This window comes from Drosophila innubila (assembly GCF_004354385.1).
Source record: "Drosophila innubila isolate TH190305 chromosome 2R unlocalized genomic scaffold, UK_Dinn_1.0 1_C_2R, whole genome shotgun sequence".
NCBI classification, from domain to species: Eukaryota; Metazoa; Arthropoda; class Insecta; order Diptera; family Drosophilidae; genus Drosophila; species Drosophila innubila.
Genome location: NW_022995374.1, coordinates 10,574,842 through 10,719,020, shown reverse-complemented (window position 1 = coordinate 10,719,020; position 144,179 = coordinate 10,574,842). Strand labels below are relative to the sequence as shown.

Below are 144,179 nucleotides of genomic sequence, written 5' to 3'. Positions count from 1 at the left end.
GCTCTAAGATACTACAGAACATACACACATACTTACATACCGATAACGCTAGGCAACAAAATTTACTCTTTTTCGTGAATTGTATACCACAGATATATATAATATAATTATATTGCTTTTAAGAACAGCCGTCATTTTAAAATTTTGGAGTTCATTAAATATTAGAAATTAAATTTTTTCAAACATAAGTACTTTCGAAGTCTCTAAAGTCGACTGCCATGAATTAAATTCCATTTTTAACACAATTATTTAAAAAAAAAAAAATTTAATACAATAAAAAAACTTCTGACATTTGAAAGCATTGGTTACTGGCTTTCGAAAACTCAACTTTTGAGATTTGTAGGACACACGTGAACATTTGTATGAGTCTTCGAGGATTTTTCGCAAACTTATTAAAGTTAAAGCTTGATCGAAAAGTAGCATTTGATTAATTTATTTATTTTTTAATATTCGACTTAAAGTATTCGACAAAAACCTAATGTTAGATTAAACTAAAAACAAGTGGGAAAGGCTACAGTCGAGATCCCGACCAAAGGATACCCGTTACTTATGTCAATATATATAAAATTACTTTAAAGAAATAACTTACTTTGAAAACATTTAATCGCCATAACTGCCGTTCTACTTGTGCGGTCTTCTTGCGATTAAGTCGGATTATAGATTATATTAATAGACAACGTTAGTTACCATAAAAACTGTATTATTTTAAAAGGTGGTTGTTTTTCTCGATTTGTGGGTGCGAAAAGAGGCGTGGCTTTAATTTGAAACATACTTGATCTGCATGAGGTTTATAGAAATCTGTGTGCCAAATTTGGTTACTCTATCTCTTTTAGTCTCTGAGATCCTTTTGATTATACAGACGAACAGTCGGTATTGCGCGATGTACAGGCGCGGAAGAAGCGTGTCAACAATTTTAATCAAACTTCACCTGCATGGAGTCTATGAAAATATGATTGTAAAAGTTCTTATCACGGACGGACAGACGGACAGACACACATGGCTATATCGACTCGGCTGTTGATTTTGATCAAGAATATATATACTTTAAAGGACCGGAGATGCCTCTTTCTCCCTGTTACATACATTCCAACGAACACAGTATACACTTTTACTTATTTTTTAAGTAACGGGTATAATTATATCAAGAATTAACACTAACAATTAATTTTAAATTTAAATTATGGGGTGTAAAAATATTATAAATAACATAACATTTATTGCAAGGATTGGGAAAAGCCCAGAAAAACAAGATCAGATCAATTTAAAAAAAAGAAAACACGATTAATCTATGATGTAATGCTCGAAGTTTAATCACAACAGAGCTTAGGCTATCACACAATCCAGTGAGATCAGAGATTTACCGGAGATAGCTAAGCTGAGAAACTTTAATTAGGGGGAGAGAGATTGGTTAAACCCAAATGATAAAGCTCGTTGTAATTAGCGCAAAAAACTTGAAAGCGATTGTGCAAGGCGTAATCAGTAGTATAAGTGGGTGCAAATTAACGATTGAAGTTCGTAGTCCACCGATAACAAACTAGAGAAAAAAATCTCCAAGGAATCCTATCCTACGATGGGCAAGGGACGAAAGATTGAGTAGCAGAAGTCTACTAGAGTACGGCGGAAAATTAAGATTCGGATTCCAAGCTAAACCGCGAAGTGCAAATAGTAGATATTGCGGTTGCCAGACACATGAACAATATTCAAGAATAGAACTAAGGTAGTCTTTAATAGTTTTGTGACGTAGGGTCATTATATTATTAAGACGAAAGCTTTATAAATTCAAGAGTGCCCCTAGCTTTGTTTCCAATAGTGGATATATGAAATGGACCCTAATGTCGATATTCGATATCGATCGAATAAGTTGCTTAATAAGGAGTAACCCTCTTGAATGTCATAATTGTGCATCCGCAAAAATACGTGTATGTAAAAAAAAAAACTCTGACATTTCGGTTTTTTTTTCATCTTCCAAAAAAAACCTCTTCACGAGGTAAAAATCTAGTGACGCTTTTTGCCCAATGTGCCGAAAGTCGAACTATATTTATTTTTAAATTAATTATAATATTTATATAATTTCATATTAAATTTGTTATTGTTCGTCACAAAATTGGATATAAGAAATTTTGGGGCATCTAGAAGATATCAGAAATTTTTTTGTTTCAAATGTTTCTGCTTGTTATTTCACTAATGTTAAAAAAACAGTTTAATTCTTTTAACTTATAACTGCTCGCAATGCTACAAAAAAACTTTCTGGCAACACTGGGTTTTACTAAAAAGCTATGGTACAAAAAAATTTCTGGCGACACTGATTATTTTTGCAGCTCAAAAGCTGTCTGCTACATAGGTTTGCAGCTATATTAAGTTATTGCTGCTGTCATATTTCAACTCTATGTAATATGTATATATACACTTATTTGTTAATAACTTGAGAAAGCGAATTTTCTCAGACAAGTGTGATATGTCGAAATTTTATTGACTACAACATAATAAAATTTGATAAAAATGTTGAATGTCAATTTTTCTATAATAAAATCGCGAAAAATGTAAGCCAAAAAAACATTTTTACGACTGTAAAATTTTACCTAAGCTCTTTATGAAATAAGTTTAAGGGCACACCTAAAAGCCCTCAAGCTTACCTTTTCAAAGCTACATAACTGTAGCTTTTATGGTTTGGAAACTGCGGGTGTTTCAAATTTTGTCGTAGAACAAACATTTCTAGATTGTTGAAGAGGAATAAATCCTCATCACGACAGTCACAAACAAACTGACTTATCGTTTAATTTTGAGAACCAGTTATCGGATTTAGGTGATCGGGGTATCAATCGACTCGAATTTTTAATTAATATTTTTAGACCCCGTACTTAAAAAAAGTACAGGGGTCTATTGGGTTTGTTTTACCGAATATGTGCGTAACAGGTAGAAGGAGGCGTGGCAGACCCTATAAAGTATATATATTCTTGATCAGCATCAATAGTCGAGTCGATATAGCAATGTCCGTCTGTCTGTCTGTCTGTCTGTCTGTCTGTCTGTCTGTCTGTCCGTCTGTCTGTCTGTCTGTATGAACACCTAGATCTCGGAGACTATAAGAGCTAGAGACACCAAACTTGGTATGTAGGTTCCTCTATACTGCAGGCAGATCAAGTTTGTTTCAAAAAATCAGCCACGCCCTTAACCGCCTGCAAATCGACATTGAAAATTTCATATCCAAATTATAAGAGCATTTTGAAAGCCAGAAATTCCAGATTTTGCACAGATGAAGATATAATTGTCCTAAATTTTTGCTGAAAATTTCATTCTGATCGCACAGTAAATAGCGAAGATATTCAAATAATAAATTTCGCTGTTAAATTCGTTGATGGCGCGTTGGCAGTAATTAAAACTTGAATATCTTGATAAAACAAAAAATTTATATTAACATATTATATAACAAATTGGCGTCCATTCAGACGTGAGCTTCGGTGGCGCAGTGTACTGAGTCGCGGAGTCGGACAGTGCTCGTGGGTTCGAGTCCTGCCGTGGGCGAAAGATTTTTAATTTATTTATGTTCGAATTCAATTTCATTTTATATTAAAACAAACTCAGTGCTTATTTAAAATGTAATATTAACATTAAATGTTAAAATATAAATTATTTCTTTTACTTTTTAATTGAGCACTAAAACAAGCAATATGGCCATTTAGGAGGATAAGACATAAGTGCGAGTGGCTCAACACTTTGAGCCTTTGTCTTTTGAAAATTTTGCAATTTTGTCGCGGGTTCGATTCCCGGCGAACAACTTTTTTCCAGCTGAATTTAAGCTTTTTTTTTTTAATTTTTACAATTTATTGAAATTGTTATTTATGAATGTTATACTGACATTTAATATTGAATACATGTTTAAAAATTTCATTTAAATAATTTTACATTGGTATTTATATAAATGTTAAGTTAAAATTCTATTTTAATTTCATGTTTATTATAAATTTACTGTGTAAATTTATGTTCCTTTTGGAAAAAGGACCCCATTACAAGTGTAATGGCCTCCACGTGGTGTTCCCTGGGTGCCGATAAAATTTTTAATTATATCGGAAGCAAATTCGAGCGGCGACAAATTTAATATATAAGAGTTTATGGTAATCTTAAATATTATTTAGTTTTTAGAAGTGACTGATTTTGGATAGTAAGTACGGGGTCTCCGACAGTCGAGTATGCTCGACTGTAGCACCGGCCGACTAGTTTATAAATAAAAAATGATACCAACGGACCCATTAGATGAAATCATTAAAATTTTCCCCTTCACTTACACTCCCTTATCTCATGAACCAGGTGAGTTAACAAAAGTTTAGTATGCCATTTTGTTAGTTAGGACTAAACCTATCGATCGGTATATAAATCGATCTAATCGGACAGTCGTGGCAAAATTTCCATATTAGCTGTAAATATTGCTAGTCGACTGTCGCACGCTTCGTGCTGTTTTCGTCACTAGCGCGAACTACCGTCCGCAGTGTACCACAGCTGGAATTAATACTTAGCACCTTGAAAGATCTCAAATTTTTATTTTTTTGCTGTTAGGTGTAATGTGATCAAATTCTAGGTGCCTACGCCATTGTATATAGGCCTCTCTTACTTTTATCTTCCAAAAAATGGGTACCGATAAGGTCGCATTACTGAATTATTATATTGAACCACGTTTTCTACAAAAAGTATATAATTATTTAAGCCATGAATAGAGCGTATCTAATTGATGTCAGTGTATTTGCAAATCACAGTCACAAAATGTATAATTAGAATAATTTTCAAATAATTATTTTAAATAATAATAATAATTTTAAATGTTGAACTTCTCTAGCTACCAGGGACCATGAATAATGAATTTTTTTTTTATGAAATACAAAAATCACTCTTTAATCAAAAAGGATTATTTTTCTATCAAAAAAAATAAATCTCAAAACAGGGATTAAAACCTTAACCGAAACCGTAACCTTTATCCGGTAAAAACAGATTGAAATTTGTAACCGCAACTGAAACCGTAACCAAAAAAAAATTTTCTCACCATACCGAAACTCTTTAAGCCGAAATATATGTACACAGGGTTGCGTAACCTTTACCGTAACCGTAACCTAAACCGATATTCGTTTTGGTTTTAATTCCTGCTCAAAAATAATGATTATAAATGATTTTTGTTTTTTCGCTCAAAGTAAAACTCAACAATAGTTTATGGCTTCTGTGTTAAACTTTTCGCCGATATGATTTCATTTTCTTGATCTATGATTTAATACCTTTCATAGGAAACATCACATATCGAAAAGTTTAACACATAAGCCATAAACTATTAGTTTTATTTTGAGCGAAAAAAATAAAAATCATTTATAATCATTTTTGAGTTATATTTTTTTGATAAAAAATAATGATTATCGGTGACGAAAATCGTAAAAATCATTAGATAATCATTAAAGCGTGATTTTTAAAATAAAACTAATAGTGATTACGGTCCCTGCTAGTTACTCAATTTCGATTGGAATATCACCATATTTATGAGTGCATAGAACAAAAGGATCGTAAAGTTATTGAAATATAATAAGCATATGATAAATTTTTACGAATTACATGAAGAAATTCGGGGGTCACACAACTAACCACAAAGTTCATTATACAAGGATTCAGAGAATCCGCTCGTGGATCCACAGGAATATTCAGTATTCAACTATACTACAAAACACAACCAGACACACACGCATTTACCCTTTGGCCCCCTTTGCTCTCGAATTTTGCGCTTAAATTGTAAATCTTGAAAAATTGCCATTCAATGGAAAGATTTTAAAAACATTCATCAATAAGTTAGCTAGAAGTCAGTGAGACCATTCGATATAAAATATTGGTTTCTCGTCCGTTCAAACAATGAATATTTCTAATTTCACGTTAAAGTTGCTACACTTCAAGAATTTTTTAGAAGTTTATCGAGATCTCCTGGATTTTGAGACTACAGAAAAGCCTCGTAAAAACAATTTTTTTGAAATGCAAAGAAAACTAATTTTTAAAGATGAGTGTTAAGTAATATTAATAATCCAATCCACTAAACTTTCTATAAAATACAAAACTTTAAAACATTTAACAATCGAAACTGCTATGTAATTTATTTCAGTGGCTTTTAAGTCAACGTATTGCACAGAGAGTTGTCGAGTCGGACCAGCTTCAACCTTCACATATGGCACAGCATTACAGGCTGGCAGCCACATAGCCAGTCAGCCAGTCAAATCTGTCCATTTGGCTAATAAATCCTTGAGCAGCTTATTGAGCAACGTCTGCGCATAAATATTATGGCTGGCAACTGGCCGAGAACAAGGACATAGAACGACTGTCGCCTGGCACTACACGATGTCTCCTCCATTCACTTTTCACTTCAATACTTTCAACTGCCACCCATTTTCTATCTTCCCTCTCTCCTCTTCCCTGTGGCATTAAAGCTCTGTGACCGCCTCGTACGTGTTAAATAAAATTCAACGCCTTTTTAGGGACTTTTTTTTAGTTACCTCCCTCTCTCTTTGTTTCTCTCGCAAATTCTTGAGCTGACATTGGATTTCGGTTGACTGTCGTGTTGGTATGCCAGTCCAGGATTTCTATTGTTGTTAGAGCTGGTGCTTCTTAAGTTCACTCGCTGCACTAAAAGGATATGCAAATTGTTTGAATAGCAAACGACATGCTTAACAATTTTTGCTCTGGGCTCTCGACGAGGAAAGAAATCCAACGTAACATTTCTCCCTACACTGAAAAAAAAGACCAACTTCTAAAATCAAGAACATTCATCTTAAATATTTTGTTCTTAAAATAAGATTATTTCAAGACCAAATTACTAAAACTAAGATTATTAATCTAAAAAAACTTAAAATCTTAAAATAAGAATAAAAATCTAAAATTGTTAAGAAAGTATAAATAGATACTATTTCGTATAAAAGAAATGATAGCACCGTGGCGCTCTGGTTAGAGAGGCCGCTTCAGCTGTGAGTCAGTAGGCGGCGGTTCGAATCCCCCTCGTAACAAATTAAAATAACATTTATAAAATTACTAAAACAGAATAAAATATAAGTAAATCTAAATTTAAAAATAAAAAAAAATATAAATATAAAAAATAATTTTCATTTATTTTATTTTTTGATTTTAATTTTAAGAACATTTATTCTTAAAATAAGAACTTGGTCTTATTTAAAATGTTCTTAAAATCAAGATGCGTTCTCTTAATTCAAGAATTTGATGTTCTCGACGCATTTTTTAGACCAAAAATCTTAGTTCTGAGACCAAAATCTTGATTTTAGAACATTTTTTTTATCAGTGTAGTATGTTTTGGAACTAGTTTTGGTCAAACAATTTTTCTTCTGGCCATCGCATTGTTGTTTGTTTTTGCGCATTAAGTTGTTACAACAAGGATACTAGGCATGTCCTCCAACTCACTGCAATGTACAGGAAATGTTTTGTTGTATTTCACACTCGCTGGATATAAATCACAATGTCCCATGTTATTTGGCCCACACTCCATCCCAAAATTTTCAAACTTAAACTGTTGCCCCTTCCCACCTCTCTCTGTCTCTCTGTCTTTCCCTCCCTCTCTTTACCTTTCTCTTGCTCCAGTTGGATTATTGAATTAGTTGATTTTATGGGGGCAAGAGAAGCCTGTAGATTTTCTATTTGGGCTTTGTGCACGGCAATAAATCTTATGTTTTCCAGTACCATTTTACACATTTCAAATCTCATTTAAATCCGTAACAAGGCCAATTTCATGTTGTGGTATGTAGAGGCAATTGAAACGGTTTTTTGAAATTGCACTCTCTTGTAATTCCCCCCATAATTTTGGTGTTTTATTAACTAGCAAGGATATAAAAATCAATGCTGTTAGTTTCCATCAGAATTACTCAGCCTACGGCTCAGTTACCTCCACAATCACTGCACATGATGTTTTCTTTAGATGTTTTATGTTTATTTTCAATTAAGGATTGCAACTCTTGGCGTTGTCACAGCCTCGATATACTTATTAAAAGTACAGCACACTTTTGAATCAAAGTTTTATTTGTGTTATGCAAAAGTTTGATGTTAATATTCCATATCGTAAGTTAATGCCTTATAAAGAACTCAGTTTAATGCGCCATCAAGCACACAAATTGCACAAACTCCGCAACTCGGAAAACATATGCAGGAGTTATGGATGCTGGTAAGCTCATAAAGTAGACAAATCCAAGAGCAGGAAAAGAGAAAATATCCTCTTTGGTACTGGTATTTAGAGTTAACATTGATGGCAGATTACGACAGTCTACGGGAAGACAAGAGGACAACAAGACGACCAACAAGCTGACAGGACAGGAAAATAAATATAACAACAATAAGGTTTCATTGTGCTCGTCTGCTCTCTCACCTTTGGGAACTTTTCCGAATGGCTGAAGGCATTTTTACTGCCCGGTCTGCAATTGAAGTTTTTTGAAAATGCAATTTTGTAGCAAGTAAATCTGATAAAGCAATTGTAAGTGGATTGCACTAGGCTGAAATTCAGTTTAACGAGGGTAAAAACGAATGGGTAAACTTATGGGAGAAATTGCGACAGAACGAACAATTAGTAGACACAAAGGTATTCGTAGGTCCCTCAATTTACAGTTTATAATGCCACAGTATCTAGAGTAAATCACTTAACCCAAATCCTAAGTCCCTGCTATTCATACCAATTTTTCAATTCGCTCCACAATCAAAAACCCAAAAAGAATAAAGAAATGAAAACTGACAGTGGGAAGGATACAATTTTTATATTGATTCACTGTATACGTATACGTTCCCCCTCTTCCTCTCTTTTTATATTTTTTTTGTTATTTTTGCCTTACTACAAGGATATTGACGTTGTCGTCGTCCTCGTCCTCGGCTGGATGATGATAAAGTGCCGCACCAAACCGCATTTCTATATGTTAGATGCCTGGCAAATCTATGTGGCAGTTGGCAGTCGGCGGGTGCATATTTATGCACAGTTCAAAGATCAAAATGAATATTTTATTTGATTTGATTCCTGCTTGGCTGGGCTGCTACAAGAAAAGCATTTTTAAGCACGCCAGAAACTCGCAATCCTTGGCATTATAAAGTCCTTGGAGAGCCACCAGCGGGCCAATTGTCTGCTTACGGATTTGAATACTCTCAGCGTATTAACTATGAGTATGAGTGAGTGAATGAATATATGCTATACATGTGATTGCACAAGGGTGTGGAATGGACTTATTCTGTATGTTAACTCTGCTTAATGCCCTGTTAAAGTGTTAAAAAGAATGATGGTTCCTTGAGGCAAAAAAAGTGTTTAATACTAGGTGAAAACTAGTTTACACTGTGTCTAAGTGTACAGCCTACTGAACTGATTATCTTGTATAGTAAACTAGTGTAAATCATGCATTATATGCAGCATTTGAAAGCTATTGATGGTATTTTGACATCTAATACTGGTATTGTTCGTGACTTAGTAAAATTTAATAAACACATGCGCCCTGCTCGCTTCGCTTGCGGTGCTACAATCAAGCATACTCGACTGATAAATATAAAAAAAATTTTATTTAAGTGTTTAGAATATATACAGTTGAACTTCCCTAACTCGAACTTCTATAACTCGAATTTTCTCTAGCTCAAACAAAATTGAGTGGCAATAGCGTTTACTGAGCGAATTACAAACAATTCTGCTTCCGTAACTCGAACTTCCATAATTCGAATTTCTCCATAACTCGAATAAAAATATTGGCACGTGCTTCGTTAAGACGAATTTCTCGGGAAAATAAAATAAAAAACATATAATTCAGACCCTAATTCCCGATTTTTAAAGTTCTGTTTAGCTTGAAGAATAGAATAAAATTTAAAGGACTAAAAAAAATTTGAATGAATGAATTCTAATTTCTAATTTTTTAAGTTTTGTTTAACTTAAGCGATAAAAAAAAAATTGAATCGCAATTTGAATGTGTGAGTTTGTAGTCCCTAGTTTCTTATTTTTGAAGTAAGCTTGTAAGCCCTACAAGATCAAAAAAATTCAAAAGATCACAATTTAATATAAATGAATTTGTTGTTCCTTTAATAAACTTAAAATAACAAAAACTCCATAACTCGAAGTCTCCATAAGCCAAACTTTTTCTTTGAATAATGGTGATTCGAGTTACGGAAGTTCGACTGTATTTCAAATTTTAGACCGATATCTCAGCGGGCTCGAAAGTTACAGATTTTTGACACCTAATTTCCTCGTGCCTTGGTTTAAATTTAAAATAGAAGCATTAGAGCTATTCAATTTAAATGAAGAAAATTATGTTATTTTTGGTGATTTTACGATTTTTTTAACACTAAAATTCTTGAAAATATCGAAAAAATAAATAAAAATAAATATTGTAAGGGTAAAACTAAAACACACTCGTTGATCAATTGCGTATATATTAATATTAGTTCTTTATTCTTTACGTGTTTTTTGTATAAACTTTTAGTGTTTTGTCACAACGTGATCTGAGCTTCTTCAAATCTGTTTCTAAAGTGACGCTTACTCTATGCTTGTTACTTCTTATTCTTATTATTTCAGTGTTGCCAGACTGCTTGTTTTCTTATGCTAATAACATATTATGAATATTCCTCTGTAAGCTTAAATCTATTGTGCGTATTCTTGAGGTAGGTACTCACTAAAGATGGTAAGGAGCGAAAAAAGTAACCAAATGTTGAGTGGTCACATTGGGGTGTCAGCTGTGGTTTGTTTAATTTTAAAAAGAGCCAAAATTGAAAAATAAATAAAAAGAAAAGTTTTTAAGATTTGTTGATGGAATGCTGGCATATTGCCCCATGCTAAAAGAAAAAGAGAAGGAGGAACGCAAGCGAGGCGCATATTGGGTCAACATATAAGATCTGCAGAAGTCCAAGCGTCTACTTTTCACTTTAAATTCAGCCATTTTTAATTTAATGAAATATCTCGTGTGTTCACAACAAACAGCTGACATTTCTCTAATTGCTGTTCAAATTTTGAACACGATATATAATTGGTCAGTCGATGCCTTGTCTGGCAACTCTTTTTTGAAGCCTTTTGTGAGTACCGCACCAGCGGAGCTGAAGCGAGAAGTTTATGAAGTTTAGCCCAGCGATGGGAATTTTTTCGATGTGAGTGCCTAGCCTTATAAGTTAATAATAATTCCAGTTTTTACATTGATAACATTAAAAAATATCCTACAGTATTACATTATCTTTTCTCCTTTACTTACACAGCTATCAAAATTACGTCGCTTAATTTATGAATTGTTTAAGTCTATGAAGAACAAACATCATTGAACATCAGAGTCACATTCCTGACCACTTTTCGCAATCCCAAAATTTGTTCGGGTTTGGCAGCAGTGCATTCGTCAAAAGCAGCTTAAAAGTCTGCAAATGTTCAAGGATTTAAAACAGATCAAGTTCAAGCAGACAATGCCTCAATAGTGGAAATCTCTGATAATAGTTAGCTACACATTTTGAATCTTTGAAGCTTGTAACTTTATGCATATACGAAATTACAAAATATGCCAGAAATACACACAATAAAGGGTGTGAAGTAGAAAGTAGTTTTTCGTAGTTTTTGGTGGGGTCCTGGTCACCGACTCGGCTCGCTGCGTTCTCATTTTGGGCTGCGAATCCATCAAAGCCTTGCTGCTCCAAGGCTGCAGCGCATTTCACACGCTTCGCTGGAGTTCTGTAACTCGAATTGGTAGACTGAAGAGGGAACTGCCAGGACAACAGAGGACAATCCAGGAAGCTTGCTCCAACCGAGGCGGCGTCGAGAAAACTTTTTTGCCAACGCTGCTGGGCAAAACTTTCGCCGGCGTCGCCGAGCCTGCACAAAATTTGTGTCCAAAAAATGATTTGGTTGCTTAAATAGCAGTTGGGCTTTAAAAATGTTTTGACTTGGCACATTGCTCATGCATATAAACTCGTAGCGTCCTTTCACCTAACAGCCCAACACTGCCTCCTAAATGCGCCTAAATGAATTTTTGCTAGTTGGCTGGCAAAAGTTTTGCCTGCACCTTTGAACAAACTTTCTTCGTATGCCTCAAGTTTTTAGCCAAACATTGCCAAAGGCAAAACTCCATGCTCAACTTTTATAATTATTTGATTTGCAACACAATCACTCGTCTGCATTCGTGTGAGTGTGTGTGTTTGAGGCCTTTGTAAGGCATATGCCTTTTCTTGGCCCGACAATGACAATATTATTGCAACTTTTTGACGAGAAGTTTAGTAAAAAAATTTAAATATTTATTATCAAATGCAAAGTACCCTTTCGAATTACAGTCACATCAATTTCAAATTGGAATCTAAACTCTGTTGCAATTTCACATAAGCTGATATGACTACACCTTTGGTAAGACAACTCAACAAATATAAAACAACTGTTGCCTAAACAAACAAAGAGACTAAAAAGTCAGTCTCTAGTCTCAGTGATAAAACGAAGATTATCATTCCATTGGGAGATGATAAGAGCAGTTCTTATAAGAGACAACAATTTATTCTCTTGCTCGTGCTGTCAAAACAAACAACAGTTATTTACAGACAATTGCCACATAAATTACAACAATGCAGTATTTCTCGGTGACTCTCTTGGGCCTCTCTTGCCTTGGGTGCTACCGCTCTTATTCTCTGGGCTCCAGCACCTCCGCTGCTCATAAAAATATACCAAAGACCCCAAAGAATTCAGTTAGTCTATCGTCTGCGTGTGCTAAACGTCTACCCGAAGAAACTCTAAGTAGAAATCTAGAGCTAATGGGAACTTCTACGCCCAGCCTTATCTCCACTCACCTGGTGAATACAACATTTCAAGAACTTGCCAAAAAAGAACTGATTTCCTGGAATCTGAAAAGTCCCAATAGTATTCCTAATATTTGGATATTGTTCTTTACGATCTATATAAGTTATTTGATTTATACTTTGTTTTAATTATTGTCATTAACATTTTGATTTTGAAATAAAAAAATTGGGGGACCAAACAAATTTGAATAGAAACAAGCGATATTTGCACGCTGCGCTATCTATGTTCTCTTTTTCTTCCATACGACTGTTCTCACATATAATTTTTTGTTGATCGCAATACATTTTTTTTCGACTATTAATCGAATCAAATGGGACAAAAAGCCTATCTATAAAACTGCCCTCGAATGCTTTCTTTGTTTCCGATGGAAGATGGCGTAGCATTCAAAATTGAAAATAAACTTAATCAGCGAAGAAAACAGCACGATGGGTGCGAAAGACTAGCAAAAGTTTGTTACTAGTTATTATGCGTATATTTCAGGGACTGCAAATAATAGTTGAATTTCAAAAAAATTAAATTAAAAAAATTTAAAAATAATTTGTATTTATTTTTTTAAAAAATAAATTATTTTTAATTTTTATTAAAATAAATTTAAGATAATAATTAATTTCAATTTTTATAATACAAATTTAAAATAAAAGTTAAATTCAATTTTTATTATAAAAATCAATAATAAAACTTATTTTTCAATTTCTGTTATTAAAATTCAATATAAATATCAATACCTTAAATATCCTTAATATACGTGCTTTAAGGTCGGGTAATTCATCATATGAAAAATATTGAGCAACACATCGTAAATATTTTTATATTTTTGAAATACACCACTTGGTTCAGAGGTTATTTACATTAAATTGTTATTCAATTTTTATCTTTCAATTTTTATAGTAGAAATTGAAAAATAATTTTTATTTTTGATTTTTAGAATAAAAATTGAATTTAATTTTTATTGTTGAAATTAAAATAAATTTCTACTATTGATTTTTATAATACAAATTGAAATTATTTTATAATTTAAAATTTTTATAAAAATCAGCATATAATTTTTATTTTAAAAATTATAACTGTTACGGTGCCTGGCATATTTATATACTTATGTTATTTATTTATGTACTAAATTAATTATCGTATCTCCCAAACTTGGGTCACCGGAAAGACTTTCGTCACTAGGTTTTTTTGGTATACACAAACCTGCATAGCAAGTCTGAGTATCTAGCTCTTATAGTCTCTAAGATTGACGCGTCCGAATAGACGGATAAACGGACCAGTCGACTGAACTGATACTGATAGGAACATACATACTTTATACCGTTTAAGATGCCGCCTAATAAATTTTTCTGGCCAGACATTGATAAAGCGACTCGCTCGTTTAATACCAAGAGAACAAATATCATATATTACCAAATAGTGTTAACAAAATGGTAATATTGTTCAGCACTTTTTTGACTAGCAAATCTAAATCTCTTTTTTCTTAACATGTATTCAAATATTCTGTATTAAATTGACATTTCGCAAGTGTGGAGGACATTAACGATAATAATTGTGGATCTAAGAAACTTTCTTTCTCTTATTCATACGGGTAAGGCATTTAGCCAGTTAATTAATTGATTAAAATTGGGGTTAACGGTCAGGACTTTGTACAATATATTAAATTCCTCAAGTATATGTACGTAAATGCTTTCCACTTCAGCTGTCAGCTTTTTAGCATATTTCAAGCATTTAGCGGTGGACCTCTTCACACAACCTCCATTTGTATCGGGAGTTCAACGAGGCGAACATGTGTTACCCATATGCTAAGTATTCTAGCCTCAGACCCCTGGTCACACGAGGACCCTGTCGGCTGTTGCTTTCGTCAACTGCAACATAATTTATGACGCTTTCATTAAAAGCGACAAGCGAGACAAACGCCCACACACAATCACGGCTGGCAACAAATGTCTGACTGCAACAACAGTAACAACAACTCCAACTGCCACATTGAGTCCGAAATTTGTGTGTGTTTAAAATTTGTTTGTACCGTGCCGTGCGGTTCCTTGCTGTTCCTGTACGAGAAGACAGCAACGGGAGCGACAACGACAGCTCCAACTCGGTTACGTGTGCCAGACAGTTGTCAGGTGGAGCGCAGTAGATGTCGGCAACATTTCACCCCAAACGGTGTCAATTTTTTAATGTCAAACAGTTCACTGGCATGCCGCTGCACACAGTCAAGGATCAAGCGATCCTAGAGCAATAAACAGTGGGCGGTCGTCGGTTGCCGTCGCCGTCGCGCTCTGACATAATTAAAGGCCATTAATCACGTGTGCTGATTCAACAACGCCCACTCGCAAGGACTCGAGTTGACCTCTCGTATCGTGGGGTTAATCAAGCCACTTGGGTCGCGGGTCTAGGCTGAAATTTTAAATTGTGCAGCCAAGAAAGAGCCCATACCCAGACCGGCCGGGACATTGCTCTCGTATCGTTCCTCGTATCGCCTGTTACACAATGTGTCCAACTGGACAAATTCTTTTTACACATGCTTCTTTTTTTGTTTTTTTTCGACTGATTTTTCCAACCATATCTTTTTTTTCTCTCTTGATTTGGTTCTTTTTTAACCTTTTCTGCAGCAGCATTTTGGCGTCAATTAACGTTCTTTGTTGTGGCGTTACATTGGACACTTTTTCAGCTCGGACACACATAGCCACAGTCATAGCCAAATCTATAGCTCCACGTAGATTGAACGTTACGCTTTAATACGCCTCAATGAAGCTGCTTTCGGCTAGTGAGACTGTAAATGGCGCTACAATTGAGGTCAAGAAAATAATTTAGGTGTAAATAGGAATGTCTTGAAAAGATTTTAGAATATTTGTAGCAAGAAGATAGAGAGATTTAATAGTAAAATTGTATAGGTCTTAAAAACAATAAATGGTCAAGCCTATTTGACATATTTATGTATACGACTATTGGTGGTTGAATCCCATAGCCATATTCAGTGAAAAAAAGAGGAAAACGCAACGATATGACAAAGCAAATCCTCAAATATTCACTACACAGACAACACACAGGCATGACACATGTCACACACACACACACAATTGCATAGATACGAAAGATATCGAGATACATTGATGCTACGGCAGCGGCGCGGCGCTTATATGGACTTATAGTCTCTCGTATTGACCGCGACGGGGCAGAGTCCGCGACACCTTCGCTACAACACGCAGAGCCTCCCGATTCCCCCAATCCCCAATGCCCAATCCTCCATCCTGACTGCACATTCCATGCGGTAGCAGCGCATGAGCGGATGGGACGCTTGGGGATTGATTTTTAACGAGCGACAACGCGACGTTGGAGGCTAGTGAAATCGTCGAAGCGCTATGAATGTTTTGCCCGCTTGAATGTTGTGTAAAAAATTATGGAAAAACAATTTTTAATGGACTTAAACTGCTGAAAATGGTCGCCATGTGTCTGCATTAAAGGGTTAAAAGTGCATAAAAATGAAGGAAATATTTTGTTCAAATTGCTGCATGGGCTTTTGGCTTTGAAGTGGCCAATTTAACGAGAGAAGTTTTTATGTAACCCTGGGAATTGCTTGATTTGTATGCAAAGTTTTCATCGACTCTTTACAGACTTGCAGACAAACAATGGCAATGGCAATACCAATTAACTGATCGAGGGCTATATGTAGATGCCAGTCAATAACTTATAGCTGTCCAATTGATTTATGTCTTCTGTTAATACAGCTAACATACTCAAGGTCCACCACTGTTAAATGCTATTCAGTTAGCTGCTCGACTGACTAAACAGAACATGGCTAGAACAAGGACCAGGCCAAAATCAACATGACTGTAACCCAACCAATCAAATCTTGAAATAATACACAAAGCACCAGCTCTGACTTGGAGACTGAAACAGAAACAGAGGAAGGGGGAGGAGACTAAGCCAGGGTAACATTTAAATTTCTACAACCAAAAGCTACTTTGTGGCTTTAAGCAACAACAACAATGGCTAAGTACCAAAGTAAACATGGCATAGATGTCACCGAGCGGAGGGCAAGGGACGTTCAAACTTTGACCACATAAAAGGCAGTGGCTTCAACGAAGGCGACGGCGACAGCAAAACTTTATACAAAATGCCCGCGGGCAATGCACACATGAGGGGGTGAGTGGAGGGGGAAGGGGTGTGGCACGCTCTATGTGTTAATTTGGTTGGACGTAATTGTAACTTGGCATGCGAGGGCGCAAACTGGAAAAGTGTTTTAATTGAATTATTTTCATTGTCGCCCCAACCGAAATCCTATTCCTGGGCTCTGCTTCTGTTGCTGCTCCTGTTCCAGCTCCTGCTGTGCTCCTACCGATGCCTGCCTTCTGGCATTATTAACTTTTTCTTGTTCCTACAATTTATGCAAACTTTCTAAAAAAAAAAAAAAAAAAAAAAAACACACACACAAAAATAAAGAACTCATCCCCTCATCGCAACAAAAAGTTAAATGAGTTAAACGAGCAATTTTATGAGCATGTCGAAAGTTTCACAAATGCCCCACAATAAAACAAGGCGACCGATTGTGTGGGATGCTCCAAACCGTTGCAAGTTAGCAGTTACCAGTTACCACTTGCCAGTTACCGTTACCTTTGTTAACCCGCGGGCTTTTCACCCCACGACTCAAATTTGAACGTGAGTTTTACTTGTCTAATTGTTTGTAAATGCAATTTGTATAGCAAAAGCAGGGCGAGAATCGCATGTGAAATCAATGGATTTGCATCTCCCATTTTCTCTATCTCTCTTTGTCATTTCATCTCTTTTCACCTTCGCTCTCCCTTGCCAAAGTTTTTAAAGTAAACTTTTGGAAAACTTCATTGTGGCTGTTTATTATTTGTTGATAGGTAATGAAATTAAAAATCTTATAAATTGTACACATCTATCAATCGCACATCTCGTTGTTCGCACCAGAATATTTGCATCCAGGTTTTCCGGGTATTCTGACTTATTGGTACCTTTACCTTTCACACAATTGAGATACATCGACCTTTTTTTGCGAAAGTATAGTTTGTTACATTTTTTCCAAAATTTACGTTTGATGCCATTTTGTTCTAAAGATCCAAACGCATCGCCTTGTAAAATATTATAGCGGAAATCGCTGTGATTACGCCAAAATATCACTGCCAATTTTATCGTATGTAAAAGTGTTTTTTCAAATAAATAGAAAATTATCGTATGTTCCATACAAAATTTAAGAAAATTTATTTGAAAGACCAAAGATGAATGTGAGTTTTTTCGGCTCATTTTTTCTAACATCTCTCTTTAATTTTTAGTAAATTCTATTCCTTTTTTTCATCGCGTTACAAATGCATTGAATTAAATTATACCCTTATTAAATTGTAATAAATAGATTGAAGAACATTTTCAGCATGATTTGTACTGGTACTTATCAAAAAAGACCTGTGACAATTGAAATAAATGACCAATTCAAGCATTCAAGCAATATGAAAGATGACTTGGCCGAATCGATCGAAGATAGTTGATTTCAGTTCAATATTGAACTATAGTTAAAGAAAATATACCTAAATAAACTACTTGAAATAAATTTTTAATTTTGTTAATTTTAAAAGTTATATAATTTTTCTTTATTAGTTTCATTTTCTATTAAACTTATCGTATGTAATACATTTTGTGACAAAGCTATCAAAACTATGAGCAAGCAAAACAAGCAAACTATAATTTTTTTACATTTTTTTTTTTGTAACATTTAATAAACTTCAACATTTCTCTGCTGCTAAAATATGGAAGCGGTTAATACATCGCTTGCCCGGAAAATCTGAAAATAAACGTCTCCCGAACAATTTACTTTTGGTAACATACGATACTTTTGCAAAAAGTGGTTGACATATTATACAAATTAATGCATAATTTTGGGAGTTCTATTGCTATTAAAATTTAAAAATGCAATAAAAACCATTCTATATATGTGATCCTGATGCCATTAAATAGGATGCCAGATAATAATAATAGAAATCAGAAAAAATACCCAGGGACTGTAACAGTTATAATTTTGAAAATAAAAATTATGAAATAACAATTATTTGCTGTTTTTTTTATAAAAAGTTGAAAAATAACTATTCGTTTCAATATTTATTTTAAAAGGTAAAATAATTATTAACTTCAATTTTTAATTAAAAAATTAAAATAATTTTTAATTTCGATATATATTCGAATAAAAATTTTTTGACAATTTCTAATATAAAAATTGAAAGAACCAAGAACCTTTGAACCGAGTGACGTATTTACAAAATCTAAAAATATTTATAATGTGTGACTCAATACTTTTTATATAATACATTACACGACCTCAATGGGCGTATGTTAATGATATTTATTGATAATTACACTGAATTTCTATTCTTGAATTTTTATAATAGAAATTTATAAAAATTTATATATTGATATTTTTAATAAAAATTGAAATTAATAATTTAATTTTAGTTTTTATAATAAAAATCAAAAATAATATTTATTATTTAATTTTCTTATAAAAATTTTTAAGTTGTCAATTTTCTTAAATTCATAACTATTATTTTCAGTCCCTGAAAATACCATACTTATTCATACTTTAAAAGTCATTCAATATTTATTTTCTCTTAATTTTTGTATGTTTATGTCGGTAACAGCCTCCTTGAGTTTTTAAAAAACCCATCGTATTCGGTGATTTTATGACCTGTGCGGAATGTAGTGAGCCACTTATTTGAATCTATTTCTTGTAAAATATAAGTCAATAAATAATCTTAGAGTTTTGTTGAAAATTTGAATTATTTATGATAATCAAAGAAAAAATTACAATCACATTAAATACACCTAAAAATGTTTAATTATTTACAATAGTAAATAATACAATAGTAATAATACAATAGTAATAATAGTAATAGTGTCATCAAAAACTCTATAAATTTGTGGAGCATACCTGATAGATTTTCATTTCATCCATATATTTAAATTATGAAATAAATAAATCCCGATTCCAACATATTTCTTAATGAGTTGTAGTTTTTTTTGAGCTACTAGAATCAGAAGAATATTTTCTGAGTGCTACGTTATTCTTAAATTTTAAAGATTTAATAATTACAAAGATTAAAAGTCGAAACAGGAGAAGTTAAGGTAATTAAAAAATTGTTTTGAATAACGAGAGAAACTTGATAAAATTAATACGAAATTCTACATTGATACTAGGAGAGTTTTAAGTTCTTCAATTATTATTTTTTCATTATTTGTTAAATAAAATATGAATTAATTTAATAATTTAAGAATTTTATAAATTCAATATGAGTAGATTTCAAGGATTTTCTTAAATTTGCATGCGTCGCTTATCAAGTGAAAGCTCTACATCAAAATCCAATTATAGGAACCTACATAGTCGCAATTATTTGACCCATAACTTTGCAAGCCATAACAAAGTTATGCCACACACACACACACACACACACACACACACACACACACTCGCACACTCACATACTAGCATTTGCACACTATAATCCCCTGCACATTCTTATCGCATCAGCCAAAAACATTTTCAATTTCAATAGGCTAACGAGTTGTTATTTTTTTCATCTTTCGTTTCTATCAGCAAAAGAGCAAAGCGTGTAAAAATTGTACGCCAAAAAGGCCAAATGCAAATGGAAAATGCCAAAAAGCGGCCAAAAGAGCAGCAACAACAACAACTAAAACAGCAACAACGGAATAAGCCATTCACACTTTCGGATGGGTCGCCTGACTGACTACTTTTGTGCAGTGGGTGAGTGGGTGTGTGAGGGTGTGTGTGTGTGTGTGTATGTGAATTCTAATTCAAAGGCCAAACAGCAGCCACAATGGCAACACGTCGCCCCATCCAAGGCAACCCAATCAAAAAATGGCAACTGGTTGGCAGGTGCAGGGCTGGTGGTAACGGGACTTCGGCTAAGGGTAGGAGTAGGGGTTGGGATAGATAAGGGTTGGGGTATTTCGAAGCGCAGGACGATGTGCAAAATGTTCTTAATTCTCAATTCATATGCAAATTTATTTTATCGCCAGCTCTGCTTCTGCTGCTGCTGCTGTTGCCTGCAACAACAATGAAGGATTGTGGCTGCCTGCCTGACTGACTCACTGGGCAGAGTGGAAATCATCCATGCACACACACACACACACACACACACCCACACACCCACACACACACACACATAAACACATATACCCACTCTCACACAGGGCTTGACTTTTGCGGTTCAGTTTGGTTTGACTGTGGGGATTGCTGCAGGTCGACTTTTAAGGGGAAATGCGGGAATGCGGGCTGAGGGGCTGCCAACTCGTTATTGCTTGTAACTGTGCATTTCATAGCCCATTTTAGATTTTGAATAGCGTCCCCTTTCAGCTTTGTAATTGATCGCACACATTACAAATTGAAATCCATTGGAGAAGTGCTTAAATGCCAACTTTTAAGTAGGCAACAATAATTGCAGCCACTGTCTCACTCTCTCCCTCTCACTCTCTTTCTCACTCCTAATCCCCCTGTTTGAGTATGCCATTTAGTGCATCACTTAGTTAGTTATGAGTCGCATTGTCAGCCACATTAGACAGTCGCTTAACTGTCGCCATAATCAACACTTGGCCATAATTAAAAGCTCACGCAACATTTGCTGCCACTTCTTGGCTTGTCACTAATTGCCGGCACAGGACTATTCACGATGCAAGTAATGATTATGGCCAGGATCTGACTTCTGGCTTCCAGACATTCGGTCGAGCACAAAGCTGGCAACGCCAAGTGCCAATTAGCAAGCAAAATAGATTGTAAATTTTAATGACATACACGGTCCGGTTCAAGTGGTTGTTCCGGCTGTTCTTGGCCTGTGCTGATTTTTTTTCTTCAGTGCTTTGAAAGGCAACTCCTTTAGCTTGAGCTCCCTTCGCTGGCACTTGCAAGGAGTCAAAGACGTTGACCGCTTGCTGCATCATTGAATATAAAATACACTAACAGAGTGTATCTCTGTCCTCCACTATAGTATGTGTGTGTCCACTTCAATTAAAAAGACTTTCACCCGCTGCAAAAAAGGGGCTAAGAGACTTGAAAAACACTTCCGCCTTACTTTACTCTCCTACTTTAGTTTTGTGTGCGCCTTGGTTAACGTTTGCAATTGCTTTGAAATTGCGCAGACGTGCCGTGCTGAGTTGAGTCCGTCAGAGACAGAGGAAGAAAAAAACTGTCTACCTTCAATATGACAGTCCCACAGTCCGACAGTCCAACAGTCCAACAGTCCAACAGTCCAACAGTCCAAGCGGCGGCCATTGCAGCACAACATGACTTCCGCTTCCGCTTCGTGTATGCTTGTGTGTGTGTAGTTGTGTGTATGTGATGAAGCGAGCAAGAATCCCACACACTGTAAAGTAAAATCAATTCAAAGCCTTCCACGAGTAGAAGCTGCTTCTCAATTGCCCTTTTTTGTCATCAACATCAACGCTTCCTCATCGCCATCGTCATCGTCATCGTCATCGTTGCCACTGCCATTGCCACTGTCATTGCCTTTTCCATTCTCATTCCCATTCTCAATTCGACTCTCATCATCATCTCAATTTTGCGTCCCTTTTGCTTGTCCAGCCAAGCCAGTTGGAAAAATGTCGCCAATGTCTTCCTCAATTGAAATGGCCAAACGACAAACCCTTTTTTCTGGCTCTGTCTGAAATTCAGACTCTGAATCGACAACGTCTTAAAACAAGGCCTTGGCCAATACAACTACTCTCTGTTTCAAATCGTACATTCTCCCTAAGTAGATACCAAACATGTTTTTTCATAAAGTTGAATGTACCATGATATAATCTAAAATATTTGATCTAGAAATAACGAGTGTGATACTCGAGAGTTTGCTTCATGTAAGTTTAGATCCGTTCAGAATACGTGCAAAAGGACAGACACATAATCAAAGTGTTGAGGTAGGTTCCGATCAGTGTTGCCAACTTCTTTCAAGAAAAAAAAGCTGTTTTTGACGGGAAACAAGTCGAAAAAAGCTGAAATTTCAAACTAAAAAGCAGAACAAAGCTGACGTATAAAATTGCGTTTAGCATGTCGAGATTAATTTCTTATACTGTCTTTACACTGGGCGCATCATTGACTTTTAGCCGTTAAATAGAAGGTGAGGAATTGTTTTCCATAAGAGACATGTGGAAAGAAGAAGATAATGAAATGTTGAATTTTTTCGGGGTATCGGTAGCAAACAGCTGATTTTGTAATCGATTATCGTAAACAATTTAAATTATACCGCGTAAAGAAAAATAAAAATAATTAATACACGTTATATAATTACCTAATGTACCGTTTGCCACTTTAACATATATTCAATCATTATTTTGTTAATTGCAATAAAAATAATTAAATTTTCTTCTTCTTGATTCGCGAATTTGTTTACATTGACAGGCCGAACAGCTGATTTCGAAGATTCGACTGCATCATTTTTTCGCACCTTCGACAATGATGCGGCAGTCTAAATCTGGTATTAGTTTAGTTTAAGCAACGTTGACCGGGCTAATTTTTGCAGTAGTACTGCATTTGCAATAACTGCAGAACACTCGTGTGTTGTCGGTTTCGTCCTTTCGCAGACAGTCTTGGAATTCCATACATCCCGTCATTTTTGTTTATGTTCATTAGGCATTGTAGATTGTAGAATCGAATGTAAAAATTGGCGCTGGAAAAACTTACTACTAGAGATGGAAATTAGCACATCCAATAGATATGGCAATCGTACTATGTGCATAAGGACACTAAGCAAATAACCTATAGAGAACTCATTTCATACAACAAGTGTCCAACAAATATGGCAAACATTGCGTACACCCGTGAAATTTACTTTATACCGTACTTTTTTTTAGGTCTATCGTAAATTTCAAGGGTGTACGCAGTGTCTGGCTTGCAGATCAAATTTGCCACGAATTTTACAGGAAAAGTTTCAGTCGTCTAGATCTTGCCGTTTATTATATTATATATATAGGGCAACTGCCTTTTGTTCTATCAACATTAGTAAATTTTCTGTGCTGTAGCGAGAAACGTAATCGGAAAAAGTAACTAAATTTGAGGTATACAAAAAAATGTATATCTGATTTAAATTATCAGACTTTGTTTAATTTCATTAACATGAATCTTTGAAGATCAACATACGAGGAAATCTATGCATATTACAGGGTCGGTATAAATTTTACTGAGATACAAATTAAATGGTCCAATATCTGATGTACTAAGAGTGCACTTAAAGTTGAATTGTTAGCACCAAGCGTATTAAACAATCACAATTGTTAGGCGGAAACAATGCACATACAATTATGTATGCTTATTGTGGCACATCCTGCAGGAAACAACAAGCCCCAAAATCCGTATAAGGCTCATTAGAAAAGTTTTTTGGTCATAGAGGCAGAACCCGAAAATTGACCATAAAATAAATTGAAGTCTACAACAAAAACAAGAAACGAATTCGAGTGAAACAGGTGGAACAAAAAACATAACAACTGCAGCGTGACAAACAATGGGACACTTGAAATGGGTTCTGGGTTCTGGGATGGCATGTAATGCTCCTGTTCTACTAGTCATGTGTCAATGTAGCGACTGCGGCTCCCTTGGGTGGCAGAGAGGCGATAAGAATAACGAACGGCGATAGTGTCACAAAACAAATAAGTTGCCTAAAAACCGCAAAGCCAACAGCAACAAACTGGACACGACACGGCAGCAACAACACAACAACACAACAACGACAACAAAATCAAAAACAACAATGACCACTAATGTTCAACCACACACAAATAAAGACATAGAGACCATATATACACATAGCATATAGTAGTATTGCACTATCAAAGCTTTACAGACATAGGATAAATTATTTGGTGTTTTCTTTAAAATTTAAACTGTTGATTTAATTTGGAAATTCTGAAAAATTAAATACAAATAACCAATATCGAAGTAAAATATCGATAAAAACTGAAAAATTATTTAGAAAATAAAATATTTTTTATATAAAATTAAGACAAGTCTCGAGCCAAAAACATTGGCTTTAGGGAAGCCTGAAACTTGTCCGAACCGATATCTTCCTCGATGATTTACGCCAATGAATCTTCCTATCCTAAATTTTCGATTTAAATTGCAAGCTGGTTAAAGTTAGTGACAAAAAATTAAAATTTAAAAAATTAGGAAATCAAGAAAAAAGCAATTAATGGCAATGTCTAATATCTGCGGTAATATAGACTTCCTGATGTTTCGTTTAGATTTTAGTTTCAACTGTCGAAATTTTGTGAAGAGTAGAAAGTAACGAGTAGGGGTATAAGTAAAAGCATTTTAATCGAGTTTAATATCGAAATGAAAGATCGATAAGAAAATAGAGTTGTCAATATTTAAATGTCACTAGTAACAAGTTTCATGGAGCAAGACCGAGTGTTGCACTTTAACACGATTCCACATATTTTCTATATAGGAAAGTTACATTATAGGTATACATAGAAGAAAGTTTTAACGTATCAAACGGTATCACTTGCTATGTAAACGGCTGACAGGAATAAAGATAATATTCGCTTTTTTTTCTTTAAAGCTTAAACAATCGAGCTGTTGTTGGCGAGTAAATAATAACGAGTCTTGATGAATGAGTTTTGAGTGCTGCACTTTAACACAATTACCTACAAATACAATTTGTATAAAGAATGTTCATTATATAGACAAAAGTGGTTGCGAAAGAATTGAAAAAGATTTACAGGAATATAGAAAATATTTGTCCTTTTTATTAATTTTTCAATTGTCTATTTAATTTAATCTGATTTATTGTTTCCTTTTTTCCGATTTGTTGGCGGACAGTAGAGGGTAACGATTAGCTAGAGCAGTGATACAGAGGAGCAAGATTTAATGTGTCAAGTGGTTGCGATTTTAATGTAAACGAAATTTACAGGAAACATTCGCCTTAATATTTTAAACTGTCGAGTTGTTAGTGGCGAGAAACAAGCAACGAGTAACGACCTCTGTACTTTAATGCCATTGCCTACTTTGATTCGCACACAATTTTTGAAGTGCTCTGTAAATATTTTCTAATAAATTTTGCACTCCCATTAGGGGGTGACTCGCAAACGCCTGCCTAAGATTTCATTACGCCGCACTCGAGTGTTTCCGTGTCTGTCTGCCTGGTTTTTCCCCAGCTGCCCGCTTGGCTCCGCCCACGTAATGAAAATTCTTGCTACGTAATTAGCAATGCAGCCGAGTAAGTGGTGAAGAGTGGCGAAGGTGGATGAGGGGGAAGAAGGTGCTTTGAGGAGCATTGGCGGCGCCATTGCCAGCGTTTCGAGTATTTAAGTGTGTTTTTAATACGCATCAACAAAGTGGGCAACGTTATAGGGTATTGTAGGGTGTTTTGGTGGGGTAGCAGTCAGGTTGTCTTCGTAGGGGCAGGGAAGTAAACGGAGGTGTCGCCGTTGGCACTGCTAGCAGCTTCATTCACACTCGACATATGCAAATGTGCACTTTAAATGGATTTATATTGTACGTGGCCTGCCATTAGCCTCAATGTGCTTTCTTTTGTGGGTCGACTTGGCCAACTTGGTGGACTAATTAAAGACTTTGAGCATCATAGACTCGCAATTTAAGAAGTGATTGAAATAGCTAATGCATCACAAAAATTGTAAAAGGAAAATGGAAAATGGAAAGGAATGCAACATACTCAAAAGGTTGAAGGGCTATCACAATGCAGATGCGGCACTTGCCAACATCAACAATAACATCGTGAGGACCAATTCAGCTCATTGTCTGCATTCAAATTATTTACACATTATCTGCAGAAGGCAGCCAAAGGATCTCCGCTGGCTTCGAGATGCCCCAAGGGCATGTCACACCCAGACACTTGTAGAAAGAGAGAGAGAGAGAGAGAGACGAAGCATTGTTATTTTAATAGTTTAAGTAACCATAATATGTTGAGTACTTTTTAATAAACTTGAAACATGAGCAAATGTTTTGTTTTGTTTTGTTGTGCGCGTGTGGCACAAGGACACCAGGGACCGCCAGGAACTTGCAACTGGCAACGGGCAACTCGGCTGCAAGTACGAGTATCTACAGCACGGCCCAAGATTTATGCAAACCAAAATGTTGCCAAAAATTACAATTTAATGGAGTAGACATTCTGTGTTCCTTGCTGTTTGTTGTGTGTGTATTTGTGTGTGTGTGTGTGTTTGTGTGTGTTTGTGGCACATAATGAGCAGCGAGCAGCAACCAACTTGTAACAAAACTTGCAGCCCAAAGCACAAAGACACAAACTAAAAGAGCAAGGAGTTGGCAGGGAAAATGAGGTCGAGTGGCCAACTGGAAATGGAAATGTAAGCAAAAGTAACTTCTCTAATTTTGTAGGAAATATGAAGCCATTAAAGCTGCAACAGACATGGAAAATGGCAACATCTTGACTGCGCCAAAGTCTCTAATGCAGCATGCAACATGCCCCAAGCAGGCCATGTGGCGCCCTCTGAAACTTGTCCTCGAGAGTGTGAAAATAAATTCTGAAAAAAAAGGTGGAGATGCCAACTGGTTTGCATGTTTCGCCTTCCGTCTCTCTCCCCCTTCGTTTCCAACTCCAGTAAAAACATCTGTTGCATTTTTTCTATTGCAACAATTTATATGCACAAAAGGATAAAAGAGGAGGACAAACAACAACAACAACTAGTGTACACTTATACATATATTTAATTGCCAACTTTCAAGTGACAAGCAGCGAGAAAAATGACCATTGCCTCGGGTCGAAAGACCCGTCCAACTAGAAGTCCCTTTCCTGCCGACATCACATATTCTGGCCAAACGCTCGAAAGGCTTGCACTTAATCACTGCTGCCACCAGCTGTGCAGAGTTTGCCCTGTGGTTGCAGTCTCGACAGTGACTCTAACTGTCCTTTTTTATAACACAATTCCATTGAAATTTATCGGTTTGAAAATGAGACACCTGCGTGGTTCAAGTGAACTATTATATATTTTCAATTGTTGTGCACATCCATATTGGGCTCACGTGAACTCTTAAGAAGATACCAACAAAATCGCAAAGGCTTTATTGAATAACGCTGCGTATAGTATGAGTAATATTAAACTGTACTACTTCTTATTTGTTATAAAGTGTTATATATTTAGCTAATTTTTGTATTACTGTAGTCTTCAATTAATTCCAAATTACAATACTTTAAAGCCAGAATAAAATTAGTTATCTGATCAGCATAACAACCAGCATGTTCGTAATGGAGGGGCCAAAGAATTTTTTTTACGTTATCACACACCACAAATCTTTAGAGATGTCTAAATGAATGAACTTTGAAAACAACAGTTCAAGTATTTTCAAGTTTTTTTTAATGTCAGACATTTCATTTTAATAAAACTTATTTTATTCGAAGTCAGTAAATCCTACTACCATAAATTAATTTTCAACTTCCAAAAATTATTAATTTTAGGAACGTTTTATATAATTAACAAATTAATCCAAAATATATTTTATTAAGATTTTAAACATTTGAAAATATTTACATAAAATTCAAAAAATTTAATTTTGGTATATCTCCTCAATTGCAGAGTTTCAGAAAATAAGGTTTTGGGTTGCTTGTAGATTTGTAAAACACACATAAATAGTGTTAAAAATTTAATACTATTATTAGCAATATATAATCGTAGTTAGATTTGTCTTCGTGAATGTTTTGCAATTTTATCTAAGCTTACATTATTTTGGAAACTAGCAACTTAAAAAAGCCGTTGTCGAAGGGCCACAAAAAACAAAAAATTTATTTTGAAATGTAATAAAAGGACATTAAATGCATTTAAACTATTTTTTTTTACCAAATATACCAATAATGAATAATATTGTTAATATTTAAAAAGAATTTCTGGCAACCGATACTTGTATATCCGCAAATATGTCGGACAAATTTAAGATCAGACATTTTTGTATCTTTTATAAACATTCATAAATGGTACCACTGTTAAAATTAAAACTCAACACATTTCAAGCAACAAAAGTTCCAGAGTTTTAATTTTTTTTGCTCTTTGATGAGATGTGATACCACTCTGGGTGGATTTATGAAGTATTTATAAACAAAACTTTAGGAATTCTGAAATTTATCAGTAGACAAAACTATAACACCCTTTTTCTAAGTTTACAAAAAAAATATTGAAATTTATATTTCGTTTCAAATCCTTGCGACAAAATAAAAAGTATGTAATTATGTAAATTTATTGATTGCTAGAAGTATTAAAAGTAACCAACAGGAGAACAAATACCATGGTTTAAAAATAAAAATTTCGTATTTTTCGGGAGGTCTCACCTGCACTGGAATTCTCTCTCCGAAAATGAGGAATATTTTACGATTGGAATTGAAGTAAGAAAATGGTTGTTAAAATGCATTCACCACAATGACGGCTGCAAGAAATTAACTTAATTTTAATTTACGTTGATTAATTGCATTGTCAGGCGGATGCGAGATGAAATGTCGTCCAGTGCGACGACACATGGTCGAGAATCGAGAACTTTTTGCACCCAAATGAAGCCCGATGAAAACCGCATGCCAAGTGTTAAATGTCACCCATGGCTTAAATGCAATTGAGCGACGGCATGTGTGAATGCCATTTAATTATAAATTAAAATAATATAAAAATATATTTACATACTTTGCGTCTGCCAACGCTTGGTGGAGCCAAATGTCATTTTAATTAAACTGCAATATAGTCTAGGTCTGTCCAAAAAGATAATCAAAACAATTGGGGGTGCTCGAGTTTCAGCATCTGAAGTGAACCGTTCGTCGTCAGTTCGAATTGCTCAAATTCAAATTGCTTTTTAAGCAGCGTTCAAATTTCATTGAAATTCCGCTTGCGCATCGCCAATAATGTCGTACATTAAGTTGGCTTTTTGTTGTATTATTGTATAATATATTTCGGTCAATTTTTTGTTATTTTGTTGTCCCGAAAAAAACAGAAAACATGTTTTTCTATTTGGATTATGGATGGGGCAAGCTATCTAGTGCAATAGATATTTATTTTTATGGTCTTGGGTGTTCTGAAGTCGGGAATTAAATGAAACGTAAAAAGCTAACTGCTTCAAAAGTTGCCAGCCATTTGCATAAATGCCTAATGCCTGATAGCGGCTCAAATAAACAGGTGTTCAACAGGATATTAAATGTTTTTTCTCTGTTTTTATTTTTTTTACCTAACTATTGCGTAAAAGCCTCTTAACTGTTCTGATTACCATGCAGAGCACACTCACTTGTTTCTTCTTTTTTTTATTATTTGGTTCGCCAACGCTTTTACCATTTGCATTAAAGGCGTGATAATTAGGCATGTGTTTTGGATAAATCATAAAGTAGCGCAAATAAATCGAATTGCCCAAAGATAATACTGCTGGGTGGCCCAATTATAATCCCTTTCTTGAAAAAGTGCAGAAGTCTCTTGGATTCAGGCATCGATTTGGTGTTGCCAAGTTCCTCAAACATGTCATAGATTTGTTTACACAGTTTCCCAATTAATTATTTATTCATCTCGTCGACGCTTTCTAATTTCGAATTATGTATGTGCCTACCTGTTTAGAATAGATGGTTAAAAGATATTCAATCAGTAAACGAATTTTGATTTATGCATAATTACAGAAGATCATTACATGCATGCGAAATTAATTGCGTAAGCTTTAGAATTTCCAAACTTTTATATGACATCATAGTCTGATTTTAATACCATAATAGAAATTATTTACTTGATTTAGTTTTATGGAAGAAGTAAAACTTAATAAAAAAAATGCATTTTTGCAAATTAAATAGAAATCAAGTAAGCTGTCATTGCCTTTCAAGACGGTGCCGTACCACGTTGCGTATGATTAATGCATTTGGAAATTGCGGCTAGCAAAAACCGGCTAAAAGGAGCCTCCAACCGGCGACAGCCGTCGAGACTGAAACTGAGCCAGGTCTCAATTAATGATGAAATGCACGTCGTGGGATAAAGGCTGCATGAGAGGGAAACAGTAATAATTGACTTTTAAAAGGAAACAGGTGGCGCCCAGTGAAGACGTCAGAGGAACAACTGACGTCAGTCGACAGTCGGTCCGTCTGTCGGTCGGTCGGATGAATCATATAACTGCAATTACATTGTACTGCACATCTATTTTGGTATCAGGATGAATCATATACACCCTTCCACACCGTCTTCCTGTTCTGACCATGTTGGACCTCAGATTGCCTGACCATCTCCCATCCCATCTTATTTATGCACTGCATGTCTTTCAGCTTTATTTTAATTCTCTAGGCGGTTCACTTTTATCAACGGCAATAAGCCGCACACGCACCCATAAACCTCGTTTCCACTTGCCATTCTACAATACCACGGGTCTACAAAGTGACCTTAAAATTAAATGGGCAATTTTATTGTTATGGCTAACATGCGAGCATTATATATTTACCAAATAAAATAGCGCAATTTACTGAAACTAGCAAAGAAGGACCAAATCTTTGATTAGATTTCAATTGACCATATTAGGGTTATCGAATTAACCATAACGAGATTCATAAAGTGACAGCTAAATCGATCGAAATGATCTCCATACTTTTACACTTGCCTCGAAATTCGATAAGGCAAATTCAGTTAATGTTATCCAGTCAGAAATCCACCTGATGGTGTCGTTGTTAGCAACTGGTTACTGGTTACTGGTAACTGGCAACTGGCAACTGTTCGCACGTTCGGACAGCTCGACTCGGTTCCAGGGAGAACCTACGCCGCATACTAAACAGGGGACCTGAGGCCCCACTTTGGGTATATCCGAGTTATAGCAAACAGCTCATTATGCTCGTTTTGTACGATTTTTGCCAATCTGCTTTCGTATATAAATCTAACGCGATCCATTGGATAGTCATCACTTCTTTGGTGGAAACTTCAGTGTCAAGTTTAGCTCCTGCTGTGATCAGTGCGCGAATCTAATAAATTTAATTCAATTTCACAAATTGCCATCCATCTCGCAAGGATTTAAAGAGAAATAGCCAAAACATCGGTCAATCAACATGAAGTTCAGTGTTGCGTTTGCTTTGTTGGTGATCGTCGGCTTTGTGGCCAGCGGTGATGCATTGCCTGCCAGAAAAAGTGAGTTAACAAAGTGACATAACATCTAAAGGATAACACTGTTGAACAAAATAACAAAATCATATCAAACAGGAGTGTTTCAGAAATTTAAACCAACCGAAAACCAACCAAGTACATATTGGCTTTTGGTTGATTTTCGGTTGTTTTGTAATTCTAGAACACTCTTGTTAATAAGGATTGTAAGTCAATCTGAGCTGGAAAGCGTGATTACAATTTGTTTAGATTAAATTATTTTACATAATTGAATCTTCCCTTAATATGCAATTATTTCAAAATGTTAGTTAAGGTTTACACAAATACTTTAAAATTTGCTTTAATCTTATCTCAACTACTTTTCAAATCAAATAGATATACTTGAAAAATAAAAAAAAATGGTTTAAAGAACTGGTTGGGATTCCAGTACCATTTGGAACCTTTCATTTGTTTCTTGACAAGTACAATTTTAGTTGGAATTTTTCACTTCACCACATAATTATTTGTGATTTCTATGTCCATTTAAAATTCAATTGTCTATTTTCACTACTTCCCTTAAGGAAATTAACATATTCTCTTCATACACGTCTGAAATCAGCCTGATATTACAAAGATTGACTAATCGATTAATGCTACATTCCACCTGGACTTTCTTTTATGTCTCACAATTTGAGCTATTCATAAATTTCATTCATTGTTTCGTTCCATAAAACATTTTCATTTAAAAATTCGCACTCGCTATCGCTTTGCATTCGATTCCACTGCATTTACTGAAGATCGGCAATACCTTGTTCCAGGAATGGTGTACTACCAGCAGCCCGCTGCCGCTGAATGGTACGGAGCTGGTCCCCAGCAGAGGATCATGTACATGCAGTATGTGCAGCCAGGACGCACTCATGCCCGCTCCACTCAGGCGGCCAGCGCACTTGTGGCTGGTGAGACTGTTGCCACTGGCACATATCTGAAGGGTAAGCAACCTGAACCTAACCTACCATCCAAACTAACAATCCCAACTAACCCAAAAATTCCCCTGGTTATCTAACAAAGATTGCGATCACGCAGAGTCCGATGTGGCACTCAGTGTTGATGAAATCAGCGCGGAGAGCGCCCAGGCTGATGATGCTCTGAGCGCTGCCGGTGCTCATGGTGCCACCTCTGTTGCCGAGGCTTATCCCGAAGAGGCGCCAGTCGTCCAGATTGCCGTCGACACCAACAACGGTGCTGAGGAGGAAGCTGCCGTGGAGAGCGACGATGCTGCCAAGGTGCCCCGTGATTTCCACTTTGCCGCTGAGGAAGCTGCTGCCGCCGCTGCTGAAGAGGCCGCTGCAGTGCCAGCTGTTGAAGTCGCCGTTGCTGAGGAGGAATTGCCTGCTCCAGCTCCCATTGCACCAGTTGCCGCCGTTGTGCCTGCCAAGCGTTACCTGCCCGCCAAGAAGAAGGTTATTGTTGAGCTGGACCAGTCTGCCGAAGATGTCGAGGAGGCTCATGTGGCTGCCATTGAGGATGAGGAGGCTGAGAACGCAGTTGCCGACGATGTCGAAGAGGATGATGAGGAACTTGCCGAGCCCGTGGTCAAGCACCCAGCTCGCATTCCCAACGCTCGCCGCCCTGCTGCCAAGAAGCCCGCTGCTCCCGCTGGCAAGCCAGTCAAGAAGCCCGCTCCTCTGCCCGCTGGCACATTCTTCCCCATTGACTTTGGAGGCACCAACGGTGGCGCCATTGCCATTGCCAACTCCTTCAGCACGGGCGAGGGTGGTGCTGCCACTTCCCATGCCATCGCTTACGGCTCCCCAGATGCTGTACGCGCTCGCGTCCGTCCCAATCCCAGCAAGCGTCGCCATTAAGCCATGAGTGCTCTCTGACTGATGCTCGTTCCCATTGCAACGCCATGCCACTTTAAGATTTACCACCAATTCTTGCTCATACATCGCCAGGTGCAACAATACCTTCATTTCGAAGTCTGTAAACAAAGAGTTTTGTAATTATTAGTCGAATTGTAAACTTTTTTGAACGCAATAAACACAATAAAAGTTCTTTCTGTTTTTAAATATTTACGTGTGATTATTTTATCTATCTATTGAATCAATTAACATTTTTAATTGCCTTTAGCAATGCATAATTGAATTTATTTTATACACTCTTTTCAGTTTCATAATAATTTCAAACACAATAAACGAAGATCAAACTCAATGCAGAGAATACAGAACCAAGGATTCAATAGAATTAACAACAGAGTATAACCTAGAAAAGTAAATGCCTTAAATAGGTGTATTAAAAAAACAAAATTTCATACAAATAACATCGGCGATCAGATTCGACTTAAGAGCTAATGGTTGTTCCTCAATTGTGATATCATTGTGTGTATAATTTTCTTATGCTTCCAGCATTCAATGCGCTAGTTTTACAATATTTCGGTGTATATGAATTCAGAAGACACTACGCTTAACTTGGTTGATTTTGCTTTCGCTTTCTTGGTTACTTATTATACAAGAATCTTGGAATTAATCCTTAAATTCAACACCACCTGGCTGTCGGCTTGGAATTGTTTATAACCATTTTGCACATGTGCTAAAGTGGAGTGAGACTAATATGTATAAAAAATCATTAAAATTAACGCGGAATCTACTGCTTGCTGCCCACTATCAGTAGCCATATTTGTCCTGCAAGGATGTCATGACATCGTTGGCCAGATTGCTCAGCCTGCCGGCCACTTTGTGAACGCCTTGGCGAACACTCTCCTTCACATCATCTAAATCCGGCGCATTGAAGTTGACTGCCGTCGAGTACCCGCCTGTGCCTGCAAAATGTACAAAGTATATAAATTACAACATTTACGGAATTAGTTGCAAATTGGGTTATTACTGCTGCGATTGGTCATGCCACCTCCTGACGAGCCATCTCCAAAGTAGTCGGAAGAGGATATGGCACGCGATCCCTGGAATCGATTAAGATTCGCGCTAACATCGGCCGATGATTGTTCGCTCGCAAAGAACTGATCCGAGCCAAAGCCTTTGGCATTGCCAAACTTCTGCTGTGCCGCAACGGGATCAAGGCTGGAGTTGGTGCTTCTGCTTTTGCTCTTGCTGGAAGATGATCCATTTCCACTACTAGTCGCCTTGGGCTTATCGTAATCACTGCTGGCAGCGAACATTGAGGTAATGTTACTATGCGTTCCGCCGATCGGCTCAATGGTTTCATAGCCCAGCGCATCCAATTCAAATTTGTCCAGCTTGCTGGAGCTGCTAGTGCTCGTCTCCTTCTTATCGCCCCCGCCGCCGTACAAATTTAACGAATGATCATTGAAAAAGTTATCATTCTCTAGCGCCGCCAATTTGCTCTGGTTGCTAGTCTTAGGGGCAGCGGACTGCTGTAATGTTTCCATGTCACTTAATGCCGAGTGCGCCACATCAGAGCCTCTCAAATTAAAGCCCATTCCCAGGCGCTCCATTTGCTTGGCCTTGGCGGGATCGATGCTCTTCAGCTTGGCTTCTTCGCGTGTCTTCTGCAGCGACAGATCTTGATAGGCCAACCGCATACTTGCCACTGTCTCCATCTCCTCCTCAGCTGTTTGTGGCTTATCAATCATCCCGCCCGCAGCAGCCGCTGCCGTCTTACTCTCATTCGCCGCATTGGCGCGAGCTTCAATGTCAGCAAAGTTGGTCTTAACCTTGGTGGCGCCTAGACCGCCTACTTTGCGTGCTCCCAACTGAAGTAAAATATGATTTATTTCAAACTAAACTTGGTGTATGTGAATTTTACTTACTGCTCCCTTCTTGGGCTGAATCTTGCGAACGCCTATGGATGAGGGCACCGCTGTAGGCGCCACAAACGAATTTAACAGATCCACGCTGGGAGCTCCGACAGCGATGCTCGTGTCTGCTCCCACTGTAGGCGTCGGCGCGGATTTTGTCTCCAACTGAAAGAAAAAGCATCATGGATTAATCGACTGGAATTGGCGAAAACACATGCAAAAGAAATCCGTGTCAACTTTAAATTAAACTGCAAAGGCGTTTAAGTATATTAGCCTATATGTTACCTTCACATTCGTGGATACCAGACTGAAGTTGTTGTTCTCCAGGAGCGCGTTGGCATTCTCATTGTCGCATTGCGCAAAAAAGTCCTCGTCCTCCAGCTTGGCAGCATCATTTCCCTCGCTCTTATCCGCCGTCTGCTCCAAGTGCAGCTGTGTGTGTGTGTCGGGGAGTGTGTGTGGAAAAAGTATTCCATGACAAGAAAAAGGCGCAAGCAAGAACGGGAACATTTTTTTTGTTAGCGGGTTTAAATGTTTAGTAATTCAAGCCAAAAATAATAACAAAACACAACTGGGTAATTCCATGATATAATTATAACAAGTTGACGTATTCACTTCACTCTGAGGCCTCAATGTTATTTGCTTCCTGAGAGCATTTTGGTGTGACAGAGACGAAAAAATAAAATGGTTAGCGGTGTTACCAACTAAACGGATTTATCACCATTTCTGGACTTTTGGCTCTATTAAAAGTTGAAATAGATTACATATTGTTCTCAGAAACCTATGAATTGCGAATTTAGTATAAATGCAAATTTCAAAAGTGTTCAAAATAAAATTGGTTTAAGTAAGGCAAAATTTAATGTCTCTAGACGGATAGCCTAACAAGTCGGTTGAATTTGTCTAAATCGACTCGACTGTTGATACTGATCTAGAATTTTACGCTTTATAGGATCGAAATAGCCTCCTTATGACTGACATATACACTTTAACAAACCAAAAATCACTTTCAGCTTTAACAATAAAATTTTTAAGTTAATGTAAAATATTCAGAGTTTTCGCCATACTCTGATTCTGGTATCATCCATTTTCCACTCCGCCTCATCTATGATAGTGGAATTTATAACGGCATGAATTCGAAGTCAATACATGTCAGCTTATTCTCGACAACAAGATTAATTTATACATATTTATTATATCTTCCCAACTTAAGTTATTCACCACGGTTTGTTCACATAAGACCCAAAAAGAGACAGTGGTGAGTGCGTAGGTCACCTTGTTATAATTTCACCATGCAGAAGCGCATCTCGATAGATTAAACTCACCTTGGTGCCGTGTACCTTCATCGCCTGCTGAGCCTGTGCTGCCAGCTTGTCCCGGTAGAGTTGAGCTGCCCTGGAGTTGTATTTGACCTGGGCGTCGCTGCTGGTGCAGTTGTGAGAGCGAAAGAATTGGGCAGCATTGGCATTGCCGCCCAGCTGCATCTGGCGCAGCTGCAGCCAGGTCCAGTTGGTGTCCAGGTTGGTGCTCCGCACAAAGGTCAGGTGCACGCCCAGATTGCGGTGCACTGCGGAGCAGTCGATGCATATAAAAATGCCATACGTGACGGAGGACCAGGTGGGCGCCTTTGTTGCACAATCGAAGCAGGACTACAAATACCCAAATATCGATATACACTCAACGAAATTAGCACAATAATTGAGAGTTGGAAATTAAGAACTGACCTTGTTGGCAGGTTGCGCACGCAGACGACTAAATACGGCTTCGATTTCTTGTTTTGTAGGTCCCGCTGCACTGTTCGACATGATTATTATTATCTTTCCCTCTTAGATTATAAATTGTCAACTGTTTGCCGTTTTCTGATTTCTGTTTTCGTGGCTGCACCCGCCTAAAGATTTCTTGATGTGGACTCGCAGTTAGCGGGGATGTTGTTCGGCAGTTGTTACAAAACGTCGGCTGCTTTTTAGTAAAATTTTAAAGCAAACCTTTTAAATTTTGGATCAAGTGCATTTGGAAATGCTTTAAATGCTTGTCTTTGCTATTCGTTTAAAGAATTTTTGACGTGTATTTTTCGTTCCAGTCTCTTCCACGTTCACGTTAGAGATGAGCTCTTTACACTAGAGTTGTGTCAATTCGGATTCGGATTCAGCTCAATTGAACTAATAACTTAAGTGAGCGAACAAGCTCAATCTCTGATTTTTGTTGGTCATTTAGTTCATCTGATTCGAGTCTTTAATTCCAGAACCCTGAAAAGTTTCAGTCATTTGAACGGGTGGCAGTCTGAAAGAGGATCTAGATCATTTGCCATTTTAGATCCTTTCCAAAAAGGATCTGCGGCGGTAATGACTACAGTCAAAAGATAAAGAAGATAATCGTTGGTTTTAACAATTGTTGTCTAATTTCAAATAAGTGATTGAAAATTTCAAGATAAAAGCCAGTTTCGAGTAGACCAGAAATTTCCGCCGGCGAAAAGTTTTATATGGAATAGCTGTCAAATTCTTCTTCTTCTCGTTACGGCACAGAAATTTTTATATGGAGTTTTAGACCTACCAGAACGTATTCTGGGATACTCGATACGGGCCATAATTAAAAGAACTTTATACTTTCTTAGTCAATTTATGTTTTCACGCATTCCTTGAACAGATTCGGATTTGGTTTCGTTACAGATTTGATTTCGCCGACCAGCTGTTCTCAGCTGATCCATACAAAAGGTGTAGGGCTGCCAGGCGAAATAAAAATTAAAATTAAAGCTGATTTCGTTTTGATTTCATTTCGAAAATATTTGAGACCGTGCAGAACATTATCTGGCGACTCTTGGTGTTTGTTTACATTGTGTTGCGATTTTAATATGGCGAATGTTGAAAGTTTCCTGCATTTTAAGAATTGATAGTTAAATAACTATGTATTTAATGCATAATAAATACTATGAATGTCCCAGATGGTTATAACAGCTAAGAATGGTTAAAAGACGAAATGGAGCTGATAATGCGTAATATTGTATCTTACCGATATGATTAGCAAGCTTAATTTGAAATACCTATTACGAAGAAAAATATCTTAATTGCTAAAAATTAGCAACAAAAAAATTTTTTTTACAGAAAAAGAAGTGAATTACAAATTTCTTAGAGCATGGAAAAAATAAAAGAATTTGATAAAATCACTTAAAATTTTATTTTTTTCATAATTTTGGTCAGGGCTCGGGTCTGCCCGTCTTAATAATTTTTTTCTCCTTAATACTTTTGCTCGTTCTGCCTCCATCTGTGGCTTCTGGAGAAAGGGCGTTCAGTAAATTAGCTTTAATAAAAAATAAATTAAGGAATACGATGAGCGAAGAGAGGCTACATCATTTAATGACCATCTCCATAGAGCACGAGAAAGCCAGCACATATAGCTACGAGGAGATCTTTAAAGAATTCAGAAGTACATTATTTTAAGATATTGTAAGTAATTTAAGAGATTGAAAAAAAAGACCCCAAATATTTTTTTTGACCCGGGCCCGGACCATATATACAAATAGTATAGCTCTAATTATACTATTCTGCAATTTAAATATTAATAAAAAGTTTAAGAAAAATTCTTAAAAAGCAGGAAACTTAACATTAAAATTAAACTTTAATGATAATTTAACTCTTATTTTAAAAGGTTATTAAAAAGATCAAATATATTTGATTTTTATTTATTTTTCAATTCCAAAAAATAAGTTATAAAATGTAATATAATAATTAAATCTAAATATATTTTGACCCAAGTGTTGTATTTCCCAAATTAACTAAAGTGTTATTAGTATTAAGATGCGAATTATAGCTAGTAATATTAAAAACAATTAAAATAAACTTATTTTTTTTATTTTTAAAATGAATTTTAAAAATAAGAGTTATATTATTTTTAAATAAAAAATTTAAGTTTTACTATTTAATAAGTTTTTTGTTTTTGTGAAAAAAAAAATAAGATAACAAAAGCAATTTTCAGGAAGAGACCTAAGCTTTGACACATTAGATAAGTACTTTGGGATCCATATGATCAGATGAAATAAATATATCTCTTGGCCATTTATTTCCTTGATTTATTTCTTAGGTAATTTGCTGATTTTTGAAAAGTCTTCGGTCAGTTCTCACATTTGAAACGATCGTCAGAATGAGTCTTCATGTGTTTTTTTAAATAGTCTTTGGTTTTTAAATTCTTTAGACAATGTTCACATTTGAATGGTCGATCGTCTGTATGAGTCACCTGGTGTTTTTTTAACTCGTAACTATTTTTAAAATCCTTCGGGCAGCGTTCACATTTGAAGGGCCGATCGCCAGAATGAATCTTCATGTGGAGTCTTAAATGAGCCTTGGTTTTAAAATTCTTCGGGCACTGTTCACATCTAAAGGGTCGATCGTCTGTATGAGTCACTTGGTGATATTTTAAGTCGTAACTAGTTTTAAAATCCTTCGGGCATCGTTCACATTTGAATCGATCGTTAGAATGAGTCTTCATGTGTTTTTTTAAATTGTCGTTGGTTTTAAAATTCTTCAGACAGTGTTCACATTTGAATGGACGATTGTCTGTATGAGTAACCTGGTGTTTTTTTAACTCGCAACTAGTTTTAAAATCCTTCGGACAGTGTTCACATTTAAAGAGTCGATCGTCTGTATGAGTCGCCTTGTGATTTTTTAGCTTGTTATTGGCTTTAAAAGCCTTTGGGCGGCGCTTGAAGCGGCGATCGTTAGAATGTATTCTAACGTTTGGTTTCAATCTTGACCTTGTCGGAAATCTTTTTCTGCAGATAGGACTGTCATGAAGCTTTCTGTCTTTACTTTTTGAGCTTCCTTCACTGCCATCAGAGTCGTCTTCATCTTGAATTACATTGGTTTTTTGTACAGTTAATAAGCTTCCTTTACCGTCCTCATAGACATTCTCATCCTGCTCTTGTTTAATACAGATCTCTTTTGAATTACCTTCTAAAAAGCACCAATTGCCAAAGTCAGGCTTCTGTTCACTATCGGTCAGAAGCTCCTTAAAATATTGTTGGCTTTGCTCGCAACGCATCTTGAAATGATATGAACTGTTAGCAGCCGATCTGCAGGGTCCACATATGTTTTGGGGCAATGAATCGAATTCCCTGATGTCACATGTGGTACAACTTTTCAGCATAACAATCAAGATTGGCTCATTGTCTGTCCTTTCTCGTTCCCCAAATATATTTTCCAGTGTGGTACAGTTCAGCGTGCAAAAGCGACAAACTTGATTCATGTCGTACTCCATTTGCATTATATATAAAGTCACAATCAAGTCGAGCCACTTTGTAAAAGGTTTTTGTTTATTGTAGAGTTGTATCAAATTGTTGCGACTAAGATTTATTAAACTAGTTCCTAAAGTGAACACGCAAACTAACTTCTGATTGTTGGTCATTTAGTTCAGTTGATTCAAATCGTTGATTCCAGAACCTTGAAAAAGATTACTTAATTGAAAGGGGTGGCAGCCCAAAAATGGATATAGATCATTTTTCCGCTTAGATCCTTTTAACTTTGTTTCTCATCAATAGATAATTTAATAGATCCATCAATAGATATCAAAAATTAATGTTTCAGAAAACTTTTCCAAAATTTTGGTTAGAATTTTGTCGAATTCCCTATTATCGATTTAGAATATAGCTAACAACTTCTAACCCGGAGAAGTGACGGACTCCTAACATTCATAGAAATTATCACTGTTATTTTATCTTATTTCGAATTTATATAGTTCTTTTCATTAATCTTATTGCCTTTTTAACCAATTGCTTGTATAATTTTTCACAAAATCAGATTTGAAGCTGATTTCGTTTTGATTTCATTTCGTCAATATTTGAGACCGTGCATTTCGATAACATTATTTGGCGACCCTTGGTGTTTGCTTACATTTTGACAAAATGATTTTGTGGTGATTTTAATTTGGAGAATGTTGAAAGTTTCTAGCATTTCAAGAATGGATAATTTAATAACGATATATTTAATGCAGAAAAATTACCAAACATTTCCCAGATGGATATGACAGCTAAGAAAGGGCTGTGAGAATTAAAGCTAATGCACGAAAATAGCTTAAAAAGATGCGGATAAAAAAGGAGCTGTTAATGTGTAAAAGTGCAGCTAAAGCACTAAAGCTCTGCTAAACAGTTAGTATTATTCTAATTATACTATTCTGCAACCAAACGAGTAATAAAAAGTATTAGAGAAGCAGATTTCACACTTTTATTTGTCAATTTGTGTTTTCCCGCCATTTTTTTTTAAATTTCTCGAAATCAAAATCAAATTAGTGTGCAAAAAGGGTCATACCTAAAACTGATTCAGATTTGCTTAAACCAAATCAAAACTAAATCCGAATCTGCTTAGGAATCCCCCTACTAATTTATACAGGTATATTGTCCGACCGCCACAATCTAAAAAGTCTTTGTAGCTAAAAATGGTAAGGCGCGAAATTAAATATAAAATTTAACTTTCAACAATTGTTAATATAGCAAAAAAAAAAAAAAAAAAATTGGTTTCTGTAAAAGCAAACTAACAGAATCTACCTTAATTAGATTTTTTTTTAGTTTTTGTTCACGGAACGTGCTCACTAGAAGCAAGAACCAATGGAGAACATTGAACATATGAACAGAATATTTAACAACATTTTTATCGAATAAATATGTTTATAATCACTTGTTGGAGCTTGCACTTTAATGTTGGAAATGCTTAATATTGTTTGAGCCAACATTATGTAATAAAATCGAGGAACTAAATAAAATTAAAATTAACGGTCTTAACAGAGAATTATTTATGAACAACTGAAAAGTTTTGCTTACAAATCTCGGAACTAGATCAATTGTCATCGATACACTATATAGCTGTCATTAATGTATATGCTGTTGTAAACGAAACACATGCCGCATCTAAAAATAAGCGGTCTAGAGGAGAATTCATGAAGCAGCAGAAAGATAATAAACCGAGTGCCTTTATTTTATTTGTGCAAGAATGGCGCAAAAGCAGGAGTACGAATCTGCAATGGGATATATGCATTCACCTTGCGGGTCCCGCTTGGAAGGTTGTTTGAAACTATTTAAGAGATAGAATTTTGTACAATGCTCTTGATATCTTTAGAACATGACGTTGGAGGATCGACAACCCTATATAAATAAAGCGCTTCAGTTGCGCACGATCACTACAGGGAATGAGATATACACTGCTGAAGAGCGGATTGATATCGGTCCAGAGCAGAAGCTCCGCTCCATGCAACAACAAATAGAAGAGCTGGTGCGAGACAGTGTCGAACGGAAAGAATTGAAGACCCACAACTATTATTTTGTGACCGTTAATTACTTTGCCAAGGACATCTACACTCCCGCAGAGCTAGCCAGTGCTGAATTTTCTCTGCAGGAAGGTGTCCAGAATGTCTATCACACTCTTATCAATCCTGGTAATAATACTTACAATTTAGGTTACACGCTCAATTCCAGAACTGAATTTATATTCCTGTAGGCTCTGCTGTCTACGGTTCCCTGTCTGAGACCCAGGAACATGCGAATGCCACACATCAGTTACCTGTACCACCAAATGCGCTGGGCAATGAAGATATTGAAGGAGTTTACGCCAACTTATTGGATTTTGTGCGGACAGGACTTGTCTTCACGCTGCAGGATCATTTACAAATTGTCAACAATGCTCTCAAGTTTCTTAGGGGGGGTGTGGCCAGTCAGCTGAAAGTTTACCCTATAGAATATCTGTTCTACTTTTTGAAGAAAGTGACTTCTCAAGAGTCTATGCATATAAGAGATGTGCAATTTCAACTGGATCGACATGAACTACTCCCGAATATCAGTTGTGAGTTCCATGAGCAACGTGGTCTTATCAATCATTGTGCTAAATCTCTTGTCACACGATGGGCATTCAAGTTTGCCGAGAATTTATGCTTGGATTTGGATATTACAATGCGTCCGAATCGTCACATTCCAGGCAACTTAATAATATGTAAAAAAGAAAAGGAAGAAGAATCAAACTATCCACCTATAAAAGTAGAACCAATAATTAACGAACATCAGTTTAACCCAGACGTGTTGGATGCACTTAATAGCCTTGATTGGGATAATATTTTTGAGGATGATGATTGCTTGGATTCGGACTCTAGTAGTAACGAGGAACCGGAAATTGCTACGGACTGTTATAAGACTATGCAAGCTGAAGACAGCACAGAAGATGGAGAGATTTCGTCAGATATAGAATTTATTGATATAGTTCCAGCACCGCCAACGTCTGTATGCATTGCTGAAGAGACCTTATTTTCGAGACAATCTGAACCGCAGGACAATAAGAATAATTACGAAAAAAATTATGAAAGCCACAAACATACCGCTATAAACAACCACATGATTACTTTAGAAAACCCTCTGAAAAACATTGAATCAGCGAAAAATGTATATCAAAAAAGGAGCATCTCCCCCAAAAGAATTTCTACAAGGAAAAGTGTCGAATTCCACCGTGGAAAATGTATATCACCTAAAAGGCGCAATGAATCAGAAAGTTCTGAAAATAGACATAGTAAAAGAATCGGTTTCCCTAGTTTAATAAGAAGAAATCGTTGGCGTTCTAGATCACGCTCACGAAGTCGTGTCGCATCACGCCATAGAAAATGTTTATCACCTAAGAGGCGCGATGAATCAGATAGTTCTCAAAATAGATATCGTACAAGAATCTGTTCACCTAGATCGAATAGAGAAAATTGTTGGCGTTCTAAATCACGGTCACGAGGTTGTGTCGGATCAAACCATAAAAAATGTTTACCACCTAAGAGGCGCGATGAATCAGATAGTTCTCAAAACAGACATCGTAAAAGAATCTGTTCACCTAGATCGAATAGAGAAAATCGTTCGCGCTCTAAATCACGCTCTCGAAGTGGTAATAACCAAGGAGGACACAGACAATCCAGCTCTAAAAATCGAAATATTTCTCCAAATCGATTCGGAGTTAATAAAGTTTCACACGACGGAAGTGTTTCACCCAAAAGCAGACGTAGAGATTATATCAGATTGGGTCGCATTCCCTCATATAGTCCGAGCAGAAGAACCAGAGAGCGAGTGTCACATGTGAATCCTTCAAGTCCGAAGAGACATTCCCCCCACCAATATTTTAGAAGTAGCAGTCGACTCTGTGAACAAAAATCAAATTCGCCTGAGATATCATATAGACGTAATGGAAAATATGTTACCAAAAGACATTATTCCCGAGAAAATTCTACTACGGATAACATAATAGAAACTACAGACAAGCATACTAGTACACCTCCAAGTATCACTTTACCCAATGATACACTTCGAAAATCGTGTTCACAATTAGTTGAAAGTCAAGAATCAATTTCAACAATTATTACGACGGGTAGTGGTAAAAGAGTGGAGGAAACATCTCATCAAAGACCGGTATCAATACCAACATTAATAGGTCGAGCTACACACCATTATGAGCCAATCAATACTTATAAATATGGGACTCCACCAAGAACTTATTATGATGAGAATGGGCAACATGAACCCTTATTACTACCTCATGATTTGCGCCACCGATTGGGAATGGCAAGGTCCAATTATATCTCGCCGTATGACTTGCGTTGTCGAATACAAGAACGACAGTTCTTTTTACCCCAAAGTGAGACGGTCGGTTATTCCCAGGAACAATTCCTCGACTATGGAAACAATCGACCGACCTGGGTTAGTTTCCAATTGTCGCAATGGCACAATGGATACGATAACTTTGTACCCAACCCTTACTAATAGATATAAGAAATGTCCCTCTAGGGTTATAAGCTGCATTTTGTATCAATTTGAAAAAATTATTATTTTTTTTTTGAATAGTTTATATATAAAATCTACATTGTAGATGTAGTAAATAAGTATTATCGAATTACATTGGTATTACCTTTATTCTGTTTAATGTACTTGCGCTGCGAAAGTCATGAAGTTTATATATATTTTTGTTACGTAAATATATATATTTTGAAAATATAATATTATTTTCTTTAAAAAAGTTAATGGAACTTTTTAGTCTCTCTAAAAACATTTATTTCATTAAACGAAATAATATTACGACTAGTTCCGTAGGCACAGTAATGAAATTTTCAGCCTGTTATTTAAATATTCAAAACTCTGGGAAACAAAACTCCATTTATTTTTGGATTAGATCTTAGCATGTTACAACTATATAAGGTAGCGACAGCCTAGAGAGCGCTCTCAACAGTTTTTAAGTTTTTTCTGAAAACGCTTAAAAGTATTTCAAAAGTACTGACTTTTAACATAAACTGAACCGAATGCTTTGTCGTATTTGACAATATAATATTGGTGATGATTATCATTAATTTAAGTTGGTATTTGACATTATATTAGATAACAATGTCCTGCTTGCCACTGGTGTAGATAAATGCTATGTTTTTTCTCTTAACATATGATAAATGTAACTTATAATATGAACATGCTGTGTAATATTTTAAGATTCTGATTGTAAATGCTGCAGAGTTGGAGTCAGTGCAGCAAGCTCTTTAATTAAATCGGGATCATCGATGGTATTATTTTGAATATTACGCAAAAGTTGTTCGAATTCCTCGATGAATATGTGATCACTTAGCTCGACCTTCTTGTTTTCAGTGATGTCAGCCTTTGGATCTAGGTGGGGAATGTGTTTCAGACCTGGAAAAGGCTTGTCTCTTAAAATGCATTTAATTTGTATTTATTTCATGATATTCTCACCATCGTCATTGTTTTTTTTAGAATCCTCTAGAGGGACACGTTTGTTTTTCGCACATTGCCTCACGTGTCTATTTCGAATGCTTCGTAATACGAATGTTCTGGGGCATTTTGAACAGGGATATTGCTGGACCGCGCATCTATTCGAATGCTTTACAAGCTGTGACTCAATAATAAATTTTCGGTTACATTTGACGCAATTGTAATTCTTTTCCATGTGGTGATTTTGGTAATGCCGACGCAAAAGCCCTAGACGATTTCCGAAATATTCGCAATTTTCAACCGGACATCTGTAGGATTTCCAAATATTCTCCTGCCTGTCAATGCCGTGTATATTCAGCAGGTGCATCTCGTAAGGATTACGATTCTTAAACACCTTGCCACATTCAAATTCGCAACGGTATTCTCGAGTTGGTAACAATTCAAAAATATCTGGAATGTAGTCTTTGCGCTTAGTTTTGATCTTCGACATTTTGAACCGCTCCAAATCCAAACAAAACAATGCAAGACATTTATGGCGAAAATGACGGTGTGTGCGTGAATATGTGTATGTAAATAAATGAGTGTCGTTTGTTTATATGTATGTATGATAAACGATTTCAAACAGTGTCACTACTAACATTATTAGGATCTTAAATTTAATTTACTGAATAAAATAACGATAGTACACTTTCCTTTTAACTATGGACCATATCTTCAGTTTAATAAACTTCTTTATATATCTGAATAAGCGTGTAAAACAGTTCTCATTCAAACTCAACTTATTATTGTTCAGTGCTGTAAAACGCGTACTTGTATAACATTTAATTTTATTCATGTAGCCATTCGTATGTATGTGTGTATGTATGTATGCTTATAGGTACACAGTGTGTACTACACACAACTAGTCAAATAACTTTTTTCACAACACAAAAACCGCATAAAAAAAATTAGACTGAGCTAATTGACTAAAGACGATCTAATAGTATAAAACTCAAGAAATAATCACTATTCTATGAGTTTTATTTTTTTTTGCTCGAAAATTATAAATAATTCTTGAGTTGTATACTATTAAATCCTCTTTATTTTATTTTTTTTGCTCAAAAATAATGATTGTTTCATGAGTAAAAAATAAAAATCATAAATTGTAAGATCATGGTGAAATTACATAGATTTGGTATATTTCACGCTTATTTACAGTTACTAGAAGTGAATGATTTTTTCATTTGAAAAAAAATTATTGTTTACTGTCCCTGATAATAATGATTAATTTTACATTTGTGGCTGTAACCATTATTGTATTGGAACCCAAAGGAAACACCCAAGCTAAGAAAATGGGTGAATATGTCGAAAAAAGAATAGTTTTCAATAGCTTTTTCCGCGTTAGTGACCTCCACTTTTTAAAAGGACTTTCAAAAATATTGGGAAAAAAATCCTACCCGTAGGCCATAAATTAGGATTTTTTTTTAAATAAAATTAAAATGAAAATCATAAATGATTGTACATATGTGGTTTTTACTTTTGTTTACTCAAATACAAATAATATGTACCACCGTCTTTGTCTAGATATACAAAAAAATAATAAAGCTCGAGTTAGTGGCCACACATGATAAGAATCGAACTCTTGATGGCCCCTAAAAATTTTATTACTGATTGTGGCTTGTGGTATGCTGCAGTTAGTCAAAAAATTTTTTCCTAGAATTAAATTCACAGATTTGTTTTTATTCAAAAATAAGTCAAGTCAACAAAACTAATTATATTGTTTCTTTAATATCTTATATAAAAAAAAAAACAATTTTAATGACTTGACTAACTGAATGTCAAGTAATTACATGTTAAGCTATAAAATTGGGTATGCGCAGAATATGCCGTATTCTTACTATTTTTTTTTAATTAGCTGAGCCAGGATCTATGTAGTATGTACACTGACACAGTTTTTTAAATCCTCTTATTACAATCCCTCTATTAAATTTAATTAAACTTTGACCAACAAAGTTAACTTTATTAAATCATATTATAGAGTTCAGCTCATTGTTTAACATAATTTTTGCAAATGTAAATAAAGAAAGCATAACTATTCTACAAAAGACAGAAATTCATTGATCATTTGGTAAGATCGGTACTTAACTGGATATATAAATTTCATTGTTAGTTTTAATTTATGTTAGTGACGACGGGACATATTAAATGAGTCCTCTACGTCTTTGACACTTCGCTTTGAGGCAGAAACATTCCACACATTTTTGGCTGGTTCCTGGGCAGTGACATAGTCGGATAAAGGCTGGTGATTAACCCTAGGTTTGCGTGCGTTTAGTGACGGGAAATCGCTTGCATTTTCAACGGACGCTGAAAACATTAGGTGGTCCGTCGGCACGAATTTATTTTCCTGCTTGACTTCGGATTTGCATGAGACAAATGAAGTATTTCTGCTTGAGTCATCGACATTGGGGCTGATCACTTTAAATTTGCGTTCCTGCTTGGGTGGCAGGTGCTTGCCGAGCAAAAGTTTTATAGCAAGATGTCCGCACAAATGGTCGCTGAGAATATAGGACCATCTGGCAACCATAGATTGGGTACAATATTTGGATCTGTCTCTATCCTCATGATACTGGAAAAAAACGCGTGGATAAGTGTTTGTTGATGTTATGGAAGATTATGTTAACTCACTTGACAAGAGATGCCCGAGTGATATTCAAAAAAGTCATTGGCAAAAATTGTATCCGTAATACTTTTATTGATAGTATTCGATGGCAAATGGGCCATTTCCATAACTTCTTTTTTCAGCACATAGAATAGATATTGGATGTCGTAGACAAGGATATTCTGTTTATCTTCTTCATCCATATCACATGAAAGGTAACGGAAACATCCCTTCACCACAGGCATCAATTCAGAGCTAGTGAAGACCACCAAAGGCCCATGGGGATTGTCGCTATGGCAGCTTCGCAAGTATTCTAATATATTAGAATAGAGTCTACTCATGTCTGACTCTCCCATGGCATTTGGTGGTAGTGGCAACTGATGAGTTGACTCTGCGTGATCTCGTGCTTCGCTGTTATGACCAAAAATCAAATGATCTGGAAAGCCCAATTTATCGTTAGAGTTGCCTGATAAAGTAAATTGGCACCTGGAACTCACCTGGATTGATCAGAGAGCTGTAGGTCGAAGTTTTTCCAGACTTTAACGAATACAGACAGGCAGCAAACTCGGCCGGAATGTAAATACTTTCGTTATTCTTGACAAAATAATTAAAGGCAGCGAAAACAAACTTTGTGTTCTCCAGATCTGTGTTGTTAAATAAAGTTTTCAATAAGTACAACGCTATAGTTACAAAAACTTTGAAATTTTAGGAAATCAAAGTAAGGATGAAAAAAATGGAAGCAAAAACTGGGAAATTTAGCTAATAATAATATTCAGAGTTCAATATATAGAAATATGAAATAAGAAAAACATTTACACTACAAAAATTATAAGAAAAAACATGTAGGTAAATATTAAGATAAAATGTGTTTTTTGGCTGGTTTGATTTTAAGAGCAATTTTAAAAATTAACTAAGATATTTTGAAAATTAGAAGAATATTTTTGAAATTACCCGAAATATTGAACAGTTTAAAGAAAATAGCATTCCTTTCAAATTTGTATTTTCCTAGTATCAATTGTTTTATTATTGTAAATTGCAATATTGCTAGTATATTTATTAACATTTTTAAAATAAACACAACTGGGTTTATTATTAAGAGCATTTCTGCAACGTAACTTATTTCGTGTTATCTTAATGAATTCTTTCCGTATTTTTTTTTTTTTTTAATATTCCTTTCTTAATAAAATTATTCCTCATATTTAATACCAAATTTTACATGCTTCCAAGTTTTTCCTTTCTGATTTTGAATTTCAAAGTTTCGATATTTATTTGTCGAAATTCTTAAATTGAATCAACTGTAGTGAGAGTGGAAGGAAAATATAAACCAAAGAATCATACCATGTTGTTCCCTGCCGTCTCTCAAAATACGCTCAATGGCGAGTTTCATTTGCATCTGTTTCTCAGCCGCTTCGCGCTCTTCTTGCTCCACAGCCGAGATGGCCTGACCACAACTGTTCATTGGCTCTCTTTTGGCTCGAGCTGCGACGTTAGCGTTTTTGGCCTGAGAACTGTATGGACCGCGTTGCTGCTCAGTCATGTTCTGCATACATTAAATCCAAATTATTAAAAATCTGATCAAACAATATTTTCACACTGTGTTGTACTCACTTTCCATATTTCACCACAGTGTGCGACTGCTTGGGGAGTCGTCATTCTGCGTCCCTCTGCATTGTTGTTGCGCCATTGGTGAACAAACATCATAAAGGCATTATGCTTTTTTGGCGGCATTGCAATATTTTTGAAATCTATTCGAAATAAAGAAATGAAAACATTCATACAGTCCGTTCACTAATCAGTTAAAAAAAATCAAAATAGAGGGCAATTTTTGATGAATTTAGGGATAAAAATAAGTTTGGGGTCTCAACAGGATTACATTTTTTATTATTTCTATGTGAATTGAACTTTTGCATTGTTAATTTGTGCAACTAGCACCACTTTTCTGTGATCTCCCTATTTTACGGCCTATGAAAGTCAATTTTATTGCGTTAATTTCAAATAATATCATAACATATAATAAAATATTAATATTTTGCGAATTTACAACTTCAAAATTAGTTCGAGGACTACATGGAAACGATTCAGGAGATTTGCATAAACGGCAATAGTAAACGGGTCAGAATAGTACCAACTAGCGAAAAGCAACAATAAAGTAAAGTTAAAACCAACTAATTTCACCTTGTAATTCATGATAAATCACCCTCTATACCAGAATGTTTAAAAAACTTGTATTTATGATATTGGGTAAATTCTATTTTAATAAATGTGTTATTCACTAATAAATAGAATATTGACAATATTATAAATACAAGCATTTTCTTGACAATCAAAGTTCGGCATGTACACATAGTTTTTCTGGCGAGTGTACTTATCTCCGATTCTTATATACACAAGCAAATGTATTGCATGTGTGTGTTTTCACGCAGATAAGCTAAGCTTATTTAACTTTTCTTCCTTTTCAGGAGTTTTAAATTATATTCACCACGCAATTGTGTTAACATGCAAAAACCACTTTTGATTAATTCAAAAAACAGCTTAAAAAATAGCTTACCGAAAAAATTATCTCAAGTGAATTTAATTTTCAATTGAAGCTCGATTGAGTTGTGCACGCCGCTAAAGTTGAGAATCGAATGCCGATTTTATTACAGTAAAACGAAAATCAAACTAACATACAGTGTTGACAACTTTGTTTCTGACTGGAAACACTAAGCATATTGAAATTGCGTTATAAAAAAGCTAAAAAGCAAAATGGCAGCCCTAAACCCAATAAAAGTATGGCAGCCTTGAATCACAAAAAAAAAACTACCGATTGTTTGAACGTGTGGCAGCCATTCTATTCAACAATAATGAGCACAGCCTGGCAGCCCTCGGAAGTGCGCGCGCTATTTAAAAACTTAACAAAAAACCGTATAAATAAACAATAAACTCAGCTATGACAAATCCAATAAAGCTCGAAATTATATCAAATAAAGTTAATTATGTATTAAGTTGTTTTATATCTATGTCACGCCCAATTTAATGACGTTAAAACAAAGGATTTTTCGCAAACCGACAAAAACTGACGTCCGTTTTCAGTTGTTAGCCCTCTTTCCATAGAGCTTTGAAATTTTAATACTGAAATTCATAGTTTGCGCCTCTAAGCGTTAGTAGTTTTTAATACTGTCTTTACACTGGGTGCATGATTGACTTTAAGCCGTTAAATAGAAGGTGCGGAATTGTTTTCCATATGAGACCTGTGGATAGAAGAAGACTTTGATGCGGCCGCATCTTTCAACATGCGCCGCATCTTCTGAAAGTGTGACAGCATTTTATCTAGTATTTTATCGAAATGTTGCATTTTTTCGGGGTATCGGTAGCATACAGCAGATTTTGTCATCGATAATCGTAAACAATTCATATTATACCGAGTAAAGAAAAAAAAAAAAATAAATGCATGCATTATAATTACAGAATACACCGATTACCACTTTAACATATTTTCACTCAATATTTTGTTGATTGCAGTAAAAAATTTTTTTTCTTCTTCTTAATTTCCGAGTTTGATTACATTGACAGGCCAAACAGCTGGTTTCGAAGATGCGACTTCAGTGTAATCATAATAGACAATAATGCGGCAGTCTAAATTAAGACTATAAATTTGGTTTTGTAGGTGATAGCATTATTATGTTCCGATAAGCATTAATCGAACACTTGATATGCAGGCGTACGATATTTTGCCCATCACTGCTGTAAACGTAACCGATTAGTGCGCAGTTTCTTTACAGTAGCACAATATGAAATTGCGCGCATTTTAATTATTTTTTTAGTTTATTTTTGCAATAATCAATAAATTTACAATTTAATGAAAATCGTTTATTCGAAATTAGATAAAATAAATATGAACTTCTTTATGAGTGATGGGAGCTCGTTCTGCCTCATGTGAAAAGTTGTTTAACTAAGTTTAAATTAATTAAATCCAAAATCAAATATGTTCAATATTGTAGAAATTCATATTCTGATACTTTTCGAAAATTAATCACAGTTTGAAATAGCGTTTAAGTCCGACATGACTACTGAAACAAGATGGCAGCACTGCAACAATTGTAAATCAGCTGTGCCGACTTGGTGTCCGCCGGTGCTTAACAAGTTGGCTCTTTATTTTTTTTTTTTTAGCTATTTTCTATCGCAAGTCAGCTATTCTTCGGATGCTTTCCAGCCAGGAACCGCTATTTTTTCCTCTAAAAAGTTGGCAGCACTGCCCGCCGAGAATCTAAATTAGTAGCAAGCACAACACCGTACGGGTCGGACGCGAACCGCGTAGATTAAAAAGTTCAAGATATTTTAGTTAGTGAAATGTCGTTTTCCATAGTAACTTCTCAAATGTTGTACATCAACGACTTTCAGTAACAGACGCGAAGAATTAAAGGTGGGCAACATACATATAAATATACATTCATATGTAAAAGCCTCATTTTTGTCGGTTAAATTCCAAAATAAAAGCTCGACTTGCATACATCTTTATATCTTAAATGTACAAACATAGAAAGCTTGCCGGGCTGCATAAGTGTACTTCTATTTTAATTGTGTTACCGGTGTATTATTGTTATTGCCCACTTTAAATAGGTGAAAAATAAAAATTGGCCCGTCCTTTCAATATTCTGAGTCGATGCTAAAAATGCAAGTGCAAAAAATATCCGTGAAAAAGTATGAACTTTAAGAAAAATACATATACACACACACTCGCATTCATGACGATCATTCATTATTGCTTCTGCTTCTTGCGCGACGTGTTTCGGTTAAGCTTACCTGGCTGTGTGCGTGTGTGAGAGTGCGCGATAGTGTGAGCGTGAGTGCGAAGCCGAGCTTTCGAGTTAAAGTTCTTTAGCTTGCGTCGGCGTAGCGTTGGCAGCAACAGCAGCAGCAACAGCAACAGGTTAGACCCGTATACAGGTTGGTTGGCATTTTTTGTTTGTCTCTCTTTTGTTTACATTTGTATGCACATTTGCATGTGATTTGTTAATCATTCATATTGAATTTGTTTTAAGAACTCGCTACGAATGGCGATTAGTTTTCTGCTGAGCTTTACATTTCAACATTCATATATGTATGTCTCGTCTCGTCGCTCGCTATTTACCTGTTTTATTTTTAGTTTATCCCTCCTCCCTTAATAAGTACTTATAAGATGACTCAGCAGACACGTTCTCAGATCTCTTCTGTTTCCACTCGATATTCTTAATGTCATTGGCACATTCCATACCAGCAATGTTTGCTAAAAAGCGCAGATTACAATCTTCCCTATCTTATCATGCGGAAGCTATACATACGTGACAGAGATGCCGATATCGGGTTTCATATAATAATATACATAGTTAGAATCTAGAATAGCTTTTTGTGTTCACACTTAACGCATACAATAGTGTTCCAAAAATAGTATTGTGCCAAACCTCTTTTTATGTTTTATTGCCAAATTGGCCTTGAATGTTTTAGTGTGTAAGCTTTTAAGGACCTAATGACGTTAGCTAGTGAGAGTATGTAAATTAAGTAACAAATATTACGTTTTTTAATATTTTTTTTATTTTTGAGTACGAAAATACAAATAAAAAAAAACATAATCCAATAGCATATACAGATATTATACACCACAAATCTCTTAAGATACATCTCTTAAGATTCAATACATTCGGTGATCTTTAAATGTCAAAAATGTCATTTTTTCAAAAACATATTTTAGAAGTCACATAAATTTATTTCTAATCTTAATTTTTGGTTTGTTTTATATGATTAATATATTTATTCAAATTTTGTTCATGAAGTGGAAATCTCTCCACAATTTATTTTTGTTTGACATATATAATCCTAATAAAAAATGCATTTATTCATTCTATTAATGTCTAACAACACAATACAATACCCGACCTTTCTTAAATCTCTAACAATTTTGTATGATTGTATATTTTAGAAAAATAGTTTAGGACCATTTCAATGTATATTAAGGGTTTTTGATAACTATTTTTAAGATATGTGCCTTAACTGAAATGCATAACATGACATTAATTTGTCAAATTTAAAAATTTTTGTTTTTTTCTATTCAAAAAATTAGACTTTTTCCTGTATCATTTACCAAACCCACATTTTTTTTATCCATATGCCAAAAAACATATTTTCAAAGGTACAGTTTTTAAAATTCTTAAAATTTGGATTTTTTGATTTTAACTTTTTGTAAGGTGCGCCTACAGTTTTCAATATTACTTGAGAATGTCAAAACTTTTTTGTAAAAGCTGAAAGCTAATGAACATACCTGTAATGACAGGACTTCTTAGAATCGGCGCTAAATTTAGAAAATACTATATTACGCTTATTCTTAATTTGTATTGATTTACAGCAAAATTGGATAAGCCTGATTTTTAGTGCATTCTATACACATTTCAGGCAAGCAACTTCATAAAATATTTGTTCCCGAACCTCAAGTGCTCCCATTTGAGGTGCTTTATAGGTCATTCGATTGGATAGGTCGTCATAGGATGGCGTTGGCGTGCTGCACCCATTTGGCCAGAATGTGAGAGAATGGCGATTTGGTAATTAGCTTTCAGGTCAGTATCTAAATGCGACCTTTTTATCAACGAAACGACACGAAATAAATGAAATTCCCTTGCGTGTCTGACTAAGATCAGGGGCATAAAAGGAAGTTCTCGTTTGCTAAATTATAGTCAAAGTTACGAGACTTTTGTCCAAGGTTAGCTAACTTACAGTGACAATGTGACGTTTGCTCAACTGGGCACTCCCACAACCGGAGTTGAAATTGAAGTTCCTACATGACGTCAGTGTTCTGTGTTAAGTGTTTATATTTAATGTTTGTTTGTTCTATTTTCCCTTTTTTGGCCTCATTTAACTTTGTGCAGATAACAAACCTGTGCTTCATTTAAATACAAATTTGCAATTGCCACCGCACTGCGACATTTGGCGACAACAGCAAAAACAGTAACTACAATAACAACGACAACAAATCTTAAGTTTTCTAATTGCTTTGCCATTTGCCAATTAAGTTTTACAGTTGAAAAACTTAAAGCCCTTATCACTGTGCAAATTTTCGCAGTCGCTGAAAAGTTTGCATTTTTAACCGCGAAAACCTTTTTCCCCCGCAGCTGTTCACGTGTTTGTAGTTGTTTTTGTTATTGTTGCTAGTTCACTTGTTACCTGCCGTGACTGAAAGTCATTTAAAGTGTTTTAGTTGTTGCTTGGCGCTCTACAATATAATTATTTATAAATGTACACTATTTCTCCCAGCCGCTTTCCCAGCTCAAAACGGGGAACTGGCAACTGGAAAATCGGGGCTAACTATGCAAATTTCAAGCAATGCTCCGATAGTAAATAAGTTACCCCTGTAATGCTATTTTTGAATATTAAATGAGCACTCTGATAAGACGTTGAGTTATGTACGAAAGGCGGTCGAGTTAAATTGGCAACTAGACATATTTTCAACTTGTCTGATATACACACTATTTACGCTTTGATTCAACTAATTTTGCCTACAGCTTGCACCTTAGTCGTTTTTTGATGATAAAAGGTATTGATTAAATCTCTGTTTTTAATTTGGACACTTCAGAAAAGCAAGACTCGATTGAGAATTCTAGAATAAATATTTTTTCATAAATATTATAACAAAATATTTAAATAAACAATACAAATCTTTGATTTTAAGTTAAATACTAAAAAAAACGAAACATATTTTACATATTTTTTTAGGAAATATATTTATTATACGATAATGGAGTTTTAATATACATTTCATATACATTTATGATAATTTTTTTTAACTAAATAAATATTTAATAATTCAACGCATGTTATTTCATTATTGTATGTAAACACAAAGCTAAAATCAAGATTTTGGTCTCAGTACTAAGATCTTTGGTCTAAGAAATGAGTCGAAAACAAGAAATTCGTAAAGTTAAAAAACACATTTTGGTTCTAAGAACTTAAAAAAAAAAACAATGTTCTTATTAAGAAGACCAAAATTTTTTTTTGTTATTACTAAGCCTACAAATATATTTCTTTTTTTTTAGTGTAAGTACATGAATGCGATAACTAAAATTAGGAATTAATTTTTTCGGATATTTATAAAAGTTTTATGATGATACTTTCAGTTCTGTTGACCTTTATTGTTTTTTTGTTTTTAAGATTAAATAGGTGAAATACATTTCAAACTAAATTAATAAAATTACATACGTTTCACAATACTCCAACACCTAACGTATTATAACGTATATAGACATTCGAATTATCAGTATATTAATATAAGCCTACGATGAGCTCAATGCAGTTAAAGATTTGTATTTTTCGAAACTTGTTGACTGAATAAATTTGATATTTTTGGCCGTGGCACGCGCTGTTCTGTTAACAGATTTTTTTTTCATTTTTCCATTTTCTGGGCGACAGACAATTTGGTTATGAACACGTTTGAGCGTCTTATCGGTCAAATTACTGAACAAGTCTCAGAGTAGTACAATAATACAATAATGGTTAAAATATGCAAATGCAGCAAATTTTACGGCCAGGGAAAGCTTCGGAGTTTAGAGTAAAACATTTTTGAAGAACCTGTAATAATTATACTGAATTACAAAAAAATCTAAAATATCTATGAAGTCTGGAAATTATCATTGATGAGCTCGATAGATGGTCCCAGAATAGGGTCATCTGTACCATGTTAACTTGGCCAAATCGCAGTGGGGGATCGCTTAACTTTAACTTCAACCTCAATTCAAAAATCATTTCGTTTTCAATGCACAAATTGTTAAAACCGGTTTAACAGTTAACATAAGACACACACACTCTCGCATTGAGGTATTTTATTTACCAAAAAAACTGAGTAAAAAGTAGGTGACGTTAAGCACCGTTAGCCCTGCAACAGCCACAACAACAATAGAAGCCAAACTGGTTGTTGTTGTTTTACTTCTCGTTTTGTTTGCTGCGCTTCCTCCAGTGAATAAAACATCAACAAAATTGTCGAGCCCCGAAAAAAAAAACGAAATTTGTCTGCTCACAGTTAAAGAATTTATCAAGTCTACCACGCCCACACCCTTTCATTTATCTGAACACAAACATATACACGCAGATATATTTACATAACCTGTGGGAGAGAGACAGAAAAGAAGGTTAAAAAGCTTTGGTTGACTGGCCAAATACCCGTAACACCAAGAGCAACAGCAGCAACAAAAATAATACAAACAAAACACGTCACAGTTGCGTGGACAGCTTTTGTGAAAATGTAAGGGGAGAAAGGGAGAAAAAGAGCGTGAAGAAGAGAGCGGCACGCATGCCTCAGAAGCTTTTGGGCGTCAGCTTCATGGCCATTTGAAGTGAGCAGCGAGAGCAACTTGTTGAATGCAAATTTTTGCATTCTCTCTCACGAGCCAGCGCGTTCTCTCCGACGGCTGTACCCTCTCTCCCGCTCTCATGCTTGCGCAAGCTGCGTAATTAAGTGACCGGTAATTGAGTTTTAAAACATCGGGCTTTATGTGAACCTGCCTTTTAATTGATATTTATGCAGCTAGTTAAATTTGCAGCTAAAAAAAGCGAGTACAAGCGAGACAGTGCGATTAGGAGTTGGAGTGAGAGTAATGGAGCGATGCAATGAGAGGGCTGCGGTTCAGTGATTCTTTTCTCATGTTTAATGCCTGTTTTGGTTTTGGTGTTATTCTCTGCTGTTCTGCTTTGTTCTTATTGAGGAAGGTAGAAAGCTTGTTGCATTGATTTCATTCTGAAACTGCAACAAATGATTTTAAATAAATTGTAGACAGGAAATTAGTTTTTTGGTTCATAAAATATAATATATATAGAATTGAATTACCGTTTAAGCAGAAGCTTTTAAGTAATATAAACTCATTAAATGTTTTGCTAATGCGGTGTGAATGTGAGAAAACTTTTAATGAAAATCATTTAAATATTCGTAAAGAATACAATATGTACATAGATTTAAACATACTTAATATTAAATAGTTAAAAAATATGCTTAAAAACACCTACTTATTTAATATGGTATTCATTACATGTCATAAAAGTATAAAACCTAAATTCACATGCTTTGAACTTTAATTTCGTACTGTACTTCCCTTAATTAAAAGATACACAACTGTCACAACTTGGCCATGACAATAATTACGTTTGTTCTTATCAACTTATATCATGCTTTGACGGATCTTAGCACAAATAAATTACAAAATAAATGGAGAAACAAAACAATAAAATTGCACGGCAATTACCCAGAATACCTGAATATCTAAGCTACCGTTGACTGCCTTTAAACCACCCACAAAAATGCAAGTGGTAAGGTTGTTTGACTTATAGATACTCTGTAGACAATTGCAAAGTAATTACAAAAGCTAATCGTTATTCAAGGTGATAATAAAATTTAATTAGTAACAGTTTAAATTTTTATTTGTATTTTTCTACAAACCGAGCTTAAGGTTTGTAGGTTATTAATACAGGGTATATACGTTTCCCAGTCAATATAGGCAATTTGTATGCAATCCACAAAAATAACATTACAGTGATCATGAGGATTGCGGTTGGGGTCGGAATCGGCGTCATAAAATTGGAAACTTCAGAAATTGCGTGAATCACGATTGACAGCCCCGAAGCTGTCGTGACAGAGAGTGTAGGTAACTATGAGTGTGGTGTGTGTTTGTGTGGGCGGAAATCCAAAAAAGGCACTTGGAATCAAAGTAAAACAATTGAGTTGACAACCGATTGGGTTTGAGTTCCTTTCTTTGCGTTCGCAATACTTTCTATATAGTAAACAGGTAAAGAAAAAAAAATAGTATAAATAGCAGACAACGGCGATGGGGTTAAACGCAATCCACCAACCCATAGAATGTGTCATTGAGCAAGAGCTTATAAAATTATAAATTAATTGTACTGTTGACCAATGGGGTCAACGAGAAGAAACTTAAACTTTGCGCATATATTGAGTGCCAGCACTTTTATACTATTTGAATGCTTCGAATGCTCGAATATAAATTCGAGCACCAATTTGCTTAGTTTGCACAAATACAAGTACGACTATGTTTACTTTTCGGTTTGTTTGCGCAAGCTCCGCGACTCTTTGTGACCTCTCCAAGCATTTTTTGAGCGGGTCTCTGTGAAGATCACGTTGATTGTGCGTTTAACTAATGGGTTTCGATCTATGACCCGATGTTATGTATTGTAATCAATGTTATGTAATGGACATAAAGAGCCCTGTTGAATAAATCAATTAAGACACTTTCAATGAATTTTGATACCTATTATGTCCAAGAGGAATTTTTATAGCCAATATGTCCATAAAGAATTTTTTTTTTTATAAGAAATAATTTCATTTATCATATTTGATATTGATAAACATACTGTCTTTTTTTATTAAAAAAAAAAAAAAAAATCAAAAGTTTTATTATAAGCGTTACTTAAGAAGGAATATTGGAAAATAAAATATTTTAATAATGTTATTTAATTTTTCATACTAGTTTTTGTGGGAAATTAGTAAGGGTTGTAAGTTCAGTCCTGTGAATTACAAGATACAATTCCTTGTGCTTTGTATTATAACTTAAAAAATAATTTAAAGGGTATATTGTGTTCGGTGGATTGAATGTAAAAGCGAAAAGGAGACATCTCCGACCCTATAAAGCAAGGCTGCAAACCACCAAAATTTTGGTAAAGGTTCGGTTCGATGGTTCGAACTATAGAGCAAGTCTTAGGTTCGGTTCGCAAACCGGTTTATATACCTCCTAAGCCCAAGGTTTGGGTTTGAGCCTTGGTTCAATTATGTAGAAAAAAAATATTTTTTTTTTGTATATAATTTTTATTGATTTTTATATCGAAGTAAAATTTAAAAAAATATATAATTTTCTAATAGTCTAAATTAGTATTAAGATGACCTATTATTTTATGATTTCTATGTTATAATATAATTTAAGTGAACTTGTTTTGTTTCCGCGCGAATGAATTCGTTTCACTTCTCGATAAGCACTTAATTCGAAGACAAGTTTCGATTGTAGATCATTTAGTTCTGCAAATGTTTTCATGTCGATGTTTTCATGGAAGTCGATTCAATCAACTGGAAAGATCGTCGCTTTCGTGAAAATCGAGATGTCGATATTTCAATGAATTTTTACATCCCTAATAAGAAGAATGTAATTATTTTTTTTCGAACCGAACCATTTATTCAAGAAATAGGTTCGGTGCAGGATCGGGTTCACGGGATATCAAATTTTCTGTTCATGATCCGGTTCGGATTGCCTAAAAACTGGAACCGAACTAGTTCAGCGAGGTTCAGTTCAGAACCGGTTTGCAGCCTTGCTGTAAAGTATATATGACATGATCATCCGAGCCGATATAGCCATTTCCATCGGTCCGTCCGTATAAATAAAACTATCTAAGAAACTATAAGAGATAGAGCACAAGCAAGAACACAAACTTGCTTAAGCCCCACACAGATTATGTTTTTTTTACATTTTTTACGCCTCCCTTCGCCTCCGCCAATTGTGAAAAAAACACCACAACCAACAATTTTTAAGATAAAACTTTATTTTGATGATAACCGTTTTCTTTTATTGTGATCTGTCATCCTACTAAATAATAATCAGATTTTTTTGTAGAACGGCAGTAATGGCTGTATAAATTTTTAAAAAAATGCAGCTCCTTAAAGTATGTAACGGGTATTCCTATAGTCGGGGCTTGACTATAGTCTTTCTTAAAAGATTTCGTTAGGATTGTGTTAATTTATCAACCGGTTTATATCTGTTTAAATGTAACCAAAAGAAGCCTTTGTGTTCTTTTTGTCGCCAGCGGCGTCTAATTTACTTTTATGAAATAAAATATTCTTACTTTTCTCACATATTCGCGGTCAAGGTTATTAACCCAAACTACGCCTTAGTTATTTTTGAGAATTATTTATGCTCACGACTTGAGAAAATCGAATCACAAAAAGTGAACCAACGATAGTATGTATACGCTGCGTAAGCCAGACGAAAGAGAAGAGCGAAGGGGCAACTGGAACATAAATATAAAATTGAAATATCTCACTTGAATGTATCTATAGTATATGTATGTTTGTATATGAGTAAAAATGATATGCCAAAAAGCACGTTGCAAACAAATAACAATAGCAACTGGTTCAATAACTGACAACTCGAAGATATAAATTGAAATACATTAAAAGGGCAGCGGCCAGAATATGATGATGCTGTTGTGGTTCAGCTGAGTCAATCCCGTAACATTCAATGTATTTTTAATAATGTGAAATTATTGAACAAATAATAGAATGATCAGTTCTGCATACCTATACATATATCCGAAATTCATTAGTTTCTTGCTGCCTTTTTGCATTACTCACCTCTTCTTTTGAGAAATGAAAACTTGTTTTACTGATAGGATAATAAAAGTAAAAAAATAATAATAATATTAATACCTAAGTAGAGCGAATCTTAATGATTGATCCTTTTTTTAAATGCAAAGTACTTAGTAAAAATAAGTAAATAAAGGGTATTTACACTTTGAAAAAATTTAAATCTTATTTTGTGGAAATCTAATTAGTTATTTCTCCATTCGTCAAAGCATTTTTCATCTTTGTATTAGACAACCTGTGAATCATTTTATTCGACATAAAGTTAAACAACGTGTAATGTTTATGCATGACTTTTTTATGAGTTATGAATACGAGTAATTCTGTACTCGTAGCTGTGAATTAAATTTAATAAGATACTTTGTTTGAAAAAAGTAGTAAATTATATTAAATTATTCAATTTTTCTTTTCACATGTAAATATTTATCTTAAAATGAAAACCTTCTCTATTTACACATAATAAACATTTACGACAATTCCAAAGAGATGTGTAAACAAAGCCAACTGTGAAAGCCTCATCAAAGCATAAACATCTCGCACTCTGACCTCCAGCTTCACACGTTGTCAGGGATTCACCTGCTCATCAAGGCATGGCAATCTTTGGTTCGTCTCTATGTCTGCTCCTCCCATGGCTGTCGTTTGGTCTTTCATGTTGTGTCAGCTGATGAACTGTAAGATATTTGCAATTTCACACCCATAAATAAATAGGCAGTCGGACAGATAAAATGATAGGCACACTGGCAATTAGGCGTTGACAGGCTGGTTGCTGATGCCATCGATAGGACACGTGTACTTCAACCCTGGAAACTGTTTGGCTGCCGTTTTAAAAAAGAGGCGTGGTGCTTTTTTATAATCAGTTATCATACAAAACTGGTAAAATAATTGATACTAGCGTTTATTGTATATGTTTCACTTTTAAAACAATATGAGCTTATATTTCGCGTTAAAGCAATTTATGTATTTTGTTTACTATTTTCGTATTTGTGCCAAGAATTACCAACTAAATATATAATTTTTCATAATCATTGTGATAGTATTTGATAGTTTTGTTTGTTATCGTTATTCAGCAAAACTTAAACAAAATAAAATCTCCTTTAAAAAGTTTTACGGCCTTATCAATAAGGGAAAGTGAACTTCCATATTAAGACTCTAATATTAATTTTTTGATTGAATTTTGGTTAAATGGTTAATTTATAATATTTTATACAATTGACAGTTTTACCATAGAAACAATTTTTAAGTTTTTTTTATGTGTGTTTCCATATATGACCTAGTGTTTTCAAAAAAAAAAAAATACAACATTTGGATTAGAGTGCATGCTTTCTTTGGAGAGATATATTTGAATTGTAAGATGTTCTCATAAGTAAATGATATTGTAAATATTCGAAATCTTTTTTTTCCCAGCTGCGTTTACGTTAAGTGCCAACCAACAGTTAGCTGTTATGTAGCGAAATGGCAAAAGCTTCCGCTTAATACAAAGAGAATCAGACATAATCTAAAAGATGAAGTTGAGCTTACGTGTATGTATCTTCCGGTCTCAGCGTGTAGTAAGTTGAGTTTATCTCTAGCTCTGCTTTACATGTGAGCAGAGGTTCTCAAGTTGAATAGACGCTAACCTCACGACAGATACAATTTGTGGCTTGTAGATGGGGATCGAGACTTAGGTAGCAGCTATAACAACAAAGTCATGGAAGTAGGTCACCACACATACTATATAGTTTTTCTGAGGGGGATCTGTCTGGTCTCTCTGAACTATGGTCGCTGGTTGTCTATTCCAAGTTGAGCGAAGACGTTGTCATCAACATCGTCATCGTCAGAGTTGTCGGTTATGTTGTATATTATAATTGTTGGTGTTCTTGTTTGATTTGTAGTTACCACATTTCTTGGTTTCGTTACGGAAGCTGTTGACGTCTGGTTATTAGACTACCAGACTCTTCTACTCTTTTCTTTTCTAATTTTCACGTTCGAGTGCATCGTGAAAAACTTTTACTTTGTGACGTCTTCAACTCCATGGATTTGTTTTTCTTTTCGTTCGTTTTTTTTTGGTGAAAGTTTTTCTTAACTGCTTTTTAGGGTTTCAATTAACACAGCTGCAAAAGTGTCTTCTCCCCCAAATTCCCCGCTCATTCTCCTTGGCATTTGGCATTTGCATCATAAAATGTCAGCTGGCTGTCTAAACTTTTTGTTGCAAGTATTTATCTTTCATTATGACAACTTGGACAAAAAATATGCAAGTTGTGCAAACAATCAACCTGCCAACACCCAATGCTGGACTACATGTCGACATAAGTACATTGACAGGCCCGCACTATCTGCACTATCAACTTAACTACCTTCGTTTCTGCCTCATATTCATGTGTGTGTCGTCGACATTGTCATTAATTCTGTTGAGTTTTCTTGTCTCGCTTCTATCACGCTGCCAACTGTTAGTCCCTTGGTGACAATAGCTTTTGTGGCTGTCAAGTGTGGTCTGTTCTACACGGCAACACTTGTTCTCTTTCCTTTTTCTGTCTCTCTCTGTCTCCTTCTTGGACTCCCTTGTACTTAGCATGTGTAGAATTTGACATGAAACGGGCTTACATACTCTCCTGGCCAGGTCAAGCAATTAATTTTAATTGTGATGCAATGTTCTCGAAGAGTGTTCTTATACTATATTTTGCAGCTCAGATTTTAATTTATTCCATTTTTACCACCGACACCTTACGTATGAATTTTAAATATAAAATTTTGAATGATAAAATTTTTTTAATGCAATTATTATAACATATCAAATTAGTCAAAATAAAAAAACGCGAATTCTATTAATCTTCATCTAAGATCAAAAAAAATCAGAGAAAATTATAATTGAAATAAGAAAATGTTTTGTAATATTGTTATTTCAAAATCAGCAATTTTAATTTTTAACAAATAAAGAAACATTTTCACTGAACAGTAACGTCAAAAATCACTTCTATTTTATACTGAAAAGCTTGTTCTATAAATTAAGACAATGATAAGCCAAATAAACCACTACTACTACTACTACTACTATTACTTACTAAATGAGCGCAACTGTACATTTAATCGATAAAACTAGGTACAGGAACATTGACTCCTCTAGAGATTAGATTTTCTGCAAGCATTTAGTTAATCGTATTAACCCAATTTATGTCACTGTAAACACCCAAAGCGTTCTACTTGGTCCCCTGACTGATATTAATGATGATGATGATGACAGTGATGGCCCGTTGTCTATTCATTTAATTTGTGCGCGCTAATTTTCCGCTTGATAGGCAAAAGTCACACGAAGAGTCAAGAGACAAAGATGCGAAACGCTCGGCCTCGGCCTCGGTTCGGTCGATTCAATAAAGTCATTAGCTAAAGTAGCCACTGCATTGGGGACGTACTTACTTGGATATGAGTACAGCTTCTGCCTCCAGCGGTATACGGTTCACTGGCTTGGCAATTAGAAAGTGCATCGAGACAACGGCAAGAGGTGACTCTTAGTTCCAGCCCAGCTTCTGTTTGTAGCCTACAAAATTCAACACACCAAACAGAGACTCATCAACTTACTGGGACTCTGGGCTTGGCTGTCAAAATCAGCAGATCGTGTCCATGTCGATAGCCACCTAATACTGGCCCCTCGAATGAACGATGAGCAGAAATCTGGTCATAATTTTGCGTGCTGTTTAACGCCTCAGGCATTGGTAACAGACGAGCGAACAACTAAACTGAAAGCTGGCTGGAAACTTGGTACAGATGTAACAGTACCGGAAGGAATGGCGATAGAGATACACACGGAGAGATGTATTCCCGTTACTGAACTAAACGGTGTTACTAGATTAAGGCTATTGTAGTTTGGCAACACTTTAATATGAAAATTTCCTAGCACTTAAGTTTGATACAATATAAAAGTAAACTTAAAGCTTTTCCACTTTGTAAGTTTAAGATACGTTAAATAAAGTATATGAGACTTTTTGTTAAATATAATAGTTTGTAATTTTTAAAGTTCTTTAATAAATTTGTGTTTTTTTTTCTACCTGTTACTTAAAAAATAAGTAAAAGGGTGTATTGTGTTCGCTAGAATGTATGTAACAGGGAGTAGGTGGCATCTCCTTAAAAGTATATACATATAAATTTTTGACACGCTTCACTGTTTTTAAGATAATTGTGTTTTTATGGCAATTTATCTATTAATATTATCTATTTTCCCACTTAATCGCAGTAAGAACGGACAAGTAGAACGGCAGTAATACGTTACCAAGTTATTAACAATTAACGCAATACAAGTACCCAAAGTTATGAAGAAGTTTTTATTAGTTAGTAACTTCTATAAAGTACTTTTAGTCGGGATCTTGACGATAGCCTTTCCGACTTGTTTTAAATATTATAATAAAATTATTATGGCTGATACATTTTAAAATAAGTTTCAGTATTTGCGGTTACAAGAAGTATTCAATTAATTTAAGCCAACGGGCTCTAACAATTTTAAAGTGGTTGATCACTAAGAGATAAAGTGTCACGAAGCTTTAACATATGAAAATTCAATTAACAAGCTGGCTGCTGTGTCACTCAAAAAAGTAATGTTCTGACAAGCAGCTGCTGCCTTAAGCGATTTGCCAAATAACCGCAGGTAAATTGCATTTTCCAGTGCTCCCAATTTAATAAATTTTCCAAGGTAAAAGCTAAACAAAACTTGACTACCGTTGTTGAAGTTGCTGCTGCTGTTGCTGTTGCCGTTCTTGTTTGGTGTTGTGGCCTAAAAAGTTTGCGCACCTTGCCATGGCAACAAGTGCAAGCAGGCCTGTCTGCCAGGTAAGCAGGTAGGCATAAACAATGGCCAAGTCGCGTTGCCAACTGAGAGCCAACAATAAACAGAACACGATTCTGTCGAAAATCAATAAATTGCTTCGACTTCAGACATTAGGCTATAACCGTGGGCGTTGGGGTTCAACGACAGGGGAGAACTCTAGGTTAGACATTAGAATAGTCTCGCGACCACGACACGTTTTGCCATTTGATTCCCAGGCAACCCCACAAGCTGAAGTAAATTTCCTGTTTTCCTGCCTTTTTCTCTATTTGCTGACCCAATTTCCGCGGTAAAGCGACTTTTCATTAGTCCAAGTTGCCATTTATAAGGGTTTCGGCTTTCAATTTTCAGATCGCTATGCCCAGCAGATTTGGCGCATTTGATTAAGTGTTGACCATTTAGCTTGATTCCCAATTTCTTTTGGGGTTGTTAACCTTCTGCGTCCATTGGGAGGCGGAAGACCAATTTGGTCAACGCGAAATTACTTCATTTTGACTTGACTCGAAATAGATGTTAATTGATTTTGGGCCTTAATTAGTGTAAGATACTTTTTTTCTGGGCTTGGATAATGAATTTTAGATAATCCTTTCGGATCTGTTTTTAACGAAGAAAACAATTGTAGTAAAGCTCAAGGGGTAACCATAAGAATTACAGTCATATTTCGTGTTTTCATTAGTGATGTTAAAATACATTAAGCGATGTTAACCTACTATTTCTTGGCGATTAATCGAGGGAAATAAATGGATGATAATGAAAAATCATCCTTCTTGCGATTAACCAGAACACTTGTGTTGTTTATTATATTTTTTTAATTTGTTAATAATTTGTATGGAACATCGACTAATTTTTCTCGTATCCCTGATTAATTGACAATTTGATGTCTTCATTGTCGGTGCTTAAAATGCAATTTAAACATGGATGTTCAGATTTGATTCACATTAAACTTATGTACTTGAATAAAAGTAGGTTATGATTTATGGGGCAAGTGAATAGAGTCCCTGACACGACATCAGAAACCTACACGATGTGTCTTCCAAGTAGCCGACGACCCGCTGACAATAACTTGTCGAAACGGTTGAAAACGTGTTGGCTACTCAATAAGCAACAGCTACTTTTTAACGCCTCTCCTTTCTTGTTTCTGCCATTTCTTCATCTGAGTCCAACGTGTAGAGTGTAAATCATATAAGCATATTAACATAGATGCACCTCTGAATCACGCACGACTTAACAAAAGAAATCAAATGGCCAAGAGCGTTATAAACTTCCCTCGTTGGACATACAGCGGCCATTGCAAAGGGAAAGAGGTTTGACTTTTTTTTTTTTTAAATTTATGCAAGTTGAAAGTCGTGATACAATTGAGAAAAGTTCATTTGTTGACTTTGACTTTAGTTCGACGGGAACTTGAGTCCCTGCGACGAGTGGAAAAGTCCGAAGAGGAGAGCGGACAATGGGGGAAGATTCGCTGTAGGGTAGGGTCTTTGATCTTTTGATTTAGACTCTAGAGTCTAGAGCTCAAATCAGGCCAACTTATCATATGTTTATGTGCCACACACACAAATTTCGGTTTGTATGAAAGAACCTTTCGAAATTCGACAACCTGTTGCCTGTTGTTGCCCTCAACTAAGTAGAACGCCACACAGTTATGATGGCTGATGGTTCCACTCAAGAGACCAGAGACGGGCCTCCCAACCGAACCTCCGAACCAAGAAGCAGAACCAACGACGCGTCTTTCGCCTGGTAATTTAAGAAGCTCGCCTGACTTTTTGCATTCACTTTATTGCGGCTGCTGTTGCCGGTTGTTGCTAGTTGTTGCTAGCTGTTGCTGGTTGTTGTTGGTTGTTGTTGTTGGTTGTTGCTGGCTGTCTGGCTTGTTGTCTATTTACCGCTAAGAGCAACAAACAGCGAACGCCGGCTTGAAGTTGGACACCCGCCCGGTTACCAAGTCGCGTTCAGCTTCAATTTCTTGGTACTCTTCCGTTTGCGGTTTGTTTTGGCGCTGTTTCTATTGCCGTATCGGCTTTGTCATCTTAAGTTTCGGACTAGTTCCTCGTTATGCTCCCCTCGTTGTTTTCTCACTGTAAGTCTGAGAACTCAGCAGAGACTTTTGTTTATTACATCTACAGATTACAAGGAATCTAATTAATGCTTTTATATGTTTAAATAGATATAACTTTTTATATTTATTTAGTTTGTATGCCTGATTCTAATCCACGTCTCACCTAAAAACAATTGTAAGTTTTTTAAAACCAAATACAATATTTAATTAATAATATACACTTTTAAAAATCAAATCATAAAGTTCTCGTAAATTTTCTAACCATTGTGATGATGTGCAAAATAAATTGGATTTTACTTGAACAAAAATCAATGTACACAATTGCACTTGTTAAGATCTGGCTAACAAATATCAATAACCATATAAATTATGGTTTCTTGATTGAATATAATATGTATTTTCTAAAGAGAGTGTATAAGAGTGTATTTTCTAAAATAGCTGATTTTCATTTGATATGTCGATTTATATTATGCAGGGTATTTTCTGGTTGATAACACCAAAAATATGTATTGTTTATTTACCATTGTCAGATTTAATAAATTGGATAATTGTGCTATAACTCTGATAGGTTGAATCATTACTGATAAATGTTAAATTGAAATCACACATACGCCCCATATTTCGAATAGCTTAGATAATTTTTAACAGCATTTCAATTAGCACAGAGTTGTCGAAGAACTGTTTAAATATCACAGTTATATTCGTGCTGCTATAAATACATTGACAAATACAGATGCCAATACTCATATTTAAAAATTGGAAAATGTTTGTAATTGGCGTTTAATTACAGGAAATCGGCTTATTAAAAATCGGCTTATTTCAGAGCACAAATATTTGCAAGACATTTAAATTGTCAGACAGTTGATACAACTGTGCCAGTTGTCATTTTAAGAACGAGTACACACTTGTAAATTCACGCACACACTCATATGTGTGTGCGAGTGTGTATCGAGGCATCTCCATATCGCACAATGAGCCAACGTGCCACTTCTGCTAAAGCTTTTCCGCATTTCAAGGTCAGCGGCAAGTACAGCTCTTTATATATGAATGAGATCTAATTGTTCGTCATGACGATGATGACCGACTCATGAGCTTTGTAAGACTTACAAGTATTTGCCAAGCCGTCTTCCACTTATGTAATCACAATGCCAAAGATTGGATTACATGCGTTAGCCACCCACAGTAAGCGATGAAATAGTGAAAGGTGATTAGGTTAAGTTGCCAAATCAGGCAAGTGGCTAACTGGCTTACTAGCTGAGCGGGTGAGTGGGTAAATTGGGTGGTAAGTCAACATATCGTCTCTTATTCGCTTAAGAATGTGCTTGAAAATTTCATCATTGGCATCCACAACCCACACAACATTGACATTCCATAAATGATATACTACTTAATTGACGAGGCCCCAAGCCACCAAGAATTTTATTTGTTTTTGAAATATTTTGTGCCAGCTGAAAAGCAAATACACATATTTAGTCAATTGGTATTAATCATTGTCTACATTTCTTATACTTTATTGTAGCAACATCTTTGGCAGCCTGGATCTCAGTATTTAGCAAGAGAACACTCGCAAGTCATCCCCATCGTTATGCTGTACAGTAAAACATGGCAACGTCGACACTGTATGTTGCTGGGGTGACCTGTTTGGGTTTCGTGTGCTTTGCTTTGGCATCCGTCGCCATTGGCATACCCATTTGGGGTTATTACGATAGTCCATCAGGTGTGTACTTTTTTAATTCCCTGCTTTATTTTCACTTTTCATTTCTAATGTGTTCAATATTTTACAGGTGGCTATGACTACGATCGCGGCTACTTTGGGCCCTTCAAAGTGTGCAAGCAATTGACTTATAATCGTGAAAAATGCGGCAACGATGTCTCCAAGTTCAGGCTGAGCAGTAAGTATTTAAAGTGTTTCTTTTATGAAAGATTATTATACATGAAACTTTCTCAAATCCCATTAAAACTTGTTCATTTCTTGTTCTTGTGATTTAGTGAAAGTTTCGTTTTCAGTTGCATTAGTTCCAAGGACTCTCAATCTAATTGCTTATTTTTAAGAAGTCAAAGTTATGCTTTCTTGCTAAAATTTGTTAAACCCTTTATGAATTCGTTTCTCCTTGCACAGAATGTACTATTATCTTGTAAACTGTCCTTGTTAGTAGTAATTAACTTTGAGCGGTTCTTTTGGCTCTCTTCTTTGCTGTGGCTATAAAAGTAAAATTGTCATATTTTATGACTACTTATAAACTGTAGTAATTTAAATAAATAAATAAAAATTTAAAAATTCGAGGAATAGGTTATTAATTTTCCTACAGTTACACAAGAGAACAGCATTTATGTTGCATGAAATATTATGACTAATATTATACTTTCTCAAGGTGCGGATTTTAGATCTGAAGTTAGATTGCTAGTATCAGCTTTAGTTTTTGAGATGTGTATAGTTTACGCGATTTTAAAGAAAAATCAATTTATTTATTTAAAAGAAAACCATTTGCAAAACAATCACTACTTATCAAAAACTATCAAAATGTCTGTGGAGGTAGTGAACCTTCATATTACTACCAAGCTGCTGGATCAGTTCAACATGCTCCGCATAGCTTTCATTCCTTTTGATTTCCAAAAAACGAATTTATTCGATGAATTTTATTCAATATCAAGTAACAATTAAAGTTCCCCTTCCTTATCAATCTTCTTATTTGTGAACCATCAAAAATATTGGCTTTACATTTCTCTGTTTTAAAAATGTTGAGCTTTTTAGATAACTGAATCACAAAAACTGCTGAAGATAAAATAAGCGTAGATTTGAAATTTTGTTTCTTTGTGTTATCTATTAAGTTCACCCTTGTATTTTGATTCCTTTGATTATATTTTATTAATAATCCTCAATTTACAGATGCAGTATTTGTCAGCGGTCTTTTGGCGGTTGGCAGTTCAGCTCTGCTGGGCATCTTCTGCATATTGTCGGTCATCCAACACGCGATGATATCGTCACGGGAGAAGGTTGTCATGTCCTACACATCACTGGTCATTGTCAAACTCATTCTAGCCCTGCTGGGTGGTAAGCATTTTGGCTAGTTGTACCTGCGAGTAATACCTGACTAACTGTAATTAATTTGGCTCATAGGTTTGTTGGCCATAATAGCCACAGTGCTGTTCGCGTTGCAAATTGATGAACAGGAGCGCTTCGGTTTCAAAATATCGCGTGGCATTTCCTTCTATATACAGGTGAGTCAGTTTATTATGCTTGTTCCTGATAGATAAGCTGGTCGAACTACAAATATTTTCTTTATGATCCACAGATAGTTGTGATTGTCTTATCGATTGGTCTGTTTGTGGCCGCCCTGTATGACGTCATCTTCTCACGTGGCTCTGGAGGCGATCCCACAATGGCGCTGGACGCTTCATCGCCGGCAAGTGCAACCACGTTTAATAATCCAGGATTTAAGGAGCCTCGAAGTCGCAACGGCGTCTCGGTCACAGACGCCTCTGGAAAGCCGTACAGCGGTATACGAAACGGAGCTGGAACTGCCGGAAGTGTGGCTTCCATGAGTACCACTGTGACCAGTGTCTCGAATGGATCCACCTTGGACTCGGTGACACGTTCCCCGCTGCGTTCCAGTCTGAAGAAACCACGACCCAGGCCCGATCCTACGCTGGGTATTCAGAATCCAGGCTATTCAGGCTCGGGCAGCTCTCCACCCATGCGTCGCAATGGGAGTGTGAAGAAGGTGCGCATTCAAACGCACAGCACAGAGGTCTAGATGGGATATATGTTAGGTTTATCCGATAATCGAAAAGAGCATCAATACGAATTAAGAAGAACGACGACAAAAACAACAAAGACTGTGTATAGTAGCAACAACAACACAAAACGACATTTGAAAAAATACAAAATCAATTGACAAGTTGTAAGATTTCATTAACAAACATAAAGTGAATTAATATTGATATAAACAAATTATTTTCATTTGTCTTCCAAATAAGTCGCAATGTTAATTTGTTTCTAGACAAAGTGAGAATTTAATTTTGATTAAATTGTTTATGACAATTTTGTAAGCAACGGTTTCCGTCCAAGGGCAGAGTCAATGTAGGTAATTTAATTTTCATTTGACATTTATATATATTATTTACCATCCCTCAAGTGTCCTTAAGACCCACGCCCAGTCCCTCCACAAGCTACAAATCAAATAGAGAATATCTTTTCAACTTTGTAATGATTTAGGTTTAGATTTAGATTCCATTAATTTGCAATGTAAAATATAAACAATTGTTGCTAAGTTAACCATATAAAAGACATACTACTTTTAAGCTTGTTTGTTTAAAAATACGTTTAATGTTTTTCGCTGTAAGCTACAAATATAATAAATTAAATGCATATTAAAATTTAATAATACGTAACTTAAAAAATCAGTTTTCCCCGGGCACAGGGATTCGAGGGCCCCATGTGGACTAAAAAAGGCAACAATTTTGTGGTGCGGACTTTTTTTAGGAGCTTTAAATTATTGCACATTTCGCATTATGCAATGTTGTCAAATTTACTATATGAAAAGTCAAGGGTGTAGGCAGCTTTGAGCGAAGGAAGGGGCCAAAGAAGAATGCTTAGACCCCGTACTTAAAAAAAGTACAGAGAGACTATTGGTTTTGCTTTAACGAATATGTGCGTGACAGGCAGAAGGAGGCGTGGCAGACCCTATAAAGTGTATATATTCGTGATCAGCATCAAAAGCCAAGTCGATATAGCAAAGTCCGTCTGTCTGTCCTAATGAACACCTAGATCTCAGAGACTATAAGAGCTAGAGACACCAAACTTGGTATGTAGGTTCTATCAAGTTTGTTTCAGAATTCGGCCGCGTCCCCTTTACCGCCTAAAAATCGACATAGAAATTTTCATATCCCAATTATAAGAACAATTTAAAAGCTAGTGACAACAAACTTGGTACTTAGATTCCTCTATATTGCAGGCAGATTAAAGGATTTAAAATTTCATTTAATTTCTCCAAAATATTTTTGTTATTTATGCTTTCAAATGCTTGCATGGTTTTAGAAACACCACTTTTTGGGTTGCTTTAAGAGATTCTTAGAATACATAATTCCTATGAGCAACACAACTTTGTAATTAAATTAGTCTTTGTAGTCATTTCAAACTTTATATAAGTTAAAATTATTTCGGAGACTAGCTACAAATTTTGTACAACCCAAGAGCACAAAAAATCCGTTGTCGAGGCCCTAGAAATGAGCAATGGTTGCTGTTAAATGTAAAAATAATAAAATTAAATTAAATTGCTTTTCAAATTTAACAAAAGGGCGTTAAATATATTTAAAATTAATTTTGTTGTACCAAATATACAAATATTGAAGATAACTTATTTTTGTGTACCCGCAAGTACGTGTGAAAAATTATAGCTCGACACTTCTGCATCTTTTTATAATTTCATGAATAGAATAGTTGGAGTTCATACTTGACAACTATGAAAGTTCAATCAATGAAAGATCCACAGTTTCAATTTTATTTTGTTGTTTTATGTGATGTGATACCAATCTGAATGGATGGAAGCTACAATTTTGTTAGCCACAGTGTAGGCGGGGCAAGTGCCCAGAAAATTATTTTTAAATACCTGGTGTAAGCAAAAAACTTTTTTATATAATGCCATTGGAACAAAATGGTTAAAAGCAGAGTCAAGATACCAAAAAGTGAACTCTACCGATCCTCCGATCACCAGGACTTATTCTATGTCTGACTAATAGAAAGACTTAATTTCATAGAAATTCTCTTCCGAAGGTTTTGTGAAATATGTATTTCGTTTCGTATCTAGTTGCATAAGGGCGCCTTTTTGAATAAGCAAAATACAAACAATGTCGATAATTGAAAATAAATACTTTTCTGATTTATATGTTTTAAAAAATGTGTGAAAATAAATACAGTTTTATTTAACACATACTTTGGACATTAAATTTCTACCTTAATAATCTTGAATTACCTAAAAGTTATCAAAAAATAGTTATAATATTAAAATTTAGTCGCGGACCCGGGATTAGAAAACAAGCAAATTGTGTAGTTTATGTTAATCCATTGCATAAAATTAACAACTTTAAAATTACATTTAAAGTTTCGCGCCATTAATACAATTTAAAAAAAGCAGTACGAAAAAGAGTACATGCGATGTTTTATCTGCAAGCAGTTTACATACCACAAATCATTATAAACTGCACTCTGTTAAATCAAACTGTTATACTCAGCTGAAGTCTGTATGCAGAACAAGAAGCAGGACAACGTTCAGTTGCCGCAGTTTTTTAAATAATTATAAATATTTCAATGTTAAGTTGTATGCAATAAATGAAATGTTAATTTATAAAATCCAGTTACTAATCCAGATTATCATAAAATAAAATAATCAATGAAAATACCGATCATCCGCAATTTGTCTTTTGCTGTCTAGTTTAGTTACAATTTTGCGGCATGAATAAAATTTAAAGTCATTACGGGAATTAGCGCATGTGATGTGTTATCGGCAGCAGTTAACATACGACCATACAGTGTAAGCCGCAAACTGTTAAACCAAACTGTTATACGTAGCAAAAGTCTGTATGCAGTTCAAGAAGCAGAACAGTTGAACAAGCAGTGTAACTAACATACAAGCAGTATTCCGCAGAAGCAAGCAGAACAATTCGTTTGTTTGGCAGAATATATGTAACCGCAGAAGGGCGCGTGGCAGACCACATATAGTATACATAGTATTCTTGATCAGGATCAACATCCGAATCGATCTAGCCATGTCCGTCTGTCTGTCCGTCGGTCCGATCTCAGAGACTATAAATGCTAGAGACTTCAAACTTAGTATGTATTTTCGAAAATCAAGCATGAGTATGAAAAACTTTTTTGTTCTTTGAGATAGAATATGCACTTATGTTGGTTCGGTTTGTTGGTTGGTTCGGATCAGAGTGCCTGGGCACAGGGTATCATTCTACGAGCCGAAAAGTTTGATACCATTGACGACGACGCCTTCAACAAAAAAAAAACAAATTTGGCTGGAAAAAAGCGGTTTTGGCAGCACAGAACCCAAAAGGGTGGTGTTTCTGAAAATATGCAAACAATGCTTTCAAATAACAGAAATATGTAGAAAATAATATTGGAGAGATTAAGGTATTAAGGTATTTTTAAATTGAATGAAATGTATTTTGAATTAATTTATAAATTATATAAAACATACCTAAGATAACATTTATATAACTCGGAAATATTCAAACAGTTGTTTCAAAGTTAATTCTTTTAAAAATCTCTAGAGGTTTGTGACAGGGCTTGTAGTGATATTGTAAGAAACAAAATGCTTGGCCCCACCCTTCGCTCAAAGCTGACAACGCCCTTGTTTGTTTTTATTTCAAATTTCGATCAGAAGGCTTTACCTTACATTTTACTTAATTAAATATATGCTTATACTAACATATACACTTGCATATAAGCAGTTCAGTATTAAATATTAAAATTATTTTATTCTAATTCGAACTGAATTTATAATTTGCTACTCCCTTGCACAAATGCATTAATAAGGTCTGTCGACCTCAAAAGCGCAGTTGCTGCCATAAAGCATTTCTTTGTTTTTTTTTTATTGCTATTTTGTGCTCTCTATCAGCAACAGGCGAGTGTATTCTCAAATTGATACTGACACAATCAGTTGCGGGGCTTTGTTTACAATTTGAGTAGACAATCTCTCCCATACATATTTATGTATATTAGTAATTCATTCAAGACTGAAGATGCGATAAGCTAAAAATTCTAAAACAGCCCCGCCAGGTAAAATAATTCTTATAGGAAGAGTCGCATAATGCGAGAGAAAGAGAGAGACCCTAAGACTTAAAAGGAGATAAGTTGTATCTCTTCACTATTTAGATTGACGCTTGAGCTTTTTCAGTTGAAATCGCTCAAACCTCGGACAGTTCGAGCTGAGATCGCGTTGTTTTAAGACGTTGCTTGATAGTACAAGTAGCATTATTATTTTTTTTTCTTATATAGAGACGCGTGCAGCATCTAGTATATAAAACAAAGCGACGCTTTCATTAGTTGTTGTATTTGGTGCTTTGTTTATATTTTATAAATAATAAATTATGAAATCAAAAACAATTCACAAGTTTTGGACGTTGTCGGCGTTGCTGTTAATGCTGTTTGCTTTTGTGTCCGTTCGGAGTCAGCCCTGTAAGTGGATTAGATTCCGAGAAAATGCAGTTATGAATCACTCCTCGTTCACTCTTCAACATTATAGTGTCGCCTCCGGATGACGCTTTCAGGCAACGACCCATTCTATTAATCGAAAACAATGCGAGCCCCGAGGATGCTAAGAATTATCAGATTACAATTGAAAAAGATGCCAAGCCGGGCGAGCCCTGTCTGACCATTAGTTGGAAAACCAATCCGGATGGCAGTGGTCCAGCTGACCCCAAAATTTATATGGTCAACGGTTACTTTAAGATTAAGCCATACTCCCCAACCAAGACTTAATAAATCTGTATTTATTTATTTAACATACTTAAAAGTTCAACAAAAAACTAAACATCTCGGAAATCATTTTAATCTCAACACCAATCTCGTAAAGCTGTCTTCAGCCGGCGGTAAGATATGGGTTTATAATGGAAAACATTTTGATTGGGGATTGAATTATAATAGGCGCTTAATATGTATCACAATTACATTCATGATACAATTATGTAAGGTAGCGACAGCAGCAGATGTATGAGAGCGAAAGCAAAATACGATAATAAGAAATTGTGTGCATGAGATCGAGACAAAATATATCATAGCCTGCTTGTCTGCTTACATACTGAACAATATATGATAGCAAAAATGAGAGCGCTCTCTGTGCTGTCGCTACCTAATATAATTGTATCATGATCACATTGACATGTGAAACAAATGATGCTCCAATGGCTCTCTGGGAAGAGTGCCCGCTTCAGGACAGATTTAATATTTAAAATATGTTAAATAAAATACAATTCATTTATTTACATTTATCGTAACTCATTCAATTTACACGTATATCCCATTAAATCTTATTCGTTTGGGCCACCTGAGCAGGAGCTTGCGGTGTACTTATTTAAGGTGACGTCTTCGTGGACAGCTGAGGTAGTTAAATTGTCAAAAGTGGCCTTTTAACTCTCAGAGAGAGGCGCTGGAACGAACATTTTCTTTCAAACTGTCAATATAGGTACCTTGCAGAGAGCAACTCTAACATATCTAAAACGTCACCTTAAATAAGTACGACTTGGACACCACTAGTCTAAAACCATTTCGTTACTAAAAACATATGTTCCTATATTAATCCCATTCTTTCGTAAAAATAGTCATCATGGTCAAATGTTTACGAACTATGAAAAACGGGTGTTGAGCCAATGAGCTTTTTCATTGAGAAATGTTCTTGAAAACAAACGTTCAAAATGTTGGTGTTCCTAAAATGTAAGAGATTTAATTTTTTCGAACATTTATATTTTTTTTTTTGTATTTTTATTCAATTTAAAAATATTTTAATATAAAATATTAAATATTTAAATTGGTCAAATCTCCCAAGAATTTTTCAGACATTTGCAAGCAACTGTTTTTTTTTCCAGGAACACCAACAATTGTTTTTATGTTGCTTTTGCACTGTTAGAGATTTGAGGAGCACGAAACGAAACCGTACAGCCAAATTAGTTACATAAAAATGATCGATAATATTTCCTTAAAATATATATTTTGTCAGTTTGGCAGCTTGCTCGAAGTAGCAAGTGCCAGGCGAAAGATAAATCAAAGTCGTTGGTCCAGCGACCATCTGACCGACGACAATAGCCAGCGAATCGATACTAAATGAAAGCTGGCGGAAAGCAGAAGGCGATGGACACCTGATTAGATTGATTACAATGAGAATGTTATATGTAACATAAGATCAAAGCAATTCAAAGCAAGTTACAAATTTAAGAGAGTATGCTACGTTAACAATTTGTGTTTGATCAGCTGGGCGGTCGACTATGCGCAGAACCCGACAACTGGGTCAACCTGTTTATGACTACATTTGAGGACGATTTTCTACCCTTGCGAATGGGTTTCTTTCCGAGTGTAGTCTAATAAGGTGCCAAGAGTCAAAGTTATTTCTTGCTTGCAAAGGGCGCCTCTTTGGATTTGAGTCGCAGCACTTGGTGATCAAATCTTTTATAGAATCGGGAATTGTTAACAGGTCAACAGCATCATTCACATAAGGACGAGTACCTTGAGGTGAAAATATTAAGAAACTGTTTGATATCCATAGGATTTTGTAAAGAGTATTTAGCATCGGAATATGGTGTCTTTCTTGACATGACCTCCCAGAGTATAATCCCAAAACAATAAGCATCGCTCTCCTTTGTGTACTTATACTTATTTATGACCTATATAATTAGTGGATTCATTAATTTATAGTATATCTGTCTATACAGATGAAAATAAAAGCACAAGCCTATGGAGCCAGATACAAGGGGTCGCCAACTTCTTTAGGCCCACAAGTTTCCGTTACCACAAGTTTAGTCGTCCTTGCCGGGCTAAAAATCTTAAATATTTCAAAATTGTCCATTAATAACAGTGTTGCAGATTTCAGATTACGATAAATAATATTCCTGTAATGCATGCATTCCATTCCATAGAAATAATATAATAGATTCAATGGGATGTAATTAAAAGATGCAGTTAGCCATGTTCTCTACCACAACATCCAAGTACTTTGATTGCAATTGTCATTTCGCTATATTACAAAGAAAACCAGTTCAAGAACTATAAAATCATTTGATAAATTTACTTTAAAATAGTACCTTTTTCTCTATTGTTATGTCTTGCCAATAAATTTTACTAATCGTGTGCGTTTCTTGCAATATTAAGATGTCATTCGATTCCGGTATCTATACATTGCACACTGGGCCAAATCGCGAAATATTTGGCATTAAGTCGAAAGGTGCAGATATCGAGTTGAAACTTGGCATATAGTAAGCAAAATATGCAAACAAAATTTTGAGTTCATTTGACTACTTCTGCCCTGACCACCCATATAAGACGTAATTTTCATGTAAAAACGAAATTTCCATAAAAATTGATATTTTTATTTATTTTTATTATTAATTAATGTAATATAGTCATAAATATGCAAACATATAAATATTAAGTGAATTATGACTAATTTGTAGGTGGTCAAAACTACATATATATATGGATATTGTCGATTAAATGTTCAACAGCGTGGCATGAGAGAACTCAAGCTTACCTGCAATTTGAAAGTACCGACAAGGCCGCAAAAAGCATTATAAACATTAATAAATAGACACTTTCTACTTTATTTAAACATACAATTACAGATCGCAGAAACGCGCAGAGTGTTAGCTTTTTACTCCACAGAAGACGAGCATTTTTCTTGGTTTTTTTTTTCATTTTTGGACAAAATAAGACATTATACATATATAACAAATAGCAATTGTAAACAAAATATTTTTTGGTTTATCCATTCTACATTCCCTGATTTTCAATATCCAATACTAACAATAAGTTTGCTGAAAAAGTGTGCAAATGTCAAGCGCGCAAAGTAAACAAAAATTTTCCGACAATTTTATCAATGCAAACAACTTACTAAACACCTGACTATAAAGTCCGATAAAATTTGCACAATTGAAGTAATAGCGAAAATAATTATCATTTATTCATAGATAAAGTATTTACTTTGATTATTTTATACTAAAATTTTGTTTTATTTACATGAAATTTTCGACTTTATGCCAAATATTTCGCGATTTGGCCCAGTGTGAATTTGGAAGATTCATTTCGATTTCAATATATCCATGAGAAGCTTCTAGTTGTTGGAGTACTTGTTGAGTTGTCGGGCGATCCTTTGATTCCTTAAGCCATCATTTTTCTATCAATTTTTTTTATCAAATCCAAATTTTCTGAACTTTGGATGTCACTCATTGGTGGACGAATACCTGCAATGTCATAAATTAAGGTAAATTATTGTATATCTGTTTGCTTTATTTTGAAAAGTTTCTAACTCTCATAAATTGAATATCCTAGGGAGTCTCGTAAACTATGTGATAAAATGTTTTGTTTTTCGTGACATTACCCCCAGAAAATAATGACGAAACTATATAAATCGCTTTTGTGTCATATTTAAAAAAATAGGAATTCATTAATTTGGAGAACATTTTTTTTAACATATGCACTGATAAAAAAATGTTCTAAAATAAAGATTTTGGTCTTAAAACATAGAAATTTGGGCTAAAAAATTCGTGGAGAACACAAAATTCTTAAATTAAGAAAACACATCTTGTATTTAAGAATATTTCAAATAAGACCAAGCTATTATTTTAGGAATACATTTTTTTTAAATTAAAGTCATAAATCAAAAAATTAAAAATGATTTTTAAAATTTATAATGATTTTTTTTGAGATTTTAACTTTCTTAAATTTTATTCGAGCCGGCGTATTTTGGGACATTAGGGCGGGAAGGCCGTAAAAAAATCATTTTATCGATGAAAGCGATTGTAAAAGTAATAAGTCCATTCGATGAAGAAATCTTCAAAGATTACAAACCCAAAAGGTTTTTTTAATCTGGTAAAAAATTTACAGCCTCTCAAAATTGACCCTTTTTTTGTGCGGCGCAAATGTGCAAAATTTGCAAAAAATTCAAACTTTAAAGCTAAATTGTAGACAAGTTATGTTTTTGGTTTCATATGAAAAGTTGGTTCATTTTAAATGAAAGGAGGCGTGGCAGAAGCTATAAAGTACATATATTCTTGATCAGCATCAATAGCCGAGTCGATATAGCAATGCTCGTCTGTCCCTCTGTCCCTCTGTCAGTCTGTCTGTCTGTCCGCCTGTCTGTATGAACACCTAGATCTAAGAGACTCTAAGAGCTAGAGACACCAAACTTGGTATGTAGGTTCCAATATATTGCAAGCAGATAAATTTTGTTTTAAAAAATTAGGCCAAGCCCCCTTTATTGCCCACATATCGGAAAAAAAATGTCATATCAAAATTATAAGAACAATTTAAAAGCTAGTGACACCAAATTTGGTATGTAGATTCCTCTATATTGCAGGCAAGTTTGTTTCTTTTTTGGATCGGAACACTATATCATATAGCACCCATAGGAACAATCGGTCGAAAATCAAGTTTTAGGATGAAAAACTTTTTCGTTTTATGAGATATCATAACCAAACTAATAGAATATGCATTTAGGTTAGTCTTATATATCCTAACCGAAGTTGGTTCGTATCGGTCTCCTATATCATATAGCTCTAATATGACCCATCGGAATTTGGTTTTATGAGAAATCTCAACCAACTAATACAGTATTTTGTTTTTATATATCCTGACCGAAGTTGGTTCATATTGGATCGGTCATAGGACCGATCGGGCGAAAATCGTAACCAAACTGACGAATATGCCTTAAAGCTAGTCTTATACATACTTAAAAAAATTGGAGCAAGTTGTCGAAAATGTAATAAAGCAATCTGCAAGGGCGTCGAGAGAGCTAAATATTTTTGAATTTTTAGCAGTCTTTGCTTTTTTTCATAGTAAGTACGGGTTCTCCGACAGTCGAGTATGCTCGACTGTAGCACCGCGAGCGAAGCGAGGCGGGGGTTGGCGAGCGAAGCGAGCAAAGGGCGGAGTCCCCTAGTTTTATATGAAATAGTACATACCTGTATTTATCCTTTCCTAACAATTTAAGATTTTTATTCTTCTATTAAGAACTTTGATATTTTAGATTAATATTCTTAGTATTAGTAATATGTTCTTAAAATGTTCTTATTTTAAGAACTAAATATTTAAGATGAATGTTCTTAATTTTAGAAGTTGGTCTTTTTTCTCAGTGTAGAGAGGAGATACTCAAAACCCACAAATCAAATATATTACACTAGACAACAGCCAAAAAATTACACGAGCCAAACCCACTATTTAGACCCCGTACTTAAAAAAAGTTCAGGGGTCCTTTAGGTTTCTTTTTATACCTGTTACTCAAAAAATAAGTAAAAGTATATATTATGTTCGTTGGAATGTATGTAACAGGGAGAAGGAGGCATCTCCGACCCCATAAAGTATTTATATTTTTGATCAGCATCAATAGCCGAGTCAATATAGCAATGTCCGTCTGTCTGTCTGTATGAACAAAAGGAGACTATCAGAGGTAGAGCAACCAAATTTGGCACACAGAAATTTTTGTTTTAAATTTAAGCCACGCTCCTCTTTTCCCCAATAAACCGCTAGAAACCGTTTGTTCGTCTGTATAAACAACAGAATCTCAATGACTAAAAGAGATAGAGTAACCAAATATGGCGCACAGATTTCTATAGACCCCACGCAGATCAAGTTCGTTTCAAATTTAAGAAAAAACCACCACACAGTTTTCAAGATAATACGTTTTTAAGGAAAAATTAACATTATCTATTAGCTTACTTAACCGCAGCAAGATCGGACAAGTAAGACAACAATAAATTGATATTCTGTGGGATTGATTAAGGTATCTCAAAAAACACAAAAAACGTTCATACTAAAGAAAGTCACGAAAATTTAATTAATTTTTTTTCGAGTTTTTCTTGAGTTTTAAAGTAAAAAAGCTTTAAAAAAAGCTAAGCAAAAAATTATAATTTCCTTAGTTCAAAAATTGATGGCTCGAAAGCTACTGGTTTAAATATAAGACTGTGTGTGAATTAAATATAGATATATTCATTAGCATTTAAAAAAGTAAAGCTTTTGAAAATCGGTTTTGCTATTCACAAGTAATGATGACAAAAGTGGGCGCACCTCTAAAAAAAAGTAAGAAAAAAGCTAGAATTTTAAAAAAATCTAAAAAAAAACTCTGCCATAGAAAAATAAATGTTTTTCGTCATTTGGCGCCCCAAATCTATACAAAAAATGGGTTTCGTTCGTTTAATAGCAAAAAATTTCAAAATTGTTGCCATACAAATTTTTTGTCCACTTTGAATTTGCTTATTTGTATAATTTCGTGAGCTACTCTGAAATCGCACGCCTCGAACATTAAAGTTTTAATTGACAAACTTTGCAAAAACTTCCTGTTCAAGATTGGGTAAGAGTGCTGTAGTTGGTCTAATAATGCAATATCACAATTATATTATGATACATAATATGAAAAAGGGGTTGTTACCCCTTTTTGTTGCCAATTTGTTGTTTCTCATGGTTTTTAGGTTAATCTTAAGTTGAAAATACACTTTTAATCATTTGGAATTCTGCTTGCTTGAACAAGTGCTATAAATGGAACTCGTAAAACTTTCTTGATTGTTGCCAATTTCTTTTCAAATGCCTGTGTCTTTGTCTGGCTTCTCATGGTATCCCGAAACAGGTTGGAACCGAGGTCCTCGCATTCTTCATTTAATTCTTAATATTGTTACTGACCAAATTCCCAGAAAGCGCGAGTCGAGTGCCTTTCATTTTCGTTTTCATTTTAATTAACCAACTTTGGGCATTTATTTTCATTTGCGAACTTTTCTGTTGCAACTCGTTGCCAACTTTCTACCGGGTGTTGAAACATATAAAATATTTCATCGAAAAAGAGAAAGAGTTGACTTTGTGGCCTTATAATTGAATATATATGCGAGTGTATATTTAGACTTAAGGCATAATGGCATAAAAACTCGAAATAACAAGCATACCGGGACACTACACTGAAAAAATAGACCTAGTGTTAAAATCAAGAACATTCATCGTAAATATTTTGTTCTTAATATAAGATTATTTTAAGACCAAATACTAAAACTAAGATTATTAATCAAAAAAATTTTAAAATCTTAATATAAGTTTAAAAATCTTAAATTGTTAGGAAAGTATAAATAGGTACTAATTCGAATTAAACAAATGATGGCACCGTGGCGCTCTGGTTAGAGAGGCCGCTTCAGTTGTGAAGCAGTAGGCGGCGGCTCGAATCCCACTCGTAAAAAAAATTTTTAAAAATTACTAATTCAAAATAAAATGTAATTAAATCAAAATTTTAAAATTTACAAAAATTATAAAAATATAAAATAACTTTTATTTATTTTATTTTTTAATTTTAAGAACATTTATTCTTTAAATAAGAGCTTGGTCTTATTTGAAATGTTCTTAAAATCAAAAACTGCCCTCCTAATTTAAGAATTTTATGTTCTCGACGCATTTTTTTAGACCAAAAATCTTAGTTCTGTGATCAAAATCTCGATTTTAGAACATTTTTTTTATCAGTGTACACCTTTTTTTAAATGTGAACAGACAACATTAAAAATATACTAATCTTGTAAGTTAATAGAGAAAGGCTGCAAACTGGTTCTAACTTGATCCTCGCAAAACCGGTTCGGTTAAGGTTTTTAAGCAGCCCGAACCGAATCATAGACCGAACCCTAAGAAATATTGAAATCTCATTAGGTTCAAGGGATATATAAGCCAGTTTGAACCGCCGAACCAAACCTTTAATAATATTTTTGAGGCTTGCAGCCTTAATAAAAATTATTAATTATTCTATTACTTTGTTGTAAATCCAATCACACTTCCAAAAGGAAGGGCATCTGTGATTCGGGGCTCATATTGCGACTGCAACATGTAACACTGTGCATTGACATATGTACGCAAACATTGTACATATATGTATGTTTGCCATGACAAATATGCAGTTTGAAAATGTTTAAAGAATTTTGCGCCGACATGTTGTTTGAGAATTTATTGCAGCTCGCATTACATTGCCAATTTACAACCCTCCCGCAACGTGCAACGTGCATCGGCAACAAATGTTGCGGCAGAGCCAAAACGAAGCTTTCAACTAGCTGACTGTGTGGGTGGCTGCAGCCATGTTATTGTTACCACTACCAATTTGTTACTGTTGCCCTCGGCCAACAAACAAGACCTCAATTGAATTTATGGTGTGTTCGAGCGATCTATTAATACTATCCAGTTATGAAAACATTTAGGACTTGAGTCTCCATACTTTCATTAGACTAAATTTACGGGATATATGATAATAGAACTTAGACCTGCCTTTAGGCCTGCACTGAAAGCCTTATCGACCGAGAACGAGTAAGCTCGGTGTCAGATATGTTTGGATGATGGATAATTGAAAAGATTGCAGTACAGCCCTAAGAGCAGTCTAGCACAAGTCAAACAATAACAATTTTTCAGTGGATTACTCATCAATATATCATATATCACCCTCCTCGACTTTGAAGGTATTACCATCCAAGTCAAGGTAGACTGGTATGTTAACAGGATCATCTTTCTCCTCCTCGAGTAGGCAGTAAATATTGTTCGACTCCTGTTTGATTATCTCGTCACCCAGCTTATGCCAGAAGGGACGACAACGATTCTTCCACTGGCGAAGATTGTAAAAGGCACAGTACTGAGAATTGGAGGCCTTTAGCATGGCCATATAGAGGGGAGTGATTTCATCTGCCAACAGTTTTCCCATTAGGAAGACGGCTGTCTTCTTGCTGTGGTTATCGTTAAAGTCGATGTAAATGTTTTTGGCTTGATTATAACACTTTTTGGCAATTCCCGTCTTCTGCGTGTCTCTGGCGAAGAGCTTGCCGAGATTGAGAAGTATCTCAGCCTCGTGATCCTTATGGTCGTACAGGCGAGACAGGCGTAGAGCCCTCTTAAAACTAGAGATGGCCTTGTCAATGTTGTCAAAGCTAACAAAAATAGATACAATCAGTAAAGAGATTATTATATAGACACGTACATGAGGAAGCACTTACCTCTCAGCACATTGGCCGAGATATAGATAGAACTTGATGTTCAGCTTGACAAATCTGTACTCTGTACATGCAACAATTTGAGCCCTGATCTGTTCTAGGCATTGTTGTGCTGCATGGTATTTGCCACCTTCCATAAGAAAATAGGCCCTTTCCAAAAATGTATCACAAAAAATGTCCAAGTTCTTTTGCCGTCCAACTAAATAAAAGAGTTCTGAGTACTTAATTCATAATTCCTAGTTTACTCACTTTCTGCAATGAGTACTGTTGCCTTCCTGGCCATGTCAACCGCCTCCTCGGGCTGTTGACGTACAATCTGTCGCCCATGGATGAGCAGCTGCCTGGCCAGCTGTTGAGCAACCAGTGCATGAAGGATCGGGCTAGCTGATCCCTTGTCCGGCTCGGCTAGCCACATGTGCCCACGGACCAGCTCCAAGGTGGCCTTCAGATAGGTAATTGCATTAACGCGTTGGCCAGTACGTTCCAGAAAATTAGCATAGGTATGATAGATGCGAGCTATCATCTCGGCTGCGTCACGCTCCTGACCTTCGATGTTGTGGCACAACGAGACAATATGCTCCATAACCGCGTTGAGAGCATATTCATACTTTATGCGATAGGGCTCGAGGAGCAGCAGTGTCTCGTAGAAGAGTGTAAAGCACTCCTTCAATCCCTTGACCTTGCGCTTGATAACTGCCAACTCTGCCTGCTTCAGCTTCTCAATTACCTCATAGAGTAACGGACGATCGTCAATGATTCTGGCACGTATGCTGATGGACTCAAACAGCGCCTGCTCCTTCTCAGCCAGGCAACGCAAGAACTCCGGCATCATGAGACAGCCTTCGTGGCGTAATTCATCCTGCAGAGCCTCGTAGATTGGGCCTCGCTTCCTGCGTGCCTCAACGAAGCTCAACGGCTCAATGCCCGCTTTTATTTGGTCCCTATCAAAGGTTATCTCGCGAAAGGTGCGGTAAGGCAATTTGGCCCTAACTTTACGCTCGATGCGTTGAATTTCCTGCTGGCGTCGTGACATATTTAAATATATTTGAACAATATCAAGAGATTCGTTTTGTCTTTAAAAATATCTAGATGTTCAAATGTCGGAAATATATAACACAGTCTACTGTTAACCAGGGATCGCAATAAAATCTGAAACTAGTCGGAAAGACTATAGTCGAGACCTCGACCTCCGTTTATCCGAACTTGATGCGAATACAGCATTAAGCATACAGCAACATTAAAACCGGCGGGTGTAGTGGTTTTTCGCGATTTTTGGAGACGGAAGGGACGGGGAATAACTTTAAAATATACTTGATCTGAACTTGGTTGCTCTAGCTCTAATGGTCTCTGATGTCTAGGTGATCAGACGGACATGACTATATCAACTCGGTTGTAGATGCTGATCAAGAATATATACACTTTGTAGGGTCGAAGATGCGTCCTTCTCTGTGTTACCTATTTTTTTTAAAGAAGAACATTAAATAATACTCTTTTATTTTGCATAAAAATGTTCACATTTTAACACAGTTGATAATCCAAATTAATTAAATTTGTACGCCTAAATGCATGCAAACATTTTTGTAAAGTACAAAGCTCATTTCGGTTACGAGTATTAAATAGACTTCCTTTTCGTGTTTAAGACTTTCAAACCAAATTAAGGTCCTGCCAATTGGTTCAAAAAGACCTTAATGACAGTATAAACGGCAATTCAGTAATTATCACAGATCAAAAGAAATTGAACGTGAGTTTAAATTGAATGAGCTCATTAGCTGCACTTAAGAGTTAAAAACTGCACAAGTTGAAAATAATTTTAATGCACTCTTTCAGCTTCTTGTCCCACATAGTATGTATACGAGAATGTATTGAAAAATTCCAAAGTGTTTGTATTAAGTTGGTTGGTATTCAAAATGTAAAAGTTTATAAATGAAGTAAAAAGAACGAAGAGTGCTCCAAAGAAGTGGGCACTAACAGCCAGCATGTGGCACAACAACAGACATATTACTTTGTTGTCTCAAACCAAAAGTGAATTCAATTCAATAACTTTTTTGGCCGTAACTCTGGTTGTATTGTTGCTTGCTTGGACTTTGGCAATGCTCCGAAAAGTATGCTCTCGATTTTTGCTTCTGACAGAATAGAGCACACACAGAACCACAGCTGCAGGCGTGGGCGGAGACGGAGTAAGATACGGAGTCGGAAGAGAAGGGTAAATTTTGTTACTGTTACACATTCTTATATTGGGGTCGATTCGATTTTGGCTCGTTTATTCCAATGTCCCCATGAATGAAATTAAATGCAGCGTCGCAACAGGCGCCTGTCCCATCCTCAACTTCAATCTCACTCCTCTGACCCAGGACCCAAAGAGGGCACCAATGGTAGCTTGTTGCAACTTTGGCTTAGCAGCAACAGCAACAGTAGCAACAGTAGCAACAGCGGCAACAGCAGCAACAGCAGCATGAGAAGCAGCTTGTTTTTGATCTTGACTTCTGCCATCCGGATGTTCCAGAACAGCGGCTTTGCCAGTGGCTCCGCCGCACAAACTTTGGTTTGGCTCTGTGGGCGTGCCTGAAAAGCATGGAAAATAAGGGACATCTCAGAGGGTGTGGGAGGGGCAGAGGGTGTTTTGCTAAATTTATGGCTTGCCGGCGGCTGCGACAGCGGCAACAGAAGCAGCCTCGTGACAATGTACATTGCAACGAGAACTTGTGGCTGGCGCAAATTAAGTTGCATAATTTTGGAAAATGCTGAATTTTCTCTTCTTTCTTTTTAAGTATGCTAATAAATCAAATATGAAACTAAAAATGTTCATGAGTCATTGGTTTCTCCAAGTTTTTCATAAATTGACTAAAAGTGGATGCAGATAGATAAAAACAGTTTTTAAATAAGATGTCTTCTTGTTCATTGATTCAACTTTTTAGAGCAATGTTCTTGGGACATAAATTAGAAGAGTTTTTAAAATATTTGGTATAAACAACATAAATTTTCCACATATCATCTCTTAGACATGTTTTTAATTGTCCTTTTGTGAACTGACTGTCAAGTAGAATATGAAGTGGAAATGGAAAAGATGAGCCCATGTTTTTATATGCCTTGCTAATGTTTAATGTTAATGTTTGCTTGAACATTTTCTAGTTTTCGTTAAATTTGCGATGAGTATAAAACCCATCGCTAAAGATATTATTTATTTCATTATTTTGTTAGTCAATCGTATTATTCTTCTTGATTTCAAAATAGTTTAAGCTGCAGAATTTGCTCTTTGAAACAATACAGCTCATTTTAATAAGTATGCTAGGGTATACAATGCTTGGCAACCGCAAAGAAGCTGCTCATCCTTGTTTACTTAGCAATGTATAAAATCTGTTAGAATATTTTAATTTTAACTGTGCCTTCTCCTATATGTTACTTAAGTTAGGTAACAGATTATTTGTACAATTACAGCTGCTAATTTAGCTAAATTAAACAAGGTAACTTTAAGTTAAATTAAACAAAGAATATGGAAAAGAATGGCTGTCTTATATGTTGTTCCTTCGGAGTCTATTCATCGATTTTATTGATTACCCTGTACGAGGCCTAAATAATAAATTATGTAAATATGATAAAGAAGATACAAAAAATGAATTTTTCGAATATTGCACACATTAAAAAACTTAATTTCATCAAATATACGAATTAATATAGCGATTGAGCTTAATTATGTTAACTAAATAAAATAATTATTAAAAAGCTTTTAACATCATAATATAACATTTTAAAAGTATATTTCTAATGGCGTCTAACAATAACGAATATCTTGTTCGAAAAAGCTGGTCAATATTCGAATAATATTCCTGTTTCTGGGTATATTCGAATACATGTTTATATTTATAGGGTATATAATTTGTATGTGTGCTACGCCGCTTACGCCGGCTTGATGCTCATACATACACGAGTTCTATATACATACAGTATATGGACATATAATATAAAATCTGCAGCACGGACTTGAATTTCATTAACACAATTCGGAGAGTGCAGCTAAGAAGTGATGGCCATACATCAAGATGAAGGATGAGTACTCTTGTGAATGTACGAGTGTGCGCCGCATACAAGTATTTCCAACATACTTGTGCCTGTGTGCCTCTTGTGTGTGTAAGTGTGTGTTTGTGTGTATGTCATATAAATATATAGCCACGCATTGTAGCGCTAACTGATGTCGCTGCTGTCACCTCAATGATGCCGTCGGAAGGCGCCTTCCAACACCGTTGAGGTTAACAAAAATGGCAACGCCGTCATGTTACTGACTGCAAAATTGGATTCGAAATAAATGCACGTGCATATTTCATAGTCCCACAGCCATTAACACTTACATCTTGCTAGCTACACATTGAGCAATATAAGTGTTTATGAAAAAGTAGAGTTAAGGGCATCTCTGAATAGTTAGAGACATTACTTACTGTGACAGAGCCTAGACGAAGCTATTCAAGTAATTGTTGTGACAGAAACAAAAATTACATTATTGGTAGACCGTATAAATATGTTTATTTTAGAATTATACACTTCCAGCCCTGCAAATAAAAAAAATTACGATTTACAACAACAATTTAAAGATAGAGCTTGAGTTAGGCACATATTCCTATAGTCTGGACCTGTCCTGAAAATTACAACATGATCGGATAGTAACTAAAAAATTTATAGTTAATAGACCATTTGTTTTTTGATGTACTATACAAAGTCTAAAGAACTCGAATAGGGTTTTTTTCTTCCAATTAAGTATGTGGATTTTGATAAAGCCAAGGCTGCAAACCGGTTCTGAACCGAACCTCGTAGAACCGGTTCGATTCGGGTTATTAAGCAGCCTGAACCCGAACCTAAGCCGAACCGCTTTCTAAAATAAAAAATAATTACATAAATTTTATGGTTTTCTAATATGACGTAATTATATGAGACTTCGGATTAAAATAAGTCATATTTAAATCTTCAAATAAATTGAAATTATCATCAACAATTTGATTACTTAAAAAAAAAAAAAAAATTTAATAAGTTCAAAATGTAGAGAAAAATTTATAACACCGAACCGAACCGATGTCTTGCTCTATGGCTCGAACCGCCGAACCGAACCTTTAACAACATTTTGGAGGTTTGCAGCCTTGGTTAAAACAATTACTTGACTAATAGTACATTAATTTAATATTTTTTTTAATAGTCGTTAATTTACAAAGATTATGTCACACATTCAGGAATGAAAGTACAAATTCTGTCAAACTTTCCGTTGATACCAGTTTAATATTTTCGATATATTTTATGTGAAAAGGACATATCTAATATATGTAATAACATAGGAATACTATTTGGTTTTTTTTGAAAGCATTTAATATACTTAACAAAGTTTTAAATTCGCTTGCAATATGAAGGAAATTTTGAGCTGGTTTGTGCTCAGAGCAGACGTTTAACAGTGCGACACACTGCCTCACATGTTAAGCTAGGTCACTTACGTTCCACGCTGTGGATGTCATTTGCCTTTGCTGCTCGCATGTCCGCTATAAAGTAACGGTGCTGCTTGTTGTCCGTGTTCAGTGCGCCGATAGCCTCGTGTGCTAACGGTAACGAAATGTATTTCGCGGTCAAGTGGCGCGCTCTGAAAGTGTGTATTAAATTGCGAAGATAAGTCGACTTAGTGGGATAAACTTCAATTGCAAGAGTTGCCGTGGGAGTGAGTGAGTGCGACCGTGGGGTAATGATAGGAAGTGATTCTTTTTGGACTCGCATCTTTGTTGGCCATGAGTTCCGGGGAGTGGGATTTGCGTGCGCTAAAAGCGCTCGAGGAGGAGGAACAGAAGGAATTTCTGGCCCTGAGCCAGAAGAATCTTTTTGAGCCGGCGTTGCCCACAGGTGCCGCTGAGAATGGCAGTGTTGGCCTGTCGAACGCCAAGCCGGCATTGGCCTATGCCCAACTGCATCCGCATCTTCTCAAGCTGCCCACCATCGATGAATGTCAGCTAATTGCCGCTCAGCGTCAATCCGCAGGCAGCCTCGCCAGCGGAGCTCGTCTAAAGTTCACTCGTGCTCTTTCACTCTCCGCACACTCATTGTCACCACGTGCAGGTGGATCCGGTTTTGGCAAGAAGCTTAAGGCACGCCTGGTGGGTGCCAAGTCCAGTGGATCCCTGTCCCCATCGCGTCATTCCCACAGCTACAGTGTCTCCCCTGTGTACACTCCACCGCCAATGCGCCGTTGCGCCACTTTGCACCACACGCAACCGGTACGCAAGACCTTTAAGACCCTACAGCAGCTGGAGCGGCAGAAACGGCAGAGTAGTGCATCACAGGCAACAACGCAGCCGCAGCTGCAGCGAATTGTGGGCACCAATAAGACATATTGGAAGTATGGCGCCAACTCCACAGCTGCTTCTATCATTGGCCAGCGTGCCAGACTCCAGCAACAACAGCAGCTAAGCGAACTAGAGTCCAATATCTCAGACGAGCCTAATGTGGACCTCCTCGAATCGGAGGCTCACGACAGTGCCACAGAGACAGGCTCATGTAGTGTACCTCTGCCACCGGCGGATTCCAATGAATTGTTGCGCTTAAGCATGATGTTAACTGCTGCCAGTTCGGCTATTACTGGAACAGCGACAGCAGCAACAGTAGCAGCAGCAGCAGCAGCAACTGGTGGGTCGATGAGGCGCTATCAACCCCAAGGCGATGCCGAGGACGATGTCAATGCCGAAACTGTTGCTTACGAAGCTTTTCACCGACCCAAAAGCTTTGAGCGTGCTCTCTTACGTGGTAGCAGCTTAACAGCGCAAGAGAGTCACAATAACAGTCACAATAACAGTCACAGTCCCAGCCCAAGTCATAACAGAAGTCGAGCAATGCAATCCACAAGCAGCGGCCGAATATTTAAGTCAACCTCACTGGATGCAGCCCATGTGAGTGTGGATGTTGGTCTGCCATTGGCTGTGGGTGTGGGTATGGGGACAATGGAGTACCAGAAACAACAACAACAACAGCAAAAGCAACAACAGCAAAAGCAACAGATTATTGGTCAGCCGCTCACCATGATGAGCATGACAACGGCCACAAATCAGCTGGCAGAGTATCAAACAAACGAGGCTCATTATCAGCAGCGTGATAGGGAGAGAGACAGGGAGAGAGAAAGGGAAAGCGATTGGGAGCGGGGACGTGAACAAATCAAATATCATAAGGATTTGAACGCAGCCTGTTATGGCCATGGTGCGTCGCTAGGTGGCGCCACACTTGACGATGAGCTGGAGCAACATATCAAGCATTGTTCCTGCTCCTGTAATCATATGGGCTATGGCAATTCAATGGACTACCAGGTGAGTGCTCACTGTAGTGTCCTATGTTAATACGCAGTCAACTCCTCTCATTCTGGCCCACTAACGTTACGAGCGTTCTCTAACCTGGAGCCTCAGCTGGCGCCTTTCAGAAGCGCATTCCTTCGTAAATGATTCTGACATGTCTTTTTAATTATACTCCTGCAGCTGGACAGCAACTGTGTATGTGTGGGTGTTGCTGGTGTGCAGCGTGTGTGTCTGGGTGTGTTTGGGTGTCCAACTATTCACTGACAGCTGGAACATTTGTAATGGTGGCATATTCAGTGGCTCCTACTTTCTATTGTCTAGTGCAGACTGCATCCCAAGTTTACATACTCGTACATACAATTCAACTCATTATCATCACGTCGCTTTGTGGTGCATTTGGTGTTCATTGCTTCATGGATAGTCGACTCTGGCCCTGAAGCTTCAGCTAACAGATTGCCGCCAGGAGAACATTTTGTGGCAGAAGACTCCTATGCAGGTCTCAATTGTTTCGACGTGAGTGACTAAAAAAGTTGAGAGCAAGTTGTAGGCCAAGTTGAATGCTCCTTTGACTCAAACCAAACGAACAAGTTTAGTTAAACCAACTAAGGCAAAAGTTTATTTCTGTTTTGGCCAGTAATAAGAACTTCTACCAGAGTTGCTGTCACTTATTGTCTATCAGAAAGTCCAGCTTGAACACTTGTCCACCTTCGCATTCACACTTTTCCAAAACTCAATCTTAATTAATTGTATACATGCAATCGGTTAGTGCATAAAACCTTTCACCCTGACTATTGTAACATGGCCAACAAACTTTATTCTAATTGACATACCACAGTTTATAGATAAAATGAAACAGATTGCGTTTTGAGTTGTTGCGGATAACTAAATCAATGCCAAGTTTAGATAAAATCAGATCAGTATTTCAAAAGTCTGTAAGCTGAATAAAATAATGTTAACACATAACTTTTTGGAGTTTCATTGCGGGAAACAATCAAAATCAGAGTGGTGCGGAATTTTTGACTATTTTCTTAAATGCACATTGCTATTTAAATGTAAATCATTTAAAACAAGAAAAATATACATTTTGGGGTACGCACTAGTGTGCCCTATCACGATGGTTTTTATTAAATATTGTTTAAGTATTGACTCAAATGTTTCTAATACGATTGCTATTTCACTTGTTTCTGTGTAATTGAAAGTATATACACTTTCGAGAATGCATGTTTATAGCATATCATAACTAAACAGCCTGAAGTTCAAAGTCTGCCTGCGAAAAGATTTAGCAAACTCTAACCAAGTGTCTTACAGCTATAATAAATGTGATGTTGCAGTGTTTCAGCAAATTTTAGTGCCGCATCCATTGTATTAACTTTCAAGGACAATTTCAGCGAAAAAAAATTGATCACAAAAGTTTATTTGATGCATTTCAGCCACTTCTGCGTTCACCAGTTTAGTGACAGCTCTGGAAGTTCGAAGTGTTCAAATATCATTAAAAACAAACATTTACATAATATCCTTTATAAGGATAGAACAACGCTTTGACTTCCCACTATTATGATGAGCTTCGAGAGAATAATGGAAAACTTATTAAAATTATAAACCAAAAATTGACATCTGGCTCTTTTTGTTGAAGTATATAGTTTTATTTCGTATTTTAACTTACCAAAACAGCCCTTTTGGCGTCTTAAAAGTTGGCAGCACCAGTCTAGAACAGTATAATATAATTGACAACCTAGAATGTAATGTACAGAAGTGAGATTCAAGAGAAAGACTAATTAATAAATGGCATTCCTCGTTGGAATCATTGGGGTTTTGTATAATATTAAGTATATTTATGTTATATATAATTTGATAGAAACACATTGGAAAGCCATGATACAGTGTACAATATTCTAGAAACATTTGCTAAATTTACATTAACTTGTCATAAAGGTCATATTAGGTCTAATTCGGTCAATTATTCGATCCATCCAAGTAGCTTAAGGGTCATGCATCTATGGGCTGTGGCTGTGAGATAACGGAGATGTCAATCTCGAGTCATCATGGAGACATCATTGCAGAGTACTTTGGGGCGGTGTTAGCGGTGTCCAGGTGTCTGCAGTGACAGCGGTAACCACGGAAGTGGGTACACCCGTGGGCACTGCACTGGGAACAGATACACCTTGATCCACCCTATGCTCTAAGGACTCCAGTTTGATCTCGTTATGATTGTGAGCGGGCTTTAGACTGGCATTCGCGCACTCCAGAGTAATGACGGAGTTCTGCTCCTCACTTGTCTTGTACATGGCGGACTGTGGCTCCTCAATCGACTTTGTGACGTCCACGGGCTCCAGTGGGTGAGTGGCATAGCTGTAAGATATTTCGCGATTCGAGAGTGGAATCATTGATAGGTACTTTAGCGATATTAATGTAGAGTTCGCGCTTCAACTGATCGCCCCAACACTTACCCAATCTCAAGCGGAATATATTCCGGTTGATAGTAAGCCGCAGCTGCGTTCTGGTAGAGCCCGTACTCGGCGCCTGACCCGTTGTGCCAGCCGCTAGCTGGATAGCTAAGGGCGGAGGGGGCATTGAGCACGTTCGTGTACAGCTGATGGGTGGGGGAGGTGGGCGTCGGATGGTACACTTGGTGTGCGGGTGCAACGTAGGTCTGCGGCGAGCTCGAGGCAGCTGATCCACTCGCATAGAGATCCGGCTGGGTCATGTTGTACTGGTGGCTATGCGGTGTCAGATGGTGTATGGTATAGCCGGGCGAGGGTGTCGTGTAGCTCGGAGAACCATTCGTAGGCGATGGTGAATTGTGAGTGGCTAAAAGTGGCATAGATAAATGGAGTTGATTTATTTATTTATTGTCTACTATAAACAGTCCACACAGTGAATTTATTGATAAATTAAATGAAAAATGTTATTGATTCATAAATTTATATAGAATTAACAATTAAAATCAAAAATAACAGTTTAAACAGGCTAACAACGCTATAGTCAAGTCCCCTACTATAAGATACCCGTGACCCAGTTTTAAATATATTCAATTTTTTTCAATTAATTGTAGTCTCCCTCAGTATTTAAATTTCTGCATACTTTTAGGCCCTTGCGTTGCCTAAAAACTTTAAATAGCCATAAAGTCCTCTATACTTATCCGATCTTGATACGATTATGTAGGATAATTGATAATTATAATCAACGATCACCGACAAATGTGATCTCCACAGTTTGGTTGATTTAGCTCTTATATTGTAAGTGCTAGATGTTGGTTTTGAATTGCAAAAGCGGGAATGCGCCTGACCAAAATTTAAAGACAAACGAAAGACAGACAGACTATATCGAATGCTGATTACTTTATAGGGTAGGAGATGCTGCCTTCTCCTTGTTACATACATGTATATTGCAAATTATACAACATTCCTTTGTACACCATAAGTAATGGGTATATAAATTAATTTTCGGGGACACTTAAAATGTAACTAAATTGGACCAATATTCCAATTTCGCTATAATTGGAGATTTAATCAGATCAAAATGCAAATTATAATAGAGTTGTGTCAGTGTGTTAAATGTGTTAATTTCTCCCTAGAGGTTTTGATGACGTGCAGGGAAGAATAAAAACTGATCATGCTGTACAGAATGTTATCGTCCACACCGAATATAGGAATGAGTTCATGCAAAGTTCAGTTAGTCGTGCTTTAGGGAAGAATCAAAGGATTAAAGTTCCGATTAAATCTGGAACTCTTAAGGGAATGTTAAACGTTTTTATATCGAATACATGTACAAAGAAGGAAATATTCAGATAAAGAAAACACTATTTATACTTTTACGGTTAGTGAGCGAGGAACTGACCGATTAATCCGATTGAGTAGAATAAGAATCACTTACAGATGTTTCGGCTGCTGCACACGCTCATTGGCATGGGACCAGGAACACTCGTTGAGCTCCAGTAGTTACTGTTGCTCTGCCAGCTGCTCGGATAGGAGAAAACGGACGCCGTTGAGGTTGCCTCCACTGGCATAAAGCCCGACTGAGAGTAGGAACTAGTGAAGCAGCCACTGGCATTGCTGCTGCTGCTTATGCTGGAGCTTGTGTTTGTGCCTCCGCTGGTGCTAACGGATCCCAGGGAAGACTGCAGACCGGTAGGTGTATGAGGCGCCGACGGTGGCTGGGGGGAGGAAGAGGAGGCATTTCCCGCACTCCCATTTGACCCGGAGCCAGAGATAACGCGGGGTCGGCTATAAGGCGTGCTGCGATTGGGAGCTGCACTCCGTGTGGACAGAGAACGACCGTACCGATCGCAGCTGCCGGTTACGGATGCCGAGGATGAGGTCGGAGACGGTGTCACCAGGCTGTGCGTCTGGCTCATGGGCAGTGGGGGTGGCGGTGCGGCTACTGCAGAGGCAGTAGTGTAGTGCGAGGGTGGGGGAATAAGCCAGCCGTAGTGGGTGTCGTGTGGATAGAGCGTGTCCGGTCGCTCTTTAGCATCGAGAAAGGCCTTGGCGAAGGGATTGTACTTGATCTTAAGAGAGGTCACCTCCTCGTTTTGGTAGGCAGTTACCGCAATAAACTGTGTTTCTGGAAATGGATAGGTGACCACATGACGCTGCTCGGATCCCACGCGGACCAGATGGACTCGTGGCTCGTACTTATGCAACGAGTTCAGCATTATCTAAAAATGTCAAATAAATTACCATTTTGAAAGAAGAGGCTGTTTTTTTAACTCACTTGACCGTTTCCGTTAGTTTTGTTTGTCAACTTGACTTTCGCGAATGAGATTGGCTCTTTCATCCAATGAGCTCCGAAGTTGGGTGACTCGGGATGAACATATATTGGATTCGACGGTGGAACCTCTGCTTTGCCGCCGGGAACCTGAATGAAGAAAGAGAATATATTTATTTTAAATTATAAACATAGTAATAATGAAATTACAATTTGCAACTAGTCTGTCTCTCTCCTATATTAAGCTCAGCTCTGTTAAGTGACTTCTTTTAAATCTCATAACTCACTGATGTTTACAAAAAGAAAATATTTTTTTCTCATTTTCCAAGTAAAAATGCTTATCTCCCATTTTTGCTCTTTTCTTTTTAATTATGTTGAATTTTTAAATAACAAACATACAGTAAGGGTCTAAAAAAATAAAATAACGGATTTGAACATGCATAGCTAGCAGGACAGACAATAATTTTTTTCAACTTGTTGGTATTGTTGTAAGAAAAAATGTCGATTTTAGATTTATATATAAATCAAACAAAAAATATTTTCCAAATATTTTCCAAATATTTTTTGTGGCAATCTTCAGTTAACCCCTTTTATCTTCTATTGATGAAAGACAAAAAAAAGCTAAACAATTAGAATTATACCGATAGTAGCTTTATAGATTGTTTCTATACTTTTTTACTTCTATCTCAATCTATTCACTTTGATAAGGATTAGTTCAGAGCCAAATCTTCGCAGAACCTGTTCGGTTCTGGTTTTTAAGCAACACGAATAGGATAAGAAACAGAACCTTTGAAGCTATTTACCCCAAGAACACATACCGAACTAATTTCTAAATGGTTCGGCTCGATAAAAATGATTACATAAACATTATGCTTTTCTTAGACATTTAAGACTTCGAATAAAAATCATAATATTATGGGCCATATTTAAATTTTTAAAGAAATTTAGATTACTATAAACAAATACCAAAAACAATAAAACAATTGAACTTAGGTTTGACTCCCCGAGCCCAGGGTTTGGGCTCCAAGGTTCGCGAGTCAAACCTAAGTCTAGCTCTATGGCTCAAGTCCTCGAGCCAAAACTGTTTCGTATAGAGTCTATCCTCTGATGCTACAATTTCAAGTTGAATGTGCAACCATATACGATGAAATTCAATCATACTTTAATTTAATAAATAAAAACTAGGCAATAGCCGAAAATTTACTGGGAGCAAACCCATTTTTAATGATATATAAGAGGCCCTATATGACAAAAATCATTTTTTTTGTTTATAGTATAGTTATTTTAATTTCTTGATAAAGTGAGGCGTTAAACTGTTCTTTTATAATTGTTTTATAACTTGTTCGATCCACATACCCATTCGCCATTAACGTACTTCCAGCGATGAGTGTCGACCTGCACAAACTCCAGTAGAACTGTATACATGGCAGCCGGATCTAAGCCGGAGGCACTGATTTTCACAACCGGAAACATTCGCCTGCAAAGGAATCAAGATGAAGAAAATGAAAATAGCCTCAGTTAACGGTTATATAACAGTTGAAAGCAATGAATATTCTAAGAGGCAGTCAGACATTTCTTCAATTTGCTTGGCCGCTTCGTTGCTTGTTTGCCATTGCCCTTGTCCAGATTCTATAGAGGCCCCTACTGGCATCACTTGGTTGGGTTTCCGTCTCTGTCTTCATCTCTCTGTCGGTATCGACTTCGGACAAATATTGAAACGCGCCGTCCGCGCACTGTTCCACAACAATTAGTACAAGATGGCGGCTGTTGCCGAGCCGCGTTAATTAGCACCTGCCCGGCACCGTAGACCAGAGACCGGGTCGGTTAAGTACAAGTTCTAAGCGCGTTTCGCACACATCAACACATACAAATACATGCACTCGTATATTGATAAATATTTTTAGTTATTTCGACAAACGCTCGCATGTAAATAAATACATACCTATGTAGGTATATGTCTTCGTACATCTGTTTGTATATATATATATATATTTGTATATGTGGAGCTACAGAAACGTTAACGCTTCATTATAAGGTGCAAACAGCACCAAATGAAAAATCATTGCAGCAAAAACAAAAGCGCAAAAAAAAAACTCATTGCCAATTTGCATAGGAAAACAAAATGCGCCGCAATCGACAAAGTTGGCGTCGTCGTCGTCGTCGCCGTCGCAGTGACCATCGTTTTTGCCGGCCACGTTAACTTCCATTTAACAGGTTACCCAACAAGAAGAAGGGCCAAGCCACAGGCAAACCACCGTTGAGCGACTGACTCACAGAAAACCCACCTGCCATTCTTGGTGACGATCATCTCGTTGGTGAGATTCTGAAAGCGAAGCCACAGCTCTCGATCGTCTAGTGAGACCCGCAGATTACGATCCAGTTCATTGGGGCTCCCTGCGCCTCCGACAATTCGATGTCCGCTGCCTCCGACTCCGCCTCCGCCTCCAGAGGCCATAGCGACCACACCCCCGACGCCACCAAGGCCATGTCCATGTCCATTGTGGGCGGTGTGTTGCGGGGAGTGGGAGCCGCTGCCGGTTCCTCCTCCTGCCGCCACATTGCCGTTAAGTCCTGTTGTCGGATCCACTGCGGACAAGATGTGCGATGTGGTCATGTCTACTGCAAAGAGAGAACGGAGAAGGAGGGTGAGAGAGCGAAATTCTTAATAAAAGTTTCTGTTTCAAAACTGCTCCAAGCCATCAAATAATCTACTTTACTCGAATTAAAAAAAAAAATGTTTGGCCCTAAAGCTATTTTCTGTAATGCAAAAAAATATTTAATTGAATTACTATTACAAAATAATGGACATATTTTAAATTTAGAAAACTTTAAATTCCCTTAAAAATTCGTGTTTAGTTTAATTTGATTTACTCAGTATTCATTTTGTTAATCGGTGTGTTGAATTTGTTTAAGTAACTCCTATATCCTATAAATCACCCGCAAATAAATACTCTCTTGATCAGCTTCACCCTGTCAGTAGATCTGAGAAACAACAATAGTTTGGATCAAATGGTCAGTAGTGGATACTTGCAAACCGATTAGTTACTATACGTGTATATGTACATATATTACACATACGAGTATAATTTAAATTTTGTATACTTTAAATGCAAAATAATCGAATAAGTAATTACGAGAAAACTGTGTTAACTTTGTAGTTTTGCAGTTATTATGTGCTTTTTATTAATCCCTCTCATTACCCATTTGTAGTTTCTCTCTCGCTCATTTTTAGCAGACAGTAATCGGGAAAAAGTGGGTGTTTGTATTAATCGCCAATAATAATCGAATTTTATACAATAAACTATATAAATGAGTTTCTTACAGATTTATTGCATTTAAATAGGTCTAATAATTCCAATAGCTGTGTTTATCTGCTATGTAGCTGTTGTACATATAATAATCTGGAATGTCGGAATCTGAGTTTCGAGAATACAGAGTTCATGTTCATGCTCATTGGGATTGGCACTGGGTATTTTACATCAAAGAATGTTCACCCGCCTGACCGACGCATCTTGCGAGCACTTTATTTATACCTTTACAACACTATCCCAGGCGTATTAGAAGAACGCCCGTTCAAGTCTGTTGTCGGCTTTTAATTATATTGCACACTTTAGCTATGCCTTGCCCATACCTGAGACTCCAATTCAAACTTAGACTCCGACTCCGACTCGGACTCCGACTACGACTCACGCTCAGATCTCAGATCTCGGACTGGATGCTGGCTGGCCATAAACAGCGGGCACCCTTTTTATTTATGGCCGTGGTAACAGCAACAAACACCTCTGTTTACTCCGGGTCTGCCGTTGTTCAGGCCAGAGTTCGGACAGTACTCGGATTGTAAATGTGGCGGCGGGAAAAAGAAAAAGAAAATGAAAAAAGACAAGCGCTTAAAATCTGCTTGGTGATGTCTAAATTCTGGTCTGGCACTGAAAGTGTTTCTCGCAATGTTTTGTAATCATAAATTAACAAAATGTATTAATTGTTTTGTTTACTTTTATTGTGCTTCAGAATTGGAGGTGAAATGCCGACGGAGCTGAAGCTGGAGGTTGCCAGTGGATTAACTGGCAGCATTCTCAGCGTGTATTTTAAGGGCCACAACTTTATATAATTCGAATATTTTTCATTTGCTCGGTGTTGTTTTTTTTTGGTCTTCTATTACGATTTGTTTCAAATTCTCGTTTGTTTGATTGAACTGTTTGTCAGGCTTTGATTTATTTGGAACATGTCTATACTTGGTATGGATGAGGCCTTAAGACTTGTCATAAAATGTGTCTCCCATTTGTCATAAATTTAATTTATTGCTGCTAACAGAACAGGTATATCCCTCTGATCGTGATTCAATCAGCTGATGATGCAGAGGATGTCAATGCTCTTAATCAATCAAGTTTGGATGCACTGAAAAGTTAACCAAATCATTTAATGATATCAGATTCACCCATTGGCAGAAAATAAGTTGATATTGGCAAGGTATTTGGAGGTTTAATAGCCTTTTCTCCATTTTGATGAATTAGTTTAGCAATTCTTTTGAATTTTCTATTCATAGCAGATACATTGAAAATAGACAGATGCATATGTATTCAAGTATGTTCACACTATGCTTGGCGTGTTGTGTTGTGTTGTGTTGTATGTATATAACATCGAAACACAACGCTCCATCACTGGGGCTTAATGAAAAGCTGTGTTTGTGTGCTGTACTGCTACGGCTGTGTGCGTGCCTTTGTGTGTGTGTGTTCTCATGTGTGTCTATATACTTTAACTTTAACATTTGATGGCTGCCATGACGGTTTGGGTTGGACTTTTTCCCCATCCATTTTGCTATGTTGATTTTTGAATGATTTTGTGACTTTGATGTTTACTCAGACCATTTTCGATACCCTAACTCAGAGTATTTTAATATGGAAATTGTGTTTGTGACACATGCACTTATTGTGTGTTTAATTTTATTAACGTTTAACTTTAAAAAAAAAACAGGGTTAATGCATTCTATTTATATACCCTTTACTTAAAAATTAAGTAAAAGGGTATATTGTGTTCCTTGTAATGCGTGTAACCAAGAGATAGAGGCATCTCCGACCCTATAAGGTACAGTTTAAATTTTTAAAGAAACACAAACTCCTAAGAATATGTATAATCGGGGTCTCGATTTAAGCCTTTCCGACTAGTTGTATTCTATTTCACTGAAGAAATTTTTAAATTTTTGTATTTTTAATAGAATTGTCCTCTTCATAATAATTTAATTTGAATATTATAAAAAGGACATGTTCATATAAACTTGTGCGAAGGTAAAAGGATGTGATTGTCTGTGCCAAAAAGCGCTGGAAATTGCCAAATCCGCTACAGCTCTGTGACAAATGAACTGTTATCTTTATTACCCGAATTCCCGCCGAATTGAATTGCCAACGAAAACTTTAAGCTTTCCTGTTAGGAAATTGGCTCGATACGAGTACACGTATATTGATAATTTCGTATTTCTTATTTTATACTTCGTATTTCGACATCACACAGGAGTTCGCACTTGTTAAGGACTTTGCTGGCGGCTGGCATTGACAGAGGCAGTAGCAGTGGCAATGTAGGTAGCTTATCGTTGGCGATTAAACAGATTTGCTAAATTTCACACTTCACTTTACATAAAAATAAACCCAATTTAAACTTAGCCTTTTGCTGTGGATAACATTCCCCTCATAGGGTCATTTGCAGAGCAATAATCGGGAATGTCACACAAACCGACTGGAAGTAAGGGTCAAATCCTTTAATATGGACTGAGTGGGCTTGGCAGTCTTCGATATTATCACACTTTTGTTTTCTGCACACTTCTCACTTGGCCGACACCGTTGATAGACGCACTTTATGAGATGCTTACTAAAATTTTGTACAAACTGTAATTAATTAGTAAGCATTTGTCAAGTACTAAACTGAGATGCTCGCACATACGGGGTATAGGCTGGGGTCTGGGACAGAGGCTAATGTGCGGGTTTTGGCTGGAAGCAATCTTGTAGCGTGGGCGAAAATTTCTTGGCTCTTTTGATTCGTATTTAATAGGATAATTTTCACATGCATCGTAATTGGCTGACATTGCTCTGTTGCTGGCCAATTGTGTTGGTCCCCGTTGCTGTTGCCGTTGTTACCCATATTGTTCTTGTTGTTGTTGGTCCGATTAAAATGCCTGCGGCAGTGTCGGCATAAGTAAATTCTTATGTCCCTCCTAATTTGCGTGTGAACATTTGTTCGTCTACCATTGAGACTGAAGCTGTTCCAGCCCCCGGAGAGTCGCGTGGGCTGCTGTTTTATATTATTAGAGTTATTATTAGGATCATTAATATGAGTTTTTGTCACTTGCTGGTTTCTTTTGGGAAGTGTTGAATAGATTTGGGTGTCAAATTTTGTGTTTTGTGAATTTTGGCGCTTTGGGACAGTATTTGTATTTGATGTTTGATTTTCACACGTTTGTTTAAATGGGCTGGACAATGGATAATTTGCATAAAATTTAATTATTATAATAAACCACATTAATGAAATATGCCACTTAAAGCCTTCATTGTCATTATCGACTTCTTAAAATTTATGGCATATGAGATTAAATGACTCAATTACTTAAAATTGTACACCGCATACTTTTGGTTTTTAAAGGGTCTTAGTCTTGATCAAATTCTTAAGATTCTTGTTTTACGACATTGTCCAAACTATCCCAAATACAAGTCTGCATTGAAATTAAATAAGATATCAGGTATCATAGTAATACCAATTAAATTATGGTCTGTTTGTCAAAGTCTTCTTAAGGTCTCAATGAACTTACTGAAATATATTTTACTATTAAATGCATAGGAATGAATTCGAATTTCTAAAATATCTCTTAGCTAAATATTAGCTATTTAAAGTCGGTTTTTTATAGTCCAGCTAATATTAGGCTGAGAGAGTTAAGTAAGGGCCGGTTTTTCAATGTCTTCTTAAATTATATAAAATATATATTTTAAAATTGTATTTTAATTGATATGATATAGAATAAAGTTATCATAAGAGATATAGCAACCAAATTTGACACACAGATCCCAATGACGTTGGAGAAGCTCAAGCTTGTTTTAAATTTTTGACACGCCCCTTCCGCCCCCGCAAATCGCGAAAAACCATTACACTTACAGTTATCAAGATAATACAGATTTTATGGTAATTAACGTTATCTATTATATTTTATCTCACTTAACCTCAGCAAGATCGGACAAGTAGAACGGCAGTAATAGCAAACCAATGTCATTAAAATTTAAGGCAATACGAGCACCCATAAGTATAGTTATAGTTAGCTTTTACTAGGTAGTAATTTCTTTAAAGTACTTTAATATATGTTGAAATAAGAAACGGAAATTTTATGGTCGGGATCTTGACTATAGCCTTTCCGACTGGTTTTCAATTTATATTTATGAAGATTTGCGTTAGACAAGAACAAATTGAGAATACATAAGTTATTTTGAAACTTTGCAACATTTTAGGACGGGTCTACTTTTCGGTTTCAACAGAATTATTGATTTTTGGTATGTTTTATATGAACAAAAACTGCATTCAACATTTGTTTACGCAGATTTATTACATTTAAAAATAAATACTAAATTTTAAATCTGATCAAATCTTTCCACAATTTTTGTTTGACATTTGAATGCATTCGTTTAGCAATATTTAAACCTATTTAAGTAACGATTTTTCTTCTAAATGTAGCACTTAGCATACATTCATAGTTCTTAAAAATATTATTAGGCAAGCATGCTCTAACAATTTTTTTACAACCCAAAAGAACAGAAAAAGCAACTCTAAATGGTGCAGAATCCAACAATAGTTTCTTTCAAATGTCAAAATATTAAATTTAATTAAATTTAAAATTTAATAGAAAGACATAGAATACTTTGTATGCTTTTTTTCCCTTCTTCCAAATATGCAAATAATAAATATATTTTTTTAATATTTTAAATAAATTTATTGCTATCGATTTTTGAGTCACCGAAAATATGCCTGAAAAATTAGATTTTTGCGTATTCTGCGTCCTTACCCAGTAATAACGGGTCACTGCCTACGCCCTTGCAGGCATCGTCGAAGACTACCTAATAATTAATTTTAAATAAAATTGTATTCAAAAATAATTGTCACGACATTCATTTGAATATAAATTTAGCAATTTATTCATAACCAATGTCAGTACTGGGCCTAAGTTAAGATCCTTTTTAAAATAAATTTGAGATTGTTAAGATAATATATATAAATTCATTTAAAATAAATATTAAATACTAAGTATAGTCGTATGAATAAAAAAACGAAATTTTTGCATCATAGTATCATACGAAAATGAATTGAACAACTCGGCATTTTAATAGACCCATATCAAACTCTTTTTAATTTTAATAATCCTATTGAACAACTTACATATTTCAAGGTATATGTCTCAGTTTCACCAGCGGCGTTTTTTTCTATAATCCTTTGAGATAAATTTCTTTAATGTTATTTATTTCACGCACTTGAATACACAATTTTAACAATCACCGAAGATTTATTTCTTTTTTATTGTGATGTCTTTTTAAATTTTGATCGTTTTCAAACCGCACTTTGCCCAGGCTCGCGGATACCGTTGGTACAATTTTTCAGACGCTAAGATGAAGAGGGAATCGCTCTATTGCTGTTATTTCTTTAGAACGTTTCGAGCTGCCGTCGTCGTATTCGAAATTCGGGCCGCCGTCGAGTGTGTTGTTTGCGTTGCCACCGTTCCCGAGCTAATGATCGACGATCGGTGCTAATTTTTTCAACCATCACAAGCCGCGCTTGCTTTTAACAATCTGTGCTCGGTGCTGTTACCTCTATTTCTCTTAGGCCAACTTGCTGGCCATGTCATATTGTTTGCCCGTTTGCCTCAATGGCTGATTCAACTCTTTCTCAGCCATTGTCGATGCACGTTAAGGCCGCACGTATGACCATCTCACTCGCTCTTGCGATCAATCAAGCACATCGCGCCGATCACTTAGCCACACCTTCTAACAGGTAAGCGAGAGCAGATAGCGTACCTCTCGCTCCATCTCACTGCCCGCCATCGCTTTTCGATGTGCCAGCACCTGAAAAAGCAGGTAGAAGCCTCAAATTCAGGTTTTAGGTCGCAAATCTCAGATTTCAATATCATTCATGAGCAAGAAGCAGTTGCTCGTTCAATACATTCGATCGTGATCGCTGCCTGACCTCCTAGTACTCAAAACTGTGTGGAGAGGGCCTGAGACACATCCTGAGGAGTCCCCCTCCGACCTTAACATGCGCTAGTGATTAAGTGCAAGGTGTTTTTATTATGATATAAGCCTAACCTAAAGCCCGAGTGAATCTCCTACTGAGCCTACATACGTAGTGTGCGCCTCTTTGACCAACGACTGAGTGGATTCGATTTGTTTAGACGCTCGTTTTGTGCTTTTGTTTGCGCAACCAATTAAAACTTTGTATATTTTTTCCATAGCGTTTGTTTGTTTGTTGTTGGCCTGTGTCTGCACCGAAAACTGGTTTGCCTCTCAAAGCATTTTTCTCAACACGTTTTTTTATTTTAATTTTCAGTTGAATTTTAAGTTGTAAACATTTAACTATAACGTTCAACGTATTTTTATGTATGTGGCAAAAAAATATATACATTGGCCAAAATATATGCACAAGCTTCAGGGCGGAGCTCGACGGTGAGATTAACACACCACTTGAAATTATTCACTCGACTTGATTTGGATATGATGCTAATAATTTTTACAATTCCATTGAGTGTCATTCACATAGTATTTGCAATGAATTTACTCTATTAAAATTGGAGTATTGTCAATACCAGAATTCACACTTTTTTAAACTCTTAAAACTGATTACACTAGTCAACAATCAAAATCCTACTTGAACCAAACCCAATTTTTTATATATTTAGGACGCCATTTGACAAAAAACACTTTTATTATGGCATAGTTTTTTTTTTTTTTTTTAATTTTTAGAATTTTGCTTATTTGAATAATTTTTAGTTTGTCAAGAATGAAAACTTTTGCAACACTTTTAATTTTCAGAAAACTTATAAATATATCTATAACTCAATCATACATAGTTCTTAATTTTAAACCAATAGTTTCAAACAACATGTGAGATTAGTTGAGTTACATTAAAAAACAACCAAAGTTGTCTTTCACGTAGAAATATTCAAGATTTTCTTAGTTAAACAGGGTATTTTCACGTAAAAATGATCTCAAAAATGTACAAAAATCTTTTTTCAAATGAGTCTGTATCAGATCGAAGTCTGTTAAAGTACTACTGGTTTAAGTACACCAAAATCTTAAACTAATCCCAAAATATATTTTTTATACTACAAAACATTGTTATATTTAAATTTATTTTTATCATATAAAAATGCAACAAAATCTTAATCCAGTTTAGTATAAATAACTTTGTTGGTTCTAAAGAGATCTTAACGAGACTCACAGGGCAATCTTAAAATCTTAAGACAGTACGGACGTACCTAAATATAAGTTGATTGATTTTCAATCGATCGTTTCTATTGTAGCTAAATGAAAAAGAGGTCCGAATTAAATTTAAGTTGCTTAAAATTTATAAGATGTATGCACAATCGTGAGTTTTGTTGAAATATATTTAAATTAAAAAAATGTGGTTCCTCCTAAAGGTTGTCCGATCGTTCCTATGACAGCTATATGATAAAGTAGTTTGATTTCAACCAAACTTGGTTAATGAAGAATACACAATCTGTGAAAAAAAGAATGTTTTTTATGGATTGAAAGGATCGATTTTAAACCTATCGTTCCTATTGCAGCTATATGAGATAGTTAACCTATTTGAACCAAAATTGGGAATTAGTTACACACTATCTGACACACAAACTGTAAGATTGGTTGATGTATCTAAAGAAACAACAATATTTTTTATACTGAAGGCTGATGCTCCACTACACTAGACTAGGAATTTCTCAAAATCGACAAAAACATCCCCAGATTTAAAACGTTGTTTTTTGCCGTTTCTGCAACATTTAAGAAATTTTATTTTAAATGTCGCATGTGAAATGCACTATGTAAATAAAGGTTCATACTATTTGAGTTTGTGAACATGAAATAAAATCTGAACTGTACCTATTTTATTTATACTTTAGTCAGCGAATTATGGTTCAGGGTCTATTGCATAAAAAAGAAAGCAAACTGTTGTTTTTAAAAGAAGAAGGTATTTCGTTTCGGAGTTGCATGCAAATTTTTATGACTCTGACGTTGCTATTGCTTAAATTTTTAAATTATTTATATCTTATTCGTGTTTTTGACGATCACGCGCCTGGTCAATCGTTTCGATCTATGTATTGCTCTCTCTCAAGTTGCCGCCGCGTGTCAATGAATCTCAAGAGTCAGACTGATGAGTAAGGGGAATGGGGGATTGGGGAAAAAATTGATCAGACTGTGGCGCTGAAAGTCAAACAGACTTACGGCTGCAGGCCTACAACACGGCAATGCTGGTGAGTAAATGAGAAGAATCAACAAACTATGAAACTTAATAAAAAGAAACCAATGTGGATAAAAGTGCTTTGAAAATATATTAAAGCATTGGCAGTGAGCTGAAGTTAATCTTCAATTACAAAAGAGTATTTCGAAGCGTATTGAATTGGATGAATCCATAAAAACACAACTGTATAACTCATTCAGCAAGTCCTGGTCATAAATTGAAGAACCCGAACCCAGTCTATTTTCATTAATAAAACTGTGTTCGACCAGTTCGCCGAAAAAGAACGGAATGGAAAGGATATTGGTTCCAGTTTCGATTTGAGTCTCGTGGCGAGGCTTACTCGGAAGCCTGAATTCATTATGCTGCGACCTTGCCCTAAATATTTACCACACCGTATTGTAGCCGCGTTTTGTGCCGGTTTATGGCAAATCCTTTTTGCTTGTGTTTGCAAACAATTCGAGTTTATGGCCGACCTAAGCGAATTTCCCCGCCTCAATTAGGCTGAGGTTGTAAACTCATAAACCAAACATACGTTTGTCCTAGTAATCAGGCTGTTGGGTAGGCAGCAAAACAGGCAGCTAGCGGGTTCACAAAAGACACCCGAGAATCCTTTGCAGCAAACCGAAGGCAATTATGAGTCCAAACTGCCGTCGGAAATATCCACTGAAAAGTTCAAGCTAAAGTTCGAGTTTGAATTTGAGTTTGTGTTCCAAGTCTTTCGTTTCTCGCCTCGCCTTGCCCCTGGCAGTGCCTAGGACCTGCCTACCTATAGCCTGGCGGCATGTACCACTCTATTTGTCCATAGAGTAAGACCACGGTCAGACTCATTTGCATATTGCGATGAGTTAGGTTGCGTTGTTTGGATTGCATGTTGCTTGTGCCTTCGTCTGGCCGGGCTAAAAAGCAGTGTAATTCGTGTTTTCGTTTCGCTTAAGTATGTTTGCACTGCCCGACATGGGCATGGCCTGAACGCCGACTATACTCAACTCAAAGATTGCCACCCCGCGACAGCCCCTCGATGAGGCCGGTTTACTGTTTGCCATGGCAATCAACTGTTTGCAACCGACGCCGTTGTTGTTGTCATTGCTGTTGCTCTTGCTGTTGCCGTCGTCTTTGTGTTCGTTTTGGTTGCCGCTAGGAGGATTTTCGTGGAAAAATGTAGCTTTTAGTTCGTCCAATGATAAAAAGACGACTTCGACCACGACAATGGCAACTAATATTAGAAATGGTGTTACTTAACAAACAACAGCTGAAACAACAATGTGATCTCAGCTCTACAGTTTTAAACTGGGCTTAGAGAATCAACTCTAACCGTCTGTCACTGCCTTTACTCAATTTTTAAATAAAAATAGACGAAATAGGGTATAATGTATTTGGCAGAATGTATGGAACAGGCAGAAAGAGGCGTGGCAAAACCCCCAAAAGAATATATATTCTACAGACGAGTCGATTTAGCCATGTCCGTCTGTCTGTCCGTCTGTTCGAACGCGTCGATCTCAGAGACTATAAGAGCTAGAGAATTCAAACTTGGTATGTAGGTTCCTGAATACCGTACGCAGATCAAGTTTGTTTTTATTTTTGGATCGGACCTCTATATTATATAGCTGCCATTGGAACCATAGGTCGAAAATGAAGTTTTAGTATAAACAAGTTTTTTGTTTCTTGAGATATCATAACCAAACTGAAAGAACATGCATTTAACTTAGATTTGTACATCCTGACTGAAGTTCGTTCAAATCGATCTGCTATATCATATAGTTGTTATAGGACCGTTCGGTCAAAAATCAAGTATTAGAAAGTTCAAATCAAGTAGAGAAAGTTTTTTGTTTTTTGAGTTATCTTAACCATACTGACTGGTATTACACATCCCGACCAGATTTGGTTCCAATCGGTTGAATATATCAAATAGCTGGCATAGAAATAATTGGTCGAAAATCAACTTTTAGTGCAGGGTATTTGGGCATAGGGTATCCACTGTCGAGCGCTGTGAGCCGGGGGTGGGCGAGCGGAGCGAGCAGGGGGCGGAGCCCGCTTTTTAATCAGTAAATTTTTTAATTTCGTTACCAATTTTAATATGTTTTGTATTTTATTATCACATGATGTATGATGTAAAGCTGCTCCTGTAAGAGTCCCATTTGAATGCACTAACTAACTTAACTTTCCTATCACTTAAGTTAATAATTTAAAGCTGTATAAATATGTTATTCAATTGTTAATTTTTGCTGTCTTATTTTACCACAAAGGAAACGTCTACACGAGGTAAAAGTCTAGTTACGAAAACAATTTCTAGCACCAAAATTTCTGATACCCAATTTTGTGACGAAATAAATTCAGTTTAATATAAAAATTTTAAATAAAAGTATAAATTAACAAAAAAAAAAAAAACACGAAAATTGTCATTGTGCACTGAGAGCAAAAAGGGTGCGTTTCGCAGTGCCAAATTTAATAAAAATAGTTAGAGACGTTTTGTTAGAAATCGCAAAAAATAGCTAAAAAAAAACCTTATTTCACAGGTGAAATGTTGCTTGAGTGCTTTAGGAAAAAGGCCTCAAACACACTTTTCTATTAATTCATAGAACATATCTGTAGCTTCTATGGATTGGAAACTGTTGAGCTTTCAATTTTAGCGGGATTTAGCGTTTTTCCGCTAAACTAGCGTCTTTTTTTTAAAGTTGTAAAACAAACATTTCAAGATTTTCGAAAAGGAATAAATCCCCTTCAATACAAACAAACAAACTCACTTTTTATCTCATTTTGAGAAGTTCCATAAGAATTTCCAATTTAATTATATTTTGAACTAGTTGTCGGAATTGGGTGATCGAGGTATCAATCGACGCGTATTTTTTATAGGAATTTAAAAAAAATAAAAAATGTTAACTGTCCCATTAGCTGCAATCATTAAAATTTTTCCCCTCCCACTTACACCCCCTTACCATTCGATCGGTATATAACTCGACCTGATCGGACAGTCGTAGCAAATTTTCATTGTTAGAAGTTAGGTGTATAAACTGTTTCTATAAAAATAATGTATAGTGCTAAAATACATTTATCTTACATTTATCAGAAGGATATTGATCAAATAGAGTAACGAACTAACAATATGTATATTTGAGCGCATTAAAAAAATATGTTTTGAGACATAAGTCAAAGTATTGGAATCTTAACACACATATAAAAACAGAACAAATTAATTTCAAGAAATATTTGGTGAATTTTTAATTACAATGAATCTAATACACGTTATGCCTATGGTACGAACTTCCTTCAAAGGTTGGTGTAGAAGTTCCAGTCGATTCTTGCACGTATCTCGGCTTCTGCGGGATTCCCAGTCAGATTATAAGATGACCGACCATAAGTTTGATGCCATTGTGCTTGGAGCTGGAGGCGCCGGGATGCGTGCAGGATTTGAACTGGCTCGAAAAGGCTTCAAGACGGCTATGCTGTCCAAGCTGTTTCCCACACGATCACACACGGTGGCTGCACAGGGTGGGGTGAATGCTGCTTTGGGCAACCTGGACAAGGACGATTGGAAGTTTCATTTCTATGACACGGTGAAGGGCAGTGACTGGCTGGGCGATCAGAATGCCATCCACTACATGTGTCGCGAGGCGGAAGTTGCCATCTACGAGCTCGATCAGTACGGTATGCCCTTCTCGCGAACCAAAGATGGCAAGATCTACCAGCGCCCGTTCGGTGGACAGACCTTGGACTACGGCAAGGGAGGAGTTGCTAAACGCTCCTGTGCTGTGGCAGATCGCACCGGACACGCCCTCATACATACACTCTATGGACAGACACTTAAGTATGCCGATCTTTGCAATTACTTCGTGGACTACTTCGTACTCGATCTGATCATGATGGATTCTCGCTGCGTTGGTTGCCTTGCCTGGAATCTGGACGATGGCACCTTTCATCGATTCATTGCCAAGAACACGGTGGTTGCGGCAGGAGGCTGTGGGCGTGTCTACTTCTCGACCACCGCCGGCCATACCTGCACTGGAGATGGCAACGCTTGGGTATCGCGGGCCAAGTTGCCCTTAATGGACATGGAATTCGTGCAGTTCCATCCCACCGGAATATACGGTGCCGGATGCCTGATCACTGAAGGCGTGCGTGGCGAGGGCGGTTTCTTTGTAAACTGTAAGGGCGAACGCTTTATGGAACGGCATGCACCCGAGGCCAAGGACTTAGCCTCGCGGGATGTTGTGGCCCGTGCCATGACATTGGAGGTGCTCGAGGGAAATGGATGTGGGCCGCTTAAGGATCATGTCCACTTGCAGCTGCATCATATCGATCCTCAGATACTTCGCGAACGCCTTCCCGGCATTATGCAGACTGCCAAGATATTTGCCAAAGTGGATGTCACCAAGGAACCTGTCCCAGTGCTGCCCACGGTCCACTACAACATGGGAGGCGTGGCCACTGACTACATGGGTCGAGTGGTCAATGTAGACGATGAGGCTGAAGTTCATATTGTCGAGGGTCTCTACTCCTGCGGCGAGACATCGTGTGCTTCTGTTCATGGCGCCAATCGCTTGGGCGCAAACTCTCTGCTGGATTTGATCATCTTTGGTCGATCTTGTGCTTTGGATATTGCGGACAACAGCTGTCCGGGCGACACTCCTCCTGATGTGTGTGACAATGCCACTGATGAGTCCATAGAAAACTTCAAAAGGTTGCGTAATGCCGACGGGAAAATTCCAACTGCCTGTATCCGAGATGAACTACAACGCACCATGACCAAACATGCGGCGGTCTTCCGTGAGGGCAAGCTACTCCAGGAGGGTCTGCAAAAGGTCACTGAACTCTACGAACAGTTTAAGGATGTCAAGGTACATGACAGAACTCTAGTGTGGAATACGGATCTTGTCGAGACACTGGAACTTCAGAATATGTTGATCAATGCTATCCACATCATTACCGCCATGGAGAACCGGAAGGAGTCACGTGGGTCTCATGCTCGAGAAGACTTCAAAGAACGCGTTGATGAATTCGATTATAGTATTCCTCTTGAAGGGCAAACCAAGAAGGATTTTTCAGAGCATTGGCGTAAACACACGATGACCATTATGGAGGGCGACGAAGGCTGTGCCACCGTCAAATATCGCCCAGTCATTGACGAAACATTGGATGACACCGTTAAATCAATTCCCCCTGCTCCGCGTACTTACTAAGTAAAACGAATAAGCGAAGAAGAATTTCAACATATGAGTTATTTACATCTTGTAGTCATTTGTATTTTAGGGTATTTTATCAAAATCACTGATGATACCTGAGAATATCAATTTATGAAGGAGAACTCCTGCTTACACAGACAAATACAAGCAAGCAAATGAGTGAATGCCTTTACGGAAAAATGAATAAAATAGCTCATCCGTCTCTAAAGTGGAGATATATGACATCTTAATAATCCACTGCATTAATTGGAAATTAGTTGAATTATTGTAAATAAATTATCCAAACTTATATTAACTACACACCTAACAAATTTATTTATTTATTTAGATTGCAAAACTCCAAAATGTAGGTGACCATATGGCTTGGATGACCGAATATATTGAGCCAAAGGATTTAATTCAAGCCTCGACTCATTTTAATATTTCTTTTTTTTTTATGCTTTAAAGAAATCTATATTCCTATATTTGATCTTATGAAGAAACTGGCCGGGGAGGATTAAGCCCTTCAGTATCTATTTAAGAGTTTGGATTTTTTTTTATAAAATTGGCAATTTGAAAATTATGGAGAAAGGCCAAAGGTGAAAAATGCCAAATTTAGTTGTCTGTATTTTTATACCCTGATATTATCAAACACTTTTCTTAAACAATAACAGTTTCACTTCAGATTTGGATCTAATGGGTCTCAAAATAGTTCTTAGTATTTGAACTGATTATTCAACTAGAAGGGAATAGTAAATTGAAAATAAAGGGTTAATACGTAGGTAATATTAAATCTATATAAAGATTATAAAAAATCGAGTGCACTAAGTTGAATTTTAGTTAATAAATTTAATAGCATTCAAATTTCTTATCTTTAATAAAAATTCTATGCATAAGTCTAGAATTTTTCCGCGCTTTAAAATTATTGTTTGTCAACTGTCTCGGATTATCGAATAATTAATTGACCGACTTAAATCAGTGTTTTTCATAAAATTTTAAATCAGAGCATTTGTATTAGCATAAGAGGTTTACGAATATGTACATAAGTATATTTTTATATGTCTGCTCTGGTTTGGGCTATGGATTATATTTGTGAGTGGTGGAAGGCAGATATATAGAGGATGAAGGGAAGCTTGCCATGGCCAGTCCTAATGACCACAATAAATTATATTCATTTAGGATCGTTTAACATATAGGAAAAAAAGAGCAGAGAGCCTGTTAAAGAAATAATTTATGTTGAAAACTTAACATGTTCATTTGGCCACATGTGTGTGAGCTTTGTTAAGGATTAAATGTGTTGGTGTTGTTCGGGGTGTGTATCTGTGTGCGTATGTGTGGACAACAAATGAAAAACCAACAACAAGCTACATAAATACTTTGCCCACACAAAAGCAAAAGCAACAACAGCAAAATGATACCACCCAAACAATTTGCCCCTCTCCCTAGCTTAACATCAAGTCCAAGCCGAAACTATTTACTATGTACCACATATGTACATTGTGTGTGGTATTTGCTAGCATGTGGGTGGTGCTTGGGTGGTATGACAGTGTTTCCACAATTGGTGCTGTCGTTGCTTTCGTTGCTGCTGCTTCTTCTGTTTCTGCTGCTGACGGCAACGGCACAAAAATTACAGTTGCACACACATTTGCCTGTGTTAAATTGTCTCACAACCAATACAAAGTGACCTTTTTCATTTATTTTTATGATTCCTACCCTCTCATCCCGAATAAATGCGGTACCTTTAAGCACCCAATCCTCCCTCTTGCGCTCATAAAAAGTTGGCATCAAATGTGGGCTCCGGAAAAAAGCGAAACTTTGAAAAATTCCTTGGTTAGTTCCTCGGCAACATGAAAATGCATTAACCCTAAGTGCTGTTTGCAAGCATACTGAGTATTTTTTTCCCCTGTACAGTTCTTCGAAACCTTAATTCAATTCTAAACAGTTTAAAAAAAAAAAAATCTAATTGCATATATATATATCGTTGTATTTGGATAAAAATAGTAGACCTGACAGCAAAAATTTGTACCGAAAAAATTACACAGCAATGCCATACCCAGACTCCTGACTTCGAAAAAGTATTGTAGTTGCACAAAGTGTTAAGTTTAATAGATGTTAATAACATGACTTATACGATATTTAATAAATACACAAATAGAAAAAATATGTAAACACCCTAAATATGTCTACGTGATTTTACAATTCTACATTTGTTATGTTTAATACAGATTAAAGGAACAACATTGTGTAAGTTCTCTTCTTGGAGTTTTAGAAACTAAAAAATAAAAATTTCCCTACTTATATGATGTGCATGTAACTTTATCCTGTTTGACTGCATTGAAAGGTTTGCTATAAGCGTCGAAAGGAATCTAATTCACTTTGTACCAAACTTTTTTTTATCAAACTTGTACTTTATTGTCTGTCGTCCTCTCAGGGCGATTTCGACAAACTATTTTAGTTATGTGAAACTGCAAATCATTTTGGATTTGGTTGGTTTGCTTTATTTAGATTTACACATTTTTTCGGTTTTTGGCATTTCTCTGCCTGCTAGTCATACTATATACTCAGTCCATAAAATTATAATAGCTTCTTCCCTGCTGGGGTTTTTCATGAAACTTTTCCCTTCATAAATATCACGAAAAATGTTGTAAATGTAAATTCAACGGAATATATTAATTTGTGGGCTTTGATAGTTTTGGAATTCTAAACAAAATGAAGCTGCACAGCTACTAGTATTTAGAAAGGTATTCTATTTGCCGGTGAGGTCTTACGACGAAGTGGTCTAAGCAAAATGTTCATAAATTGCATAACTTAGTAATATTAATAAATAATTTATTTTTCAGGTAAATACAATTTATTTCTCCAACAAAAAATACATAAATTTATTTTCAACGTCGTATCTAGAGAACCATTTTTATTTTATTTTTTTTAAAACATAGAAACGTAAAAATTATTTGTATTGGATGTGGGAAATATTCAAATTCTACCAGTATCACCAGGAATTATTTAGTTGGGGTTTAATTTGTTGTGTATTGAGAATCTAATGCAAACTAAAATAGATTACAGATATTGTTATTTTTTGTAGATTGCATTTATTATAAAAACAATTTTCTGCATTTTGTATTCAAATTGCTTTTGAGCATGACTTTTGTTTCAGTTTTGACTTTTGGCTGCAATGGAAAGTGTTATGAATTTGTACTCCTTAGTTTTCCTTTTGTTCTTTGTCGCTGTGGTGCACTTTTTGCTTACTTGCATAACTGCTACCAAATGGTGGACACTAACTTAGAAATGCATTGTGTTTGCTTTCTTCTCACCTGAGGTTTTGTCTCTGCAGTCAATTGAGTTTTGCATAAACAAACACTCGAGAATACTTTTACATCTCCACCTACTTTCAGAAAGTTTTATCTGAGGCCCTGCTCCATCAGACACTACAATTCCAACCCCATTGGCATGTCAAGAAAATGCCTTGGTAATGTCAACTAACAACAAAAACAGTTAGAAGTCAGCACAATGTTCAGACTGGGAATGCATAATCAAGGCCAAACAACAAAAACTGCAAATATTATCTTTGACATTAGCTTTTTTTTTGGGCTCCTTTTAGACTTCTTATACACTTCCATATGATATTATAATTTTCTCATAAATTGTGGATCGAATTAGAGGACACGTATAAAATCATCCTTATATCCGTCAGTAGGTCTGTTTCCGTCCAGTTTGTAATGTAGCCAAAATCATAGTCCGATTATTTTAATAGGAATACACCGAACGATTGGTCATCAAATTTATGTTTCAATAAATTAAAATCGCTTGAATTTTTTTTTACAGAGCAAACTGTTTTCGTTTTACAAATCAAAACACGTAGTTTAAAGAACACGTTCTCAATCATCATTTCATTATGAGTTTTTTCTGCTTTTTGCTAACCGTTTGCTGTTATTAGAACCCGTACTTAAAAAAAGTACAGGGGTCTATTGTGTTTGTTTTAACGAATATGTGCGTAACAGGCAGAAGGAGGAGTGGCAGACCCTATATAGCGCCCATAGGAACAATCGGTCGAAAATCAAGTTTTAGTATGAAAAACTTTTTTGTTTAATGAGATATTGTAACCAAACTGATGCAATAAGCTTATAACTTGGTTTTATATATCCTGTCCAAAGTTGGTTCGATCGGACCACTATATCATATAGCTGTCATAGGACCGATCGGGTGAAAATCAAGTCTTAGTATGAAAAACTTTTTTGTTTTATGAGATATCGTAACCAAACTAATAAAATATATATAAAACTTGGCTTTATATAGCCTGCCCGAAGTTGGTTCAAATCGGACCCCTATATCATATAGCTGTCATAGGACCGATCGGGCGAATATCAAGTCTTACTAAGAAAAACTTTTTTCCATAATTAGTTTTTGCCATAGTAAGTACGGGGTCTCCGACAGTCGAGTATGCTCGGTCGACTAGTTTTTTTTTCTCATTTTATGCTGGCCAACGTGAAGCATGAGTAATGCCAATGGTGTGCCCAATATTCAGTGCTGCAGCTGGCCATGGCTACACTGCATTTCCATTAATGACATGGCCGAGTCGCTCTCACTTTTTGCTCTTTGTTTTCTTTGTTACATTGTTTTTGTTGCTGGCAACAAGCAAAGATGAGCATGGAAATAAAAAACAATAACAGAAGTAGTAGCACCGGCACCATCGCCAGCCCAGCACGAGGAGCAGCAATACCGTTTCTGTTGCAGATTCGTATGATTTTTCACCACCTCACCTCTCTTCACAACTCTATTCCTTTACTGAGGGCAAGAAGCTCGACTGCACCATTCGTTGCCCTGAACTTACTTAGTTTATTTCACATTTGTATTCATTTGTTTTGAGTTTTATTTACCCAAGACAACAACAACAGCAATACCCCCAAATATGGACGTACGTTTAATTTCACAGAAAGCTGCAGGGAATCTTCTACGTGGTATCAGAATCCAGCATCGGTTTCCGCTCTGTGAAGGGTTATTGCATTAAGCTGGGTATGTCACTGGCGAATGTCAGTGTTGCCAACGCAACACAGAAAAATAACCAAAATTATGATGGTAACTCTGTTGCGTCAGTTGTGCTTTGTTTACATTTTAAAAACGCACAACTGATTAGATTACATTGAGGAGGCATAGGGAATGGAAAATGACAAAAGTGTAGGATATTTAGTGTGTTATAATTCAAATAAGAAGAGTATGCAAAGACACATAAAAGTTATGTGTGGATTCTTCTCTTTTACAAATAAAAATTATTAATTTACATACTTTGGGCCGACAGATTGTTTTAATTTTAGCTAAAATTCTTGCAATTTTGTTCTGGTTGAAAAACTCCAGACGTCTTTGTTTGGTTTTCAAATGAATAACGGCCATTTTTAGCTTGTCAGGCGTAAAATGTTTGAACAATTCCATATTTTCGCAGTCACCCGGGCTAAAAGCTAGCAGTGTTGTAAAACGACAATTTCTTGATCTGGCAGCTCTGTGTTATCCGTTCTCCGAAAAAATCAGCTAAAACGCTGGCTAAATTTCTATCTACCCAATTTAGCAACTGTTTTTTTTTTATATGGATTTGCCATTTAGCGCACAGCTTTTATCTTAAGTCCATACCTAGTTTTACAATAAAAGGGTTGCGTTTATTTTCTAATTAATAAATAAGGAATTATCTATTGAATAATCACAAGTACTTTTTATCACCTTTTATTTTCAAGCATTTTTCATTTATTTATTAGTTATTAATATTATTTCTCAATCATTAATAATGACTTGGGTTCTTCATGAGTGAGTGAACAAAAAAGAGTTGTTCTTTGAAATGAGTGAGTGAACATGTTCCATTATGATTGCTTATCTATTGCTCAGTTGTTCACTTTCGCTCTTTTGCTCAATTTTAATAAGTTGTTCAATTTTGCTCCTATATGCTGATATAAAGTTTGTTCATTTTGCCCCGTCAATTGATTACATAGTAGTGTGGCGGTTTGCTGATGTCATCACATTACTTTTATGGTGCGTTTTCACTGGCTCACAAAGCTTCACAAAACAGTGTCACAACGTCACAAGGCAATGTGAACATCAAAATCCTTGTGACAACAATTTTTAGACATAAAATTGTGACACTCCAATGTGAACACCAGTGTCACATGCTGTCACAAATTTTTTTTGACCGAGGCTCACACAATTTTGATAAAAATTATTTGAACAGCTGTTTCAGTTGAAGTAGCTCAAATGAACCCAACCCTATTGTGACAACCACAAGTTGGTTTTTCTTCACATTGTGAAACCATTGCTTTTGTTTTTTTCGACTCCTTTGACAGAATACATTTCGAGACAAAAATTCTCATTGTTACTCGTGATTTAAATTAACTTTGATTTTATTAGAAGAAATGGATTCGCGAAAGGAATCAGAGCTAGTGGCATGTGCCGTTATTGGGTTGTGGCTGCTGGAGGACGAGGATGATGAGCCCAAGCAAAAGCGCAATAACTGGGTCAACAAATCGGATATGTGTTTCGCAGGCTGTTCCATTCATCAACCGCGTCCTTCTTGCCGACGAGCAGCTGCTCAGCAATTCTGTTCCAGCTAGCCTCCTTTTCCATCCCGATTTTTGTAATTAGCGCTGGTCACATTCCAGAGTCATTCCGACTCCTCCACGGCTTCAATGAGCTTTAGAATGCTTTCGGATTGACACTGAATGGTGACACGGCGACCACGGCTTAAAACGGTTGCGTTTTCTCTAATATTGCATATAACAATTTATTTCCATTAAACATATGCAATTGCAATTGATTGACAATTAAACAAATCAAAGAACAAAAAATGTCTTTGTTTTTTTTTTTTTTCAATTTGTGGAACTAGTTTATTGCTTACGAGTTTGTTCAGTGCTCACTTTTGGTGAACATTGCGATAAAATGTGGGGTTTTGCGTCGGTTTGCGAAGCTCTGTCACAATGGCTAGCAGTGTTCACATTGATGGCTCAAATTTTTCTTCTCACAACACTGTGACGCAAAACTTTTGTGACGCCAAAGTGAACACTTTTTACAGGTATCGCAAAGCATCACAAGGCGTCAAAATTACGATGTCACATTGTGAAGCAGTAAGAACCTAGCAATACTCTAGAGTCATGTCATTCCAACATAATTATTTAGAAGCACATCGATAACTTTCTCAACTATCGATAATAATTAATATCATCTTAAACACATTGGTTGCATTTACCAGAAAACAGGCTCTCTGATCAAGTATCACACAAATTGTATGCTACTGATACTTCGTGGTGAACGCTTTAATACATTTTTCTGCCAACACCTGATAGTCGAATTATCGATAATAAAAGTTATGAATTTATGAGAAAATAAATTAAAACTATCTAATAGATTAAAATAAATTATCTGTTATTGAAAAACTGCTGCTGCTGTTGCACATTGATAAGAAAATCTGACGGGAAAAGTAGCAGCCTTTTTTTATGATACATGCTCAGGTAACATGATACACAAAATTTGGTATCATGATACGGTATCACTGCCGTTCACCAGAAGTATCATAGGTATCACAAAAATTTTCAGGGAGCAAGCCTGCCTGCTGAATGCGCAAATTAACAATACGAGCTCGACACCGAAGCCACTGTATACTCGCCAGAGAGCTGCAACGGGAATGTTCCAGTATGATTGAACAGCAGTCCGAAAAATTAAATCAAATCAACTCAGTGGCTCGGACGCAATGTGTTTGATCGAGTCATGTGTCTCTTTCTTTACGATCGAGTCACGGGTACGATTGTTTTGTTTTCGAACAATTCGGGTCGATTAGCGCTCGAGTCACGATCGAGTAGCAATGATCGAAATGATTTTTGAGCGTTTGTGATTGTTTGAGTATGATTGAAAACGACAGTGTTGTTTTTGTATTTTTCTGCTTCTTTTTGAATGTGAATGTGCGCATGTACATATATACATAAGTATTTATATTTATGTAAATGAATTTGTATATGAACGCAATTATGTACACACATTTCAATTAATTATTTTATTATTATTATTGTAGCGGGGAAAAGTGCACTGCGACCCTTTGCGCCCCTTCTGAGCCTATAGCTCATCCATTCACCCTATTTCTCGCACAAATTCGAGAATTTTAATAGGATTGAGGTCTGCAGTGTCCTTTGTTTGTAGGACATACCTCCTTAGAAGGTTACATCTACTATTAGATAAGGCAGCACATTCTGCTAAGATATGCAGTGAAGATTCCTTCTCGCAATTGTAGAAACGGCAGGTTCCGTTGCTTATAATTCCTTACTTAGATAGGTGACTTCTCAATCTACAATGCCCTGTCATGAGACCGGTAAGTATCCTGAGTCTATTCTTCCCCAATGAGATTACTTGTTTGAACCGCTTTGGGTTATAATTAACTAGAAGATGCTTTGCTTGTCTAAGACCTGTAGTCCCCGTCCAACACGACCGTTGTAGTCGTCTCTCCTCTTTGCGCCGGTACTCCCATATCGTGTGACTTCCTATTCCACAGAACATTTCTGGACCTATTTGGTGCTTATATGCACCCATTCTGGCTAGTTTGTCAGCTGCTTTGTTCCCTGCTATATCCGGGTGGCCTGCGATCCATCTTAGGGTTAGCCTATCGTGTGACTCAGTTGCTTAGGCTTGGTCTGCACCTCATGCACTATTTTAGACGTTATTTTCGCCTTACTGAGTGCATTAGAGCTGCTTGGCTATCAGAAAGGATGGCAATTTTTCTATTCCGATAGTTGCGCTTGAGATTGAGGTCAACACACCTCCCTATCGCACATACTTCAGTCTGGAAGATGCTGGTGTATGTTTCTTGAGATTCATTGTATGATATCAGATTGCCTACATCTGTCCTGTACCCTTGTTAGTAAGGGATCCATCGGTGTACCATTTTATGGTGTGTGACTTCATTGGGTGGACCTCATCGAGTGTTGTCCATTCCTTCTTGCTGCTCAGATTGACCTCGAAATTCTACACGGGCATATGCTCGGCTGTCTTTCATCTCTTGGTGGCACGAACTGGGAAAGATCTCTTGAAAGCAGTTCTGCGTCTCTATTGCTGAGGATGCAGTTACTACCAACCACTTTCCGTGCTATCCTCAACAGAGTCGCTCATTGTTGCATCTCAATGAAAATATGGAGTGGCGTGAGCTCCATTAAAACTTCTATGGCCGTTGTCGAACAGGTGCTCATAGACCCTGACATATATACGCCGGCCGTACGATGACTGTTTTGGCGAGGTTGAGATTGAGGCCCACCTCACCACACCAGTCACTCGTTATCCTCAGGCCTAACTGAACAATGTCGCAGAGTTTTCTTCGAATTTGCCGCTCGCTTTGATGACAATGTCATCAGCGTAGTCCTGACATTGAATTCCATGGCTGGCAAGTTAACTAGTGGAGACAAAAAACTCTGTTGAGGACATCCTTTTGTGGTTGTAACTGTAACAGTGCTGTCTTGAACTATTGCCATGGCTTGTCTAGATACCAGCAGTGAGGAAATCCATCTGCTTGTGGTTGGATCTAGGCCCCTTCTGGACAGGGATGCCTGGACAGCCACGTGGGTCGTGTCTCATTTTAGTTCCAGTGGCGAGCGGGGTATACCCGAACTTCCATTGGAAAGGTTTAGCTGTAGGGTCGTTTTATACTTATCCCAGTTAGTTTACCTGGGATTGCGGGCAGGTATGCTGCTATCCATATTAACTTGCAGCTCAAATAGGATGGTTGTATGATCAGACATAGATTCATTCGATGAGGAATGCCAGTTACTTAAATATGGCTTAAGGTATTTACTTATTATGGTTATGTCTAAGACTTTTTCCCTGATTCTGGTTACAAATGTCGGTGTGGATCAGACATTACCAATTTCTAAATTATATCTGAATATAAAGTCTAGAAGGTACTCACCTCTCTTGTTTCTGCTACCCTATACCTCGTAATGAGCGTTCGCATCGCACCCGATGGCAGTGTTCTGCCAGCCAGACGATTTCCGGTGGCGGGCAAGCTCCAACTCCGGCGAAGTACGCCAAGGTCTAAACGGTGTTGCGGGCGTGCCCAATCATCTGCACGGCAATTGGCACGCAGTCCCTGCTGAGAAATTCTACCAGGATAGTATAGTTAATACATTTCCTTACCATTATGCATGTTCTAGGCAATGGATCCCTTCGATTCCAGATTGCCTTCGAGTCAGGCTGTGTACAGGCCTTTGATGCCATTGTTGTACCATGGCTACTGTACTAGAGCTATCCCAATCTGTTGGTTGGTAAACATCCTGGCATCCAACGGTGGATGCTTACCTGGGCTAGCTTAGTGCTGACTGCGTCTTCGCACTATAGAAGCAGATCCATTTCGCATGATGAGGGGGGCCGGGAGTTTCAGCGTCATATCCGCCAGGTTCTCATCCTCGGCCAGATCCTCCAACGAATTGGTGGGATCTGCCAGCTAAACACTGGATCCGCCGACAGCCATGGGAGATGGTTCCAGTACCGCCATAGGGGGCTCCTCTCTTGCGGTTGCAGCCTGCTCAGTTGGGGTGGTGCGGCCCTCCTACCAACTTTGTCGACCAGCTTCCTAAGTCCGCTTACGGGAATTGACCCGTAGCGGATGAAAAGTTGGTGGCCTCTAGCGATGATGTCGTCCTTCGCCAATTCATCGATGCCGAGCACCAATAAGGCGCCACCCCCATTGTTCCTCCTCGATATTAACCTCCATGCGTCGTTCTCGATTTTGTTTAGATTCCTCAGCAGCATCAACAAGGAATCGGTAGACCTCGGGCAAAATATCGTGATATTATGGGGTGATGGGATGTCATTTCCCATCCTGCTGTCAAGGCGTACGCCCTTCCATGACTGAAGTCTTGACGCTACGGTCATCAGCCAGTCTGTTGAATTTTCGTCAGTGCCATCAATGATCAGGTGTCCCACCCTGAAGTGAATGTCCGCGAAAGAGACCGCAGTGTCACATCCCGTCAGTATGACTTCATCCAGGACGGCCCCCTCAAGCGCGGACAAGTCCCCGTGACTTAGAATTACCTGGGGATAATCCACAAGTAACACGGCCACTTTCACCTTTTTCGCGACATACGCTTAGGACAAGCGACGTTCAGTGGGCACTGAGGCGGAAGAGATCTCAGCTTCAGCTGTTGTTGCCGCCGCTGCTGCTGCTGAAGTGCTGGGCCGCTCGTCTAGGGCCTCCCGCCGTTTAGCTTTCGCGCTGCTCGACACCCGGATGGGCGGGGATGGTCCAACCGTGCTCCTTTGCTCATGCCGTGTTGCTTGCTGGCCTGATGCCTGCCTGTGATGTGCCTGCGGCACTCTCCAATTAGCCGGAGCCTGGCGATGTGGAGGATTGTCTACCACATTAGAGGGCCAAGGAGACGGTCCACAAAGTGCCTCGCAATACTTTTCACAGGGAGATCCTGCGGTAATCTGAAGTTATTTTTTCCCACAAGAAGCGCGACAAAGGAAGGGTCCGTCCGAGCAGAGGTCCGCATGCCCGGATAAGGCTAGATAGAACAGGCGGTCGCCAATTGCCTGGGCGTTAGCGACTGAGCTAGTTTTTGAACCGGGCCCTCAGCCAGGCTGACTTACAGCACGGTACGAATAACACTATTAGTCAGGTTCGGAGTGAGATGTGGGAAGAGGATGGAGGTAGGTATTTGTGAGGGAGTTGATGATGTGTGAGGCTATGCTTTAAAGACGGCAACACAAACGCCTTGTTAGTACGATGGTCAGAATCGTAACCGCTGTTTGTACGGGACTGCTTATTACGAGGTATACTCGCTACCCCTCGGAACCATCTCACAAGTTGTTTTGAAGAAGCAACAAATTATTTATTTAATTTTTTTTTTTGTAAGTTTAACTTTCAATTAATAATTTATTTAATTTTTAATATTTTTTTTTAAAATAAATTTTAATGTTCGTGGTAGCTCACCCTTTTTGCGCACAGTGCAGAATGCCAATTTTCGTGTTTATTTTGTATTTTTTTTTATTTTTATTTTAAATTTTTACATTAAACTTTATTTTGTTCGTCATAAAAATTGGATATAAGAAATTTTGAGGCTAGAAATTACGTTCGTCACTAGACTTTTACATCGTGTAGAGGATTTTGTGTTAAATTTTACCATAAACGTTTTAAGCTCAAAGACTATTGCATTTATCTACATATTTACACACATAAATACATATCACTGTAAGCGCAAACGCTGCCACGTGCGCGCTCTGTCTCGCACATTTTCTGAACGAGTCAACTCGATGATCGATCCGATCGTTTGAACAAAACGGGTATGCATCAAATCAAATCTGCCAGCAAGTTTGATCATGACTCGTAACTCGATCGAAACGAACGCTCACAAACGCTCAAAAATCACTTTGATCATTGCAAACTGACCGTTCGAATCAAACGATCAGTTCGAACGATCCGCTCCGATCGCTCAACCAAAGTAAAATTAGAGGGCTCAGCCCCCTGCTAGGTTCGCTTGCCAACCCCCGGCTCGCTTCGCTCGCGGTGCAACAGTCAAGCATACTTGACTGTCGGAGACCCCGTACTTACTATGAAAAAAGCAAAGACTGCTAAAAATTCAAAAATATTTAGATTAATTTTCGACTACTTGCTCCAATTTGTTGGATCATTTATAATTTTTGCTTACCCCACATCTAACTTTAATTTTTTTTTTCTTTACAGTTCATAATTTATATTTAATTTTATGTGTATTTGTAATCTTAAACTTAATTTTTATGCTTGGTAATTTTTTCTTAGCCGACTGCTTTCAGTCGTGCATAAATAATTAAACAAAAAATAAATTTTCGCCCGATTGGTCCTATGACCGGTCCGATGTGAACCTACTTCAATCAGGATATATAAATATATGAATTTTGTATCAGTTTAGTTGAGATATCTCATAAAACAAAAAAGTTTTTCATACTAAAACTTGAATTTTGACCGATTTTTTCTATGGGCGATATATGATATAGTTGACCTATTTGGCCCAACTTCGGTAAGGATGTATAAGACTAACTTAAATGAATATTCTATTAGTTTGGTTATGATATATCATAAAACAAAAAAAATTTTCATACTAAGACTTGATTTTTTCCCGATCGGTCCTATAACAGCTATATAATAAAGTGGTCCTATTTGAACCAACTTTAAAAAGGATATATAAAACCGAGCTATATGCATTTTGTATCAGTTTGGTTGAGATATCTTATAAAACAAAAAAGTTTTGATTTTCGACCGATTGTTCCTATGGGCTCTATATGATATAGTGGTCCGATCCAAAAAAAGATACAAACTTGATCGGCCTGCATTATAGAGGAATCTACATACTGAGTTTGGTGTCACTCGCTTTTAAATTGTTCTTATAATTTGGATGACATTTTTTTTCGACTTGTGGGCGATAAAGGGTGCGTGGCTGAATTTTGAAACCAACTTAATCTGCTTGCAATACAAAGGAGCCTACATTCCAAGTTTGGAGCCTCTAGCTCTTATAGTCTCTGAGATTTAGGTGTTAATACAGACAGACAGACAGACGGACATTGCTATATCGACTCGGCTATTTATGCTGATCAAGAATATATATACTTTATGGGGTTACGCGCATATTCTTTAAAACAAAGTTAATTGACCGCTGTTCTTTTTTTAAGTACGGGGTCTAACAATCACAACGAGTACGAGTCAGCGTTCCAGCCTGATCATACCCGTTGCAGCTTTCTGGTACTCACGCAATATAAATTGTTAATTAAGTTTTAAGAATAAACAGATTGGTTAAATAAAGACAAAATTAACCAAAGTACAATCTCAGTAAGCGCGAACCGCACAATATCTCAAAATAAAGCAATACAATAATAAGAAATTCAGTGAATTATGGACAAATTTTGATCCTATGGAAAATGCACAGAGGAAGTAAAATAATTAAATCAAAAATGTCAGCTTATTTAAATTAATTAACCGTATAAGATCATTCATGAGTTGTTCATGAACTAACGAGTAACTGAGCAATTCTGTGTAAATTGTACTGCTCATGAACAATGAAGAACTAAGTGAGCAAGTTAACAAGTGAGCGAACTGAGCGAGTTGACTCTCTTAAAAAAAAATAGAAAGTGAACACCAAAGTGAGTCATGTTTGCACATTATCATTGTGGGATTCTTGAAACAGATTCGGATTTGGTTTCGTTACAGATTTGATTTCGCCGATCAGCTGTTCACAGCTGCTCCATACAAAATGTGTAGGAAAGTAACCTTAAGTGATTTCCCGAAATCAGGTCTGAGGCTGATATCGTTTTGATTTCATTTCGATAATATGTGAGACCGTGCATTTTGATAACATTATTTGGCCACACTTGGTGTTTGCTTACAGTTTGTGGTTGTTTTAATTTGGAGAATGTTGAAAGTTTCTTGCACTTCAAGAATGGAGAATTTAGTAACTATATATTTAATGCAGAAAAACTACCAAAGATGTCCCAGATGGATATGACAGCTAAGAAAGGGTTGTGAGAATTGAACTAATGCACGAAAATAGCTTAAAAAGACGCAGATAAAAAGAAGCTGTTAATGTGTAAAACTGCAGCTAAAGCATTATAAACAATTAGTAATAAAAAGTCTTAGAAAAACAGATTTCACACTTTCATTTTTCAATATGTGTTTTGCCGCCATTTTTTTTAATTCTCGAAATCAAAATCAAATCAGTGTGCAAAGAGGGTCGTTCCTAAAACTGGTTCAGATTTGCTTTAACCAAATCGAAATCAAATCCGAATCTGTTTCAGGAATCCCACTACTATGTTTTCTTGAAATCAAAAGTGCTACCTGTTTTTTAAGGTTGTGTCGATTTCTTAAGATTAAGTTTAAATGAACGGCTCAAAAAACATAACGTGTGAATTTTTTTTTTTTTTTATGAACTTAATATTATTTAATTTGTTTAGTTGGTTAGTTTCAAATCTAATTTTTGTTTATATTATTCCAAATTTATTTATTCATTAGCCATATAAAATTTTGTTATATTTGTATGTTTTTGAACGCGTTGTTTTATTTTTCTCAATGCATATAAAATAATAAGATCATAAATATTAGCATTTCTCATCTGCCATGAACAACTGAATAAAAAAAGTATTTATTTATTCCGATTATGAACAACCACTAAATAACCTATACAGAACTCATCCAATACAACTGAAATTGTCCGCACAATACGCCAAACATATTTGCTTAGTGGAACAACCGATCTATTTATCGTTCTTGAACAGCTGATAGACTAAAAAAGGTAGTTCAGTATTTCATTTTAAGTCGTGAACCTAATCATTGGTTTGTTCAGTTGTTCATGAGTGATGGCTCGTCCCATTTGTTTTTAGATTGTGTATTACGATTGAGAGAATCAATAAAAAAATTAAGAAAATATGGCCCTGTACATTTTTTGCCTGAGCCCCTGAAATGCCTGAAATGTCTAACTGCGCACCTGTCAGTAATCAATCAATCGATAATTGTTTTATTCATAATCTGTCGTCACTCCTGTATAAGTATGTTCTGTTGACATGTTGCTCTTAGTTGGTGTCCAGTTTCGCTGATACTATAGTTAATTGTATTCGTGTTAAGTGATAAGTTGACACTTTGACAGGACCAGTCGCTTTTTGAGCATATGCAAATTGACGAGCTGGATGAGTTACCACTGATATGTGGCCATAAGATGAGTGGGCTGAAATTACAGCTACAAAAAATGATAGCAACGTAAACAGAGAAGGAAGACGCGGAACAGGACTGCCATGGAACAACTTAAGTGGTGAGTTTCTTAAAACCGGAGTTGGAGCTGAAGCGACAACATCCGATTGCTCCTGGCAGTGGACAGCCCTGCGTGAAACTGGCGACGATAGCACCATGGAAAAGGGTAACAGGGGAGAAGAAAATGGGAAGAACCGGAACGATGGGAAAGCACAGGAAAATACTCGCTTTGAGTTTGCTCCGCTTTTTTGTGACATTTCTGCAGAACGTTTTTGCATTCGTGCAACTTTTTGTGGCTTTTGTGGTTGCTGGCACGCAGCATCGCGAACAGCGAACAGCGAACGGAAGCGGGATAGGGGACGGGGAGAACTAAGTGCAAAAGGGGCGTGTAAGTTGGACGCCTTACAGTTTGCGTGCACGTTAATTTTGTTTGCGCTTGCGAAAAGTGTGAAAATTTGAAGCTTTTGCGCGTTCTAATTTCAACAGTGCCAAGAATGAAGACAGGAGGAGGCGAGTTCAGGGAATAACAGCAGCTGGCCAGGAACTGTGCGTGTATGATAGTCGAAAGGCAGAATAAGAACCAAAGAGCGAAGCATCAACAGTGGAAGGGAAAAAGTTTTATTCAACACGCTAAAAAGTATGCAAATTATTAGCAAAGTTAAACGCATTTTTCACGAGGTGGCCGCCTTTCACTTTTTGACTATTTTTATTTTTACTCTCAATAAATTGTGACTAAAACCATTTTCTGTGCCTGCTGCTGGAAAATAACAAATTGCACGTTAAAGCAACTGGATGGGGTCAATCGGACGTGGGAAGCGAAACTACGTTTGTTTATGCTTAGAATCTTTAAAGTGGGTTCCAAGGCGAATAACAAAAGGTCAAACCGGTTGTAGGAGTGGTCCAGCATTCCCTTTCCCTAGCACATTGCGACAATTTAACGCCCTGCACTTGACATTTGGTATTTGCTCAAATTCAGGTTCTTGCCGGCCTCTGTCCGCTTCCCTGCTTACACTGAAAATACGGACCAAGTTTTAAAATCAAGAACAATCACCTTACATATTTTGTTCTTAAAATAATACAAATTTAGAAAAAAATTACCAATAAAAAAATAATATTATTATAATATCAGAATTAAAATCTAAAATTGTTAGGAAAATATGAATGTGTTATATAAAACCGATAATGGCGCTGTGGCTAAAGCTGCCGCTACAGTTTATAAAGGGAATATTTTTAAGCATATCAAGCCAGAAAAAATTTATAATATACATTGTATAAACATATATTCAAATTTTTTTGTTGTTTGTTGTCGATAAATAAGAAAACTTATTGTTGTACTTAACATGTATTTGTTGTCTTCAAAAATTATGAGTTTGTGATCTTATTAATCTTGGTTCTTAAAGCTAGATTTTGTTATTTTAAGAACCTAATGTGTTCGACAGAATTTTTAGACTGAAGTTCTCTTGAATTAAGAACCTTTTTTTTAACAGTGCACTTGATGTCTGTTTGTTCCCTTGTCAAAAGTTTTCCCTTTCCCCGTAATAGGTTTGTATGTGCGTATGTATAAGCATTTGCACAGTGTGTCCTTTGTTTTGCACAATTTGTCGTGTTCGTCCTCGTCTTTAACTTCGTCCTCATCTCCGACAGCACTTGGGTCCTCGACATCTATTCCGGTCTTATTCCGGCATGCCGCTCTCTCCTTGCGGAAATTATTATTTTGTTTAATGATTTGTGCTCATTCTAGTAATTGAGGCCGGACAAGGCAAGAAGAGGGTTCCCTCGTTCTTGACCCACAATAGAAATATGGAAAACTATCGAAACAAAACGAAAAGTTGTTGGCGCTTTTTTTGTCTACCCAACGAAGGGTAAACGACAAAGCGATGGCAAAAAATATAAATTGAAAAACTGAAGATTCGCAAGCATTTATAAATTTTGCAACTGTCACCCAGTAGAATGTTTTTTTCTATCGATTGTTGTGGGCATCGGCTTCAAAGAGTATGTCAAATATTATATTTATATAAAGGAATTTCAAGCATTCACGAAATATTACGCATGAGCTCAAATTAAGGATGAAATAATTTTTTAAAAATATTTTCCCTCAGCTTATTACTTTGATAGATAATTTAATTGTCAAACGTGAAGACATCGTGTACAAAAGAGCTGTTAGCTTATTTATTTTTATAAATAGTTTTTAACCGAATTTAATATATGAATCTCTTTAAGTTAAATAACAAATCATTCCAATGAAGGATATAGGAACTTGTATTTCTTAATGAGTTTTCTAATGCCCCATGTCCTTTTTACAATTTTACATTTCCCAGACTAAACATATGATACACATGCATAAACATAGATTTATCAATTGGAATTAGTTTGGGGTGCTCTGATAAAATGTTCAGTAAATTTGCCAAATGAATTTAAATTGAGCTCAGTTTGCGATGGTTATGGTCGCGTTAAGAGCATTTCTGTATATTAACTAGTTGCAACTGTGCGCTTACACGTATATAGTATATACTTTGTCGTCAGCTGTAAGCCTTAACGTCATTTTTGTTGCAGTACACAAAGTGGCACATTTATCGGCAATGCAAGCATTAACTGAATACCCAATAGGCCGGGTAATTCAATTAAATTTTAATGCAGCCATAAACACAGTCAGTATGGGCGTCAAATTGATTCATTGATGTTCCACGTCCCCCAAACGCTTTGGTCGCACTCGGAACTGCAAAAACAATAACAAAACATAAAATTAAATTTTAATTCACCTCCTGCATAATTACTTGCATTTAGTATACCAGATGCGATGGAATTTATATATCTACCTTGTTTTTAATGCAAAAATTCTATAATACGAGTATGTTGCACATATTTGCAGACTGAATAATAAAAGTAAAAATAATAATAATAATAATTACACAAATTAAATGCGTGGCTTCAATTAAAAATTTCATAAAGCTGATCCGGTAAACTGCCACGCCCAAGTAATCATGTGTGAAATATGCAACTGTTGTATTTAAAATGTATTGATGTTAAGGCTTAATTTCCAATTCCGTAAATATTGTATTTGTTTAATTTACATACTTTTTTAACCAATTTTTACAAAATGTGCATTGCACTCTTAGTTCGCAGAGCACATATGTGAATCCTGATTCAGACTCGGGCTTGAAATTAGTATTTGCATTTGGGATTAATTCAGTGGATGCGGTTAAATTAATTCAATTTGCGTCAGGACTGCGAGACAGCGAATTCGACAAAACCTGAGAGGCTATTGGAAAGACATGCTCAACTGCTCTGCAGTCTGCACCATTAACATAAATATCCAGGAGTACAGACCCTTGGGCGTGGCCCCATGTTTATCCGCTTAGGTAAATACAAGCATACTATCTATGAAACTACAACCTAGTTGGCTACGCGGAAAACGCAAAGCCAAATGAAGCAGAAGAACTTCACGTGCCGCAATACAAATTGAAAATCAATGCCATGAAAACACCATGCCAACAAAGAAAGGAGAGAATGGGGTTTTGGTCCTTTTAGCCCATCGATATCTCTGTGCCATAAATTGACCATACCCGGGGTTGTATCAGCGTAAATTCAATTGGCTGGCATTTTGGGCCATGTGCAGAAATGATTCTCTCAAACTTGACTGGCATCGTTTCCATTTCAAACAGAGAATGTATTCAATTTGACAAAATTCATGTTCTACCATTGACTGTCTGCTATATTGAATATGACTAATCGAAAATCTAATCATGGGATGTATAAAGAAATTATTTTTTCTAGTTGTCATCAGAAACAAATAAATCACAGGTCGGAAAGGCTATAGTCGAGATCCCGACTATAGGATACCCGTTACATATTTCGATATATAAAAAAGAACTTTATAGAAATAACTATCTAATTAAAACTATTGCATAAGTTTAGGAGCTTGTTTTGCCTTAATTATTTACAATTTCAATTAGCCATTTCGAATGCCGCGATTAAGTGGGATAATATATAAAAATAATAAAAAACGTTAATTACCGAGATTAACTGTATATTCTAAAAACTATGGGTGTGGCGGTTTTGCTTGGGCGGAAGGGGGCGATCTGGGGTATACAAAAACCGGTGTATCAAATTTGATTACTCTATCTTTTATAGACTCAGAGATCCTTTTGTTCATACAGACGGACAGACGAACAGACACTAATGGCTATATCGACTCGGCTGTTGACGCTGATCAAGAATATATATATTGTATAGGGTCGGAGATGCCTCCTTCTCTCTGTTACATAAATTCCAACGAACGCAATATACCCTTTTACTTATTTTTTAAGTAACTGGCATAATCAGCAATTTAAGTTATCGTGCTATAATAATTTACATGTATCCTTCTTGAACACAGATAAAAATATTAAAACCTAGCTTTTAGACCCCGTACTTAAAAAAAAACAGGGGTCTATTAAATTTGTCTTAAGTAATATGTGCGTAGCAGGCAATAGAAGGCGTGGCAGACCCTATTAAGTATATATATTCTTGATCAGCATCAATAGTCGAGTCGATATAGCAATATCCGTCTGTCTGTCTGAATGAACACCTTGATCTCACAGATTATTCGAACTAGAGACATTAAACTTGGTATGTAGGTTTCTCTATATTGCAAGCAGATCAACCATCTTTCAGAATTTGGCCACGCCCCCTTTACCGCCTAAAAAGCGACATAGAAATTGCATATCCAAATTATAAGAACAATTTAAAAGCTAGTGACAACAAACTTGGTATGTAGATTCAGTTATATTGCAGGCAGATCAAGCTTGTTTCTTTTTTCGATCGGACCATTATATCACATAGCGCCTATAGGAACAATCGGTCGAGAATCAAGTTTTTGTAGGAAAAATTTTTTTGTTTTATGAGATACCATAACCAAACTTATAGAATATGCATTTGAGTTAGTCTTATACATCGTTACCGAAGTTGGTTCAAATCGGAATTTTGAATTGTTAGCAGTCTTAGCTTTTTCCATAGCACTATGGCCGCCGATTCTTCGAATAAGGCGGCATAAACTCTAAATATGAAAATAGAGACTTGAAATTTGTTGTGTACGTTAGTAAGACAAAAATAAAATTAAAAAAAAATTTCTTGGAAATTGGACCACCCCCTCCCCAATCGGTTTTGGAAAAAAATTCGACATATTGGCAAAAACTCTATAAGTGAAGCTATACACATAAGATAAATAAGTAATAATAATAAGATAAATAAGTACCTTTAACTCTTTCATATAAGTAACTTACTATTTACTAGCTATCTTTACTTCCTAAAAAAAACATTCCAAGAGCATTGATACTTGCCCCAGGCGACTCCCGCACGTCATTATTCAGCTTATACTATGTATAATAAGTTTGCTACAAGAATATGTATAGGGTTATGGGTGTGTGTCACATTATGTGCTTTTCCTTGCTTAATTCAGCTTACAGCTTTCGCTCAGCGAATTTTGCATAAATTTGCAAGTAGTTTGCAAGTCAACAGCACCTGGGAATCTGTCCCATCTCTGGTCCGCTAAACGACACCTGCAGCTAAACTTGAGCGCTTGCAATTCTAGTTAAAGTTTTTCATAACAAAATCATCATTTCAGTCCAAAGGGAAGTTCCATCATCATCTATAACAAAAGCAGGACCAACTGCGACAATGGATTGTTGCAAGCTGCGGAAAATATAGTCTCTTCCATTGGAATTAATTTCTGTTTTTTTTTTTTTTTTCAACAATGCATTGAGTGAAGGGAGTATTTCAAAGCTTACTTTTGGCCACACTCTGGAACTACTTGACAATTTGACCGTGACTTTCCATTTCAATGCTAACAGGAAAACTTTAAAGAAATTATTCATTAAAATAAGTATCTAAAAACAATATAAGTTGCCTTAATGCACCAATACTTTTTGTACAAATAGTTGCCTAAGCTCGCCTTATGCTAAAAATACGAAAGTTTTCATATATAATAATTTTTTTGACTTTTTAAATTTTAACTATGATTATCAAACGAAATATATTGCAAAGCTGTCAACTTGGTGCGACTTGTGACAAGTTTTCAATAAAAAACTTTTTTACTTTTACTTTTACTTTCTACATACTATGTCCTATAAACGAAATCAGGCATCGCAAACCACAACTCTTGAATTTATTTTGAATTTCATTTGAAATTCAATTGCGGATGGTCTCGTTATACTCGTCGCACTCAGAATGCACTGACGAAGGTTGTGTCTCAGTCGGTGTTTATAGTTTTGCGGTTAACAAAACTCTGGAATGTTATAATCTGTGTCAGACATCTTGCTTAAATATGAGTAAATGTGTATAAAATGGAAGAACTCGTGTGTTGTGGTTTACTTTTGGGCCTTTATGTTTATTAAAATTTTAATAAACAATTTATAAACCTAGTGCAATGGTTTGCTTACAAATTAAAGCAAAACTACAAACCTCCTTCGACTATCTAAAATATATTACCGTAGCAATTAAATTTATCAACTCACAAGTCGGAATGTCTACAAAGGCAAAGTGAGCAAACAGATTTAATTTTCATGCCCCGTCTGATGGCCAACGGCTTGAATAAAAGAATAAAAACTGGTCGGAGGGCATTATCCGAAGGCATTCCCAAACGAACGAGTATTTTGTTGTTATACTCGTCCTTGATGTTGATTTGCTAAATTATTGATTTGTTTGATTAATCGATTGAGTAGGACACACTTACACCTAAACGCCAGTCAGAGCTGTTTCTGACTTTTGTCTGTCCAATTTAGTTCACACTTAAATGAATGAAACTTTAATGAGGTTGATTTGGCCCGAAGTTTAGTTATGTTGGACAATCGTGTGCACAATCGACTGTTAAATGCAATTTTTTCCGAGGGTTAAAAGTGCATGCGACCATTGGCTCTGCCAGCAGATTTGACGACTTCAATCGCCTGCGGATAGAAAATCGGAGCTTTTACGCCCATAAACACAAATGAGAATGAGAATAAAAACGAAATGATGCGCACTTCAGTCAAAATGGAAGATTGCAAGAATAATCTGAGAAAGAATGAATAATAAAAAGAAAAAGGAGCAGCAATTTGTTGCAAGGACAAAATAGGACATTCCGTAACAATGGCCATGTCCTGGCCACAAGAACCTTTACTTACATCGCAAAAAGTTGCCGAACGCTTTGACACATCGGATACATGATAAAAACCATCGCCAGAGGGCACCACATACTATATAAAATATAAGAAAAGTGAACTAAAGATTTCCATAGCCATTGAAATTGTTAAGCCGAATTAAGGCTGATGCCTTTCTTTCTAATCTTAATACATTCTCATCATTATTTTGTTATCTGAGTGAAGAAGAAAAAATATTGGACAGAAAGTTTAAATGGAATCTAAAAGCAAATGAATGATACACACTTAACTTACTTGGTTTAAGTAAGATTTAGACTGAAACTGCATGAAATTTTTATCAGATTTTCTGCATTCATATAATTCGACAGCATTGACAGGGTATTTTCCAATTCGAATTTACCAACGGACAACTATCGTAATTAAGGGAAATTTGGCACTTAGGGCTCCTACAAAATGTCGGTGAATATTATTGATTCTAAGCCTTATTCATTTTCAACTCAAAATAAAACGAAATGCATTGATAATTTTAAAAGCTCAGCACGAAATGCTTGAACAAATAACTATTTCGCATAGTTCAGAGCCTAAGAAAAAAGCATTAATTAATAAAGATGCTTAAAAACTTATTGAAATTTACTTTTTTTATACAAATTTCCCCAATTTACTATAGTAAAAAATTTATCCAGTATTTTACCCTATTTAAAACTCTAAGGAATTTAAGGTAATACCAAAAAAAATTTATTTTAAAGTGTGTGGCATTAGATTTAACATTGACATTATTAAAGCCTTTTAGACCCCGTGCTTAAAAAAAGTACAGGGGTCTATTGGGTTTGTTTTAACGAATACGTGCGTAACAGGCAGAAGGAGGCGTGGCAGACCCTATAAAGTATATATATTCTTGATCAGCATCAATAGCCGAGTCGATATAGCAATGTCCGTCTGTCCGTCTGTCTGTCCGTCTGTATGAGCGCCTAGATCTCAGGGACTATAAGAGATAGTGACACCAAACTTGGTATGTAGGTTCCTCTATGTTGCAGGCAGGTCAAGTTTGTTTCCTTTTTCAATCGGACCACTGTATCATTTACTTTTTCAGCAACTTTTTTGATTTTTGAGATATCGTAACCAAACTGATAGAATATACATAAAACTTGGTTTTATATATCCCGTTCAAAGTTTGTTCAAATCGGACCACTATATCATATAGCTGTCATAGGACCGATTGGGTGAAAATAAAGTCTTAGTATGAACCACTTTTTTGTTTTTTGAGATATCGTAACCAAACTGATTAAATATGCATAACAATTGGTTTTATATATCCTGTCCAAAGTTAATTCAAATCGGACCACTATATGTTTTATGTTTTATGAGACATTATAACAAATATGATAGAATATGCATTTTAGTTAGCTAAATATTTTTAAATTTTTTCCATTATTGGATTTTGCTATAGTAAGTACGGGGTCTCCGACAGCCAAGAATGCTCGACTGTAGCACCGACCCATGTTACATTAAACATTTTATTTGATTAATAACCACATGATATTGTTCTGAATTAAAATACTTTATTTTGACGTGGATGTTCAAATAAATAAATATCGAATGCAATCAATTTGTATAAATGAATAATAAATAGAAAAATCATTATGTATACAATATTGGTGTGATAAAAATTATACAAGACTGTATGAGACTATAGCTAAAATGTGCAAAAAATTAAACACAACACATTAAATGCAAATAAACATTAGTCAGAAGCTGTTCTTATGCCAACCTGACCTAAAACATTAATCAAAATCATAAATGCTAAATGGGCGCCAGCCCAAATGTGGCCACGCCCCTGCACCAGGACATCCGGAAAGTAACTGTAGGCAAGGGCATTAAATGGAAGCGTCGTTAACGGAAGTTTGGGTATATGCAAAAAAAAGCAGAGTCAATGTTCAATTTTTATTGCGTCAAATTGAATTGAATCGATTTCTTAATGTACTTCTGGGTGAGAGTCAGAGCTAGAGTCAGAGAACAAGGCGAACTTTGACATACACGGTTTGTTTGTTTGAGCCAGAGATACAAAGACCTCTCTGCTGGCATTTGGCTTTCACATCTACGGCTGATTAGACATGCCTACATAATGCATATAATATCACATATAGGACATTGGACTGATTGTAGATATGCTGCCCCCTCATAGAGTTGCCTAGTGGTAGTGAAAGGTGAGCGGGACACTTTTGCTGACCTGTCATTTCCGGTCAAATGCCTCTGAATGAAAAGTCCACACAAGCAGAAATCTCTCTGTGGGCCTCGACGTGTTGGAGGGGAGGGGCGACTGGGTGGGAATCACATAATTCAACACGTATGTAATCAGTTAAAATTTGCAAGCGTCGTTGAATAAGCATAAAATTAATCAAATTAGCCACTGGCTTTGAATTTACTCGACATCAACAGGCCCACGTGGCTATTCATAGCCAGATCTATAAATTCATGGACAGACCCAGAATCCCAATTTCCACATAGTGATGTTGCAGTTGAAATGGAAACTTGGCTCTGGAGCCAAGGAAAATATGCACACAAATTCATAGAAGCATTTACGAGTACGAATATAAATTCAATTTTGTGTTTATGCACATGTTAACCTTTATGTTACCCTAAATATTTCAGTCATTAAATATTAGTATTTTATAGCCCTTAACTCAGAGTCTTTCCAAGAAACTAAAACAGCACTACAACTAAATATGTTCGAATATGTTAAATAATCATCTGTGAGCGATCCAGGCTGTCAAATTTCGAGAATTTGTTTTTTTATACTGGTTACTTAAAAAATAAGTAAAAGGGGACATCTCCGACCCCATAAAGTATATATTCTTGATCAGCATCAACAGCCGAGTCGAGTCGCAGATCAAGTTTGTTTCAAATTTAAGCCACGCCCTCTTCCGCCCCTACAAATCGTAAAAAATCACCACACCCACAGTTTTGATGGTAATTTACGTTAGCTATTAATATTATCTATTATCCCACTGAATCGCATCAAGATCGGACAATAAGAACGGCAATTATTGTTTTCAAAGTAATAAAATTTATTTCTTTAAAGTACTTTTATATATATTTTTAAATAAGTAACGGGTATCCTATGGTCGGGACTTCTACTATAGCCGTTCCCACTTGTTTTTTGTGTGATATGTCGTATTTAAGAAAATACACTCACTCCATCAACTAGAAGCGAGACAAGGTATGAACTTTCAAGAATTTGTAAGATGGATAAGAATCTTAAGATTTTGTATTATATGGTACAAGCATATGGTATATGCATATGCACATGCAAAAAAAAGGTTGTCAACATAATTAAGATATAATATTGAAAATTCAATTGTGTTGTATTTTCAAGAAACATCATCAAATTAAATTCTCTGGCTTTTCATTACACACTTCTTAACCAAGATTTAAAGCGTGCCAGATTGTGAGTCGGTCTCTTTTTCGCTTCTTTACTTTAACTGTGCACTGCCAACAAAAACAATACAAATGAACTCATTTGTTTCAATTTAATCTAATTACGCAAAGATTTATTACCTTTCGCATGAGATGGCAACCCTTTTATACCCAACCCTTGGCCAAGCAGGAAGAAGTGCAAATTTTACAAAAGCTCTCGAAAGTTGATTTTGATTGATTGGGACCGATTGAAATTGTCTGACTTTGTACTGAAATTGATTTTTACAAGTGCTCAACTTCCACTCGTATATTTGACAGTCAAATATAATTGACAGTTAAACTCTCGGCTAACAGACATCTCGCATACGCAGAGTTGAACAGTATTTAACGCGAATCTTATAAATGACTTTGCCAAAAATTTACTGGCAAACTTCTAATTCAAGTGATTAACTGGATTTTATCATGGAGAATTAAACACGCAAACTCACTTAAGTATTAAATGAGTGCGAGTTTAATGTGGCCCTAGATAATTGCACAAACTAGTGGGCAAACATATTATAAAAGCTACCCAATTAAAACTAATAAAAAATTAATGTGTGTTGGCTCATAATAAAATAGATGTTTTCTGTCCGAGAGTGTCCGACTACAGGACCATCCCCTGTGTATTGAAAACTTCATTCCGGATAGTCTATCCGAAAAGTTTGTTAGCATATGTTTACCAAATTTAAGTGGATTTAAGATTCTAGAGGGTAGGGTAATTTTTCCGTGATTATCACATCACTCTGTTTACCCACCTATCTGTTCTTTGAAGGATGTAAGATGACCACAACAATCCAAATGGAATTTTAAATGATTTTCCATTGGGTGGTTGGTGCTTGACAAAGCCATTTATTTCGAATTTTGATGAGATGGGTTACATATTTACGACATGTGCAGTGCTTGCGTAGGCGTTGTTGCAGCAACAACGTGCAGGCAACAAGATTGGACTCACATTCGAATGAGTTAATCACATAAACCACACTGTATGCCAGTGTTCGAGTTCATTTGCTTATTTGCAACAATTGTGCATCGTCACAGAACTGTTGTTGCTCGGTGTATTCCAAGTACTGGAGCTCTGGCGGAAGTACTGAAATGTCGTTAAATATTGTGATTCAAGTCGGTGACAAAATTCTGTAACTGTTGAGCTAGTTGAAATAAAGATGTATTTACATATTATTAGATGACGGGTTCGGCACAGTTGGTCTCTTTGAGCTAGCTTGTTTGTAAAATTATAGCTTCTTCGTTGTAACACTCTCTGAAAGTGGAGAAAGCACCTCAAAATTGTTTAATAATAATTATTTAATATAATAATTCTTCTCCAACATAAGCTAGAATCCTCTTGAAAACCTCAAAATAACTATAATAAATTACATAATAATACTAATAGTTATATCGCTGCTATCAAGTTTTAGCATGAAAAACATTTATGTTTTGTGACATATCTGAACCAAACTGATAAAATTCGTAGTTATAGTAAGTCCCAGCCAAATTTGGTTCAAATCAGTTTACTTAATAGCTGCCTTTGGAACTATTAGTCGAAAAATTAATACAGCGGTCTACAATGTCATCAAGTACATGTGCCTGATTTCTGGGTATAATACAGATGAGCAATATAAATATTTTTTAGTTTTTTGAGTCTTAACTTTTCCCGTTGTAAGTCGGAGACCCCCTACAATCGAGTATGCAGGGGGCGGAGTCGCCTAGCTTAATTATTATTAGTGCCTAGTTTTACTGTATCACACAAAAAAAAACCCTACACGAGGTAAAAATCTAGTGACGAAATCATATTCCAGCCACAAAATTTGTAAAATCCAATTTTGTGACTAACAAAATAAAGTTTAATATAAAACTTTTGAATTAAAATATAAATAAAAAAAAAAACACGAAAATGGGCATTCTTTATTCTTCTTCTGTGCGCAAAAAGGGTGAGCTTCTTTTTACATAAAAATTACTTTTTGCGCAGTGCCGAATGCCAATTTTCTTGTTTTTTGTGTAATTTAAACTTTTATTTAAAAAAAAATATTGTTCACAAGGTAAAAGTCTAGTGACGAGCAATAAAAAATTTTATTTGAAAATAATATAAATATAAATATAACTAATAAATATTACTGCTCGCTTCGCTCGTGTTATTGAAGCGTGAAAAGAGAAGCACTTCTTAAATTTTTCTTGAATAAACTTTTTTAACAAAAAAATAAATTACTGTACTATTTCAATAATTCGGACACTTGGTAATTCGTACAACCTAATAATTTGGACACTCAACTTTTATCTATAAGATATTCTGAAGTCCTGGCACCACACAAATCTGTTGAGTCTGAAATCCGATCACATTAACGTGTTTGTATGTAAGAAAAGAATAAAAGTTGGATAATATTTGCAAGAGAAGGCATTTCAACTACAGTTTCTGTCATTTGAGAGCAAAGGGTC

The 144,179-nt window shown here is 36.2% G+C and overlaps 10 protein-coding genes across 16 annotated transcripts; 6 read left to right on the top strand and 4 right to left on the bottom strand.

Annotated features, from left to right (window-relative positions):
• Window positions 1-31,672: 31,672 nt before the first annotated feature.
• Window positions 31,673-33,894, top strand: LOC117783867 (skin secretory protein xP2). 4 transcript variants are annotated; one of them, XM_034621424.1, is made up of 3 exons: window positions 31,673-31,873; window positions 32,644-32,814; window positions 32,909-33,894. In XM_034621424.1, exons 1-3 carry the CDS (start codon window positions 31,795-31,797, stop codon window positions 33,688-33,690), a joined length of 1,032 nt encoding a protein of 343 aa, XP_034477315.1. In that variant the 5' UTR covers window positions 31,673-31,794; the 3' UTR covers window positions 33,691-33,894. The 4 variants fall into 4 exon arrangements, with proteins under 4 accessions (XP_034477315.1, XP_034477314.1, XP_034477313.1 ...); XM_034621423.1 differs by having other exon boundaries at window positions 32,894-33,894; XM_034621422.1 differs by having other exon boundaries at window positions 32,623-32,814.
• A 189-nt stretch (window positions 33,895-34,083) lies between these two features.
• Window positions 34,084-37,694, bottom strand: LOC117783866 (ADP-ribosylation factor GTPase-activating protein 2). Its single transcript, XM_034621419.1, has 6 exons — window positions 37,319-37,694; window positions 36,920-37,243; window positions 35,883-36,029; window positions 35,610-35,762; window positions 34,709-35,552; window positions 34,084-34,643 (listed from the first exon to the last, which is right to left on the bottom strand). The coding sequence occupies exons 1-6, from the start codon at window positions 37,397-37,399 to the stop codon at window positions 34,489-34,491; spliced, it is 1,704 nt and encodes a 567-aa protein (XP_034477310.1). The 5' UTR covers window positions 37,400-37,694; the 3' UTR covers window positions 34,084-34,488.
• A 4,796-nt stretch (window positions 37,695-42,490) lies between these two features.
• On the top strand, window positions 42,491-45,515 carry LOC117783969. Its single transcript, XM_034621549.1, has 3 exons — window positions 42,491-42,635; window positions 42,692-43,007; window positions 43,070-45,515. Exons 1-3 carry the CDS (start codon window positions 42,513-42,515, stop codon window positions 45,349-45,351), a joined length of 2,721 nt encoding a protein of 906 aa, XP_034477440.1. The 5' UTR covers window positions 42,491-42,512; the 3' UTR covers window positions 45,352-45,515.
• A 2,746-nt stretch (window positions 45,516-48,261) lies between these two features.
• Window positions 48,262-51,563, bottom strand: LOC117783664 (protein maelstrom-like). Its single transcript, XM_034621184.1, has 6 exons — window positions 51,486-51,563; window positions 50,546-50,682; window positions 50,276-50,477; window positions 49,435-49,581; window positions 48,964-49,373; window positions 48,262-48,904 (listed from the first exon to the last, which is right to left on the bottom strand). Exons 2-6 carry the CDS (start codon window positions 50,663-50,665, stop codon window positions 48,461-48,463), a joined length of 1,323 nt encoding a protein of 440 aa, XP_034477075.1. The 5' UTR covers window positions 50,666-50,682; window positions 51,486-51,563; the 3' UTR covers window positions 48,262-48,460.
• Window positions 51,564-53,196: 1,633 nt separating this feature from the next.
• On the top strand, window positions 53,197-73,512 carry LOC117785206. Of its 2 annotated transcripts, none has more exons than XM_034623120.1 (6): window positions 53,197-53,846; window positions 70,653-70,850; window positions 70,918-71,025; window positions 72,021-72,185; window positions 72,252-72,352; window positions 72,427-73,512. In XM_034623120.1, the coding sequence occupies exons 2-6, from the start codon at window positions 70,736-70,738 to the stop codon at window positions 72,886-72,888; spliced, it is 951 nt and encodes a 316-aa protein (XP_034479011.1). In that variant the 5' UTR covers window positions 53,197-53,846; window positions 70,653-70,735; the 3' UTR covers window positions 72,889-73,512. The 2 variants fall into 2 exon arrangements, with proteins under 2 accessions (XP_034479011.1, XP_034479010.1); XM_034623119.1 differs by having other exon boundaries at window positions 53,197-53,863.
• Window positions 73,513-77,086: 3,574 nt separating this feature from the next.
• Window positions 77,087-77,670, top strand: LOC117784511. The gene is made up of 2 exons (XM_034622262.1): window positions 77,087-77,315; window positions 77,383-77,670. Exons 1-2 carry the CDS (start codon window positions 77,228-77,230, stop codon window positions 77,616-77,618), a joined length of 324 nt encoding a protein of 107 aa, XP_034478153.1. The 5' UTR covers window positions 77,087-77,227; the 3' UTR covers window positions 77,619-77,670.
• Window positions 77,671-86,003: 8,333 nt separating this feature from the next.
• On the bottom strand, window positions 86,004-87,866 carry LOC117784351. The gene is made up of 3 exons (XM_034622060.1): window positions 87,083-87,866; window positions 86,837-87,032; window positions 86,004-86,770 (listed from the first exon to the last, which is right to left on the bottom strand). Exons 1-3 carry the CDS (start codon window positions 87,864-87,866, stop codon window positions 86,281-86,283), a joined length of 1,470 nt encoding a protein of 489 aa, XP_034477951.1. The 3' UTR covers window positions 86,004-86,280.
• A 4,720-nt stretch (window positions 87,867-92,586) lies between these two features.
• On the top strand, window positions 92,587-94,651 carry LOC117782901. Its single transcript, XM_034619997.1, has 3 exons — window positions 92,587-93,778; window positions 94,028-94,149; window positions 94,556-94,651. Exons 1-3 carry the CDS (start codon window positions 92,587-92,589, stop codon window positions 94,649-94,651), a joined length of 1,410 nt encoding a protein of 469 aa, XP_034475888.1.
• A 1,288-nt stretch (window positions 94,652-95,939) lies between these two features.
• LOC117785436 (T-related protein) lies at window positions 95,940-107,624 on the bottom strand. Of its 3 annotated transcripts, none has more exons than XM_034623433.1 (7): window positions 107,245-107,613; window positions 101,127-101,460; window positions 100,198-100,318; window positions 98,848-98,991; window positions 98,008-98,791; window positions 96,582-96,942; window positions 95,940-96,483 (listed from the first exon to the last, which is right to left on the bottom strand). In XM_034623433.1, the coding sequence occupies exons 2-7, from the start codon at window positions 101,453-101,455 to the stop codon at window positions 96,186-96,188; spliced, it is 2,037 nt and encodes a 678-aa protein (XP_034479324.1). In that variant the 5' UTR covers window positions 101,456-101,460; window positions 107,245-107,613; the 3' UTR covers window positions 95,940-96,185. The 3 variants fall into 3 exon arrangements, with proteins under 3 accessions (XP_034479324.1, XP_034479325.1, XP_034479327.1); XM_034623434.1 differs by having other exon boundaries at window positions 101,127-101,457; XM_034623436.1 differs by having other exon boundaries at window positions 96,353-96,524; window positions 107,245-107,624.
• A 5,931-nt stretch (window positions 107,625-113,555) lies between these two features.
• LOC117782894 (succinate dehydrogenase [ubiquinone] flavoprotein subunit, mitochondrial) lies at window positions 113,556-115,792 on the top strand. The gene has a single exon (XM_034619991.1). It carries the CDS (start codon window positions 113,556-113,558, stop codon window positions 115,485-115,487), a length of 1,932 nt encoding a protein of 643 aa, XP_034475882.1. The 3' UTR covers window positions 115,488-115,792.
• Window positions 115,793-144,179: the final 28,387 nt, after the last annotated feature.

Excerpts from the sequence above, each read along its gene's own strand:
- LOC117783867 (XM_034621420.1), top strand. The coding sequence starts at position 31,795 with ATGAAGTTCAGTGTTGCGTTTGCTTTGTTGGTGATCGTCGGCTTTGTG. Across the intron at positions 31,874-32,622 it reads TGCATTGCCTGCCAGAAAAA|ATCGGCAATACCTTGTTCCA; the intron begins GTGAGTTAACAA and ends CATTTACTGAAG. Across the intron at positions 32,815-32,893 it reads CACTGGCACATATCTGAAGG|ATTGCGATCACGCAGAGTCC; the intron begins GTAAGCAACCTG and ends TATCTAACAAAG.
- LOC117783866 (XM_034621419.1), bottom strand. The coding sequence starts at position 37,399 with ATGTCGAACAGTGCAGCGGGACCTACAAAACAAGAAATCGAAGCCGTA. Across the intron at positions 37,244-37,318 it reads GTGCGCAACCTGCCAACAAG|TCCTGCTTCGATTGTGCAAC; the intron begins GTCAGTTCTTAA and ends GGGTATTTGTAG. Across the intron at positions 35,553-35,609 it reads TTCAGCCCAAGAAGGGAGCA|TTGGGAGCACGCAAAGTAGG; the intron begins GTAAGTAAAATT and ends ATTTTACTTCAG.
- LOC117783969 (XM_034621549.1), top strand. The coding sequence starts at position 42,513 with ATGAAGCAGCAGAAAGATAATAAACCGAGTGCCTTTATTTTATTTGTG. Across the intron at positions 42,636-42,691 it reads TTGCGGGTCCCGCTTGGAAG|AACATGACGTTGGAGGATCG; the intron begins GTTGTTTGAAAC and ends TGATATCTTTAG. Across the intron at positions 43,008-43,069 it reads TCACACTCTTATCAATCCTG|GCTCTGCTGTCTACGGTTCC; the intron begins GTAATAATACTT and ends ATATTCCTGTAG.
- LOC117783664 (XM_034621184.1), bottom strand. The coding sequence starts at position 50,665 with ATGCCGCCAAAAAAGCATAATGCCTTTATGATGTTTGTTCACCAATGG. Across the intron at positions 50,478-50,545 it reads ACTGTGGTGAAATATGGAAA|AACATGACTGAGCAGCAACG; the intron begins GTGAGTACAACA and ends TAATGTATGCAG. Across the intron at positions 48,905-48,963 it reads ACTCGGGCATCTCTTGTCAA|TATCATGAGGATAGAGACAG; the intron begins GTGAGTTAACAT and ends GTTTTTTTCCAG.
- LOC117785206 (XM_034623120.1), top strand. The coding sequence starts at position 70,736 with ATGGCAACGTCGACACTGTATGTTGCTGGGGTGACCTGTTTGGGTTTC. Across the intron at positions 70,851-70,917 it reads TTATTACGATAGTCCATCAG|GTGGCTATGACTACGATCGC; the intron begins GTGTGTACTTTT and ends AATATTTTACAG. Across the intron at positions 72,353-72,426 it reads GCATTTCCTTCTATATACAG|ATAGTTGTGATTGTCTTATC; the intron begins GTGAGTCAGTTT and ends TATGATCCACAG.
- LOC117784511 (XM_034622262.1), top strand. The coding sequence starts at position 77,228 with ATGAAATCAAAAACAATTCACAAGTTTTGGACGTTGTCGGCGTTGCTG. Across the intron at positions 77,316-77,382 it reads GTCCGTTCGGAGTCAGCCCT|TGTCGCCTCCGGATGACGCT; the intron begins GTAAGTGGATTA and ends TCAACATTATAG.
- LOC117784351 (XM_034622060.1), bottom strand. The coding sequence starts at position 87,866 with ATGTCACGACGCCAGCAGGAAATTCAACGCATCGAGCGTAAAGTTAGG. Across the intron at positions 87,033-87,082 it reads AACAGTACTCATTGCAGAAA|TTGGACGGCAAAAGAACTTG; the intron begins GTGAGTAAACTA and ends TCTTTTATTTAG. Across the intron at positions 86,771-86,836 it reads CTCGGCCAATGTGCTGAGAG|CTTTGACAACATTGACAAGG; the intron begins GTAAGTGCTTCC and ends TATTTTTGTTAG.
- LOC117782901 (XM_034619997.1), top strand. The coding sequence starts at position 92,587 with ATGAGTTCCGGGGAGTGGGATTTGCGTGCGCTAAAAGCGCTCGAGGAG. Across the intron at positions 93,779-94,027 it reads GCCATTGGCTGTGGGTGTGG|CCTGTTATGGCCATGGTGCG; the intron begins GTATGGGGACAA and ends ATTTGAACGCAG. Across the intron at positions 94,150-94,555 it reads GCAATTCAATGGACTACCAG|TCGACTCTGGCCCTGAAGCT; the intron begins GTGAGTGCTCAC and ends CTTCATGGATAG.
- LOC117785436 (XM_034623433.1), bottom strand. The coding sequence starts at position 101,455 with ATGACCACATCGCACATCTTGTCCGCAGTGGATCCGACAACAGGACTT. Across the intron at positions 100,319-101,126 it reads ATCGTCACCAAGAATGGCAG|GCGAATGTTTCCGGTTGTGA; the intron begins GTGGGTTTTCTG and ends ATTCCTTTGCAG. Across the intron at positions 96,484-96,581 it reads TATATTCCGCTTGAGATTGG|CTATGCCACTCACCCACTGG; the intron begins GTAAGTGTTGGG and ends AATATCTTACAG.
- LOC117782894 (XM_034619991.1), top strand. The coding sequence starts at position 113,556 with ATGCCTATGGTACGAACTTCCTTCAAAGGTTGGTGTAGAAGTTCCAGT.